We start from the raw sequence: 131,706 nt of genomic DNA, 5'->3' as shown, positions 1-131,706 counted from the left end.
AGACACCATTACCCAGATCCTGATTTTTTTTTTTTTACATTTTACTAAACATGGAGAGGCGGTATTAACATTCAATTGCATGGTATCTTACGCCCAGAAGCCTTGGCACATATGGACATCCGTATATCAACATATGTTGTGGCACTAACCTGGTGACACATGCCGATGTCTGCCGGAGCTTTATATGTTCCATTTGTTAAATGTGTGTCTTGTGGCCTGTTGTATATATTTAAATTTCTTATTACAAGTTAAAAAAAAATTTTTTTTTTATTACAATGTATTTAAATGCACATTGAAAATATACTGTTGTTTTGATAACTCAACACTTTTTCTTTTTTTTTTCTATTTGCATATGGATTGACAGTTGTGTCATTTGGAATTTTAAAATATATTTAGATTGATGACCACAACTAAAAAGTGAAACGCTCTAATTAAAGTGGTACCAACCAGCAGGGGTATGTGCCACCAAAATTGAACGGTGACCAATCCGGTAATTCATATAATTGTAAACTATAGCATGAGAGAAAATGCCACAAATCATTATTAAATTACACCTGCCATTCTGAAATGAATTATGAAAACTGGCACTAACTATTCAGAAGTGTGCTTGATCCGTGTTCAGTAGGGCTGGGACAACGCGTCGAGGTCATCGATGACGTCGACGCAAAAAATACGTCGACGCAAAATATGCGCATCGATTCGTCGACCTGTTTAAATTTCTCTAAAAAACGTTTGCAAAACGTTTACCTTATGTGCGCTGAATATACGCGATGGCCGGATCAACATTCTGTCCAACGTTATATAACCAATCCAGGGGTTTTTCTGCATTGATCTTTTTTTTGGCGGCTGTCAAAGCCTTATTTGATCGGTGAGAGATGTAGAATAGAATGACTGCTGGGGCGCGTACGAGAGAGAGCCCAGGCCGCGCGCGCGCACTCTTCAAACAACACGAGCGCTGCTTGCTCTCTCTCTCCCTCGTGCATATTAATCAAAATCATTAAACACGATAGAAAAAGGGCGAAACACCAAAGTTTCACGCGCGCTCGCGCACTCACAGTCTTCAAACTACACGAGCGCTGTCTTGCTCTCTCTCTCTCCCTCGTGCATATTAACCAAAATCATTAGACACGATAGAAAAAGGGCGGAACACCAAAGTTTCACGTGGAGCATTCGGAGATTTTTTTTTTCTCCATGACAGGCTGCTGGCTCCCACTGTTAATTTTTATTTATTTTTTTGTTGGAAAAGCACTCTCTGTATTAGCTTAAAGCCCTCAAGTTTACATTGGTTACTGTATTCTTTCAGTTGCTCTAAACAAGTATTTTGGGTGACCTTTTTTATTTTTTTATTGAATGCTAGTCATCAAGTTGTTGTTATTTTCATCTGAAAGAACTTTTTTTCAGTAAGCTAGGCCCTATGTGTTCAGTAAGCTTGTTTCAGTAAGCTATGTGTTTTCAAGGCTTCAAGGTTTTATTGAATGCTATCTCTGACTAAGAATGCATTACTTTGCACTTGTATAGTCTTTTATTTTGTAATTTTAAGAGCAATAAACATATATTGCAATGTTAAGGAATTCATGTTTTTTCATTCAGATATGTAAATCAACATGTATAAATTGTTAGTAGTCAATTAATGGGGAGATAATCGAATCGAATCGGTCCGAAAAATTAATCGTTAGATTAATCGATGCATCGAAAAAATAATCGCTAGATTAATCATTTAAAAAATAATCGTTTATCCCAGCCCTAGTGTTCAGTGGCACATGCCACTCAAATACGTGTCACAAAATGACTACATGTTTGAAAAATATTATGTGCCACTAAGCATAGCGGCATGTGCCAATGGCTTCTGTGAGAATTTGCCATGCCACTTAATGTTAATAACGCTACTGGAGACGTGCAACCATAATGATAGCCAAATAAGCCAACCATTGGGTCTTCTGGTCTGTATGACTGTGTGGGTCCTCCTTCAATTTAAGTCTAAGGGATTTTTTTACACATTTTATCATTCACCAGGCAACATTCTCCGATGGGTCTGATTGCTTAGAAAAGTAATAGCACACTTCTCCTTAACAAGCTGCAAGATTTGAAGTGACACAAACTATGCAGGATGAGTTAGACTACTCTCTTATAGAGATGCTCACCTCAGCAAACCTCACTAATAAAACAATAGAACGACCTGAAATGAGATTCTGATAAGTAGCCGGAGAGCATTTTAAAGGAATATAAACTTCTATAGTGCTCGGCTCTATATATATTCTTAGCTGTCTTTAAACCTCATAACCTCAGAAGACGTTTATAGGATAACAGCAGCGTGCAATCCTCATTGAAATATTATTGAGCATTATCTGCGCTGAAAGCTGTACTTTAAAGGAAAACATTTCACAGTCTGGATTTATTTCATGAGTATTATGCATGCCTGATCAGCTTCTTTCTTCGTTTGGCCTCCCTGAAAATAGAAGTGCAAGTTTCTCTTGAAAAATGGCGTTGTGTCGCGAGCGGTTCACCGTCTGAGGTGGTCAGTAGTGAGTAAAAATAAAGTTTCTTTGTTGTCATCTATATCCCATGAAGAACCTTTAACATCCATGGAACCAGAGCCGATCCTGACCACCCTGGGGCCCTAAGCAAAATTCTGTTGATGGGCCCTCCTACCTGACCCATGAGCCATGTAAACCATTTGCCATTGCCACACAGTCACACCTGATACCCCAGTGCTCCCACTACAATCCTCCCTCCTTTAAATAGTAGGCTACTAATGAAAATGTAATTCCTGATATCAGAAATAGACATTGTTACTAGAAAAAGTACATTCTTAATATCAAGAATTCACATTTTAAATAGTACAAATTCAATAATTGATATCAAAAATGCATCCTGTGAATGAAAAAGCTAAAATGGCATGCCATAGCATGTCACTGTGTTTTAAATGATAAAAGCAATACTTGATACTTGATTATTATTTACTAAGGTTATTATTTACAATAAATAAATACAATTATTTATTGACCAGTATGTCCAGTCAATCAATATTTTAAATGCAATAATAGCCTGCTATAAATCAATAGACAATGTCAATACATTGCTTTCCATCTTGCTTTATTGCTGAGTTACTAAACTGACTTGGAGACTAGATCATTGTCTTGTTTTAAATGTATGTGCGCCTATGAGGAGTGCCATCACGCCCATTTTGTTTGTACTGGTCCCCACAGATGTTTCTGCTGGAAAGTGAGCGTTTCATTTCGTGCACGCGCATGAACACATGTTAACGCTCGACGCGGTTATCCTTTCCGTATTTGTCAGGCACAAAGTCACAGAACACAGCCCTGGAAGTGGTCGGCATTAGCAAGCAAGACACAGAAAGACCAAACGATGCACTGCCCAGCTGGTTTAGACAGACAGACAGACTAGAGAGAGATGCAAATAAACGTAAAGGGTTAGTTCACCCAAAAATGAAAATTATGTCAGTAATTACTCACCCTCATGTTGTTCCAACCCCGCAAGACTTTTGTTCATCTTCGGAACACATATTAAGATATTTTCGATGAAATCTGAGAGCTGGCTCACTCCATGGTGATTGATATCTGACAGCCCAGAAAAGTTAGTGAAGACATTATTAAAATAGTCCAAGTGACTACAGTGCCTCAACTTTAAGTTTATCAAGCGACGAGAATACTTTTTGTGCGCAAAAAAACAAACAAAAATAACCACTTCATTCACCTATTCATTTTCTTCTGCGTGGGCCTCTGAGTGAGTTCACGGTTTTACGTCAGAACGTAGGCTCACTATTGGCCACCATCACACTGACACGAATCACACACATGACCAGCGTCGGCCAATAGTGAGCCTAGCCTAGTTAAGAACATTTCTGTATCAGTTCATGTAACCTGCTTATCATCATCCTCCTCAAAAGGCCATATTATATTTTGTAATCTTGATGCTGCTGAATGTAGGCCTATTATATGCACTACTGCATTATTGTTATTATTATTTGACTAAAATTAGTTATAATAATATATTTTCCCTTTAACATGTATTTTAAGGGCATCTCTAAATGATGCACCATTTATCACCTGCAATTCCATCAAGTAACCACTAGATGGCTGTATAGCCCTATATGTAAACATATCTATGCTGTGTATTCCCTGGTTGCTGGGGGTTTTTTTTCAGACATAATTAGTTACTTTGCATTTGGATATGTATATTTATTCAGACATTATTAAAGACTACTTTTTGTTAAAGATGAGTTTATGTTGATTTGAAGAATCAGTTTTGCATTAGCTACAGTAAAATCTGGACAAAGAGAAAGCATTTTGTTATTCCTACTAGCTACAAATAATAGCTTGATCAGTCACAGGAAAGTAATCAGATTATTGACAGTGCAACTAAGACAATATTTAAGAATTTATAATTGAGTGTTAAATACCATGAACAGAGACATGATGTGAAAAACACTGCACCAGAATGGTATTATTACATAGGTATTAAAGAATGGGTATACAGTAAATGTTTTGATTGTAAAGTTTAACATCAGCTCAGTGGTGTAACAGATATAATACATACAATTTCAAACGTTAACACCAGCTCAAAATTCTGTATTAACTCATATAGTTAGCCTAATGGTACACAGCTTATTAAGCAATCATGATTTATTTATTTGTTTATTTATTTATTTATTTAACATGTGTGCATTAAAAGTACAATTTCGGCAACAAGAACGATGCTGAGCCAAATTAAGAGATTTGTTCTGGCGACTGGCGTGTTAATTGAACCAATCAGATAAAAGTAAAACGAGAGTCAGCGGGAAGCATTTGATTGGCTACATGAAGAAGGTGGACCTGCTCCTTCTTCGCGCTTCCAAACTCAACGAGTGAGAGAATCATGCCAAACCTGTGAGCGCAGCTAAAAGAAAGACGCAAGTTGTCAGTGTCGTCACGCAACTGTACAAATCGGGTTATTTCGGGAACTTTTTTGCCTCATGCACACAAGTCATTTAGACATTTGCAACAGTTAATTTTTTTACACAAAGATTGATTTTACGCGATCAATCTGTTTTGCAGTTCCTGACTCTGTTGTTTTCGGTTGCAGATTGCTGTTCACAGGCTTGCAGTGCTTTTTGGCCGTATTTGTGCGACAAAAACGTGCCAAAAGTGTAAGCGCGGAAAAATGGAAGTCAGAAGAATTTTGCGTAAGCATGAAGCTGCAGTTTCACAATACTTGCATTAGGCTACACTTATGAATAACAGTAAAATCCTCCAAATATTTTTTTCTTACACTTGAAAGGCGATTTACAAATCTTCTCTTGCACATGCAAATTTTATTTAGGCTACGCTTGCAATCTTATGTTAACATTTACTGTAAGTAACACTTACACAAATCTTACCCTCCGCATAAGATTCTTTATGGCATCATATTACCTTCATAAGTTCAGCTTAATTGATTGACGTGCTTTGACACGAGGGGGAGGCGGGGCCTTGATTAATTTGCGGGGCCCTATACGCAACTTGCGTAGTGTGCGTTTAGGCTCTGCATGCACAACCTTTTCATTGCACAAAAAGTTAGTTATAGTTCAACGAGGTTATGGGGAGTAGGCTACATGACACCATTTTCATTTAAAAACAGAAAACTTTTTATGCGTTTTGGCGGTTCATTTGGGGGCCTGAAAAAAAACGCAAACTTTTGAAATGGGTTTCACTATAGCGGTTGCGGCTTTTAGCTTTTGGGCGCCCGCCTCTCACGCCAGAGACCTCAGTTCGAATCCCGCTAAGAGCGGGTCAAGTACGACTGGTTACACTTGCACATGTGTATTACGTGTTCAGTCTTTCTTTACAAAGTGACATCTCCAACTACTAGCCTAGCATGCATAATAGTAATTTTCCCTTATCCGTGTGAATGGGGATCGTTTTGACAATGTTGCCGTCTACACGAAACACACAAAGGTAGGCCTACAATGTTGTCATATAAACGTACCCTGGGTGGGAAATACAGCGGTAGGTTAAAGCAAAAATAACTATAGCCCTATTGTGTTATATAGCCTACTGTTATTGTGAAATAAAATTACTCTAGATTACTAAGATTTTGCTCATATCACCCACCCCTATCTTAGATTATTAAAAGTTATGTAGGCCTACATTAAGAAGAAAAAAAGGTATTTTAAGAATTTTTCACTGAAAGGTTTTAACCTTTATTTTTAAGAGTGTGGCTCTGACAGAGTCAAGCTCATTTTATTTTTCAAGCCGATAATTTGGCAGAGAGTGAAAAATCGCCAAGGCTTTTAGCGGTGGCGCTGAGCATGTTATTACTTGCTCATCCTGAGCAATGAAGAGGAATAATTGAGCATTGTGTCATTAGAAGCGTAGGCCTACTGTCGTGTTCATTCTTAAAGTCAAACTTTATCTCAAAAGGAAAGCACTGTGCTGTCACCTTTACCCAGATGTCCTTTGTGATCTGAAATAGGGCTGATATGATATTTCATTTACAGTTATTCATTCAGCAGACACTTTTATCCTTAAAAATGAGGAAAACATAAGTGATTCATCCTAAGGTAGCTGTATAGCTAGGCTATACGAGAAATGCTGCAATACAAAGTTACAAAACTGCGAGGAGTGAGAAACCGTGAAACAACATTAAAACGATCATGTTTATAGACTGATTATAATTTTCTCTCTTACTCTACCATCTTGAATAGTTGTTTACTGAGCATGTTACAATGCATTTTGGGATTATGCATTATAATTATGCATTATTCTTGGCAAAGAATACATAAGATGCTGCATTTGAATTTGGCCTGAGGTGTCATATACAAAAAAAGCTTTTTTTCCAGCGAATTTCTTATTATGTTTAAACATTTGTATTAAAAGACTGAGAAATAAACTGAACAAATTTCACAGACATTTGATGAACAGAAATGGAATAATGAGTGGGTCATTATCAAAAGTAGCAGTCAAAATTTGGTGTGTAGGCCTACTATACATACCCGTTTATACTATACAGAGCATTGCATCCTCATTGACTGCACCTGATTTACCAGTTCTTGCTGTGAGATTTTACTCCACTCTTCCACCAAGGCACTTGCAAGTTCTTAAACATGTCTGGGGGGACATGGTTACACATGGTTTGTCAATGCAAAGACGATTAGCTTTCCTTCCTGTTTTCCAACCGTCTTAAGCATCCTACAATACAGACATTGCAGTTAATTGCGCCGGCCACATCTGCAGTCCTCATTCCTCTCTGCAGCAGGACTATGGCATGTTCACACAGGTGATCAGGGACCATGATGGCCATCTTTCTTCTGGTGTTTTTCAGCAGTAGGAAGATCTCTTTAGTGTCTAAGATATTGTAGCGGTGACCTAATTGTCTACTGTCTGTAAACTGTTAGTGTCGTAAGGACTGTTCCACAGGTGTATGTGCAAATATTGTTCATGTTTCACAGGACAAACATGAACAAATATTGTTTAAACACTTCCGAATAAAGATCTGTAAAAAAATATCTTTAATATCCTGAAAAATAGATTTTTTGTTGTTGTTGCTGAGTTTATATGGCAGCATATTGTCTACCTTTTGGGAAAGCCTTTGCATCTGGATCAGATAGGGTACCTTAAAATGCTAATATGCTTACTAGGTTTTGAAACAGGGTTGAAACAAGTTAGAGGCATCTATTTATAAAATATTACCAATATGTCACCATATGTTATGTGGAAAGAGACAGCGATTTTGGGATTCTCCATTTTTCTGACTTTGTGCTTCTGATCCATATTGTATGGTGCAACTTAAATGCAAGCACATCTTAATCCTGTATCATTTCCAAATCGGTTTAAAATCCAAATGGGGTGGTTGCATAATGTTTTTTTGCTGCCCACAGAGCAGATTTTGGCAGGTAGAGTTGGCTTGTGCGTCGCTCTGGAGAGCTCGTCCAGCTGAATTTCTCATGATTCCTTCAGTGCTGGCAGGTATGTTAGTGTTAGAGGTTAACAGGTGGATATGTCAATCTGTCACTAACATGTTTATCATATTGCTCTTTGCACAGTTGGACATTTTTCTGCAAAAAGCTTCTTCTGTATGTGGCCATCACAGCTTTGCATGGCTACTTTTTATTTTGGCATTATAAGATTAAAAACTAGATCCAATTTAAGTAAGCTGGATTTCTCTGTGGTTTGACTACATAAAGACATCTGTTATGTCATATCTTACAGCATCTCACATCTGTTGAACATCTTGATGGAAAATAAGGCAGAAAATTTAGATGACTTGACACCAAAGTATACTTTCAGAAGGTAATTGAAAAGATCCACTCAGCTCACAATATAGTGATTCTCTTAGGTTAGTATATGTAAACAATGTTTGAAACTTATATTACTAACACTTGTTTATTGCCTCTTTAAGATTAATCGCTTGTTGTATTCCTAATTTGTAAGTCCTTTAAAGCATCTGCTAAATGAATACATGTAAATGGTGCTATTAAAAGAAAAATATGAATTCACTCTCAGGGGAGTGAAAGAAATATATCAAATTATTAAAACCTAAATAATGGAAAAACTGTAAACAGTATATAATATACTGTATATTATGTATCTAAAATATAATACATTAATATGTATATATCAATTAAGTCAAATTAGTTGATTTATTAATTGGTTTAATCATTGATGTATTGTGAAATGATTGGAATAAGACTGATTACACATTTGTCTTTTTATTCATTGCAATAAAAAAAATTCAGGAAATCAAATTGTGACTATGTGAGAATAATGCCACCTACTGTTTGAACTTCTTAATGAAAACCACTTTATATGATTAATATCATATACATTATTATGCTTCCAAAGCAGTGCGTATCATGTGTCTGTCACATACTTAATTATAATAGCATTTTTGGCAAATATCCCAATGACTCAATGTCATCATTTAAATTCAGTCATGCAATCTCACAGATCTCTGTTTAAATCCACAGATGTCCCATTAGACTTAGATAAGCATGATTACATTTTCCCTAATTATTAGTGGTATGTATACATTGCTCTTTCCCTGAATCTGAGACTTATTTTGTCTTGCTAAAAATCCACCCAGCTTTCTTTGATTGGAATCATTTGCAATGCACTGTAGAGCACTGCCATCAATTTTGTGAAATCCCAGCACAACCTTGAGCCTTTCTTGGCACAAACCTCCCATTTCATATAGATTGGTCCTAAATGAAGTTGCAGCGAGTTGACCATGCCGCCAGAGGGCTTTCCACAAGTTAATTAACTTCTGCAAACGAGGGGAAAATCCATAGGAAATGTCATGCAAGGTCAATCAGCGATTATAATGGACATGAGATTGGGAATAAAAGTCTCCAAATTTGTAAGATCCAAGTGCTTATGACAAGTGTTTGGTCCTCAGAGCAATCTAACGTGATGTGAAACAAGACCCCGCCGCAGCAGGAGATTTTTTTTTTTCCTGGAAGCCTTGGACCCTCTTTAAACTTATTTGTAGTTTGTCTGGGCAGCGGTACATACAAGTCTTCAGTAACAGAGAGTCTTTTGAGCAGTGCACGTAAGTGAAATCTGTTGGCCCTTGTGTTTGGGCCTGAGGCCAGAATAAATCAAGACACATACTAATGGGTTCAAGTGATCTATCTGATTCTTACCATCATGATTTGGGGTTCAAACCACTTATGTTTTCAACAGTTTCAACACGGCCAAACTGGCCAAAGAATCTGTCACAGTGTCTGGTTTGTGTATCCCGGGTGTCCACTAGAGGTCTCTTCCCCATACTGTCACCATTACTTCATGAACTGCATTTCCCACAATCCTTGTCTGGACTCATCACTGATCATTGCACTCAGCTGTTCTCTATCACATTGTTAGTGTCTGTGTATATATACCCTGTCTGTTTCAGTGTTTGTCACGGAGTCCTTGTTTTATGTCACCACACTTCCGATGGCTGTATCTTCTTGTTTCTTGTTTCTTGTTTCTTGTTTCTTGTTTCTTGTTTCTTGTTTCTTGTTTCTTGTTTCTTGTTTCTTGTTTCTTGTTTCTTGTGTTTTGCCTTGTTGGATTTTTTACCTTTGCCTGGACTGGTTGTGAGTACGGATTACCCAAATAAATAACTGCACTTGGATCTGTCTTTCCCCGTGTGTGTATCGTGACAGAATCAAACCCTTGATTTTTATTTTTATTTTATTTTTTTCACACCATTCCAGAGCTCTGAACAGATGTCCAGACCTTGCAAAATATTTCTGCATTTTCACATACCTATTATTGACTGGTGTGTTCATTTATAACTAAAGTTCATGAATATTTGTAGGTCACTGATCTGAAGACCTGATATCATTTTCATATTAAAATGTTTCAGGAAAATTTGGAGACGCTTTGAAGGGAAGGTGGGATCTTGCTTTCAAAGCTAGCTTGCTATTGCTAGCATGTCCGAAATTGCCTAACCTAGTAACCTTAGTAGCCTACCCTATAAGATCAGCCCCCCCCCTCCCCTCCCCCCCCTTTTTTTCCCCATTTACTTTTTATCATTTCCATTGTTTTGGGAAGCATGTAACAGGTACTTCTGTTGTAATATGGAAGTTACTCTTGTACATGCTATTTGTTGATAATAAAGCAATAAATAACTAAAAAACTTTAAGGTCAGCAAAAAATTGTCGGGGCCATACGCACGTATACGTCCTATAGAGTGATGCAATCATGCAGGTATGATGTCACTTTGTAGGCCAATCGGCAGTTAGCATCACACTAATTGGCCAGCAGCCATATCACCCTGTAGCCCAAGACTGGTTGCCCACTGAAGCTAAGCAGAGTTGAGCCTGGTTAGTACCTGGATGGGAGACCTCCTGAGAAAACCAGGTTGCTGCTGGAAGAGGTGTTAGTGAGGCCAGCAGGGGGCGCTCACCCTGTGGTCTGTGTGGGTCCTAATGCCCCAGTATAGTGACGGGGACACTATACTGCCAAAAAGAGCACCGTCCTTCGGATGAGACGTTAAACCGAGGTCCTGACTCTCTGTGGTCATTAAAAAAAAGAGTAGGGGTGTAACCCCCGGCATCCTGGCCAAATTTGCCCCTTGGCCTCTGTCCATCATGGCCTCCTAATCATCCCCATATACTGATTGGCTTCATCACTGTCTCCTCTCCACCAGTAAGCTGGTGTGTGGTGGGCGTTCTGGCGCAATATGGCTGCCGTCGCATCATCCAGGTGGATGCTGCACATTGGTGGTGGTTGAGGAGATTCCCCCATCTATGTAAAGCGCTTTGAGGTCTCAGAAAAAGCGCTATATAAATGTAACGAATTATTATTATTATTATTACTAATTCCCTCGCCAAAAACCTAATAGGATTTTTCCATAGGCTTTTGGATTATCAAAAACCGTCACTAGATACGTCACCGTCACTAAGCGTCTGACAACTCTTTAAAGTCGACATGAAATCAAAATTGACCCTATTTACTTTGTTAGCGCATATTAGTCTTGTGGTGAACAATTAATCCGTACAAGTTAATACACAGAAAAAAATTGTTTGCTGTGGTAATCTTTAATCAAAATCTGAAAAGTTACTTCCGGTCTGGAATGCCGTATTCCTTTTCTGATGACGTCAGTTTGACGGCTTGGGTTGAAAACGCTTAACCACTCCCCTCAAACCGTCAGTCTGCTATGAGCAGAGATGGAGAGGAGGAGCGCTAAAGTAAAACCCTGCCCTCTGTTCAATATTCCGTTTCGCTTGGAAATATGTCACAACACTGGAGAAAAGTCGTTTGCAACTTCCGGTTCACGGGGACTTTAAGATTTTACAAAAACAAAAAACATTTTCCCGGAAAGTTTGAGTTAGAATAGTTTATAAGAGCACAATTATAGCATAACAAGGTTGTAAAAGCGGACTGAGTTGTTCGGTGTGATGACGTTTAATGTCCCCGACAGCTTCTGTAGTCCCATTTAGCTACTTGTTAAAACAGTAGCTAACTTACTTGACAGCTTAAAAAAATCTGATGTATTTTATGTCGTAGAATAAAACGTGAAAGTGCCTTGAGAGTGTATTCACCACAGACCTTATTTTTAGCCTTTTAACCAAAATCCCATTCAAAAAACCCATTGACTTTGGGACGATGAAACCGGAAGTGCTAAAATGCTAAGTAACTCGTTTCCGCGTATTGGCCTAGAAAGTGGTGTCATACCTGCACCACTCTATAGCCTACTTACTTTTTGCCCAGGATTGTTTGTGTAAAACTTCTAAGGATCAATATTTGTGTTTACGCACTTGTTTTTTTCCCTCGAAAGTCCATAATCTATCCTCATAACTACACAAAAATACAGCAAGGTTTTTACTCTATACTTATAAAGAACAAAGAATGTGCATCAGTATGTTTTGCTTTTTTATGTTTTTAATTAATTTATGAAACCACTGTAAACTTTAACATTATTATTGTTATATTGCAATGCTATCATATTTTGTGCAGGCAATTAGCTTACTTCGTTGTAAAAGCCTGCACTACCTTTAATGCTGTCTTCACATGTTATCGGAATTATTGTTAATACAAGTTTCCTATAGGTAAAATTGCACATGAATGCCCTCTGATGTAGTATTTACCACTGGGAAGATCGGAGATAATTTTGATACCCGAATTCCCGAAATGGGCGGGCCGGAAACTTTAAACATGGTGGAGAGGAGAACGATTGTGAGGTAGGCCTATGCTTTGTTAGTTTTTTCCACAACAGATTGCCTTGTCTTGTCATTGCATATTTACATATATATGGAATCTCTGCAAGGACTCTACAATAGGAAGTGATCACTATGACATTTGTTGTAAAATAGGTATGGATGTTAGTGTAATTATGTAGATGGAAGTAGATGTCAGTGAAGTATAGGGTATGATCAGAAAAATGGGTGGTTTTAAAAGAAACTTTGGTCTGAGTAATGTGGAAAGATTGTAACAATAAAATATCAGAAGAAATGAAAATAATTGGAGAACAAAGTAGAAAGGTACGTCCAAATATTATGATGGAGAAAAGGCCTTGTGACAATCTTGATGTTGAATTTTCATTACATGAATTAAAGACAATTACTGGAGGAGTTAAGCAAACATCTCCAGGAAAGGATGAGATGATGATTCAAAATGTATTTTATGATATTATTGAAAAAGCATTTGACATGCTTTGGAAGGAGGGGCTGTTAATAAAGTTGGAACAATTAGGGATTGAAGGCAGAATATTGAACTGGATAAAAGATTTTTTGATTGATATAACTGTTCAGGTAAGGGTTGGATCATCATTTTCCAAGATATATAAAATAGATAATGGTACTAAGTGTGTGCAGTCCAATATTGTTTGCCAAAATGTCAAAATAGATATAGGAAGATCTCTCTGTGCTGACGATGGAGCGATATGGAGGAGGTGTCATAATGTATCGTATTTGACATGATTCATACAAACGGCGGTTAAAATATGGGCCAACAGATGTCCGACTATCAGTGATTAAAACTCAACTCTGTTTTGTGAAGAGAAATCATATCCCTGAAATAAAAGTGAAACTATACGGTCAGATTCCAGCGATGTAAAGTATTTAAGTAGCTAAATGTAATTAGTATGTAATCTGTAATCTTTTCGGATACTTTGTAGTTTTACTGAAGTATCAAAAATGTTACCAACTTTTACTTTCTTCTTGAATACATTTTTAAATAAGTATATGTTTACTCTTTACTCCAATACTATGAGAAATGCAATTACTTGTTACATTTTTGCATGGCACCTACCTTTTTCTGCAGCAGTTTATTGCTGCTACAAAAGAAGTGATATATCACCATCTACTATATATAGCATATATATATAGAAACAATATATATAGAAATATATATATATAGAAATTCTTTTCAAGGATTGAAAAGTAGAATTTTAAAATCACATATTGCATAAGTAATTTTATTTCATTATAAAGTTTTGTTTTCCTTCCCTTTGCTCCACACTACAGCCCATTTGGTGGCGTTAATACACTTTGATGATTCCTGTAGAGAAAGGTTGACATGGAACATGGAAATCAAGAAATCTCGAACCTTCGATGAATCACAGCATGGTCAAATGAGAACGCGATACTGTTCGTAATAAAACGAGAATCAACATTGGCTTGGCTTTTCGAAGATGGCGAGAACTGAGATTTGAATTTTAAATGCGACACGGAGATGGCGTTTTTTGTTAGGCTACTCAACAGGTGAGTCGGTATTTTATTAAACAGATAAAATGCCATTTAGCTCTCTAAAAGAGTAAATTATGAATTAACTAATTATGAATCATTATCTGTTGTGAATGGTCATTTTAGTGTCATTGTTGTGGCGCTGAGCTGGAATTTATTTCAAAGAAGTTACATCATCCTGTCTATTAATGGATATAGCCTACAGTAACTTCAGCTAGTCATCTTAAGATCGTTTCAATCTAAACCGGTTATATCTCTTGATTTAAGCCTAGTAGTGTTTTATGAGCTGTATGAATCCGAAATCGCCCCATATATCCGTAAATTGTGCACTATTTGAGGGGATAGCCATTTGTAGTGGTGTCCGAGTCGACAATAGTGGATGTTATTGAGTGCAGTGCACTCATTCAATCCCACATTGCACTGCTATAACAACCGATGCACGTTCAACGGCTGTCCGTATTAGTTTACTAATTTTCATTCACTCATTCAAGTGAACCGTATTAGTGGACAAACGTAGGGAATGGTGAATAAGGGGTTTAGGGGGCGATTTCGGATTTCAGCCACTCATTTTTTGTTGTTATGAGAGATAATCATATTCATCCACAGTCACGCGGAGCCGAAGCACAACCAAAACAATGTTCTTCCGCAAAATGTAGTTGTGTTTTTAATGGTTACATAGATATCATATTGTACCTTTTAATTTACAATAAGTATTTAATCTGCATATGAAAATGTTTCGCCCAACGTGGGGCTCGAACCCACGACCCTGAGATTAAGAGTCTCATGCTCTACCGACTGAGCTAGCCGGGCTGCTAAACATTGGGCGAACAGAGCTATTTTCAGTATTTGCTTCAGAAAAAATAGATCCAGTGCGTAGTCTCGTATGGCGTATGTGAGATATAGCATCGCTCTCTGCCCAGTCACTGAGAGAGACATTTACATTTGTAAATCACAAGACGTCTGCTTCTCGGCAAAGCATCATAATCTGGATTCGTCTAATTACTTGTCATCTTTGAATCACGAGTTGTTTGTTGCTGCAGTTCATGTAACGTTTAAGGCCATTTACGAGGCTGCCGAATTTCCACAGCTAACACAGGTAACTTTTATTAAAGTTGACAGCAAAGCATTTACGCATTTTCTTTGTAACTTAGTCATGTTAGATTACACTGTTCAGTATGTAAGAGTTTGCGTCTCGCAATTGTGACTTCTTTTGTCAGAATTGTGAGATATCAAGTCCAGTTCTTAGAAAAAAACGACTAACCTTTTCCTCTCAGAATTGCGAGTTTGTATCTCACAATTCTGAGGAAAAAAGGTCAGAATTGCGAGATAAAAAGTCGCAATTACCTTTTTTTAAAAAAAACAATTATTCAGTGTGTGAAGCAAGCTTCTAGTTCAGTACTACGGCTCTGAGTACTACTATATGGCTGAAGAAGTAGCCATGGATCAATGGAATGAAAAACTAACAGGTTAGTTTTTCATAGGGGTCCAGCTTGTAAGTTATATTGATGACTAGATTTTTTAAATGATCAAACCAGGACACATGGGAGTTGCTGGGTTAAATTATCCTTAGGGGTTTTGACCCACCCACACTTCTCTGAAATAATGAAATGAAATATGAGTTTCAATGGTTCTCAAGCAAGGGGCCTTAACAAACTTCCAAGGGATCATCAAGATGACTTAAATTATTTAAAATAAGACAAAACAAGCATTAAAATAAGCTAAAGCAACTAAAAATCAAGATATTTCTTAGTTTTTGATTATTTTTTATAACAAAATATTCAGATCCATCTAGTTATGGCAAGCTCTAAAATATTTTTTGGGGAGAAACTGTCCACAACAAATATTGCCTTGAAGTAAAAAAAATTGAGATCCAAAATTAGAAGAACATTTTTAATTAGAAGCAACAAATGTTTTGAAGTGTAGTGTGTTTTAATTGGATTTCTCATTTCGTTGGGTTTTGTACTAAATCAAATACACATAAATTACAACAAATGTCTTGTTGTGCATATACTAATAAAACAAACATACTAATTATAAGATAATTAAACACAGAATATAATAATAAAAACAGACGTTGCAGGTGTTGGATGCTGAAAGTAGAAGATACATTTTTTTTATTTGTGTTTGTTTTCAGAAAATGTCCCAATCAAAGTCACAAATGGCAATGAGTGTCCAAACTGCAATGGTTTGAATCCACAGAGAATTGACCTTCGGATGCTGGCAACACGCCTGTCAGAAGAAATGGTATGACCTCTTTCAGGAGGTATGTGTAGCAGCTGTCAGGTGTCCAATCCTGCTCCTGGAGGGCCACTGTCCTACAGATTTCAGCTCCAACCCCAATGAAACACACCTGAACCAGCTAATCAAGGTCTTACTAAGCATACTAAACTTCCAGGCAGGTGTGTTGAGGCAAGTTGGAGCTAAACTCTGCAGGACAGTATCCCTTCAGGACCGAGTTTGGACACTGCCGAAGTAAGCAGATCCAGTTGTGGACAACTTGCTAGCTTAATCCAAAATGTGTGTTACCCCAAACTAGGATCTTGCCTATTATTTGTTCCATTGTCTATGTATTAGTCTGCACTGCCATCTAGTGGTCATTATACAAAGTCATCATAAATGGTAGAACATGACAACATGCTACATAAATTTAAGACAAATTTAATGTAGCAGTTTCTTAATAAAAATGATAATAGTATAATAGGACTACGGTCACATCTGTTGTAATAACACTTTTTATTGTCGATTGTTTCGCATGCTTACATGCACATGAACTGCTTTGGTTTTGAAAGCTGTGACATCTTTGTCTCTGTGGCGCAATCGGTTAGCGCGTTCGGCTGTTAACCGAAAGGTTGGTGGTTCGAGCCCACCCAGGGACGAAAGTAACTTTTGAGTCAGAATGACTGCTGGAAATTTAATAGCATAACCTAACCAAGTATAATTGTTATTAAACATGCCACCTTTTCTTTCTTTAAGACACCAGTTTTGACCCTTAGCTCAGTCAGTTTATACTCCCGACATATATCTTTCTGTAAAGGGAAAGTTACCTTATCAAGCCTATCCAAATGTACGTAGTACGTTTCTGTGTTTTCTCATTAAAATGGACTTCCGTTAACTTGACAGATATGGATTAGAGCTTTAATAAACATGATATTTAATATTTTAGTATCTATGTAGCAAGCTTATGAGACTTCTCTTGTTTTTACAATTCTAGTCCTCACAATACATTTGTCAGAGTGGCCATGTTTCAATGAGGATTTCATGAATTAAATGGATGTGTTCTGAGTACAATAATGGCAGTAAATGCAATTTTATATGAAGTTCAATTAATTTGTAATCCTCTTTTGTAAGTTGCTTTGGATAAAAGCACCTTCTAAATGAATAAATGTAAATGAGCTCTTAGCGGAATGGGCTTATTAGGAACAAAAGGGTCAACGGAGCCGTGCCTAATAAGCCCATTTCACAAAATAGTAATATTTCTGGATAAGGATTACAGAGCATAAAATATATATTGGGTCAAGAAGATTCTTTAATATTTCCATTTAATGTGGTTATTTTTTGTTGTTATTCTGCTGCATCAGGCAGTGTTTGCTAGTTGCAGATACTCATCAAATCCAAATACAAACCACTGCTTCAAACAACAAATAAAATAAATCACGTTATGTTATTTATTAATCTTATAATTTCAAAATACTTAAAAATCCCAGTAAAATTTAAATTAGAAAGTTACTGATATGTAAATTCGCTGTAAAACAAATAATTTATTTAGTACTTTTTAATTTTTATATTTACCTTTTTATTTATTTTTTTATTTAAATAAAAATAAAGTAAGTGCGTTTGTGATATTTATGTTTAATAGGGTCAAAGCAAAATGGTATGGTCAAAGACGAAGCCAGAGAATGCCATTCGCTCAGCAAAGATTGAGTAGCTCATCCCAGAGCCTTGGGCTTTATGCACAGCTGCACTACTTCCTGAACTTCAGCCAGCTCTTTGTTTCCTGTCTGCCATTATTGGACAAACTGATTAATCCAGGTGTGTCTGATTATTGTTACTGAGGTCAGGCACACCTGGATTAATCAGTTTGTCCAATAATGGCAGACAGGAAACAAAGAGCTGGCTGAAGTTCAGGAAGTAGTGCAGCTGTGCATAAAGCCACGCGTATGATAGTTTTGTGCAACACCACCAGATGGCGCTGCTATAAAACTCCTGAATCAAAAGATGCTTTCGTCCCTGGGTGGGCTCGAACCACCAACCTTTCGGTTAACAGCCGAACGCGCTAACCGATTGCGCCACAGAGACAGATGCCCATGGTTTTTAAGAAGATTTTTACGAAAAAGTAGTTCCTATAATAAAATTGTAGTAGCCAAGTTTTTTTTTTTAACAGATTCATTTTATCCCCATAATTATACTACAAAGATCATAGTTAAGATATCGTTAGTGCAATAAAACAATGGTCAATTTGTAATTTTGTTACTGCAGTAAAACCATGGTAATGTTCTACATTGTAGGCGTAATTTAGACACCTTCGGGTATGGCACAAGGCCTTGGGACTGAGAAAACGTACTGGGGGTACAGAAAAGGAGGGACCATTTTTCAACACCACAAAGCAATAAACTACTAAAAACAGAACAGACAGAAGCAACGCGCACGGAGCAGAAAGGCCTTGCCTTGAATGCAGCACTTTTGGCTCTAAAAATATTATAGATAGCCACGAAAGATCATTACCATAAACAACCCTGAGTGCTTGTGGTGTGAACCGCTCCGCTAGACGTGGTTCGGATCAGGACCGTGGTCCGCCATTTGAATAACATTGAGATGTTGTTTTGACGCGCAGCTCATTTTAATATGTAGAAACTGTATACTGAGATTTAGGGTTAAAACCACTGATCTATATAATGACATTCATAATGTCTTTCAATATAGATGAGTGGCTAAAACCGTTTTTGTGATTAGACATAAAGTATGTTAGCATGTAGCCCGGCTAGCTCAGTCGGTAGAGCATGAGACTCTTAATCTCAGGGTCGTGGGTTCGAGCCCCACGTTGGGCGAAATATTTTCATATTCAGATTAAATACTTATTGTAAATTAAAAGGTACAATATCTATGCAACCTTTAAAAACAAAACTACATTTTTGCGGAAGAACATTGTTTTGGTTGTGCTTCGGCTCCGCGTGACTGTGGATGAATATGGTTATTATCTCTCATAACAACAAAAAAAGAGCGGCTGAAATCCGAAATCGCCCCCTAAACCCCTTATTCACCATTCCCTACGTTTGTCCACTAATACGGTTCACTTGAATGAGTGAATGAAAACTTGTAAGCAATATCTTTTGGATTACGATCCTTAAAGGGATAGTTCACCCAACAATGAATGTCATCATTTACTTACTTCTAATTTGTTCTAAACCTGTATGAATTTATTTCTTCTGATGAAAATCAAAATATGATATTTTGAAGAATATGGGTAACCAAATAGTTAATAGGCCCCATTGACTTCCATAGTCATATGGAAGTCAATGGGGCCTATTAACTATTTGGTCAACTGTTTGGTTACCGACATTCTCCAAAATACTTTTTTTTGTGTTCCACAAAAGATAGAAATTCATACAGGTTTGGAACTACTTAATTCAATTTTGGTCACTATCCCTTAACAGCCTCTGGCAGAACATTTTGTGTGAAACCAGGAACAAGTAGTGGTGTTAAACAAAAGCATGGTTTTTAGATTCATGTTTTTAATAGCCTTACAAAATCATGTATTTTAATTAAAATATTACAATTTACAGTATATGTTGCTTGTGGAATTTATTCAATTAATTCTTCATGTATCAAAGATGCCAATGATAGAATTTTAGCGTTGTAAAACAGCGTTGTACAAAAGCTAGTGCAGAAATGTAACTGTGGAAAAGTAGAGAAAAGAAAGTGGGAGAAAATGAAATGGGAAGAATAAGTTCTTTAAGCTATAGACCTTATTCACAGCAGTGCCATCTTTGATTTTTAACAGGAATAAAAGCGAAGCTGTGGGGGATAAACATACATTTCTTGAGTACAGGTTGTACTGTTATTTTGTGTTTTTGAATTGTTCTGCTGGAAAAAAAAACTGCAATAATGTCTTTACAAGAAATTTCAGTAGACCAAAAACTCCAGTCAATATGAGCTGTGGACAATTATAAGTGATCCAGGAACTTTATACAACTTTTTTGCAGTGGATGCCATTGAAAACACGGTAAGTCTGTCCCTCACAGCCTCACTTTCACACCTGTCATGGCGCTGCTCTGAATAAGGTCTATTTGTGTTTATAGATTTGTTATGTACTCGCTGCAGAGGGTGTGTCTAAATAGAATAAACATGATGATGAAGAAACAAATCAAAAAAGGAGAGCAATTTAGTATGCATACCCACAGTAATTGTGATCCTGATGTTATGCTAATGATATTGTAAAAATGTAGTTGAGGTAATGTTATGGTAATTTTGTAATCTCGTCAATGTCCAGTTTCCCTCCTTTCAGTCTTACGCATGCAAACTTGATCGTTTTCAGCTCGTAAGTCGTAACCATAAAGATGTGTCATTGTATCCTTGCTGACTGAGTGGAGGCTGCTGCCAACTCCTAACTGACAAACATTGTAAAGTAGTTTTTATTTGAAAAGAGGCTCTAGAAGGACTTTAGTGGAAATGGACATGAGCCTTGGACCTTGAGCAATACACATGACATTTAAAACTGCTGTTCGGTGTGTCTGATATCAAATGACAAGATAATATTCACAAGTCAGGCACTTGTTCATACATCTTTTGTTTTTCTTTGGTTTGGTATATTCTATTGGACTTTCATGCAATCAGCTTTATCTTTATTGCTTGATGTGATAGATAATACAAACTATGATAGTATCTCAATGACACTATAACCCTGGTTCAGTTGGCTTACTTTTGGTTCTTAAAATACAGTCAGTCATTGTAAGTTGTGAATATAAAAAGTGGTGAAACTTCACATTTGAAATAAGCGTTTTTTTGTATTTTCATAAAAGCAGGTCTAGAAACAGATCCCTGTTTTTTTTAATGTTCTGTAATGGTTAAAATGGCAAAATCGTTTTCTCAAGCTTTTGTTGCCTAAACTGATTTCACTTCTGACAGAACATTTTAACAATAGGTGTCCCTTATATAAAAAGGGAGTTCTTTGGTCTTTTATTCTTAAACTTTTCTCAAAGGTTTAAAACTGTAGATGTCTAATAAAGTCACCGTTTACTCATGACTTGGAATTATGTGTTCTTTCTCTCACTTCCTGTCATTTCCACATTTGTGCAATATGCTGGCCTAATTACACATTGCATCACATTTCCTGCCTTGCCATGTTTTTGTTCCTTGAAAGATTTAAAGCACAATGACACATGGTGACCTGTTGTACTGTTTGTGTGGTGGAAAAGATGCAAGAGACCTGGGGCCTCATGTATCAATCTTGCGTACGCACAAAAACTTTGCTTACGCCAGCTTTCACGCTCACGGTCGGATGTACTAACAGTGAAAATAACGCGAGAATGTGCGTTCATCCACGCCAATTTCATGTCTGGCGTACGTACATTTCTCATTGTTTTTGTCCGTTGGCGACTCTTACAGGCAATGAAGTGAAGTTGCAAACATTACACAACGAATTGTTCTACAAGTCTATCGCACCACCACCTGTGGGAAGCATTGCTATTAATTTGCAATTTATAAAATAATTGACATATATTGTCACACGATCAATTATGCAATTAAGTAAGAACATATAAAAGCATATGCAAATTGATACAATACAACCCTTAGTTTATGGCAATGACAGCTTTGGTTTAATGTCCACCTTTATATCAGACCATTTCTTTTTAAGGTCATTTAGGGTAGACTGTGTACAGTTGAGACATGTGTACAGTTGAGACACCTTAAATAACTTGCGTTCGCAGCAAGCACAAGTTGTGTTTTTTTTTTTTTTTTTGCTGTGCACGTGCGTATTAGAGTCCTCTTTGATCGTGGGAAATATGAACAACGGACGCATCTCCGATCCGAAGATATTGGGAAAAGTTTTTTTTTCTAAGATATGACGTTCACTTCACCATGCACTCTCCACAATGAATAGCTTATTGTCCTTATGTGACTGTTAAACGTAACTGGTATCACCACAAACGTTATTCTGTATTTCATGGTATTGTGTCATGCAAGGTAATTGCAAAATCTAGAGAAATGTGTAAGGTGGCCAGCGGGAGATATTGAGACACATATCTACTGTACCCCCGATAGAGCTCTATTAGGAAACACATAGTTTAGTTGTTCAGTGTTATGATAACAGTTTAAACGCCGTAATTAGCCAGAATGGGACGCAAATGAAAATAAAATTTTATATTTGTGATATTTAAACTGTGTATTATTAATAAATATTGTTACATATCTTGTTCCTGCTTTATACATTTTAACCAGTGCTAATTTAAATAAAATGAATGAATATAAATGGATGAATAAACAAAAATGTTGCCCAATTGTTATTTTCTTTATTTGTCTTTATTTTTTATATTTACAATGAATGGTTAGTTACCTTCACATCATTAAAAATGGGGTGATGATATGGGTACAGTTGAGACAAAGTTTAGACAAAAAGCACCTTATTTTTATGAGCTAATTGTGGAAAATATAAACTACTTGTGGGTATTATTGATTGATAATATCTTAGTCTACAAGCTAATGAAATGTCATGTGGCGTGTCATGTGGAAATTCACTTCTTTTCAGTGTCTATTTTTGTGTGAAAAATCTAAACGCAAAAAGTGTCTCAACTGTAGGCTACTCAGTCTACTCTACAGTGCGACTTTCAGATCCCACCGCATTGACGGCATCAGCCAAACTCTCCCACTCATATTTTTTCCTTTTGTTATTAATTCCGGAGGACAAAGTTCCAAATAAATTTTTTTTTTCGTTTCTACCTCCGATAGTAGCACCTCCAATTCACTTTCTGTAAAGTTTCGTTTCTTGCCGCCATTTTCTTACTGCTTTCTTTTGCCAAAGTGGACTCATTACCATATTTAAATTAATTTAATTAAGGGAGGAGACTGGGTGGGGCGTTGTGCTCGTGCATGTGCGCTCAATTTTACGTTAACTGGGATGTACAAAGAGAATATGCGTGGGATCCTTCGTACGCAGAGATTCATTCATCTGGGTTTTTTTGTGCGTACGCACATTTACAGCTTTGTCCGTACGCAATGTTTTAGTATGAATTCAACGCAAGTCTTTGTACATGAGGCCCCTGGGGCCTCGTTTATAACTGTTGCGTACGCACAAAACCGACGCATTCCGACGCATAAGTTGCGATTTATAAAAACAAACTTGACGGGAAAATTTGCGCACCTGCACGTAAACGCTGACCCATGCGCACAAACATTTTGGAGACGGAGCAGTTTGGCGACACCGATGGTGAGCTGAGGGACTGATGGCAGATGAAGGAAAACCACTTTCAGGGCCCTAGCATACACTCGGTGCAATGCAGCGCCAGGCGCGGCGCAAGTGTTTTTTGCTAGTTTCAGCCCGACGCAGTTATCATTTTCACGTCTTGTGCCACGTTGCGCCCATGGGCATGCTGTGGGGTGTGTTCGGGTGCATTGTTGGTGCGTTGCTATTTTGAGGCAACTGAGATAGACTGCGCCATTGACCAACTGAAACCTGGTCTAAAGTCAATGGCGCAATATTTTTTGTGTTATTTAAAGAGCCGTTAGTAATGTGCACCTATAGGCGTTTGCATAATACGCGTACACTCTGCTTATTACACACACAGAGTGTAATAATACAGCAGCAGTACACAAACTAGCTAAATATTAAAAATAAAAGTACAATGTAAAAGATTAATATTGTGTAGGCTACATAAAGATATGGTGGAATCTGGCTTGTCCCGTAGATGGTCTGCTTGTGCGCTTTAACCTCGCGCATGAGCAGATCCGTTTCCAATCTGGAGACACGTTCAGTTTTTCCGCTTGCCAATTCCGCCATGTAAATAGCGAATCCGCCATGGTGCGAGCGCAACTGGTTTTTAAAGGGAATGGGAAATTACACTCTGATTGGTATTTTGCACGTTACGTCCAAAACACACCCATTACTCATTAAGAAAATAGGGAAAACCCTTTTAGACCATGCCGACCATTTTTCCGTCATTAAACTAGCAAAAGTGGATTCGGAAGCATGTGCTTTAGCCCATGCGCTTAGATCGTTAAAATAGGCCCTATAATCTTCATTATGAGTCCTAATCATAAATACAGTACATGTTCAAAATAACAGTTTAAATAAATAAAAGAATGACTTAAACTATGTTTTACATCTGATATATACATTTAGATTAAATATGCCATTCTCATTAATGGCACCTAAATTACATGAATTAATTACCGATGAAATAAAAAAATTTATTCTAATAAATATAAATATTTGTAGTGGATGCGATGCTTTTGAACACTTCCTGTGGCATGCTGTGTTTTAATGTTTTAACTACAGCGAGGATTGCTTAGCGCGTGATAATAGCAAAACTCATGGTCTGAGAAAATATTTTCATAATTTTTGTTTCATTTTTGGCTTTCGGGCGCACGTACACTTTTAGTAAGGATCCTACGCACAGTTTTATTAGTGAGACCCCTGAACTCTCCACAAGTGCTCACCAAACCCCATCAACTGCACTGCAAGTCAGCAAATAACCGTACATGCAACTATCCAAGCATGCAGACCACCGTCTGCACACTGACCAAAGCTTAGAGACCCACATGATAACGGGAGTGTGATGATGCTGAGACATGTCAATCAATGCTGTTCTGAGAAATCAGTCAGTCTCAGTGTTTAGCTCAATATTGGATAGAACTAAGTGCTATATTTTAAACCTGAATTATAATTACATGTGTACAGTACAAATTCACATACTGAATGATGGTTACTTTGTAATAAGGTCATATACATGTGGGAGTGACTTTAACTTAACTAGCTTTGAAGTTAATATTAATAATATAGTAATTTTTACATGAAGATATATTGGCTCGGTTTTGCAGACAGGGCTTAGATTAAGCCAGGATTAGGCCTTAGTTTAAGTAGCTTTTATAAATTTGCCATAAAAAAACAAACATTAATGTTGTGCAGCTTGAGATAAAACATTGGCACTGACATTTTTTAAGAGATGTCATTGCAAGTTGCTTTCAGTTAAAACAGCTCAAACATGCATTTTAGTCTGGGACAGTTTAAGCCTTGTCTGTGAAACCGGGGATACTGCTTTTATATGTATATTTCACAAAGATCAGTTCCGCCACCAGACAGTTTCGATCTTGTCTGTTCACCACTGACATTGTTTACTGTAAATCATCTGTTATCTGCCATAGCTGATGTTTATCAGTGCCTTGGTACAAGGACTGGAGGTGTGTTTATAGTTTTAGTGCGACTTATGGAACAAGATGGTGATCTCAGGTGAGTTTCAGTTCCTGGATCACCTGAGATGAACCTTTCTAAGATCCATAACCCTTACCAAAGAAATAAAAATAAATCGATGGTTTTGACAGTCCTGCTTTGGATGTATAATTCTCTGCCAAATGAAACATGTACAACTGCTATCTGAGATCAGTAACTAACCATGTTTTCCAGCATAATCCAATGTTTGGAACAGGTGAAATTATGAAGGATTTTGCTTTTCAGACCTATATTGTGTTTTTTGAATGACACAAAAGGAATATAGAGTAATTATTGGCTTTAAATAGTTTTGTTTACAGTAAAAGCAACTCTGTTATTTCTCGAACGTAATAGGTTAAAAGAGAGATTTTCTGACTTTTGATGCCAAGAACCCTCAAGTTTGTAGCAGCTATATATTTTCATAAATAAAATCTCAATTTACCATGAGAGAAAAATATTAAGTGTGATATTATAAAGACGACGCATCCATCCAGCCAAATCCATCGTCTCAGAAGACAGACGGGGAAACACCCTGAACAGATGCCAGTCCATCACAAAAAGACAATGTCATGTTTCTTAAATTAATTAAGAATAGCTTATTATTATAAAATAAGCTTTTTTATAGTCATTATACTGAAGCAACTGATTAAAATATCTGGAAAATATTTACTTTGCATTGAGTTGACCTTGTATCTTGTTTTTTAGTATAATGCTAGATGTACAGTATGAACCTGAAAACAAACATTTTCAATGAAATAGCTATTTAAAAAAGCAATCTGAACAAAAGCAAAGAAGTTTATTCCTTTATATAATATATGTTGTAAGTAGTTATGAATAACTCTTCAATCATTGTAATTTCAAAAAAAAATTTAAGTTTGTGATTCATTTGATCAAGTAACAGTCAATACAATATAAAATAAATATTATGTAATATAAAAATGCTAGCTAAACACACTGATGCAATGAACACCACAATAATGGAGAGAAAACACAAAGTGCCTTATGAGCAAACATGTAAGTGACAAATATCCAAAACAATTCAGAAAAAAAATTCCAGAAGAAATCATAATAACAATGTTTGTAATACGTCACGTCGTAAGTCTACAGTTGCAGATCTGTCTGTAACATTTGAGATGCATTTTTATAACACAGTGTATCAATGATGATAAAAATTATAATATGCAGAGCAAGGTCTGGAAAATATCTATACTAAAATAACTGTCTCATCTGACTCCAGTGGCTCTTGACTTGCAGGTCCTCCATTCTCAAAGCTTCTCAATGGCAAACCAGTGTCCATAACAGGTTGGTTGCATGGCACATCTATGCCCAATTCCTGTGAAGGGGCTGTATTGCATGTTTCAAACAGGACTTCATATTTATGCTCTGAATCTCCTTGCTCTTGCCAAATCAGCAGTTCATATCTTCCGAAGCGGAGGAGAACCTTGTCATCAAGCTCAGCTCTTTCGAGGTATCTCAGTTCGGACCCACCAACCACGAGTTTGACCTTCTGGCTCATGTTCTGGATCATGAAGCTCAATAAATTGCTGCCGGGTTTCCTATACGCCTGTATGGAGAGCTGTTTTCTGGAGACAGAGGTGTCGTTTAGAACAAAGATGCAGGTTTGTCCATCACGGCCAAGCCGAAGTGGATCTTCAGCGTCCATATGGTATGGTTGATTTAGGGGCAGGTTTTGGAAGAGCGGGCGACTGGCTTGATTAGGGTGGTAGATATGTATATGAAGACAAGTGAGCAGTTCTTCAGTTTCGAGTTTGCTATTGACATTCATTGTGGGTGACAAATGGAGACAAAGGGGTTAAATTCCCCTGCTGATAGTTAGACCTAAGAAAAAACAACAACAACAACTCATGGGTTAGTTCACTGAACAGTTATATTTTGTAACACAGCGGAATATTCTCAACTGAAGTGAGAATAAAACTGATTCATAGCACAGATCTAGCGTAACACTTTACTCTAAAAGTATATTGTGAATTTGTGTTTTAAATAATTAAGTTTTAGAGCTCACCTTCAGAAGTTGATGCAACGATCATCAACTAACGGACTGTTGTGCTGTTCTGAAGCGGAGATCGCTAGACTGTGAGAGTGAGCTCAACAAACAAAGAGAGAATTGCATCAGAAGCACTGAAATCCAACACCCCTTCCAACTTGGCACACGTGACTCTCAAAAACCCCAGAGTTGCCCAACTGATTTATATGCTTTCGCTATCTATTTCTTGCTGTAGGCTATTTCAAAAAGAATATTTTCCCAATGATTTCCCCTGGCCAGACATGCTTTATTATCGTTTCGATGAAAACCACTTTTGTGCTTTTTTCAGCTTAAAGCACTCTCCAGTTTTTGTATTGTGAGTGTGACATGCTTTTAATAACCAGAAAATTCAGCCTAGGTGTTAAAACGTTACTAAGAACACGTACGTTTATGATGAAAACTTTCTGACAAATCTGTAAAATCACAGCGAAGGGTAAGCTGATCAGTTGACCGCGTTTCCAGGAAGAGTGTGTCGCATAGTTTCGTCATCACAACAAAATAAAAACCTTGTAAGTAGCCTAATATAACGTTTAGGGGAGCAGCACCAAAGACACACTTTGTGATAACTGCGCGACGTGAATGCTACATTTCACATAGCCTATACAATATATTTTACGATTCATGTCGTGTGGAACCGCTTGCTTTATCTCTAAGATATTGAAACTATTGTAATGATACATTCTTATAAGTCAAAGTTTAGGCAAACCGGATAGGTAAACGCCCTCTTTATTTTTGTTGCTTAGGGGCGGATATTCGCGATTTAAACAAGCGTTTTACCAAAGAGACACTATATTTTCTTCTTAAAATATAAAATGTATATTTATATATTATTCGGTCTTTTGATTTTCTCACATATTTATTTCTATTAAATTCAATTTCATTTAAAACTGTACGGTGATTTAAATAGGCTACTCTTTAACAGGGATGCAGACATTTTTGTGGTAAAGTGCTTAGTTGCGTTGTTTATCAATGTTTACACGTCGTTTCTGTTTTCCACTAATGTTACCAGTTTTGATTCCCCTCTAGTCCCTGTTTTGCTATGCGGTATTTTAATATTAACTTAATTCCGTGCAGTTTGCTTTATATGTAGGCCTATAACTCTTTATAAATTTAATCTGACCATAGACATAAAAACTGATAAATCTATCTTATATTCTTCACTGATGAGTTCAACAACCCCTCCTCAATTACGACGTCTGTAAATAAATATACACCAAAGCTGAGTAATTTCATCCATTCAGAACAGTTTTTCTTTTAATTTTCCACAGCTAGAAATTCTAGCTCGTTTCGTTCCGCGTGACCCACGTTCTCATATTTTATTGGTTTATTCCGCAATGTGGGCGGGACTAAGGAAGTATATTTGTGAATTGCCCACCCTTTTCCTCATTGTGGTGAGAAACAGGCGGTGAGTATTGTTGCTCGTTATATTTTGACCTTTAAAAGGTCGGTTTTAGATTTTAAGTACAGCACGCGGTATTAAAGCCCTTTAGATGTAAGCAGCGTTTTTATGGTGTGTAGAAACTCTTTTAATTGGTTACATGTAGAAGTCGCATACATCGTACTACTTAACTTATCTCGACGACGCGTAACGACTGCTCGGCTAACGTTACTGCTACTAAGCTAAGGTTGTTAGCTTATTCAAACGTAGCAACGGAAATAGGGTTTTCTCTCAGGTCGCCGAGCACTTGAGACGACGATTATTTGCTATATTCATATTCTCATGACGATAAGTGTTCTTACTAACATTATTACCGTTCCACAAAATATGCCGTGAACTAACTAAATGTTTATCGAGGCTCACTAGTCAGATAGCATTAAGTTAGCTACCACACGAGGCCGTGGCCTATATAATGTGAGGAGAATTATTGTCTTGTTACGATTTTTTTTCTAAAAAACATTTTACTTTATGTAACACTTTTTTTTAATCTATTTATCTATCGGTATTTGCATACATGCAGGGGGAAATGGATTTAAAATGTTTGCATAAACTGGTTTAACTGGTTGATTGGCTTCTCAGGAAGTCCAACTGTTTCGATTTCACTTCAGCTCAAGGCGTGGTTTCGTGTTATCATTCTTATGCGTAATTTTTGTCTTAACAAAACAAAGCCTATTACATGACTATAATTTGAAATTTAATTTGCGTTGTTGGTAAGTCATTGCAATGTATCTTGTCACAGTGCGTTTCAGGCTCTGCGTACCACATCAGCTAAGATGGTGAAGATCTTCATCGGAAACCTGCCTCAACAGGCAGAAGCAGAAGAAATTAAAGCTCTGTTTACTCAATATGGAACGGTCACTGAGTGTGCCATTATCAAAAACTTTGCTTTTGTCCATATGGACGATCGCAAAAGTGCAACAAAGGCCATCCGAAACCTTCATTTGTACAAGCTGCATGGAACACCCATCAACGTTGAAGCGAGTCGAGGCAAGAACCAGGGCCCGGTGAAGCTTCACGTTGCCAATGTGGAGAAAGGAACCGATGAAGAGCTCCGTGCGCTGTTCGAAGAGTACGGCTCGGTTACCGAATGCGCCATCATCAAGAACTTTGCCTTTGTGCACATGAGCAACTCTGATGAGGCCATGGATTCAATCAAGGGGTTGGACAACTCTGAATTCCAAGGTATAAAGCCATAGTTTTAGCACTTCCTCTTATATCTTTTTGCACATTTATGGCATTGTCTAATTCTAATACATCAAATGTTTTTGCGCTTGCAGGAAAACGAATTCATGTGCAGATTTCAAAGAGTCGACCAAGAGGCGAGGAGGAGGAAGGCTATGGCCCCCCAGATGGTGGATATTGGCCACCCCGTTTCCCTGAACGGCACGAGCCCCCTGGTTATCCTAGGGGACGCTTTGGGTACCCCCCTGGACCCCCTCCTCCACCACCCCCTCCCCCCAGACGCCCCCCATATGCAGAGCGTCCAGCACCAGCATACGAGCGCGAACGTGGTGTGGTCGACTATTACGAGAAGTACCGCGCTCGCCCTTACGGCGTCTCCTCGTACGAGGACCGTCGTGCGGGTGCCATCCCCCCTCCCCCTCCGCCTCCCTCATCTGCCATTATGAGAGAGCGACTGGCTGGCAACGGCCTCGACCCCTATGAGCGACGTCCCCTCCCACCCCCGCCATCCTCGTTCTATGCACGAGACCGCAGTCCCATCAGACGTGCTCCTCCTGCCCCACCGGCACCCGCCGGGAATGGTTACTCGTACGAGCGATCTCGTCTGTCCCCTCTCTCCATGTCTCGGACCCCGATGTACAGCATGCCTCGGCCCAGAGACCCCTATGCTGACAGGGCGGCGCCACCTCCACCTCCTGCGCGCTACTCGTATTAAAGTGCACCCCTGCGCTTTCGTAACCCAAGGTGAGAATAGGTCCCGCAACCCAAAAATGAGCTCTAAAATGCCCTCTTAATGTAGAACCCAGAATTGACGTACTTGGCCTGTTGTGCGTGTGGTGTAATTGATGCGCAAGTAGCAGTACCGTAAACTTTGTATCAAAGTGCCTGGATCGTAAGTTTTTAATGGCATTACTGTCTTTTTAAAGTACTGCTTGAGCAACACTGAACTTCGTATCGAAGTGTTTAGTTTGACCGTATGCTATATTAAGATCTCACTTCGCATAATTCAAATAAACTGCATAATAAATCTTTTTAGTTTAACTTGGCTTGTCGATTCAGTAATGCCAGATGGCACTACAGCCGTTTGACTCATGTGGTTTGCTTTCTTTCCAGGTGTAAATTATTCAACAAGATCGTCGTCGTCGTTGTCTCCAGGTGCACGTGCCGCGATACGTCTTTGTCTGCCAGAGCGCGTTTCGTTCGCCTGCGCACCATAGTGGAAGAGTTCTGTTGCGGACTGCACATTCTATAAAACAACCGCTTTTACACGCTTAAAATCGTCCTCATGCTAAATTGTCAACTCTGCTTTATTTTTTCCTTGTTTTTATTGTTTAGCATTTGATAGGTGAGTAAAGCACTGAGCCATATTACATAAATTAGGTTAACTTGGTGGTTTGGTTAAGACTTAAAGGAACGCATTTAAAAAATATTTTCAAAGAACTTCAATGTATCACTGTACTTTTTTTATCTTTAAAATTTGGAATGATCTTATCGTTTGTTATTAAACTACTGTAACAAGCGCTATGACAACTTTGATTTAGAACCAAAAATACATTTGTGTAAAGGTTTTTTTTATTTTTTTCCTCTCTTCTCTAAGCCTTTTGTTTAAAGTGCGGCATGCAAGTAAGAATACAATCTCCGCAGCAATAAAAACCTTTCCGTCTACTGCCTTTATTGAAATTGTTCTGTAGTGTGCATTTTAATTGCAGAGAGTCGCAGTTCAAGGACTTTGTATCATTTTTCTTTCATAGAAACATTTGAAAGTTTTAATAAAAATACTGGAACCTGGTTCGTCGTTTTGATTTTTCTTGCCAATCTTTTAAACTTAACTTGCCCAAAAGTAACCATGTAGCTTAGAGGTTGACAAGTTTCGTATTAATAGCCACATCATCTGGCTCCCTAGTTTAGTATTACGGAGAATGCAGCAGCTGCGGCGAAATGCAAGCGATTGCCATTCACTTCGTCTTCAAGGCTATTATTTTGCCTTAAACCATAGTTTGTCCAGATCCTATTTTGGTTCATTAAGTAGGTAGACTTCCCAATATTTTCCTTAAACAATAAATGATCCCTTTTTAAGTTTGAAAAAGTTTGAGTATACCAGGTAAGTCACTTGATGCATTTAGTTTCTTTACCATGCAGCATGCCTTTTATAACTACATGATTTTTAAGGTATACATTTACTACGTAGACTGCAGTGATGGTTCAGAGTGCGTTTGTATTACAATGACATGCATTTAAATCAATGTTTTGATTACTTATGCAAATATGACATGCTTAAGGATGACCTCATGATTAAGGGTAAGTTTTATATTGAAGGTTAACTCATGCAATTTTCCCTGTCTCGTATATTTGTCTTGTACAAATTTTACAATAAAATCTACTGTATGTGTAATTATGGCTGTCATTCATTTTCATGTGGGTTACAAAATGCATGCGCCTCTTCCAGTAATGTTCTCAGCACAAAGCATTTTTTTTTTTCACTTTGCAGACACCTAATGAACTTGCACTTTCAATAAAGCTGCCTTTTTCTGCTTAAACTATGTCCTGGTTTTTATTTCAAATTGAAGAATATGGCAGTCGTGTTAGGGTGTAATGTGTCTGTATACACATGCCTGCATATGATTTTATTTGTAGTTTGAGTATTAGAAATGGTGACTACGTTTCATTTAAAGCTACCAGGCTATTTTTCGTAAGTACACGACTGGATCAGTAATTGGTGACCATACATAAAATATCATAGTTATATCAAAAGTTTAGATTAGAAAATATAGATTTTATTTTTAAATAAAAAGCTGAAAAGCAAAAAGGTTACAGGAAACTCATATCGTTATAAGTAGTATAGGCCTAGGTTGTGTATATAATTCATTGCTGTATTACTTGGCTTTTATTTGATCATATTTGAAATATCTTGTCTTCACAATTGGTAAAATATATATTCAGACACGAACTGCTCTGAATACACGGTTGTTGTTTTTTTGAGCTCGTGGACCGGAAGTGCTGTCAGTGACGGCGGGCGACTCCATTTTAGGCTTCATTCATCTGCAGGCAGTGAGAGTACGTGCTCGCTACGGTAAGGCAATGATATTCCTACACAATCAACCATATATTAACTGAGTGCTAGTGTTTAGATTTTACATAAAGGTAATGCAGTGTGACGGAGTACTATCATTTCTTTTTATAGTACTATATTTCATAATACGGCGACGTCTTCTTGCGGGTAACTTTATGTAAGTTAGTCGTGCTAACTTAGCTTAGTTTTACACAATTGGCCTACAAAAAAAAAAAAAAAAAACGCTCGTCGGGCTTACGTAATCGTGTATCGGTCGTTAAACTTGCTTTAATGATGAGAACAAAACCTAAGGGGTTTAATTCGTTGGGTGTGATGGTCACGCGGATACGTGGCCTGGCAACGCGAGTTAACGTTAATTCAACTGCGCCATAAAGTCCATCAACTGAACCTGGTCTCCAACTTTATATACATTTATCAGGTCAGTGAGTATCACACATAGCATTTTAATGCTGAGTTGTACGTAAATAATTCTGGCATGCAGCCACACAATCGATCTTAAAACTCGGATGGGATTTGGCTGTCTATGGTTTTGTAGGCCAACGCAGCAGTAATGTAGGGAGACATCTGTTGATATAACGTGCATTTCGAAACTATGCTCCCTCTGTCCAGGAAAAAACGACAATAAAGATGGTTAAGATCTTTGTTGGCAACCTATCCTCAAGCACGACCGCGGAAGATCTGCGTTCTCTTTTTTCCGAGTATGGCAAAGTAAAAGAATGTGACGTCCTGAAAAATTATGGCTTTGTGCACATGGAAGGTAAACAGGAGGCTGAAGAGGCTATCCGCAAACTCCACCATCACGAGCTGAAAGGTCAAGCCATAAATGTGGAAATGAGCAAAGGGAAACCCAGGGGCTCCACCAAGCTGCATGTGAGCAACATCTGCAGTGGTTGCACCAATCAGGAGCTCCGGGCCAAGTTTGAAGAGTATGGCCCTGTGGTTGAGTGTGACATAGTGAAGGACTATGCCTTTGTTCACATGGAGCGAATGGAGGATGCCATGGAGGCCATCAGTGGGCTGGAAAACACAAGCTTCCAAGGTGAACATTAACCTTGAAACAACGAAATCCATGATTACCCAGGGTTGCATTTAACTTTTTTTTTTTTTAGCATGGAGGAATGTACTACTCCTTTTTAAGTTATTTGTAATTGCTAAACTGAAGCAATTTCTAGATAATTGGAAGTAGACATCATATTTACTAATATTAAAGGGATAATTCCCTCAAAAATGAAAATCACCCGCGTGTCGTTCCAAACCCATAATACTTTTGTTCACTTTTGAAACACAAATGAAAATATTATTAATAAAACCTGAGTGATTTCTATCTCCATTTAAAGTCCATGTAACCAAAACTGTCCTGAAGAATTATCCACCTTATTTTGCAACACTGAAGTCAACCATTTTCTGGGAATGTGTGAGACTTCAGATTCATTAGCTGCTATATATGAAGAGTTCAGATGCAAAAGCCTCTAAATGCCATCTGAAATTTTCTTATAGAATGATCATTTTTATCAAGCTCGTATATTTAAATTCAATAATTTCACTTAAATGGCAATGAAGATTACCTATTAATTGTCATTTAAGTGAAATTACTGAACTTAAATACACAAGCTTGATAAAAATGATCATTCTATAAGAAAATTTCAGAGTGCATTTAGAGGCTTTTGCATCTGAACTCTTCATATGTAAATAACTAGAATAACAAAGTGCAGTAAAAGGTGAAATTTGCACTACAAACCAGTGTGTTTATAAATACAAATAGTTTTAATTTAGCTTTTATTCACATAAACAACGATCAACACACATACATAGAGCACATAAAATATAGTAAACGGACTTTCAGTTAAAGAACAGAAATCTCTTAGGTTTTAAACATCTTCGAAAATAAAAGTCTTATGGGTTTTGAACTGACATGAAGGCGAGTAAACGATGACAATTTTCATTTTTGGGTGAACTAACCCTTTAAGTGATGTAAGTGCTCTGGCTGTCGTGATGCAATAATTCTCTTTTAAAATGACGGTTTACGTGAGCGGAAGAAAGTTTCACATTGTCTTGCGTGTGTTCTCTTCCTTCCACAAGGCAAGCTGATCAAAGTACAACTGTCCACGAGTCGTCTCCGTACAGCGCCCGGCATGGGAGACCAAACTGGCTGTTACGTCTGCGGAGAACAGGGCCACTGGTCCAAAGATTGCAGACGTGGCCAGAACGGTAGCTATGGCGGAAGCATGGGGGGATTCCCCGGCGGTAGAGGCCCCCCAAGGGGCGGCCCGAGTTATGGCATGGGTGGCCCTGGTGGTCTTCCTAGTAGAGGTTACCCGGCAGGGCCACTTCCCCCTCCCCCACCCATGAGCCGGCGTCCCAGCTACGGCGAGTACGGCGCGGATGCTCGAGAGCGGTACCCCAGCAGGCCACCGAGCGCCTATCCGGAGAGGTCGTCCACATATGAGCGAGAACGCTACGGAAGCATTGACTATTACGAGAAGTATCGGGCTCGTCCGGCTGGCTCTAGCTTCTTCGAGGATAGGCCTCTCTCTATTCCCCCTCCTCCTCCCCCTCCCTCTTCTTCCTCTCTCTCAAGGATGCGGTTGGCTCCTCCCAGCCTCGATCCCTATGAGAGGCGCCCTCTGGCGCCTCCGCCTCCCACAGCATCAGCGTACTTCTCGCGGGACCGGAGCCCAATCAGACGTGTGGGCGCCGGTTCGGAAGGCTACTCGTACGAGCGCTCGCGACTTTCCCCGGTCTCAAGGAGCTCATCGACTTACGCCGTGCCGCGGGCCAGGGAGAACTACACCGAGCGGGTTCGATACGCATACTAAGCCACACACATGCTAAGGTGAGCGAATGCGGTCGTTAACTTTGACTCAGATGAGATGTCAGCGTGATCTGTTCTAAGCGTAAGCCGTTTCGAGTACAGTAGTAAGCGAAGCCGCTTTACTCGGGTTAAAAAGTACAGTCAGAAAATAATGCCTGTCAAATGTTTCATCTCACAGAACATTTGTTCCTGTTTTTTAGGTTTTGTCAAGTGACGAGAGTTCCCCTCCACCATTACGACTTTGCCTCGATCAGACGCTCCGTCGGATTTCAAACATGCAGGATTGGATAGACACATTGATCACAATGCTAATTAGCTCTGCACAATGTTTTACCCATAATATGTAAACTGCTGTTTAATTTCCCCTTTCTAATGGAGACTTTGGCGTATGATTGCAAAAATTTGTAGTTGTGATTTTTGGGGTTTTTGCTTTGCTTTTCACTTGTATCCAGAGGTAAAGTGGGCGGTTTCATGTCAGTATATTTTTTTAAACTCCGATATTAATTGCAATTAAACATACTTCGTGAGATTTTGAAGAATTTAACTTTTTTTTTTTTTTTTTAGTCAAGTTGTGATCCACTATTATTTAACTTTTTTTTTTATGCTCCAAGACTTGTCTTCAGCTGTTGGGTTGGCTTGCCACTAAATTTCTTTGATTTAAGTTTTGTGAGGACAATCTGATTATGTTTCTTCTTGGCGATAATCCCATCATTGTGTTTTTTTGGGAGGGAGTGGCAATTTGTAATTAATCCTGCAGCTGCAAAAAGCTTTATGGGAAAATAAACTCTAAAATTCAACATTCCACTTTTCTTTTTATTCTTATTTGCTTCAGGTGATTGTTCAGAGTTGAGTTTTACATCTTGCTTGTTGAATTGTGTTGTATCAAATGGGTAGGCCTATGTTCAACAGGACAGACAACTTGTTACTCCTGCCAATGTCTGTTGAGTTTTTGTGATCTTGGAGAAATGATTTTACTGAACTTGTTTTGATTGTATACTCCCCTGTTTGATGTGTTAGTCTTTAAAAAAAAAAAAAAAAGAGATCTGATTTAATATACAACCCAAGTAGTTGGGCAGCTTGCATAGGGATGCAAACCGTGTTCTGTTCTGTACACACAAATGACTGTTTATGAGAGGAGATCTTTAGATTGTAAGAAGATGCACCTAGATGGAAAGGTGGACTCTACATGAGAGTGAATTGGAAATTTGCATTAGATGTGCTTACCAACTCTCACTCAGGGCTTTATTCACCTTTTGGGACTGCTGGCGTTTACTGGCGTTTCTTCTTTATGGGTGCCTTGGGAAGCTCTGTGAAGATGTTTATAAAATTTAATTTTCTGTAGTTTGTATATTTCCTACAGAAGTCAGGAGTGTGTTTTATGAATTATCTTTTGTAATAAACCAATATTTTGGTGACAAAATAACTGTCTGTCTTTCATACTAAAATATATTTAACATATGACTAAAATTGACGTGTCGTTATTGGTACTTGGGTGCTTTATTATGTAACACAAATTACCCTACCTATGTGGCCACATGCTGCTTTAAAATGATTGAAAGCTCTTTGCAAGCTATTACAGCAGGCTTTCACTAGTATGAAGGAATGAAAGGGGATGGGCAGCGTGTATACCACCATGCAATTCTATTCTCCAGCTAGCCTCGCTTTATGCGACGCAAGAGTGACGCCATTTCATCTCGCACCGGCTCCTGCAAGAATTGCGAAAAGGTATGAATAACATCCATTATGCTTAATCAAAAATCTCTTGTTCTCTTGACTGAACGGCTAATCTCCTATCTTGCATTTCGTATGTTTCGTGATGTTTCATTCTTTCATTACACTGTTTTTGCCTGTATTGCTGGTTAGCTAGTTGTTGCAGGGCTAGATCGACTGTGAACTTGATTAATATAATATATGCAGTATGAATGCTTTGGATTCTTTAGTTATTGAGACAAAGCTGGTCTCAATGCATTCACATTTTAGATGTAGAGGGTTTGTTGTCGCGCGACTCGTAAATCAGTGCACATCGTGTGTAGCTTTTTTCCCATTGTCCTCTGCTAGTGATGGGAAGCCCGCCTCGCTTCCTCGAGTCGATTCTTTCGAGCAGTTCGTCGCTGACATTTCGGTGGCATAATAAATTATCTAAAACGATCACATAAAGCAATTTGTAGTGGACATTTCTTTTTGTATTTATGTTTCATTCATTATTTTTGTAACTTAATGTGTTATTGCTATGATTCAGCTCATAAAGTTAAGAATCTATATAATGCACATTTACATGAAACACTATGAATTAATATAGCTTTTTAAAGTTTTTGCACGATTCCATAATAAAACGCTATTTATTAAAACAACTCTGTTTTGTATACGTCATACAATTAGACATCAAAACTGATTTTTTTTTTATAGAATATTGCATTATTTATTATAAATTATTTATTCATGCACAACTATTTTATTATTATTATTTTTGTCCCTCGTAATTTTTAATCAAAATAACTTACCCTGTGATAATGTGCTGGCACAAAGGTGGGACAACCTGTCACTCACATGAGATCATAGCAATATGAGATAGGCAGAGTCCGAAATCGCATTCGCTCTTGAGTAGGGAACTCATTTTGAATAAGTACTTACTTTGCGCCCACTAGTATGAATGTGATCCATACGCACTGCTATTCACCATGTTGTCATTATCGTGATATCGACCGACTTGTGACAGTTACTTTGCTTAACTGCCATTCACAAATCCTCTCCCGTGGTCGGAAGTAGTTCATCTATGTACTTTATCTCTTTTATGAGTAGGCCTATTGTGAATTAGGACATACTTTTTTTTTGCAACTTACTGTAGGCTACTTATTTTGAAAAAGTAGCCTACTTACTTTGTGAGTATGTTGTATCATTCACCATTAGCATGCGACTTACCATGGTAAGTTGCATTGCTTTCACTGCCATTCACAAATCCTTTGGAGGCCTCATGGGATAATAAAGTGTCCATTTGAGAATCTCGCCAGACATAGTGGTCATCCGGGTACTTTTTGCAGACTCTTTTATGAGTAGGCCTACTGTCAATTAAGAAGTAGCCTACTTATTTTGTCACATACTGATTTTTCCCTACTATATTGTTGGAAAGTACTCTTATTATTGGGAGATAGCAGGATCCACGGTTCTACCATTGGAAAAAGCGTGTGAAAATGTGGAAAATGTGTGGAAAATCACATGTGCCTTACTAACTAGCCTACTTACTTTACAGCCTTGACGTCTTTGAATTTCTTTTAGAGTTGTGCTACAGTTAATCACTGTGCGGATACCATAAAAATCAAGTGCCGTGAACTGAATCCTAGCATCTTGAGTAGGTTCATCTGTTTCATGCCGATTTCAACTAACTTCTTACTTTTTGTTCCATAATTCAAATTCTCTGAACACTTCAAATGATCACTCATCAGTTCTTTTGAATACAAATCGGACATGTACGAAAGAGACGGTCCTCGATTCAATTAAACTTTTAAATTGTTGACCCGAGAACTGTTGACTCAGACTGATTTAGTTATTCAGATTCAGAACCGATTCAGCCGTTTATTGAAAAGCTTCTAATCAAAAGAAGGATATGTTCAAGAATTGGACATTGATGTTATTTACACAATTGTAGAAATTTTCATCATATGCATTTATGAGATTTATAGGCTAGTTTAATATAAGCAGGGGGGAAATTGATATGTATATTTGATTATTTAAGTCTGCCTTTGGTCTGGTATCATAATTATATGTAGCTTACCTGCCTTGTTAGACATGCAGTACATGTACATGTACCTGAACTTTATATTTTCTGTTTCTCCCAACAGGGCCTGAAAGTTGGCATAACATTACTAAAATGGTCAAAATCTTCGTCGGGAACCTTTCGCCGAATACTACTGCTGAGGAGATCCGCTCCCTCTTCTCTCAGTATGGCAAGATCTCTGAGTGTGACATTGTCAAAAACTTCGGTTTTGTGCACATGGATGACAAAACAGAGGCCGATGAAGCCATTCGAAATCTTCACCATTACATGCTGAACGGTTTGGCAATGAACGTAGAGATGAGCAAAGGGAAGCCCAAGACCTCTACAAAACTTCATGTCGGCAACATTAGCAGTAGCTGCACCAACCAAGAACTCAGGGCCAAGTTTGAGGAATATGGACCTGTGGTTGAGTGTGATATAGTGAAGGACTATGCGTTTGTTCATATGGAGAGAGTGGAAGATGCAATGGAGGCCATCAGTGGCTTGGACAACACAGCCTTTCAAGGTGAACCAGTATGGTCTTTTGCCCAATTTAGCTAAAAAAAAAGTCTTTTTTTGTCACGTTTGTACCAAAAGTGAGCCTCATTACAGGTTGGTAAGTAGAAAAATTGGTAAGTGATGAGAGGAGAATTGTTTAGTTGAAGTTGACTATTTGGAGATCACTAGAGGATCGAAGTTTGGTCTCAACAGCCATATATTTCCACTGAATTGATCAATTCCTCATATAAATTATTTTAACCAAGGGAAATTGTGTTTCTTCAAAGTGAGCATTATTGAGACATTAATTTTCATGAGTAATCGGAAACCGAGCAGACACACTTAAAGTCAAAATGAAATGAAAGTTGACGCTATTTGTTTGTTTTTAATTAGGTATGCACAAAATATTAGCACCATATTAGTTATTGTTTTTTTTAGAGAGCACTTTCTCTTGAAAAGAGCTTTCCCTTTAAGAGTGAATATTGGCTGTGCACACGTAACGATAGCAGAGCTGTGTGTGTTTGTGCAAAGATTTTAAGTTAAATGCAGAAAATGCTAAGTTAAAAAATAATTTGGGGGGGAAAAGTACAACAACCTATATTTGAAACTTGGAAATATGCCGTAAACTCCTTTAAGACCACACACACAAACGCTATTTTATAATTCCAAATTAATAATTCAAGTCTATTGGTTTCTTCATTGATAACTCTTTGAACTCCATTATTATGAGGACTTAATTTTTCGAATTCAAACTGTTTATCCGTCTTTGCAACTTTACATTATAATGTTATGTTCTCTAAATGCACCCGTGCATTACAAAAATAACACAAAACAAAAATAATTTGTAGTGTTTTGATAGTGTTTTAGTCATTTAAGTAGTAGTAATTTATAATTAAATCTTCTTCCAGAGACCAGGACTCTCTGGAAGAAGAGATTTTATTATCTCAATGGGACTTTCCTGGCTATATAAAGAATAGATAAAAAAGAAAAGTGGCATTTGTTTATCGGCCATAAAACCTTTTTTTATCGCGTTTCGCTCTGAAATGCGGCAGATCACCGAAGCAGAATGGGTTTTGAACTGTGTTTCATGTTAAAATTACAATTGAATTCTAACGGTTGCGATTTTCAGTTGAAAATTCTGGCCGTGTTTTTGTCGATAGCAGTGTTGAAACAGCGTGAAATTTTAATTTATTGCTTCTTTGACCTTATGAACGTTTGCTCCGTGTGCATGCTAAAAAATAGAAATATCATGGCAAATTCTTTCTTTTCCTTAAGGCAAACTGATGAGCGTGAAGCTTTCGACTAGCCGTCTGCGTACCGCGCCGGGAATGGGAGAGAGAACGGGTTGTTATCGGTGCGGGCAGGAAGGCCACTGGTCCAAAGAATGCCCAATGGACCAGAACGGCTCCTACAGAGAGGGCCCGGGCTCGGAAGGATATGGGCCCCTCAGGTTCAGTGCGGGTGGCGATCGTGGTGGCCGGGGTTTTCATCGCGGCTTCAGTGGCGAGCCAGCCTACGGTGGCAGCTTTGCACCCTCACATGGCTTCACCAGGGGAGCAGGGTATGGCGTCCCTGGGTATGGAAGGGGTGCGGGTTTTGAGAGTGCAATGAGTTACGGTATGCCAGCGGGCTACGGCATTGGCGCGGATAATAGCATGGCCCCGGCGTACGGCAGTGAGGCTGCGTATGGGAGCAGTGGCGTGGCCTATGGCAGTGCGTTGCCTGCGTACCCGATACGCCGAGCACCCTATGAGGAAAGAGATCCGTACGGGGTGGTGGACTTCTACGAGAAGTATCGGGCACGTCCGTACGGAGCCAGTTATTTTGAAGATAGACGCGCGGTTCCACCTCCTGTCCCTCCTCCCCCGTCCTCCTCAGCGATCGTGAGAGAGCACCTGTCCTCCTCTAAACTTGACCCATATGAGCGCCATCCCCTTCCCCCTCCTCCGGTGCCCACCTCTTCATATTATGTCCGCGAACGGAGCCCAATCCGGCGAGCTCCCCTTGAGGCAGAGGGGTATGCGTATGAACGGTCGCGCCTCTCTCCTGTCTCTTCGATTCCCAGGAGTTCTGCGTACGACATACCGCGGGATCCATATGCCGAACGGGCGCGCTATGCTTACTAGCCTAATACCTGTGCGCACTCAGGTGAGACCTTTTTAGGATTACAAAAGGTTGGAGCAAAGTTTGGTCAAACTGAAACTTAGAGAATTACTGTTAAAGGGAATTACCTCCCCCTCCCCCTCCCCCCTCAGATTTTTTTTAATTCTGTCATCATTTACCTCAACTTCTTTTGTGATCCACGCAAAAAAGTGATTTGGAATAACATGGGGTTGACTAAATGATGACAGAATTTTCATTTTTGGGTGAACTAGCCCTTAAAATGTGACACTTCAGTGCCTTTCATGTGGCACTGAAGAGTTGTTATCAGTGTCATTTATCTTCAAATTTGGCAAGGTCCTGCTTAACATAGCCTCATTATGACCTCATGGATATTTAGGTTAAAGGGTCAATTATGTTTACAAACACCAAGAGGCAAAAGATTGGCATTGTTATTTTCAGCCAGATTTGTCAAATTAAAGCACTTAATTACTTTATGTTACCTATAAAGTGTCTTATAACAATTCAAGTTGGTGGTTTGGCAGTATGGGCACATGGAAGTCAGCAGAATTGATAACTGAATGATTGACAGTTTTATGATAATCTCTTATCTTTGCAGGTGTTTCTTGGTTGCTCATGGATCATTTTAGAAGTTGTGATGCTTCCAAGGACAGTACAGATGGCCCACTTCATGGCACTAAACTACTTTTGTTGTCTTAACAAACTTGATGTAGCCCTGTGTTTTTATTTGATTTGATTCTCAGTACAAATACCTGTAAATAATTTTTTCCTCGTTAATAAAAGTTCAAAAGAAATCTCATCTTTTTATCTTTTCTGTATAGATCATTGCAGTTGTCTTTGATTTACACATTTTCGGACACAATGTTGTCACTGACACAATGTTGGGGAAAGTTACTTTTAAATGTTACGCGTTACAATATTAAGTTACTCCTTAAAAAAGTAATCAGTTGTCTTAATGGTTACATTTTATGGAAAGTAATGTGTTACCTTACCTTTGTGTTACCTAAAAGTTTTTTCACTTAACACAAAAAAAAAAAAAAAAACACAAATTTGATGGTTATCTAAAGTCATTTTTGCTTGGTTGAATTGGATCAGAGAAGGTCAGCAGCAAATACATTGGTTAATAGTGAGTTTAAATAAAGTATATTTGTGTTAACATTTAATTATTGCAAGTTTGGGTAATAATCTGAATTTGCATTTCAATGTTTTTATTCATTTCAATGAATAAACAGTGCACACAACTCCTCTGCACCGTACTTATGATTTCTCTTAACATGGGGACAGGAGTGGTTGGAACTTGCATTCCTTATTTGAAAAAGTAACTCAGAAATTTTGTTGTAAATTTAAAAGTAATGTGTTACTTTACTAGTTGCTAAAAAAAAAAAGGTAATCTGATTAGTTAACTCGCGTTATGTGTAATACGTTACCCCCAACTCTGCTGACACATGTGGTGGAAAACGGAATATATATTTTTTTTTCCTCAATGAAGAGTCTTGCATAATTAAGTTTTCTTTCTCTTAGTTTATTCTCTACGGCCAGGAGAGCTCTTATCAGCTCATGCACAATATTTATATTCTTACTTGCATTTAAACAAGACACAAAGAGGTTATTTCTCATTGGTTCACTTGTTATTTTTCCTTTATTTCTTAACAGTTCTTGTTTTTAACTTTTCTGCTGACCCTTTTCTGTGATCCAACACTAATAGTACCCCTGAGCTCATGCTACATAAACATACCCTCATTTCTTCTTTTTAAAGATAACTTATTATAAAGTTAAATCTTTAAAAAATATAATTATGATAATGAAACATTTTCCACACACACTATTACAGATCATTTTTGACTTCCGAGGAGACAGGTACCAACTCAACTACTCTTAAATTTCTTCATTCATTGCTATTTTTTATTTAAAGAATCTGCTGCTACCACAAAGAGAAAGGTAAAATGCACCAAGAAAATCCAATTATGATGCACAGGCTACAAAGTAGGTGCTGATGTGTGCCATTCAAATAAAATCCCAGCTGTTGAATCCATTAAAATATGATTTCAGATCATGATACATTCAATATGGTTTTATTCAATTCAGCTTGGAAATTAAATTATGAAATGTTGTTCTATGAGTGCAAATGCATCAAAATTTCTAAAGATTTCTTATTCTTCTCCATATTGTAATATAAAGGCATAAATAGAAAGGGAGAGATAGAGGTAAAGATAGATAGAGATAGAGGCTCATTTACATACTGTTTATTTATTTTAATATCAAAAGTAATGGGAAATGATTACAATTTATTACATTTATTTAAACTGCTTATAGAAAGTATTTTAGGACTAGACCAAATGATGTGTCTTATGGACAACCAGCATAGACTGTAAAAATAAAAATATAACCAGTCCTGAAGCCAACCTACCTTGCTAGAGGTTTGGCCTGCTTGCGGAGTGAGCACCACATCGACCAATGAGAGGCCAATAAAATGTATCGTCGGAAATACGACAGACCCTGACTGAACCAATGACTGTAGTCAAAAAATAGATTGACATTATCATTGACCAATCGGATTGCTCTAAATTGACGTCAAATCTCCTTTGTCGTTCTCAGCAGACGCCATCTTAGCCAGCGGGTAACAGAAGGTGGTTGCAGGTTAGGGAGGCATACGCTCGTATTAAATACATTTTCCATAAAGGAAATAGATTTTTTTTTTGTGAGTGCAGATATTAAACAACTGAGAAGCCCCTGACGCCCAGAAATGGCAACGGGAGCCAACGCAACCCCGCTGGGGAAGCTGCACCCGAGTATCGGCGCTAAGCGAGGCTTTGAGTCCGGCCCCGGCGCGGGGTTAATGGCACCGCCTGTGCCTGCGGTTTCTTTCCCGCTGCAGAACTTCCAACAACCGCAATTAACAGCCCCAGGTTTTCCTCAGTTCCCCGGAGCTGTGAGTTCTGCGCTCTCAAACCCAGTCGGAGTAGTACTGCCAGCTCAGGCGGGGAGTGCAGCAGGTAAACAGCATGGACAGGCCTGAGACACTTTCAGGACCAAAGGCCTTTTCCATAGTTGTGGTTTTATTAATTGCGCTCTTTAGTCTTTTATTTCTCGTTTTGTCAATGGAATTGTCTAATAAAAAGCTTTAGACTGTGCAGTGCATGAACCTGTAGTGTAGTTCATATAATAGACTTTTTGTGAGTTCGCAAAATCAATTGTACATGTTCATCTTCATACTGTTGTTTAACTCCGTAAAGCCTAACATATGAATACGTTTATTAAACCTATATACAAAATAAAAAGAATAAGTTTGCATGCGTGTCTTGTTTTGTATTATATTTGATACACCAGACTTTTATTCAGAGGCCCAATCTGAGCAAAATATGCATTTTGGATCACTGATGAATTATTTATATGGCCAAAAATAATTCTAATTCTTTAATGTAAGTCAGTGAGATCTTTATAACAATATAGCAGACTGCATAAATACTTGTCACTATGTATCTCTTAAAAACATCTTAAGATAATATGTAAACCTGACAATTACATTTTGTACTTAACTTAACTTTCATGATTTCACAGCAAATAGACGCATGGTTGACATTTTAGAATTACTGAAGCCTTTTACTCGCTAAGTATGAATAATCAACCAAAGGGCAGAAGGCATACAATAGATTGTGTACAATAGTTTTTTTGCAGAAATGGTTTCATCTGATCATTTAGAGGCCTAAGAAATGTACAACTCAAATATGAATTGTACATATTGTAGGCTTTATATGGACTGCAATGACAGCATGTAACATTCTCTGTTAGATTTTTGCCAGAAGAAGCAGAGGAAAAGGAGTCGTTGGAGCAGCGAGACGCCGGATCAGAAGACCGTCATCCCGGGCATGCCCACCGTGATCCCTCCTGGGCTGACTCGGGACCAGGAACGAGCTTATATAGGTGAGCATCTAAATTTACTGTTATTATAATGTGTGTCTTGAGTCAAATAGTTTAAGTTGCAGAACATTGTGTTTGTGAATTGGGGTGGGAATTCTGTGTACACCTAGACAACTCACTTTTTTGTCCCAAAAATTGTTTTATTATTTCCTCACAATTTGCACATCACATGCAGGATGTAATTGCTGAATTTCATTAGTCTGACTTCTTTGTTGACATAATTGATGTCTATTAATGGGATAACCGTTTGGTTTTTTGCTAACCCTCGATCTGAAATCCGCAGTGCAAAATGGCCATCTCTGTATATCTCACATGTATTAGAGATGGTCTTCTCAAAGAAGTCGATCCATCGAAATTCAGCACTTTGCCCATGTTCACTAGAATGTACTAACTCCATCGATGTGCAATGTGAGGACGTTTTATTTGTCTAGGAAGCACTGAGGTATTTGTAGCACTGTCAATGTTTGCTTACCATCTGATGTCCATTAGCAAGAACCCACAGTGTTTTTCTGATGTGGCTGCTTGCTGTGAACTGTCTCCAGCTGCAGGACTCCATCACTGCTCATGTTTACTATGCAAAATGTCTTAAAGTCCAATTTGACTGCAAAGCAATGCAGGTCCAACACTGAATTGCGAAAGTCATCTCCATACCCTGTGTCTGAAAGCAGTGTGTAGTAAATTGCTTTCTCATTGCTGTCAGGCACTTGTTTTGCAATGGCATGTGATGTAGTGGTGGTTTCAATGATAATGTGACCTACATCTCCTTAACTAGTCCTCTATTGATAACTGACACCTCATGTCCTTTACCTACCATCAACCTGCACCATTCAACGTGTGACCTGTGGGGTCTGATTCTCTTTAGCATGTCATGGAGAAATGCATGTGAAAACCCATTAAATGCTTCCATGAGTGATACAGGTCAGTTTTTGGGTTTGTACAGGCTGATTTGGTTGCTGTGGCTTGAGGCCTAGTTAAATGTAGTCTTTTGCATGAAAAAAACCAACAAAAAATCAACTAAAGGCTGATCATTTCTAAATATTAAATCGCAGTTGTTCTAACTGATTAGTGTTGGAAACTGTTGGTAAGTGGTTGTCATGACCTCTCAAATGTTGAATGAGTTGAATGTTATTGAAGATGGTTAAGGGTCACTAACACCCAGTATGTTATTTTACTTTTATTCTTTATAGAGTAATGTTTATTTTAAGTTACCCTGGTGTTATTTTCTAAAATTCTTTTCAATCCTTTTGAGGATGCAGTTGCTCAAGCCACTTAGCCAATATGATTTTTGATTTCTTCAAACCCAACTCCCCCTCCCCCCTGACAGGCCTTCATGTTTTTGCCACCTTTTTAGCTCACTTGATATGAAAATAGAGTATGTGAAATAATATTTTAATGTATGGTTGAAATGTGAATTTTAGTAGTTTCACTTCTCAAAGTTGGTGGCATGAAATCGAAAGCCTGTTGCAATTAACCTTTTTCTGAAATGGTTATTTACTGAAACCCCCCCCCCCCAAGGTTTCTGAATCTTAATGAAGCTAAACCTTGATATTTGATTTTCTAAATGTTTGGGGAAATCTGTATGGGCTTATAAGAATACGTTCAAGCTTAAACAAGGTTGTTTTCTAAAATTCCTGTTGGGGTTGCAGTATTTCAGAAAATGTGTTGCGGAGAATCAAAAGTCTTCAGTTGACCTTGATTCTTAGTGAACTGACAATTACCATGGTAATTTATTTTATTTTTCTTGTTTAACCGTAGTCACATTGAGTTTTACAGTGTACTGTTTCTGCTTTTGTGGGTTTTTTTTGTTGTTAACCACATTTCTCTCCATCCTTGTTTTTTTCTTTCCTAACCTGATTTCTTCCAGTCCAACTGCAGATTGAAGACCTGACACGTAAACTGCGTACAGGAGACCTGGGAATCCCTGTTAACCCTGAGGACAGGTCGGAATAACGATTTAAACCCAACAACAGTAACATTTTCTTTACCTTTTTAATGCGCCATTTTATTGTGAGGCCAGATCGTAAGTGTACTAATGTGTATGTAAGGGTAAGAAATAATTCTAAATGCCTTTGTCTAAAATGACCTCACATCTTTGCCTTCTAGTTAAAGAGTTTAGAAAATGTTTTGATTGTAATGAAATTGGTTTTGTTACATGCCTAAACATTCTAGTGTTTGAATGTTAGTTGAATTTTAGAGAAATGTTTGGAGCTGTTCTGTACACAAAGGCAAAGAAATGACTGAAGGCTATCATGTTAGGATATTGTCATAAGAAAGATCAGACTTTTTCATTCAGTTAGTGTTCCCTGGTAACTAGCCAGTGTTATACTATGAAATTTGAAGTTACTTTGTATCTTATGACGTGAGGACTAACTGTTGATAATACATAGCACCCAACTTTACCAAAACATAATGTGCATTCATATAAACAATGCTAATCTTGATCGTTTTAAGTAAATCTTATTTTATTCTGAGCTGTTTTTTGTAAGTATTCGTTTTTATTGCATGCATGTTTATTTTCTGTGATGCGTATGTATTTTAAAGGCTTGTGTAGAATTTATTATCCCAGTGTAGCCCTAGTTCCTGTAGTCTAAGATAGTAGGTTTGTTTAATCCACTATTTAAGCCATTTAAAGGAATTTTGATTTTCATTCGATTATATTGCATTTTAAATGCCCCATCTTTCTCACCTCCGAAATGCAGTTAATGAACACAACCGTGTCCTTAAATCTAAAAATCTGAATGGTTGATTAATTGGATGATCAATAATGGTTTTCCATAATGGGGCTAGCACCATTTTGTCCAGGAACTTCCACAGTATTCCAGATTTCCGCACTGGAAGACCGCTCGGAGGAGACTCCTCTGACCTTTTCTTTCTGGAATAACCATAACCTTAACACTTTGATCACTTTGGCCACTCATAGAATTCATAAGCATCCAACATAGCAGGAAATGTCATGTTTCTGACGTGAGAGTGTCTTTTTAGTAGCCACACCCCTTGCTCTCTGAACAGCCTTAGGTTCTTCGGCAGAATCTTAATCCGACGTTTTTACACCGCCAACTCTAAAAAGGTTCTTCTTAAAGGTCTATCCACTCCAGGATTTAGGATCGATCGCTCATCAACTTCCAGCTCGCAAAACAAAGCTGGGTGGTGCTTCAGGTTGTCAGCGCTGGAGATATCATTCCCAAAGAAAACCAGCAGAAAATTCTTCCCTCTTTTTTCCCCCAACTTTTCTCCTCTTCGGGTTGCCTATCATGAACCTGTCACGTTTGTGTGGCTGATTTGTTTGAGGGCTGTTGAAGGTTAATATTTAATCCAAATTTATTTCTCTAACCCAAATTCCCCCTCTCGTAACTTTTTTCAAGCACAGAGCCTCATTGTGCAGGTTAACAGGTTTTCAGCACCGTCCAAGGGGAAGGTAACCGTTTGAATGCTCTCTGAGGGCGTGTGAAGGTTTAGATCAGCGTTCAAGAACAGAAGCTCTTCAAGTGTGTTGGTTGCCCCATTTGTCTCAGATATTTGTCCTATTTTTCATCCCCCAAATAATATTGAGACAGACACGTTTTATTAATGTTCAAAAATGTAGTGTGCTCCTTGATGCCAAGTTTTGTCACCCTTTAAAAAAAAAAGTTTTACTTCTGAGCTTCAAGCTCTTTAATCTGAAGTTTTTTCCCTTTTCTAAATGGTTCAATAAGTTTTCTACTGGCCATTTTTATTTTGCTCTCGTCTCATTAGAATGTGAGCACTCCGGGGCATCCCATGCACTTTTTTATTTTTATTTTTATGACCACAGAACAAGTCAAACCAATGTCAGTTAAGAGTAGGCAAGCCATTGAATGTTTAACTGTTGAGGGTGTAAGTACTGTGTTATGGTTTTGACTGTGCTGCATCTTTCTGTTGTTCTTTCCTTTTCACAGGTCTCCATCTCCTGAGCCCATCTACAACAGTGAGGGCAAGAGGCTTAACACGCGTGAATATCGTACACGCAAGAAACTGGAGGAAGAGAGACATTCTCTCATCACAGAGATGGTGGGGCTGAACCCTGAATTCAAACCCCCTGCTGACTACAAGTATGGCTTATACAAATTATTTTCTTTTCTCTCTGGTTCTACGGTGTCTGATATTTACTTGTTTTTATTCTTACTCAGACCACCAGCTACTCGGGTTAGTGATAAGGTTATGATTCCTCAGGATGAATATCCAGAGATCAACTTTGTTGGGCTTTTGATTGGGCCACGGTAAGTTGCATGATTTTAAACTCAATGTTTGCTGAATCCTTAGTCTCTACATAAACTAACTGGGTCTATTGCTTGTTTTTCCAGTGGAAACACTCTGAAGAACATTGAGAAGGAGTGCTGTGCTAAAATCATGATTCGTGGGAAAGGTTCAGTGAAGGAAGGGAAGGTGGGTCGTAAGGATGGACAGATGCTTCCAGGAGAAGATGAACCCCTTCATGCACTGGTCACTGCTAACACCATGGAGAATGTAAAGAAAGCTGTAGAGCAGGTGAGTCTTCTTTAGATGTTCTTGCACCTTGAATTCTAAAACGCAATAGAAATCAGTTTAATGAAAATGCATAGCTATCAGCTTCAACAATCATTCTATTGCATGTTTCTAAGTGATTTATTTTTGTCTACAGATCCGTAATATCCTCAAGCAGGGCATTGAGACCCCTGAGGACCAGAATGATCTAAGAAAGATGCAACTGAGGGAGCTGGCACGACTCAATGGCACTCTGAGAGAGGATGATAACAGGTGGGAGACTACACAGATTTATTGACCCTTTTCTCAATGTTGTAGATGCATTTGATACTCATCAGTGTACTTTTTTCCTTTCAGGATCTTGCGCCCATGGCAGAGCACAGAGCCTCGCAGCATCACAAACACAACTGTCTGTACAAAGTGTGGAGGAGCAGGTCACATCTCATCAGACTGCAAGTTTACCAGGTAAGCCCATCCACCAGTGATCAGCAATTATTTATTATATTTAAAAAAAATTCCCCTCTAAGAAGTTTAGCTCCTTCTGGTTATGTCAAGTAAAGTTCCGACTTTAGGGTTACCTTTATTTCTCTTCCCCGCAGTTCCTTTGCTCCCCGGCCAGGCGAACCACCCCAGTCTGCTCAGGATAAGGCCCGTATGGATAAAGAGTACTTGTCTCTCATGGCAGAATTAGGAGAGGCTCCAGTCCCGTCCTCCGGTGGGGGCCACAATCCTCCCACTAGTGGACCTCGTTCATCAGGACCCAACAACAACCAACAACCACCAGTAAGACCAAAGACATCCACAATTCTTCATGATATGCATTACATATACATTACTCTGTTCTAATGTTTTTTTTGTATTGTCACCAAGGCTGCATTGATTTGATCAAAAATACAGTAAAAAAAATCCAATATTACTCGATATATTTTAAAAGGTAATTAATTCCTGTGATGGCAAAGCTGAATTTTCAGCAACATTACTCCAGTATTCATTGTCGCATGATCCTTCAGAAGTCATTTTAATATGCTTGATTTGATGCTCAAGAAACATTTCATATCAATGCTCAACAATCAGTTGTTGAAAACAGTGATTTTTTTTTTTTCAGGGTTCTTTGAATTTAAATTCAAGAGAACAGCATTTGTTTGAAATAGTTTTTTGTCTCTTCTGTTTCTTTTGATCAATTCAATGCATCCTTGCTGAATACAACTATTACTTTGTACAAAAAGTACTTTGTTTCATAATATCTCTCTCTCTCTCTCTCAGAATCGTCCTCCTTGGATGAATTCAGGCCCTGCTGATAACAGGAATTTCCACAGCATGCACCAGGGTCCTGGTGGCCCTCATAACTTCCCTCCACCAATGCCAAACATGGGCGTTCCTCCTATGCCACCAAACCCCAATGGAATGCCACCACCCTGGATGCAGCCGCCCCCTCCCCCAATGGGCCAAGGCCCAGCACCACCCGGACACCACATGAGTGAGTATAGCCCGTGATGTTTAGACTTTTAGTCATGCAATTCCTGCTTAATGAAGTGTATTAAAACATTTCCCTGGAAAGATGGAAGTATATAACTATCTTTATCAGAGGACAAATGCTTCTGCTTATGTCTAAGCTTATTTTACCGCAAAACTCCCAACTGACATCTGTGTTTGGTGATATTGAAGTATGCTTGCTTTCATACTTGGATACTTAGTGTTTCAGAATGCTCATTGATTCCCTCCCTTGCCTGATGATCAGGTTTATTGCCGCCACCCATGGGTATGATGCCCCCACCTCCACCTCCCCCTAACAACCAACCACCACCTCCACCCTCAGGACCTCTGCCACCATGGCAACAGCAGGCCCCTCCCCCACCACCCACCAGCAGCATGGCAACCAGTGCTCCACTGCCATGGCAACAGAGTAAGTGTATTACAGTAGTACAAATTCGATATCATTAAAGGTTTTCCTTTAGTCACTGATTGACTTTTTTTTGCTTTCCCAGATACAACCACCACATCCACTCCTGCCACTGGAAACCTGCCACCCTGGCAACAGCCTCAGCAGACTGCCACCTCAGCCGCTCAGCCCCCTCCACCCATGGGCACCCCTTCTATGGTGCCGCCTCCACCTGGGGTCCAACCCCCACTTCCTCCTGGTGCCCCCCCGCCGCCTCCACCCCCTCCACCTGGCTCAGCAGGCATGATGTATGCACCCCCTCCCCCACCCCCACCCATGGACCCTAACTTTGTGACCATGATGGGGATTCCCGGTATGCCACCGTACGGGATGCCTCCTGCACCTCCACCCCCTCCGCCCCAGAGTTAAAGGCTCAATTTAGTCTCTGTGGCCCTGTGACCATGCAGTGATGCCTAAAATATATACAAAGATACATCACAGGACTATACCTTGTTCTGTTCATTTAACAGCTTGATGTGATTAGTTGCTAAAGGTTTATTTTTTTTCTATTGATTGGTCTCGGTTCAAACTTCAAAATCGAGCTAGAGAGAGTGTGAGAGAGACGGTGTGATTTATTTGTAAATTTGCTTCAATTGTTAATGATTTTTAACTATAGTATTTGAACTGTTAGGATAATATTTGTTCAAAATGATGTTGTGCAGGGAATGTGTGTTTTTGTTTTTGTTTCTGCCAGCCTGCTATTTCATGTTTCATTTCAAACCGTCTCCAAGTAAAAATGACATCTGCTTGCGATTCAGTTAGCAACATTCCAACAGGTGTATAAACAACCATTTACACTCTTAACCAACTGTGCATTTGTTGCTGCATAGTATAAAAAGACATTTGTCTTCAAGATGTTGTAGATGATTGGCTTTACTCTATTAGGTGGTCAGTATAGCCTCATTTTTGTGCTCACCTTGTACCCCACCCCTCCCCAAAATTTTATTTAAAAAATCTTTTCATTAATGCCTTCCACCAAATGTATTTCAATATTTTTGTAATGAAGCATTCAACTAAATAAAAGTTGGCATGGTGTCGAATTGTTGGTGTCAATCTTTCACATCATCATTACCCTTCTCCCAAAAGATACTCTTAAACATTTGAAATATAAAGTTGTGGGTTTAAGGTCTATTTCTGTTTCATTAGTTCTATTGTTAGTGTGTAATCTCACTGCAAAACAAAAAAAGTAATTTGTCTTCAACTTTTAAATAGTTTTGGCTTAAATTTACTTTTAAATTGGTATGCTTGCTGTGCACAGGGTATAAAGAGATTAAAGTGCAGTCAGAAAATGTGGATTATTGCTGAAACAGCAAATATGAGGCCACAGTAACAAGATCCATACAGTGGCTCATAGAAGGTTTTCCTGGGGACATTATTGGCTAATAATCTGGTTTCTGATGGACACTGATGTCAATTTTGTTAAGGTTTTTAGCACTTTGAGTGATGTGAAACTGATGCAGTCTCAAACTTCTCTCTTTTTTCTCATGTCCTGTCACCTTGGTTAGCTGTGTGCCAATTATTCAGTGACTTTCAGGGTGGTCAACTAAGTTTTTACCAGTATTTTGTAATTAGTATTTCACAATTGTCTTCTGGGAACCAATATTTTTTTTTTCTTTTTTTTTTTAAGTACTTTAAATGACCATTGTGCATGTGCTAAATAAATAAACGTGCCTTGCCTAAATGTATTATGGCCCGCCCAGCCTGTAAATATATATAGTAGTCATGTATATTGCCTATAGAGAGAGAGAGGGTGCGCGCCGCCAATGAGCGCGCTTGACCCTGAAGCATCAGCTTGGAGATCACGGTGACGCGCGTCGCAACCATAGACTGTAGAGAAAAAAAACAAAAAACAGTCGCAACTCGCAACACACGCAGCAGGCATCACGTAGTCTCGTAGACTAATATTCCTGGTGCACGAAACCCACAATTATATAACAGTCTACAAGATGTCCAAGCCACTGACGGACCAAGAGAAGAGGAAGCAAATTTCCGTGCGAGGTCTCGCCGGGGTTGAAAACGTCTCAGACCTCAAGACCAATTTTAATCGCCATCTGCACTTTACTTTGGTTAAGGACCGTAATGTTGCAACGAAGCGCGACTACTACTTCGCCCTGGCGCACACCGTGCGCGACCATTTGGTGGGAAGATGGATCCGGACTCAGCAGCATTACTACGAGAAAGACCCGAAAGTAAGAGACTCGAATGCCGCAGTTTCATCCTACAGATCGGGGCCGCACGTACACCACTGACAGGAGGGAGGAGGGGTCGGATCACGCATTAGGGGACATTATGTTGCGCAGTAGAGTAGCAACATTGCAAAATGTAAAAAGAAACATAGATATCCTTGTTGAAGGTTTAATATTGAGGTATTTGTATTGCACCAGGAAATGACGCTTAATGCTAATGTTTCAGCAGATGGTAGGGCTTTTTTTCAATAATTACATAATCTCTACATGACTGATGTCAGGAGCGCCTTCATTCAATGTCCCGCAGAATGTATGAAGAGCTTTTCTATGTGCACTTGACAAGTATCAACAGGTCTAATTATTTTTGAATCGTTGAGTGCGAGTTATTTCAATATGTGCACATTCTTGTATTTAAACACGTAGCAACAATCTAAAAACCCAATTTCTGAATTCTTTCAGATTACAACGCATTCCATACGAAAACCTTATTTATTGAACTTTATTTTACATAATTTTAGACGTTACTCGTTTAAATTACCATTTTAAAATCTCCCATCGTTATACGATGCTGTTGTCATCATAATGTCATCACAATGTCATTATAATTGATGCGTACCTCATTGTGTTTTTTTCTTTCTTGTGCTCATTTGCATACATAATTGTGATTGGTCCTTTCCATCTTACAACGTTCAGTACGTCGTCCAGTCCTAAAACCTGAAATAGGAAGGCTGGTTGTCACAAGGAGGCTAGTCAATCATTTTAGCCCTCATTAGCAACTTAGTAATGTCTACCACAGACATTATTTTACTCATAAGTCCAAAACTGTAATTTTGCTTTGGGAAAGGAATGCATAAGTAATCACAAAACCGGAGCTTACCTAATTTCTACTGGAAATTTAAAATGATATTTTCTCATTTTTTTTATTCTAAAATAATAATAAAAATACTTCAAGTAAAAAAATTATAATATTAAAGGGTAGGATACTGTTGTATTTGGAATTTGTGTCATCTTTATCTGGGTGACTGGCATCCTGACAGAGTATTTAACCTTAAACGCTGACAGCTAATGCTGCTATTTTTACATGTGCCAGAGACACAGCACACAAACATCATTCTTTCCTAACCTTTGTTATCAACATTTATAGACAAGAGACTAAAATATTACAAGCTAGCTTTTGTTTACTAGCAAATCCTCCTTGCTAGTTGTGTCATTGGGCAACCTTCAACGATTGAATGTTTTGCGCTGGCGGTCAGTGAGATCTCAAGACATGGAATACAGATTAGGCTTGTGTTGCGCACCTGTCACAATATTATTTGTGACTATTATTTGTCTGCTCAGCAGGGGCTTTTATGGCTCCTACTTCACTGTTGCTCTAAATGGCTCTCAGCTGTTGGTGTTAAGTATTAAAAAAACACTTTTATTTAAAAAATGCTCTTCTTTTTCACTTTTTATTATCTTGTCTTTACCTTTTTTTCCCCTTTCTTCTTCTTTGTCTCCACTTGTAGCGTGTGTACTATCTTTCTCTGGAATTCTACATGGGTCGGACCCTTCAAAACACCATGGTAAACTTAGCTTTGGAGAATGCTTGTGACGAAGCCATCTATCAGGTGAGAGGAGATATGTACAACTGAACACTGCAAAAAGCAAATAGTTCTGCTGGGATGACATATTTTTGTAGGCCAACCCTGAAGTTAGCATCACCCTAACCCTAACAAGTTCCCTTGTCAAAAACCACAGTCTATGTCAAAAACATTCTGAACTTTTATGAATTCTGAAGCCTAAATACAAGTAAAAATCTAAACGTTGGCTATAAACGAATTACATGCATGACTTCAACGTCACCATCTCTAAGCTAAACATTTTCACTGATAGATTGAGTTAGAAAGAGCACAATTTTAAACACAACGAGGCTGTGCAACAGACTAGTGTGTAGATGAGTTTACCTGTTCGACATGATGACATTTAACCTTTGTAATTCCATTTAGCCACTTATTAGCAACTGTTTTTTTAAAGGGGACATATCATGAAAATCTGACAGTATCTTTGTTTTGGTAAGCCTTTCTCTGCAAGCATTACAAAAAATAAGCAGATTTTCACAGGAAGATTTCGCTCCCTTTCTGACATAGGAAGGGGATCTTATTATAAAATGTCCACCCCTTAATCTGCACGTTTCCACCCACGGCGCCACCATTTGGTTTTCACAAGCGACAACAGTGTAACTGTTTTTTTTTTTTGCAGTTCTAACACAATGGCAAAAGTTCCAGCAGAGCGTGCAAACTGTTCTGTCGTTGGCTGTACAGACGAGCACTGAAGACTATTTGACCAAAAAATGTCACAGCTGTCTTATAAAGAGCTCCGGGAACTGTGTCAACTTGTGTAAAAGTTAAACATGACATCACATAAAAGGCGATGAATTAATGTAACTCCACAACAACTACATAAATGTATCCACTAACCATTCAGAAATGTCCAGGTGCGTCTAAAAGTTGCAACCTCTTCCTGAGTCTCTCTGTAAGGCTGCACTCCGCTACTGGTTATTTCTGAGATTTTGGATGAGTGAGATTCGCGTGTTTTGTTATTGTATCTGAAGCTCGTGTAAAGGATCGCTCTCTTCTGAACGGGAGCGGGGAGCAGCAGCTCATTTGCATTTAAAGGGACACACAAAAACGGCAATAGGGAAAACGTGGAGATGTTTGGTCGCTTCTAACTTCATCTCTGTTTGGTCCCTAATGAATGAACTGGGCTAAGCTAAGTGCTATCAAAGTGTCGCCGCGCGCCAGAGCGATTGAGTGCACGCACTGAGACGAGAGAGGTATGTATCAACTCGTCTTAGTTAAGGGAATAACATAGTTTAATATGAAAAAACGGTGGAGTGTTCCTTTAAAGACAAGTGAAAGCTTTAAAAAATCACAATGGGCTATTAATATATATTTTATGTTATAGAATTTTTTTTTTTTTTTTCTTGTGGTTATGCTAACCACAGTCCTTATTTCAGGCATTTAACCAAAAAACAACAATAAAAAAAAAACAGAAATGGTAAAATGCTAACTTGTTTTAGGGTTTTGGCCTACAAAAATATGCCATCCCTGCAGCACTCTATGGAAGTAAATAATTGTGTCATTTATGCGCCCCTAGTGGGAACTGCAATCTGTGTGAGTGGCCACTCTACATAACAACATTGGCTCAACCAGTGGTGTGTATGGGGTGGGACTATATTCATATTTTGTCCAAATAGAGGAGATCTATAATACCTAGGGAACATTATCTGTTATTGTTCCACTAACCTCAATACTTAAACTTTAAAAAATAATTTTGTATAAAGTGATTATCATCATCAGTGACAGCATAATCATAAATAGAGAAAGAGCATATGGAGGAGATCTGGTGCTATATGTGCTGTAATACTGATCATCTTGGATTAGCTGCCCCTGGTCCTTTAATCCTATTCATTAGAATATGAAATGCAAATCATTCTAGATCAGCACTGCTATGCTGAGAATGTCTATAAAGATATGTTGATGAAAGATGAAACCATGCAACAGGGCATGTTTTGTACTCTGAGAAGTTATTCACCGGATTTGGTCCTGCCTGGCTCTCATATTCTGGTTCTTCTCAGCTGGGTCTGGATATGGAGGAGCTGCAGGACATGGAGGAGGATGCTGGCCTGGGCAACGGAGGCCTTGGTCGACTGGCAGGTGAACTCAGTCTCTTTAAACGTGCTGATCACAAGATTCATGGAGGCTTGCACTGTCGAGTTGGTGCTTTGATTCACTTTAATTTCTCTTCCTCTTCAGCTTGCTTCCTGGACTCCATGGCAACCTTGGGCCTGGCAGCGTATGGATATGGAATCCGTTATGAGTTTGGAATCTTTAATCAGAAAATAGTGAAGGGCTGGCAGGTAAAACAAACTTGCAACAATATCTCAGTGAAATGTATTTCTCTTCCTTTGATGCATTTGGATCTAGTAAACAACTGACATCATCTGACAGGTGGAGGAGGCGGATGATTGGCTGCGCTATGGAAACCCTTGGGAAAAAGCCCGGCCTGAGTACATGCGTCCTGTGCATTTCTATGGTCGGGTGGAGCACCACCCTGATGGAGTGAAATGGGTGGACACACAGGTGAGAGCACAGAAACCATGTATCTACATTTAATTGGTATGGAAATGCCATTTTTCATATTGTAAAATAATTGTTTTCTTGTACATTACTATTCAAAAGTTTGGAGTCAGTAAGATTTTTGCTTTTAAAGGAAATTAATGCTTTCATTCAGCAAGGAAAGATGGTTTAAAAGTGACAGTATGGACATAATGTTACAAAATATAAAGCATAATGTTAAATGCTGTTGTTTGGACTTTCTATTTGTCCAAGAATCCGGAAAATATGTATCATGCTTTCCACAAAACTATTAAGCTGCACAACTGTTTTCAACACTGATAATTATAAGAAATGTTTCTTGAGCAGCAAATCAGCATATTAGAATGATTTCTGAAGGATCATGTGACACTGAAGACTGGAGTAATGATGCTGAAAATTCAGCTTTGCATCAGGAATAAATTATATATATATAAAATAATAATGTTATTTTAAATTGTAATAATATTAATGTATTTTTAATCAAATAAATGCAGCCTTGGTGAGCATAAAATCTTACAGACCCCAAACGTTTGAACTGAGTGTACATCAGGAAGTTCAGTAGAGCTAAAGCAGAACGGCCAATATGCAAAGCAAGACTCAGATGCTACATGCTGTAGAATTGTGTCATTTTTTTTACAGATGTATGTCTATGTTTTCCTATTAAATCTGTTCCTGTTTGGCTCACCAGGTGATCCTTGCTCTCCCTTATGACACACCTGTCCCAGGATACAGAAACAACATTGTTAACACAATGAGGCTCTGGTCTGCCAAAGCTCCATGTGAATTCCATCTCAAAGACTGTGAGTTCTCTTCAATCAATCAGTCAATGATCATCAGACATTTTAACAAACCATAAGCTTTATCATTCATTTATTTTTATGAAAATAACTTGTAATATTATTTATAAAATCAACTCTGATCTATTCCATTTGTGTCCATATACACAACTGTTCAAAGGTTTGTGGTCAGTAAGATTTTTTCATGTTTTTGAAAAAAAAGGTCTCATGCTCACCAAGGCTGCATTTAAAAAAAGAATCACTTTATTTTAATATACAGACAGTTGTGTTGCTTAATATTTTTATGGAAACTGTGATGCATTTTTTTCCAGGAATCTTTGATGTAGTAAGTCTAAAAGCACAGCATTTATTTGAAAATAATTTTTGTCTGATTATAAATGTCTTTACTTTCACTTCTGATCAATTTAATGCATCCCTGCTGAATAAAAGTATGAATTTAAACAAACTTTTACTGACCCCAAACTGTTGAATGGGTATACTGTATATTTGAGCCTTATATCTTATGACTGACTTTCTGTATTCCTGAACAGTTAATGTTGGTGGTTACATCCAGGCCGTTCTGGATAAGAATCTTGCTGAGAACATCTCTCGTGTGCTTTACCCTAACGACAACGTGAGTGCAACTCAAGCGGTTCATATTAAGAAACAAATCGCATGACTCTTGGAGCCTGAATGTAAACGAATCCTCCTGTTTGTGTATGTCAGTTCTTTGAGGGGAAAGAGTTGCGTCTGAAGCAGGAGTATTTTGTGGTGGCTGCAACTCTCCAAGACATCATCCGCAGGTTCAAAGCTTCCAAGTTCGGCTCAATTGAGGAAGTGCGCATGGATCTGACCACACTGCCAGATAAGGTAGGACATCCCTGGAGCACTGATGCTGGGTTGTAGAGAACATTCAACACAATTCACATTGTATCTGGTGTCGTTTATTCATATTAATAAGACTGAGCAATAAAACTTAATGCATTGGGATGAACAAAATTGAATTCACATTTAAAAACTACTACAGAGATTCTTTGCTTTTTCTGTGTCGTTCAGGTTGCTATACAGCTGAATGACACTCATCCTGCAATGGCCATCCCTGAACTGATGAGAATACTGATGGATGACGAGAAACTGAACTGGGAAACGGTGAGTGGGAAATTCACGTCTTCTCCTTTCACATGCTTAAAAAAGGATTTGCAGTCAAACTGTTGGACTATTCAGTTGATTGATAAAAGGGTAATAAAGGGACATAAAGCAACACTTTGCAATAAGTTTTTTTTTGTTAACATTAGTAAATGCATTAGCTATCATGAATGAACGTTGAGCAATATATATATTTTAAAGCATTTATTAATCTTACTTAATGGTGGATAGTAAAAATAGTTCACAGTGCATTAATGTTAACAAATACAACTTTTGATAAAAAATGTATTAGCAGATGTTGAAATTACATGGACTAACATTAATAAATGTTGTACACTCTTAGATATGGTTCATTTATGGTTCCATGAAGAACCTCTAACATGTTTTCATTGATTTTTCATCAACCTTCATGAACCTTCATTTTTCATTAACCATTTCATTGTTTGCACAAAAGTTTTTTCATCATTGAAAAAGGTTCTTTAGAAGAAAAAATGGTTTTCTCTGCTCACTGAACGTTTTTTTGAGGAAACAAAAATTGTTCTTCTATGGTATGGCTGCAAAAACCCTCTTTTCGAACCTTGATTTTAAAAAGTGTAGAAGTATTTCATTATTAGTTCATGTTAACCAATGTAGTTAACTAATGTTAATAAATGAACCCTTATTGTAAAGTGTTACCATACATAAAGTTTAAATTTGCTGATTTCTATACTGAAAATATGCCCATGTAGACCAACACCATAATGTTGTACTCCTCTACCTCTTCTAATTTTTCTTCCTCTCTCACTCTCCTGTGACTTTCTGTCATTCTCTTTTTCTTTTCAGGCGTGGGACATCACTGTGCGTACTTGTGCATATACTAACCACACTGTTTTACCAGAAGCCCTGGAACGCTGGCCCGTTGACCTGTTCCAAAACCTTCTCCCCCGTCACCTAGAGATCATCTACGAGATTAACCGACGTCACCTGGAGGTCTGGGAACAGACATTATCTTCATGGAACATTGCATTTGAAATTTATTGTAGATAAAAAATGTTTTTTGAAGGGGTTGGGAGATCTGTTACTCACTGCATTGGGAATGTAGGACTGTGTTGACTCCAAATAAGGAGTAAATTGTGCTGTGTGAGGTTATTTAAACAACCTCCTCTGCTCTGCATGACTCAGCATCCAGTAAATCTCAGATAAAGAAAAGTAACTTCCCATGTACATTTCAGTCTGTTTTGACCTTACATTTTCTTTCCTGTTTCTTAGCGGATCTCTGCGCTCTACCCTGGTGATTTTGACCGTATGAGACGCATGTCTCTCATTGAGGAGGGAGGTCAGAAGAAGATCAACATGGCTCATCTCTGCATCGTTGGCTCTCATGCAGTCAATGGCGTGGCACAAATCCACTCCGACATTATTAAAGACACTGTGTATGTCTCCTAACTTTAAAAAAAATATTAGAATACACAGTAGCCTCAAAAAGTATCTGGACACTTAAGCCACATTTAAAAATATATAATACTGTTCAAAATGTGGGTTTAACAATGAGATTTTTTATGTTTTAATATAAAAAATACAGTAGAAACAGTAATATTATTGGGAAATATTATTACAATACAAATCAACTGTTTTCTATTTAATATATTTTATTGTAATGTATTATTGTGATGGCAAAATTTGCCATCATTAAATAGTAAATAGTAATTTAAAGTTTAAAATGCCTTTACTGTCACTTCAACTCATCAATTTAATGCATCCATGCTGAAAAATTGCATTAATTTCTTTCAAGTAAAGCCTAAACTTTGAACAGTAGTGTATAAACCAAGTAGCATTTATTTTAAAGAAACAAAGCACAAGCATTGTTGTCCAGTGCAATGACATTCATTGCAAATTAAATGTCCAAATTGATATCAACAATATGTAATTCCAAATTGTTTATTTCACAATTTTTTGTCCCTCTTTATGACTTAATCACATTGCCTCAGAATTAGCCCTGGTGAATAACTCACAGATGTTTACGGCTAAAAAAAAGTTGAATCTAATTTGGTGGGGTTGATTCTGTGTACAGTTTTAAGGACTTCTATGAAGTGGACCCAGAGAAGTTTCAGAACAAGACCAATGGTATCACACCTCGTCGCTGGCTTGTCATGTGTAACCCTGGACTGGCAGAGGTTATCGCTGAGGTGAGGAACATTGCTGATAAGAAAAAAAAAGTTATCATTACATGTGTAAACACTACTGAGGAACATACAAAAAGTACCATAACCTTCGGAAATACATTTTGGAAGCTTTAGGAAAACCATTCAAGAGTCATTATTGACCGAAAATCCCTGTCTTATGTTAATCGCTAGAGAATTGGAGAGGACTACATTCGCGACCTATGCCAGCTGAAGAAACTCTTGAAGTTTGTGGATGATGATGCTTTAATTCGAGACATTGCTAAAGTCAAACAGGTGAGACAGAATCCACTTTCAAAGTGAACTTTAGTGCAATAATCATAATTTATATGAGAATGATGAACATTACATGGCATATCTGTTGCTTTGCTGTTTTCAGGAGAATAAAATGAAATTTGCAGCGCTCCTAGAGGAACAATATAAGGTGAAGATTAACCCAGACTCCATGTTTGATGTCCACGTGAAGAGGATCCATGAATACAAAAGGCAGCTGTTGAACTGTCTGCACATTATCACCCTCTACAACCGTAAGTTTCTCTTGAAACAGCTCATTATTTCTCTTTTTACAAGTTTCGAAACAAACTAATGCATATCTCTAGCATGTAACTGGAACGTTTGGAACATTAATTGCATAACTTTTTACATATTTTTATTTATTTAGTAGGCAGTATGCAGTGAGTACTGTGCCGTATACACTAAGCGGAAAGCTAGTATTCTTTTCCCAAGATAGCCTACACTGAAAAACACTAGGCTGAAGCCTAGTCCTAGATTAAAATGCATGTTTGAGCTGTTTAACTGAAAGCAACTTACACTGACATCTCTCAAAATATGTCAGTGCCATCGTTTTGTCTCAAGATGCACACCAGTAATGTTTTTTTCTAAGACATGTTTATTAAAGCTACTTAAATGTCCTAATTGAACTAAAGCCTAATCTTGCCTTAATCTATCCCGGCCTGTGAAACCGGGCCCTGGTGTAGGATTTTTTAAAAACAATTTTCACTCAGAAATTGCTTATAAATTTCACAAATAATTACTAAGAAACGGCAAGTAACATTATATTAAACATGATATTTTGAAGTGGAAAGACTGAAAGAGTATTTTCCTTTAAAAGGTACTCCAATAATCTTTACTTTTTTTACAGTGTACTTAACTTGACTATTTTGTCTGATCAGGCATCAAGAAGGAGCCTAACAAGGCCTGGACTCCAAGGACAATTATGATTGGAGGAAAGGTGAGAATGATCACTTCACTGACCAGTCCGATCTGTTCTACTGAAATCTGAATGCTAATTGGTTAAATCATGTATCTTCAAGGCCGCCCCCGGGTATCACACAGCTAAGATGATCATCAAACTGATCACGGCAATTGGAGAAGTGGTAAATAATGATAGTGTGGTGGGAGATCGTCTGAAAGTCATCTTCCTTGAGAACTACAAGGTTACCCTGGCTGAGAAAGGTAGCATGCAAACTTACTAACAGATTTTAATATTGGATCAGCTTCTTGTCTTATTTACTCACACTTCTCGCCTTGCTTACTTCTTTCTGTCATTTTACAGTCATCCCTGCGGCTGACCTGTCTGAGCAGATCTCCACAGCAGGAACAGAAGCTTCTGGAACAGGCAACATGAAGTTCATGCTGAATGGAGCACTGACCATCGGCACCATGGATGGGGCTAACGTGGAGATGGCTGAAGAGGCGGGAGAGGAGAACCTCTTCATCTTCGGCATGAGAGTGAAGGATGTGGAAGCTTTGGATAAGAAAGGGTGACGACATAAGCTTCAATGAACAATTTTTCTGAATAGCATTAGTCTATTTTTTTTAGTGCATTCATTTATTAATGTTTACAAAAAGTTTATCCATTGAAATGTATTTTATTAAAACGTCATCCACTTAAATAGATGTAGTCATTAGCAAGATAAGGAAGAAATTAAAATGATAAAGTGTTGGTCATTTTTTTAACTAAAGGAAAGGTTACAAATGAGGGTATTAGATACAGTCTTGTTTAACTTAACTGAAGTTTGTTTATTTCCAGATACGATGCCATGGAGTATTATAACCGCATTCCAGAACTGAAACAAGCTATGGATCAGATTTCTAAAGGATTATTCAGCCCTGCAGAGCCTGACCAGTTTCAAGACATTGTCAAGATGCTGATGCACCATGACAGGTAAGAAAAACCGAAACTCATAGTTGTGATTTAATAATAATCATAATAATTTTACACTCTCTTTCGCACACAGTCACTGTTTAATACTGATCATATAAATTACATTTTGGTTGTGATTGCAGGTTCAAGGTGTTTGCTGACTATGAAGACTACATTAAAAGTCAGGAGAAAGTCAGCGCCTTGTATAAGGTTTGTATTAAAACAATATGATATTGTATGACGCCAGTAATCTTTCAGTGTTTTTCAGGTAGTAGAGTCAGTAATATTTTACTTTTATTCAGTAATAATGCATTAAATTGATTAAGAGTGAAAGTAAACATATATAATGTTAAAAAAGTTATATTTCAAATAAATGCTGTTCTTTTAAACTTTCTATTCATCAGAAAATCCTGAAAAACATGTATCATGCTTGTATCAACTGGAGTAATGATGCTGAATGCTCACAGGAATCTTTGATCACAGGAATAAATTACACTTCACTATATAATCACATAGAAACAGCTATTCTAAATTGTAATAATATTTCACAATATTAGTGTTTTCAGTGTATTATATATATATATATATATATATATATATATATATATATATATATATATTTTTTATTTTTTTTATTTTTTTTTAAACAGCCCCCAAACATTTGAACGGTAGTGTATGTGAACAAGATGAGCGATTAATACTTTTGGTCGATTTTACCTACATTTTAAATGTGTATATTTGCTACCATTTTTGTTTTGTTTTATTAGGAGTACACTAACATGCAATTTTACATTCATGATAGCTGTTCCATCAGTTTATTTGGAAATATGTGATACGATTCACTCGAAATGTATAGATGGAAATAGTACTTAACGTTCATTGTTCTGAAAGGGCTTTACACAACAGAAACACAACAATGCTGGAACTGACTCGAAGCTTGTCTCTCTTCCTGATTCTCAAACAGAATACTAAGGAATGGACCAAGATGGTCATCCACAACATTGCTGGTTGTGGCAAGTTTTCCAGTGACCGCACCATCGGCCAGTACGCCCGTGAGATCTGGGGCATGGAGCCTAGTCTGGAGAAGATTGCAGCCCCAGACGACCCCCGCTAAGTCCTTCCACAATATCAAAATCTTCCAATGTTGTAGCTGTTCTCACAGTGAATTTATTTAACATTGTGAAGATGTATAAAGGTGATTTTACCGTTGACATGTCATAGGAGATGTTAATCCATCTTCTCGTCAGACAGCCTCACACAATTTCTCTGCATCCCTGCTCCCGCAACAAGCTGTCAGCGCATCTAGTTTTGTGGCATGTTTAAATACAGCATATGTTGGTGTAAGAATGTTGGTTTTCCTGTGAAGTATTATGAAAAGGTGTGATGTATTTGTCTATCCACATCAGCAGAATAGCACAGCCTCATCCCGAAGAACCAAACATACACTGTGAGGTCAAAGCATAGCAAAAACCTTTCTGTATTTTGCCACATTTCACAGCATGATGATGACTATTATGGAAACAATTTGAGAAACCACCTTAATGTGGTCTTTTTTGTGTTTTGTGGCAAAATGTTTGAATTGAGAATTTTAGACTGAATATTTAAAACACTTTTTGGCTGTTTTAGTTTCCGACAGGCAGTTATTACATGAGCACTTTGGGCTTTGGTTGACTTAGGTTATGACTGTAATTGTACCATATTCAATGTAAAATTCCTGCTGGACATGTCCGTCACGCACTCTGACTGCTTGAAACTACCTGCCTTAACCATAATATGAGTGTTGTTTGTGTATGTTTAGGTGTAAATCTCTGCCTGTCTCTCATTGGCCTGTTGGTGCTCATGTGTTCTTCCACCCGCAGAGCTCCTCACTTTAGCACTTTAGTCATGATCTGTCAATTTTGTCCTCGAGAAGCATTGTACTGTAGCTCTTTCCACATATACTGCTGTAACTCTGGTTTTCACACCACACAAAATAAGACCTGCAGGAATGATGGGGCCCTGTATGAAACTTTGCTTTGAGTCCAGTGAAACTAATATAGCACTAAAGTGTGATTCTCCATACTTGCCAGGCTGTGTTCAAGAGCCTGAAATGTATTTACTCAGATATATTATTATAGACTTGTATTCTTAGAATAGGAAACAAAGATGTAACAAGGATGTACTGAGCATTGCTTTTGGATTTGCTGGAAGTGAGCAGACAATACTTCATATCGATAATTAAACTAGACATGAATTGCTGGTTTAGTGATAAAGGAGTAAGATTTTATCTCTAGTTCCTGGTCACCCCTTAATAGACTTGACAACCTAACCTGCAACTTTTGTTAACAGCTTTACAAATCTGATAATGTTCTCTCTGAATGTTTGCCCCTATTGTGGGTGACAACGCACACCAAACAGTCCTAGCTGATAACCTTGAAGAGAGACAAAATGAGAAATAAAAGATGAAGAAATGATTTGCTGTTTCTGCTTTTTGCAAGTATTCTTATGTTGGTCTTACATGTGACAATACAGAATGTTTAAAGGGATAGTTCACCCAAAAATGAAAATGTTGTCATAATTTACTCACCCTCATGTTGTTCCAAACCTGTATGAGATTCTTTCTTCTGTTGATTCAACTGTTAAACTGTTTGATTACCAACATTCTTCAAAATATCTTCTTTTGTGTTCAACAGAAGAAACAAACACATACAGGTTTGGAAATGTATTACTGATTTCTACTTTAATATATCTTAACATTTAAATTAATATCTTAAATTATTCCTGTGATATCAAAGCTGAATGTTCAGCATCATTACGCCAGTCATCAGTCACATGATCCTTCAGAAATCATTCTAATATGCTGATTCGCTGCTCAAGAAATATTTCCTATTATTTTCAAAGAATACAGAATTAATAGATGGATAGAGTTCAAAAGAACAGCATTTATTTGAAATTTTTTTTTTTTTTGTCAGAATGTAAAAGTCTCAACTGTCACTTTTGATCAATTGAATGCATCCTTGCTGAATAAAATAATTTGTTTCTAAAATAAATCTAAAATGTGTGAAATGGAATGGGTAGCCTACATTATATGCATTTCAACCAGACATTTTTAAACACAGTTGCAGTTCTTTCAAATAGTTTTGAAATTATTTAAAAAAAATACAAATTTATTATTAATTATACAATACAATGATACAATAATAAAAAAATAAAATAAATGAACCAAGACGTTGGGTGGCGCTATTGACCCCTAAACAGTTCACTTTTTTTGAGGAAGGAGACAGTTCTTGAACTAAAACCCCTCAGCGATGTATCCGTACAACGACAGACCCCCTTCCCCTTCAAACTTTATCCCATGCGAAAGGTCTGTGTGACTGGACTGAAGAAGAGTGAGGAAGCTGTGAGATGCTTTTGCCGGGCAAAGTGTGACGCACCAGTTGACGGTACTGGCAGACAGCTGGGAAAGATTACGTCGGCATTGCTTAACCGAGGCACTTTAAAATCCAGATCACAAGACTTGGCGCCTTAAAGTACAACGCTACGAATTCAAGAGGTATGTATCAGAAATGTTTTTGTTCGGATCTAGCCAACTGAATCATTTAGACTGATTGAATCATTCAAAAGAACAAATTAGCGTCGATTTAAAAGTAAAGTGACAGATAACGAAGACAATTGACAGCTGTGTTTAGATGAGGCACAACTTCGGAGGCAAAACTCTTATCAGATAACATTAACTTACTTGAACTGAGGACTTCACTAACTGGGTCACTTTATTGCTCTAGCTCTACAATAATTGACAAATTATCTGATGACTTTACAACACGCAATAAATCAGCATTGTTTTGCTTAGAGTTTAAAAGGAACTGACAACTCAAAAGCCCTCAGACGGTCGGTGTGATGCTGTATTTGGGGGAATTGTGTAACGTTACGTTTGTATCAGTTGGTTTTTAAAGCGTTTGCTGGGAAAGAGAAAGGAAGTGGTAGAGAACTTTGAACCCTGACTGAGTTTCACTATCATCATATTTCAGAGGAGTCCCGTCAGTGAAAGGTGGAAGACCGATGCATCACATTGCGGTAGGATTGGAAATGGAGAACCGGTTCTTATTCCGAACCGATTCCTTTAAAAAATACCAGAGCCGCATGTTTTTCTTTTCTGTTCCTTGAACAGTTAACTTATTTAATCAGTTCTCTAATTTAAAAAATTGCCTGACAGTGTTTTCTGCACTACTTATTTTATACTAACGCCGCTATTGGCTCTACTACAGTACAAAGCGATTCACTAATGAATGACTGTTATCAGCCGGTTCTTTTTAAAGTTTTAGTTCACTCAAAAATGAAAATTCTGTTATCATTGAACTTACACACCCTCAAGTTGTTCTAAACCTGTATGGATTTCTTTCTTCTGTTGAACACAAAAGAAGATATTTTGAACAAAATGGTAATCAAACAGTTGATGTGAAGTCAATGAGGCCCACCATATAGTTCCCAACATTCTTCAAAATATCTTCTTTTGTGTTCAGCACACTTGGAACAACTTGAGGGCGAGTAAATCATGACACAATTTTCATTTTTGGGTGAACTATCCCTTTAAGAGAATCAGAAACGTGCAACCTTGGCCAAAAGTTTCGGCAGCGACATACATTTGTTGCATACAAAGTTTGCTGCTTCAGTTGTGGTGTTGATTCACATTGTTTCTAGTTTATTGTGCAGAGTGATCAGGTGCATTTTAAATAATTGCAAAAAAAAAAGTACTAGTCAGGTAAAATCACACTATCATTCTGAATTGAATTATAAGAGCAGACAGATTGTTATAAAAGGAGGGAAGAAGTGCTTCCAATCCTTGTGTTCTAGTGTTAGCAGTGATTACCTCCAAAGATGTGCAGCCATCATCGAGTTGCATCAAAATAGCCTCACATGCATCTCAAAGTACAATTTACCGGATCATCAAATCTTCTAGGAGAGAGGTTCAACTGCACTGAAGAATGCTTCAGGATGTTTTAGAGTGTCCAGCATGCGCCAGGACCATCTCCTCTTGAGGAGTTGGTGATTGAATCGTGTCACCACCATTGCAGAGCTCACTCAATATTGGCAGATGGCGGGTGTGAGTGAATCTGCATGCACAGCGAAGCCAAGACTTTTGGACAATGGCCTGGTGTGTCAAGAAGGGCAACAAAGAAGCAAATAACAAATAAACATAAATGAAATTCTACAGCAAGTACAAGGATTGGGTAGCAGAAGACTGGTGCAAAGTTATTTTCCTTGATGAAGCCCTCTTCAGATTGTTTAGAACATCTGGAAATTCGATTGCCTGGAGAAGAAAAGGTCCCGAGACCGATGTTCCGTGTGTGTGTGTGTGTGTATATATATAACTCATATAATCCGGTTCTTTTTAGTGCAGTGCGACCAGCTGAACAATTTCTGAACACCTTGTATTAGTCAATACCTTTTAGTATATCAACGTTAAGCATTCATTAACAACATTATCAATGACATTCAGCGGTTGAACTGTTTCTGGTTTATTCCTGATTTGTCATATCTGCTCTGCAGACAGTGTCATAATTTCGCAACAGGCTTCTGAGGATGATCAATTCAGTAAGAATGACTTTTTTTGTGCCCTCACTCTTCTATGACCTTATGTTCTCTCTGCTCTGACAGGGGGAGGATGGACAACGAAGGGTTTTGCAATGATGATTATCACAATTTAAGCAGTGATGATGAGCTGGTGGACATTTCAGATGTTACAATGGACTTCAACGAGGATGTCCCGCCTCTGGACCGAGATTACAGCACAGGTAGGGTCGCGTACTCAGGCACGACATACGTTGTGGGCATATGCATAGGGATTGGGGTTGGGGATTGATTCCCTTGGTCTACATACAGTATGTGCATTTTAAGCAATCTTGAGGGCAAAGATTGGATAACATTAGCTTAAAAACCACGTCCGCCTTTTTCATTTTCGTTTGTGTCAGTGAAAAGAAAAAAAAAGTAAACAAATCGTCATGAATATTTTAATGAATATATTTTTTCTGTTCTAATAAAAAATTTCATTGGTAAATAATAACAGGATGATAATAGAATTTTAATTATTAGCTGAAGTATTCTTTTAAAGTTTGAGGACAGACCAGCAGTGGACATATCAGTATACTGAAGGAAACAGACATTTAAGGGGGTCTTGTGAAAAATGAAAGGAATAAAGAAGGAGACATATAAAGATTTTTTTTTTAAAGGTGCTCTAAACGATGTCACGTGTTTTTTAGGCTGAAACATTTTGTGTCACATACAGCAAACATCTCCTCACTATCCGCTAGCTGCCTGTCCCCTGATCACACTGTAAAAAAACGCGGTCTCTGTAGACAGCCCAGAAAACGGCAAGAAAAACAAACAGGCCCAACCTGCACCACGAAACATAACAAACAGTGTTCCAGCCAATAACCGACAAGAATGATTTTGGGCTGGCGGTTGGGGGGTTAGTGCGCGTGCACATGAAGGGCGGTGCGGGGAGTGGAGGAGAGAGAAGCATGAAGAGGGAAGTTAGCTAGAGGAGAGATGTCCTAGACAACGACAACGACTAACGTTAGAATAGCGTACCGCACGATATACGTCACCTTTTCTCATTAATATTCATTAAGCTAGCGACGGTTGCTAGGGGGGTCAAACTCGCGCGTGTCACTCATGCTAGACGCATGTAAACAGTTTACGGACGAGATGTCTACTGAGCTAAACTTGCTAACTCTGTCCGAGAAGGATGTCCCCGGTGCCAAATTCACTGGTATAGAAGTAGAAGAACATACAAATATTCAATTGAAGAGATGGCTTGAGTGTAGATGGCTGAAAAAGTTGGGAAAAAGAGCCGACCTGATCCAGAGGTAGATTGTTATCGACAGAATTTCTCCCCCAAAAAACATCGCCTTACGCCACTGACAGTGACATTTTGCAGTTTCAACAAGCTATCTTTTACCACCCTATGTCCTGTCTGTCTGTCCGCACAAGTTGACCCATCGTTCACATTTATCCCTCTGGGTTTTTGGCTTCGGGAAACGAATAAAGAATACATCCTTCATATGTGGACGGTCATAGTTTCTGCAAGTTCCATAGCAGCAGTGTTTACTCGGCATGTTCTTATTTGAGGGATAACCGGCAGAAAACAAGCAGTACTAGCATGAATCATAAGCGAGCGCGCTTCTATGTTGACCCCCTTCCGGTTTACGTTGCTGACGTCACGCGGCCTTGCGGTCTAAAAATAGCACTCGTGCGGCACGCTATTACAGTATATTCTCTTGAATTTTTATATGGCCGACACACGACCAAAGAGATGACGTTCCGATGAACAAATAACAAAGAACAGGGGAAAAAGGAGAAGGACTGCGCGAAGTCCCGAATTTACATCGGAAAAGTTTCCGTTTTTGTTTCAGGAAGCACGGAAGGGAGGGGACGGGATGAGGAAGAAGTGACCCAACAAGAAGTCACCCAACATCGCTTAGAGCACCTTTAAAGAACTAGAATTTATTGTGAAGTGGTCACTGTCCTGACCACATCTTGTAAATACATTTGTCAAAGCCACACGTTTGACCATATTCTAGTTTAGGTCTGAGGTTGAAAAGTGAATGTACCGAAAGGCTATCAGTAAAGTGTAACCAAGTTGATTAAATTCATTCACAATTTGTACATATTCATTGTTAATCTTGTTTATAATCTACTGAAAATGCACCATTGGATATTAACATTTCTATCATAACATAGTTATATTACATTTGCTACTTGAATCCTACTTCTCACTTTTTGACTGTTAAAAACTGAAGTGTTGTGCTAGAATTGAGACTCGGCCTCAGTAAAACGTAACGGTAGGCTAATATAAATACCTCAATGGTCAGTTTGGCCATGATCATGTACTTGTTTTGTAAAACATGTAGGTTTAATCTTTTAGTCACGTCATTGTGGTGGGACCAGATCACTCTGTTCTCTGTCTGCACAGATACAGATGATGCTGTGCGTGATGTCACAAACAGACTCTTTTTCAGACCAGGAACTTCCTCTTTTAATGTGTGTGCATTTCACAATCTATTCTCTCTTCCCCATTTCACTGTACCTTCCTGTCTTATACTATTATTTTGTTTTTGATGCAAAGACTAAACTTCAGGGTAGGGTTGCACCAGCTGTTCGTAAGTTCTTTCTTAAATTGGAACGTAAAGTCCACAAGTAACTACTAGCTAGTTTTGTAACTAACTCTGCACTTTATTCCATTGCACCATTTGCTCATAAGGCAGAACGTAGCTAGTAGGTCGTAAACTCTACGTAAAGTAACACGTAGTCGTGTAATATGACGTTTACCCTTGATGATCCAATAGCAGCCTTCAAATACGTGAGCAGAAGTTGTTTAAATGTTGCGAATTTCAGTTTATCCGTCATTCTAACTTCTTTTGCCTCACTTAAATAACAGTAAAAATACGTTTCCATTAAATAAGACACTTAATCATGAATAACTTAAGTGTTTTGATATGTAAATAACATTCAGAAACTGTATTTGAAACAAAATGAATAAGGATAAACAAGTGATGATACAAACAAACATAAGAAATAACATGTATTGATTATGACATTTTATTTGACATGCACAACACAGAGCGATGGGACAGATGGGTTCGTGTTGATGAGCCGCTAACAAAGTAATCTACTCGCATAATATTCTCTTTTAAAATGTAAGCAAGTCTAAATGTCAGCATTATCATATATGTCTAAAGAATTGAAGTCTGTCAGGTAAAAGAAGAGCTTATTGATGCAGTGCAGTTATTTTAGTAACCGTTACTCCTGATCGGAGGCTTCCGTAAATATTTAGTTAATACGTAGAGTTACGCTTCAACTAATTTTAATGGTGCAACGCAAAAATATTTAGTAGTGCGCAAGTTGTATCTTGGTGCCCATTTACGTCAAAACTAGGCTAAGTTGCAACTTAAGCACAGCTGGTGCAAACGGCTCCTGGGTCGAAAGCAGGGGTTTTCGATCTTATAGATGTCACTGACCCCAAATATGATCATCCTTTTGTGTGTGACCCCCATCCTAAAATTTAAAAGGGATATACCTTTTAAAAACACCCAATTGAAACACTGAAAAATGTATATTGTAAATTAGTTTCTATTTAGTCACATTATTGTATTTTTCTACTCTATAGTTATGAACTGTTAAATGTATTATTTAATTTTAATCTATTTTTTAAATGTATTTATATTATTAAATTGAATTATTTTGTTTAAAGTTTAAAATTTGAAAATGAAGAAATTTAAATATATTAAAATAAATAAATATTATTAGTATTCTAATCTTACAGCTGTAATGTAAAATAAAATTATTGTTTTTTAATAAAAAAAATTAAAAATGTGAAAATGAAGAAATTAAAACAGCCATTAATATTAGGATTCTCATTTTACAGCTGTAATGATACTGTATATTTATACTGTATTATACTGTAATCAATACGTGTTTGTGGTACGTAAAGTAATGCGTATGTAATGTAATGTACGTTTGTTAGTGTAAATATTAGTGTAATTTTCTTTGATATGAATGTTTTGTGTGGTTGTTCAGACTAATTTAAGTTTAGTGTGAAGGCTTCAATGATTTTTTTTAATCATTAAGACAACAAGGCAAAACACTAATGAAGGAGACTTGTGTGAGTCTAAGCCAACATTATGCACTGTGTGTGTTTCAGCTTAGTTTTCAGTGGTGCACTGGGAGATAAAGAGAAGATCAAATGAAGGAGAATTGCAGAGATCAATGATATTGAAGATAAAAGTATTTTAGAGAGTTTCGCTCATGGACACAGAATCAAACCAGGTCAGCTCAATTCTGTCTGAGGTTTACTGCTACTACTGACTCACTGTGACAGGAAGGAAATGTAGTTACTGCCATCGTATGCATTTTACCACTCGTTGAAGACTGATGCTGTCATATTCATATTCAGTGGGATTGTTAAAGACATCAGCACCATTCGCATAATTTCATTGCTTGAACGATTTGGATCGAGGGTGTCAACAGAGAATTAAGCGAAAGAGGAAACCAAAAGGAAGTAGATTGAGAGTTTATTTTAGTTTGAGCTGCTGTTGTTCATGGTAAAGGGTTCATGGTATTCTCTTTATTTTTGTTCTTTCAGTCTTTACTCTTTCTATACATTTGTTTTGTTCTTTTGGATCATCAGTAAATGACAGCATGTGAGATCACAGTTACACACACCGATTCATTTTACAGAGCTGCTGGTTCCTCTTAAACCCCCACCTCTTTTCCACCAAGACTCAAATTACAGAGTCAACACTTCTCCTTTAACTTTATTTTTTGCTGTAGTGCTTTGGTTAGATTAGATATTAAAAAAAACGTATTTTGAGTGCTAAAACTTCCTGTTTAGAAAAATCGCATTCAAACTTTTGTTCACACCGAGTTCCACTGTTGATCTTTTTCTTTTTTCTTCTTTTTGAGGAGAAACAAAAACATCTGTAGTCAGTAGTCATTTAATAAGAGCTTAGTCTGCACTGTCATTATTTGTGCTGATGTTTACAATCGTTCAAAAGTTTGGGGTTGCTAAGATTGAAAAAAAAAACCCCGTCTATTTCAATATAATTTAAAATGTAATTTATTATTTTAAAGGCAAAGCTGAATTTTCAGCATCATTACTCTTCAGTGCCACATGATCCTTTAGAAATCATTATAATATGCTGATTTGATGCTCAAGAAACATTTCTTATTATTATTATCAATTTTAAAAACTATTTTTGTGTAAACAGATAGGCTATATTTCAGTATTCTTTGATTGAAAAGAAAGGTTTAAAAAAAAAAAAAAAAAAATGTAACAATATAAAAATCATCAAAGTAATGACTTAATTTTTTGGTTTGTTCCTCTTGCAAAACAACACTATGACAAATTATAACTTTGTATTTTTTTTGGAGCCAAAGTCTCCATTCCCTTGCATTGTATGGAAAAGAGCAGCTTAGACATTCTTTGAAATATTTTCTCTGGTGTTTCTCTGGAGCAACACATCATACAGGTTTGCAATGAGCTATTCCTTTTATTTATTTTTTATTTTGCTCAGATAAAGATTCTGACTGCACAAACCGGTCCTATTATTAAGCATGAAATGCAGCCTTATAGCCAGCAGCATTACTGTCCTATGTGTCAGATGTCGAAAATATGAAAAATGCTCTTGTGCTGTCAGAGGCCTTGTTTCAAGTTGAACCTGAATCTTTAAATTTGTAGCACACATTGGTTTAAAACCAGTCTGAAGGCCTGGTGTCTCTCACTATACATCTGTTAAACCAGCTTAACTAGTTTGATCTGAAACATTTGTTTAGTTCATTGTCATTTGACTTATTTGCATACTGACGTTAGTTAGGTGGTAGCCAAAATGACCTGGGCTCTGTTTCTCAAAAGCATAGTGAGCTAAGTTGATCATAGAGACCATTGGTGCTAATGATTCTACAATCTGGTTTTAAGAAACGCAGCCTTGTCCAGTTATCTGCTGTATATCTCCTGTCTAATCTGTACAAAAGTGATTTCACAATATTGACTCTAAATGTAGCGTTCCATAACATGTCTCCTAGTTCTTGGAATAAGATAATTTACTAAAGAAGCATTAAAAGAATTTTGTGCTCTGGAGGTTAGTCATTGTTTCTAAGTAAACACGCTAAAAGTAAAATAAAAGTGCTTTATGTACTGTGTAAACATATGTAACAGTGACTTGTATCCTGTCCTAACTGGCTTGTATTTTGACTTGACTTCATCCACTGTTATTTTGTGGTCAGCATTTGAGGTCAACATCAGCCCTTTTCTTTTTGTTTAGTCTGTCTGGGTCATTCAAAGTGTGTTAGGCTTTGCCCTGCCAGCGATATCACACACGCTAACAGCGCTGATTGACAATGTAATGGTGAACTGGTTATCTGTAATTCCTCTCAGGCCACAATGGGAATTGTCCATCATTAATTGGCATTTTATTTGCATTCTGCTTTCACAATAGAAAAACAGCATATGCGTGCAATCCTGCATGCAAAATACAGAGTGCCTGCTGGTTTCCCATGAGTATTTTTGTTGTGTTTTGTTCCCGTAGGCCACTGTAAAGCAGATTGGAGACTAAACAACAGTCCTAAGCTGTTAGATATACTGGATGACACCATTCCTGGCATTGGCACCTATGAGGACTTCAACACCATCGACTGGGTTAGGGAGAAGTCTAAAGACCGAGATCGGCATAGAGAGGTGAGCGGGGTTTCCACCTGCTTTTGAAACTCCACCCACAGTTCCTGCTCTAACACCTTGTGTTTCTTTCAGATCACCAATAAGAGTAAGCAGTCTACACTAGCCTTGCTCGTCAGCATCAGTGATGCCTTTTCTGGCTGGCTTCTAATGCTCCTCATTGGACTCATGTCAGGTCAGCCCACGTCTTGCCCACTTCCTGTTTATTTCCACGTTCTAATTCAGGGGTTTTCAAACTGTGGGTCGCGACCCATTTGTGGGTCACAGATTGGGAAGAGGAGTGTCGCGCAGTCACTATTGGCTGCAGCAAAATTTACGTTTCATGATTGACACACACATACAAACAGTTTGCACGATGTACCAACGTTAAATAGAAATCGCTATATTGCTTAGTGCGATTTTAATTAGATAAATATGTCAGCATTGTGTTTCATGAAGCACACGCGTGTTTATCTGCGCATTATTAAGAAGAAGAAACTCGTATACTCCAATCACTGGTCTGCATTCTGCATGAGATCGCCTTACACCGGAGAATTCAAATGTCACAAAAGGCTGATTTAGGTCTGGGTTGCGTTTCCCAAAAGCATCGTGAGCTAAGTTGATTGCAGAGACTATTGGTGGCAATGGTTCTACGATCTACTTAGGCATACGATGCTTTTGGGAAACGCATTAACCTCTGTTGTTTGTTCAACACAGCGCTGTTGTCTTTCAGAGATATGGTCGTCGTAAGAGTGCGTTGTTTGCGTTCCCTCGTATGCATTTTGCTACCTACCATGCATAAGGAAAATATATATGTAAAAAGTATTTCACATGTACACATGAGCACGAAAGCGTTTTCTGCGCTGAACAACATGATGAGTTTAACAAAACTTGCAGCATAAATATTAGTATTGAAATTCTAGGTCCTGGGCTTACAGTCAAATACAATTATTAGTCTATTATTATTTTTTATATTCTGATTTTTTTTGCGTGTGTCATTTCAAACCTTTGGTTAAGATTAAGCTTACTTAATCTTTTTCATTTCTTTAAATTTGTTCTGCCATGTCTGGGTAAATCAGTTGAGACAGCAGACAAAAACTACTCTGTATTCTTCAGATTATTTCAACAGCCATTAGGCTGCTATTTTAATTCTCAAAAATGTTGATAATGTACCATAAGTTTGTATTGCAATTAAACTTATATGTCATTCATACTATGACAAGGAAAAAAGAGAACTAACGCCTCCCACCCCGCCCCACATTCATGCTTTAAAATTATTTGAGATAGATTATTCTTGTCTAGGTGGGTCCTGGAATGGAAAAGTTTGGGAACCCTTGCTCTAATTGATCACTCCAGATCAAGACAATATCAATCCGCTTCAGCTATGTGTATATTAGTCTGCATCAGGTCAGTAACTATTTGGCATGTCTGTCTTTATGTAGGGTGACCAGACCCGTTTTTCAGCTCTATTTTTAGTGTCCCGACTTATGAAAAAATCATGGTTGCCCCGCATTCCTTCTTTCCTAAATTTTTTTTGCTAGGTGATCATAAAAGGGAGTATAGCAGTCTTATGTCACTCGAAAATAGCCTACACAAAGGTAGCCAATCTCATCATAGTATATTTTGGAGAACAAAATTACCATCCAATCACAATTAGTTATCGATTAACTTGCAGTTAGTTAAGGCGGGATATTAGAGAGCACCGGAGAGAATGTCAAACGTGAAGACATCAATGAATGTGTACATTTAACTGGGATCTTCAAAAAGAGTTTATCAAGTTATTATGTGCAGTAAGTTGTGAAAAAAAGGACTCAATGTGGTGTCGTGCTGAATGACACACACCAGAAGCGCTCTCTCAGACAGCGTGCGATCCCGGATTCAGTTCTCTTTGCGCCTGTATGGTCAAATGCAGACACAGTTGTCAAAATGCCCATCACGTGGAGTACGTCACGTAAATACAGCTCTGTGAAAACCGGATAAGTGTCAGTATATTAGATCCAAGCATTCAGTCTTAAAGTGACAGCAGCCTAAAATACCTGTCTGTGTAATTTTAATTTTAATCAAACAACAAAACATGTTAAATAAATGTATACATAAATAAATTTGTAACTATCGTATTTGTCCTATTGTTTGTAATTTGCTGCTTTGTGCTTTTTTTATGTAACAAAAATAAACTAGGCCTAACTATATTTTATATACTGTCTCATATATACTGTCTTATATAGTCTCATGAAATAAAATTTCTAATATCATGAAATATCTGGTCACCCTATATTTAAATGGAGTAGTGTATCAAATTGATAAAAGAATAAAACATGTTCACGTGAATAGCCTTTTTTTAGTTCTGTTGCTTGTTTCATGTTTGAGAATAGACATGACTTTCTTTTCTTCACTGGGATTTATCCACAACTTGTAATATTTGAAAACAATATTAATAAATACAATAAATGCTACATTAAAGGGATAGTTCACAAATGAAAATTAGCCCATGATTTAAAGCTTGGAAGAGCCAGGACATTTTTTACTAAAACTCCGATTGTATTTGTCTGTAAGAAGACTCAGATACACCTAGGATGACTTGAGGGTGATTAAATCATGGACTGATTTTCATTTTTGGGTGAACTATTCCTTCTTAGATGCAATTCTTAGATAGCATTCTATGTGTCTGTACTTAAAGTCTGTCAATCAACATTAGAGCGCCACCCTCAGGCTGAATAAAGCAACCACTGCCAAAAGTGTTCGACCTGTGTTCAGCAATTACAATATAAAGCTTACAAATTGTTTATCATAAACTAGCACTAAGATCCAGAATCGGTCCTACCTAAATTTACGGTCAGGAGCCGCTACAGATAATGTTTTTTTTTGTTTGTTTTTTTGGCCTTTGTTGCTGTCTTGATTGTTTAATATCTTTCTATTTGTTTCCTGAGCTTGAATGCACAAAGTACAATGAAGATTTTTACCTGCATACTTTCAAAGTAGACCTGCATACTTTCAGTACTGTACTGTGTTGAATTATAAAGGTATAGAAGCCCATTTCTGGCATATTAGAAAATATACATAATAAAAATGTGTCATTATGAGATAAGTCAAAATAATAAGATAAAGTCATCATTATGACACAATTTTGTTGACTTGGTATCTAATAATTTTGACCTTTTATGACTTGCATAATTATAATTTTTTTCTCTTATGGGTCGGAAGTGGGCTTTTATAGTATAGAAACCCATTTCACCATCATAAGAAAACTATCTTTTGTCGAAAATCATAACTATAACAAAAAAGTAAAATTATGAGATAAAATAAACATTATGACACATTTCTAGTTTATGACTTGGTATGTCACAATTATGACTTCAGTAATTATTGTTTACCAAAGCTTGATTTTAAAATTCCATAGCCCTAAGGATTATACTTATCAAAAGTTGATAAGAGGTGTGCTATTACCTTTTGTTTCGCTTTCATACCTATGATTTTATTAACAAAAAGGCAACAAAACAAATTGACATATCCCATAAAACTGCATTGAAGAAAGTACCAGAGTCCTATCTAAGGACCAGAATGTCATAGGGACTTGGGGATGGGGTTGTTTGCCTTGGGCCTGTAAGCAAACACCTAGCTAAAAATGCTTAAAACACCCTTTGCAACCCTAAAGCAATACTGTGGCAACCTCCCACAATACCCTAGCTTCATGATAGCTAGTTTTCATGGGCAAAAACCACTTGTATTCTCTTTAGAAAATGTAAATAGTAGCGATAATTCTTTATTGTGTGAAAATGCATTCGCATGATGTGTGACTTGAATGTCTTTTGTGTCCCATCTCTTCCCTCACCAGGGGCCTTGGCTGGAGGTATAGACATTGCCGCCCATTGGATGACAGACCTTAAAGAGGGTGTGTGCCTAAACGGGTTCTGGTTTAATCATGAGGACTGTTGCTGGACATCCAATGAAACCACTTTCAAGGAAAGAGACAGGTGTCCTCAGTGGAAAAGCTGGGCAGAGCTCATGGTTGGAGTCAATGAGGTGGGTTCCATATTCAACCCGCACGGAAGTGTTGCGTGACAGAGATCCATGTTATCAGTGCACCATATTACATATGTAATCCAATGCTCGAAATTGCAACCATTTTGGTTGCATATGCTCCCGAAATTTAACCTCAAAATATATTTAGAGCATTTGTGCGAGTGCAAATAATTGTTGTGGTGCGACCTGTTTTCATTTCTCTACAAAACGTTCACTAATTACTGCACAGAGTATGTGCCAGCTGATAGAGTGACCGGTCCACCGTTCTATCCAACGTTACACAACCAATTCTTAACTTAAATGCAGATTTTAGATTGGTTAATATTAGCCATCAATCACCCCTTTCACTGCGCTCTGTTGTCACGTGACAGGTAGCTAACTAGTGCACAAAATGAGGTGAAGAGATAAGATGAAAAGAACACAGAGCTTTCTTTTGTAAGCCACATAAAGTTAAAGATAAGCGTGAGAGCTTGATTAAACACCAGGAGAGTGCCAAGCACAAGAAATGCCGGGACAAGTGTGTGGCTAAGAATTCCGGATCGGGTTCAATTGTTGAAGCTTTTAATCGCCAGGATACTGCCGGCCGTTCCACTCAGTTGGCAGAGCTGAACAGGAAATTTAACACCGTCTACACCATCTCTAAAGAAGAGCTCACCTTCACTAAATTTACACCCATGTTGCAGCTCATGGTGCTGCTTTTAAATAAAAGAAATCTGTTAATAATATCAGGGTTTCTGCAGGTCTTAAAAAGTCTAAATTCGCCCTTACACAAAATGAGGCCTTACAAGGTCTTAAATCAGAGCAGAAAGTTTTAAATTCATTGGCACTGTATTAAATGTTGCATGCCTTGTGAAAAATTAATATCTTCCTCAGTATTTTTGACCTGTTTTTCAAATACAAATATCTATTTTTGCTGGTCCTCCTAACTTTTTGAATTTGGGAGAACCCGTGCTGACAAGTAAAAAAAAGTTAATTTCAAGCCCTTGTAATCATTTCATCATCATTTTGTGGTTTACTGCTTTAAATCAAATGTATCATTCGGGTTTTCACTGACACGAAAAATCACAAATGTTATTGTTTTAGTAGAATATCACATTTTTATTTACATCTAGTTGACAGAAGAAAAACAGATGTGTACTTTTTTTTTGTCTGATTATAATAAGTCTTCTCAGTTTAGCAGAATCCAAGCTTCACAGGCCTGTTTAGCTCAAAGATTTCCAAATGTATGACAGTGTTCTGCAAAGCCTAAATGAAATGAGTTCCTGGTGCCGCACTTCTGTGGATTAGAGGTCTTCTCTTGCTTAACTAGTCGTCTATGGGGCTGGGGTTGGTGAGAGTTTGAATACTTTTAGTGTTTTTGTAAAGTCTCTTGTTCTGACCAAGGCTAAATGTATTAATATTGTGAAATGTTCTATTTAATATATTTTAAAATGTATTTTTTCCTGTGATGGCAAAGTTGAATTTTCAGCATCATTAGTCCAGTCTTCAGTGTCACATGATCCTTCAGAAATCATTCCAATATGCTGATTTGCTGCTCAAGTTAATTTTTTTTTTCTTATCAATGATGTTGAAAACAGTTGTGCGGCTTAATATTTTTTAAGGATTTGTTTTTGCAGCATTTATTTTAAATAGATTTTTATTTTTATTTTATAAATATCTTTACTGTCACTTTAATACATCCTTGCTGAATAAAAGTATTAGTATCTTTAAAAAATAAAATTCTTATTGACCCCAGATTTCTGAACGGTAATGTATATCACCCCCTTGTGGTATGAAGACAAAGCTACAATGTAGAAATTTGAATAAATTACAGTAAAATATTTTCATCTCAGATGCATTTGTTAAATTTTTAATAAATTTTTTAATTTATTTATTCACAAATACTGAATTGCAGTAGGTTTTTTTTTTTTTTTAAGGAATTTCCAATTTTTCAGTATACAGTCTATTTAACCTTTAAACCAACATTTTATGTAAATCTAGAATAAAGATATACATATTATTAGGGAGGGAGTTTCAAGCCTCAATTAGGAGGTCATATTCTCCTAAATCCCTCATTATTCATTTGATGATTATCAACTTCAGGATGTGAGTAAATAGCATGTAAGAACAAGTGTGACCTCTAACTGTCCTGTAGGGGGTGACAGTGTATAAGCCCCCTTTATAACAGCTGTGTCCTGTGTGTGTCCTGCAGGGTGCCAGTGCGTATGTGGTGAGTTATTTCATGTATGTGTGCTGGGCTCTTCTCTTCGCCTTCCTGGCAGTGACTCTGGTGAGAGCCTTCGCCCCTTACGCTTGCGGTTCAGGAATACCAGAGGTGAGAAGCTCCTCAGATGCTCACATATGATGAGCCATGTATCTTTTGACAAATTCAAGCTCTTTCCACCTATTATACAATTTTCCTTCAGCCGTACAATCACAATTTCGTAAAGATTTTGTTACTTTTGTAATTCTAGTGGTGCAGCAATGTACACACTTCAGCTTTACTTTAAATTAGACAAAAAAAAACACAGAGCGTGAACAGAGACAAACAATTTTTCTACAGTTTTCTGCACTATTTTCAGATGTTCAGAATGTTTTCAGATGTTCAACCACAATTGCTTCTGCACTCTAACCTTGGCAGAGAGAACAATGCAGGGCTTTCTGACATAAGTCACACTGTCTGTCTGACAAAACCCCATGTTAGATGATTGCAGTTGTAACACTGATTTAAATTCATGTGGAGGAGTTGTCAGAGGAGATTTAAGGACCGTTTTATTGGCTGTTTTTAAAACGACCCATTAAGACATGTTCATATGCCAAGAAAAACTGCTTAAGTGAATTATACTTGCTCCTCAACTCTTGGTCTGGAAAATGGCCAGTTTTGGGGAATAATTTTGAATCCTTTATAACCTATCCCTAATTCTTGCAGATTAAAACCATCCTGAGTGGCTTCATAATCCGTGGGTACCTGGGAAAGTGGACTTTGATCATAAAGACCATCACGCTGGTGCTGGCCGTCTCTTCCGGCCTCAGTCTGGGGAAGGAGGGTCCGCTGGTTCACGTAGCCTGCTGCTGCGCAAACATCCTATGCCATTTCTTCACCAAATACCGTCGAAATGAGGCCAAGAGACGAGAGGTGAGAGGAACTGGGGAGGGAGATGAGGAGAGGAGGAATGGAGTGATGAAGTGATAAGGGAGAGGGGAGTGTGGGATAGACTGACAGAAAAGTATTTTGTGTCTTGGACCAAAACTTGTAATGTAATACATTGATATAAACCTCTTGGCTTGGTTTCTTTTAACTGATGTGCTGGAAGTTGCCAGTGCCAAATAGGTAATAGAAATCGTGAACAGACGAGGCTTTTTCTAGGCTGTCCTCCTGAATCACGTGATCAGGATTATATAATTGAATTGTATAATTCATTGTTCATATATTTAGGAGGTTGAATATGCTCTTTATTGTGCATTTTAGTTAGGGAATAGAAATGAAATGGATTGTAAATGAAGTAAATATTCATTGTGTGTGTGTGTGTGTGTGTGTGTATCAGGTGTTGTCTGCAGCATCTGCAGTGGGAGTGTCCGTAGCGTTCGGTGCTCCTATTGGAGGGGTGCTTTTCAGTCTTGAGGAGGTGAGCGCTTTATATTTCTGCAGTCCTGCTATAAACAAAGAGATTCATTTATTTTTATAGTACTGTTTCTGATGCGTTTTTTCCCTTTTGGAAGGGTTATTATATAGTCAGCCAAATAAACTCAAAATAAACCCCAGACAGGCTGATCAGTGATTATTTTGAGGGGGTCATTTTATGATAATGATAATGAGTGTTTAAAGGGGATTTCTCTGTGATTTAGTTTCCGTATATATATCATTGCGGTATCATTTTATTTGCCAACATTTTTTTTCAGAAATTAATAAAACTATAAAATAAAACCGTTTCACTGTTATTTATGTGGTTAAAATCCATTTTTGTGAGAAGAAAACGTTTAAATTTCAGGTAATTTAAAACATAGACATATCTTAAATGTAGTGATGCTCCGATCAGCATTTTTGGGGCCGATCACCGATTACCGATCACCAAAATCATGATCTGCCGATTGCCGATCACTGCCGATCACAGAATGGAAATATGCTAGAGTCAAGAAAATCTTGAAGAACCACCAATATTTATTTAATTGTAGAAAACAAGATAACATAAGGCTACTGTAGGCCACCTTTTCCAAGTAAGGCACAGTATAATTTTTCAAAACAAAGAGGGGTCAGGCAGACTACAATGGATGTAGTTGAGGAACTAACTACATCAGATCCAAAAAAGAAAATAATGACAATGACATTTGAGGTTATTAAAACAGTAAGTCCCGCCCCTCGACTGCCAAAAATAAAAGTGTTCGAGCGAGCAAAATCAGCAGGCGAGAGGAGATCAAGCGCGAGAGTGTGGGGAATGATCATGCGCGCGCGCGAGGGCAGAGATGTCATGCGCCCGCGCAGGGTTTGAATGAGCTCGCGAGTTCCCGTTTCCCTCGCGCGTAGATCTGTTATCCTCTCGCGAATGTCATTTACCGCGCGCGCCAGCATCAGTTGTGCGCTCGTTTATAATTGCCATTGAATTGCCGTCATAGGAGAACTCATTTTGCCACTGTTAAGCAAGCTCTGCTCTGCTGTTGTGTTGCCGCGCATGCGGAAAAGTTGCGCGAGTTATTTACGTCACGTGATCGTCTTTTTTGATCGGCGCTTTTGGGGGTTGCCGATCAAGCAATTTTTTGCCAATATCGGCCGATCATGATCGGCGGCCGATCAATCGGAGCATCACTACTTAAATGTATTCTTGTCATTTGACTCTCCGGATGTATTACATTTTTAATGCATTCTTGAAAGAAAGAGAAAAAAACAAAGTCACGCTATTGACACAAATATCTGATAAACATCCTAAAAAGAGCAGATTCACATGTACACAAGATTTTTAAATGTTTTTGAAAGAAGTCTCTTATGTTCACTTAGGCTGCATTTATTTGTTCAAAATGCAGCAAAAACAGCAATGTTGTGAAATATTATTACAATTTAAAATAAATGTTTTCTGTCAATACATTTTGAAATATAATTCCTCAAATGGCAGAGCTGAATTTTTAGCAGCCATTGTTCCAGTCTTCAGCATCACATGATCTTTCAGAAATTATTCTAATATGATGATTTGACGCTCAAGAAACATTTTTATAGACCATTTGGGTGTTTAAAAACAGCGATGATGTTGATGATGATGTTGTTTTTTGTCACAAATCTGTGTTTATTTCTCAGTTCTGAGAATAAAAATACTTTTTCCCCCTCCGAATTGGGATTTAAACTTGCAAGAAAAAAGTCAGAATTGTGAGATAAAAATGTTATAGGTTTAAATGTTATTGGTTTGAAAATAATTTTATGCTGTAACTGGCTAATGTCCCCAATCAACTACATATGTGAATATTATGTAGACCTATTATTTACATCAAATTAATGCTTTAATAGTAGTTTCATCAGTCGAGTCTGTCCGTTTAAAGGTGAACTAAGTAACTTTTTTACCTTAACTGAACAGCTTCGGAGTCATTGGAATGGTTATATTACTTATTTCGGGTTGAATGGTGGTCGTTTCGCACCCCCCTGGTGCCCGTGAGCGGAAAATCCGCACTTGCAACTTTGAGCCGGCGAGCCGCCGGCCGCCGCGTCAGGAAGTATCGCGTGATATCAGGTCTCGGGATGTAAACAATTGCTTTACGGCCAAAAGAAATCTGCTAAAATGCTGTCATTATTGCGCTCCCTCACGCTGTTCGAACCCGAATGAAGAAGACGTTTTAAAGGATGTCCCATCTGTTTTGATGTCGTTGATCTATAGCCTCTGGTGTCTGAGAATCGCCAACGAGTTTTTACAACAGTGTTGTCAAATATCTATTCCGAAGCTGTGGGGGAGCTCTAGAGAGAAACCTGCGAGCAAAAAGCGAGAATACAGCAAAGAAATCCCGAAACTACTGAGCCCTGCTTTAATGGCTTGCAACCATAAATGTCTGCGTCCGGCTTCAAAGGGCGTCTTCGACGACAGTATAAAAAAAGAAAGTAAAGAAAGCCATCTTTAATTGCATTCCGATTCTGACATCCAGAGGCACAAGACAAAGTTTTTCTCTTATTCCTTGGATTTTGTACGTTTTCCTCCACTTGTTACCACTGTTTTCTGCCACCACAATGTGCGCTCAGCTACAAATGACATAACTGTGGTGTCTGCTCCCAACTGGTCTATTATTATCTCTGTTTTTTTGGTTAACAACTGTTTATTGAGTTTTCTTTTTTAAAGTCAAGAAACACAAAAATACAAATCAAAAAGCAACTATCCAAATCAAGAACCCATCCCTGGTAGACTTCAAGAAAATAAAATACAAACATAGAATGTATTATTATCTATGTTGAAAACATCTGCTGAATGTTGTTATAACACCTGACAGTGACAAATGTCTCTCACATTGTCTTTTTCAGGTCAGCTATTACTTCCCTCTGAAGACTCTGTGGCGTTCGTTCTTCGCTGCTCTGGTTGCTGCGTTCACCCTTCGCTCCATTAACCCCTTCGGCAACAGCCGTCTGGTCCTTTTCTATGTGGAGTTCCACACTCCCTGGCATTTTCTAGAACTCATACCTTTCATATTTCTGGGCATCTTTGGTGGCCTTTGGGGGGCTTTCTTCATTCGTGCTAACATCGCCTGGTGCCGTCTCCGAAAGAACACCTGCCTTGGGCACTACCCTGTCCTTGAGGTTCTGTTGGTCACCCTGATCACAGCTTTGCTAGCGTTCCCGAATGAGTACAGTCGGATGAGTGGCAGCCAACTGATCTCCGAGCTGTTCAATGACTGTAGTCTGCTGGACTCGTCGAGAATCTGCGACTACAGTGGAAGCAGAACAGGAAGTGCTAATGTTACTGTCACTAACGGTCTGGCGAATCGCCCGGCGGGGCCAAAGCTCTATACGGCTATGTTGCTGCTTGCTCTTGCACTGGTCTTTAAGATGTTCATCACTGTGGCTACATTTGGCATGAAGGTAACAGACCTAGATGTGTTTTGACTGCTAAACAAACTCTTAGTCTCAGTTCAGTTCTGAGAGTAAACTAAGACGGGGTTTTTTGGTTAACCCTCGTGCCTCAGTTTAAAAAGTTACTCTGAGGTCCTTAGAGGAAGAAAATCTTAGTGTCCAAAAACTTGAAGCTTTGGATCAAAGACTTGTGTATATGTGTGTGTGTGTATATATATATATATATATATATATATATATATATATATATATATATATATATATATAAAATATACACACACGTACACACACACACACACACATATATATATATATATATATATATATATATATATATAATATACACACACGTACACACACATATATATATATATATATATATATATATATATATATATATATATATAGGTGTATATATATGTGTGTGTGTGTGTATATATGTTTTTTACAGTGCTATGCATAAGTTTAGACACCCATGCTAAAGTTGACTAAAAAGAGGAATAAAAAATCATCTTCCCTTGGCCTTTGGAATTAAAATAGCCCCACATCATCACATAGCCTTCACCATACCTAGAGATTGGCATGGTTTTATTTCAGTTAGCCTAATAGCTGGTTTGATTTGCATTGAGAGATGATCTTATGGAAAGTACTCCATGCCAATCTCTAGGTATGGTGACGGCTATGTGATGATGTGGGGCTATTTTAATTCCAAAGGCCAAGGGAACTTTATCAGGATGCATAGTATCCTGGATCCATGAAGTAACTGGCCTTTAAAAATTTAAATCTGCCTGCCTCTATGGGAATTTAACATAGGGGTGTCCAGACTTATGCACCCTGTATTTTAAGGAAGAACATTTATTTATTTACGATACATTATTCATTCACAAAGAAAATTGGTGTCCTTAAAGGTTGGATTTTGTCCACATTTTTTTAATTAAGGCATTAAGTTCAATTTCCAAAAGATGATTTTTTTATTCCTCTTTTTAGTCAACTTTAGCATGGGTGTCTAAACTTATGCATAGCACTGTATTTAATAAACATGTTGAATTCAAAAACTGCTAGAATATCAAAGTTGTAAAAGAAGAAAAAAAGAGCTTTCATTAAGATGATGTTGTTTGGGTGCAGTACCAAACTTTTTCCATTAGATCCCAAATACACACACACAATTTTTTAGTACATCCATCGCACACTCTGACAATCATACCATCACACCCACACAATTATAGCTGCATAATTTATCCAATTGGCTCTAAAATACGCTGAACCAGATAACAGGAATACAGACAAAGACTGTATAATTTTTGTTAAATGTTCCTGGGATTAAAAATTGCAGTTTCAAACAGGACATTTTTGTCCTTAAGGTCCTAAGTCTAACTATTTTGTGTACCTACCTAGTGTAAAATAGATTTATTAAAGTAAATGAGAAATAGTAAAATTCCAATATGAATGCACACTTGTGCCAAAATGTATGCAGTTGGCATTAACACGGGCAAAATTTATATATATATATAAAGGCTATAATAAATAAAATGTCCTCCATGAGTTAATTGCAGTTTTATTCCTCAAAATAAAAATCGGGCCAAAAAGGGCCAAATTGTCTATACAATATAATAATAGCCAAACATTTCAGAATCACACTTCAAATCAGAAATGTACATACAATTTTAGTTTTTCTTGTCACATGACTACAAGTTAGTTTGGCAGGCATTTTTTTTCACAGAATAATAGTTATTATTATGTCAGAAATGTCAGCATTTTAATGAGAATTTTTTAAATATTTTTTCATTTCAAATGTCATCCAAATAAATTTTGACTCAACAATTTCACATTATTTAGTTTTCCTTGGTTACATTGCCTATATAAATTAATCACCTGAGGCGATTTGTTACCTAGGGTATCGATTCTGAAGTACTGGTGTCATAACAAAGCCAAAACTTTGGTATCGATTCAACCCTAGTCACAATAAAACCTTCAAACCTTCTTAAGAAGTTGTCAAATCACTGCTTGCCTAACATGTACGTTCTGCCATCTTTATCTATTTCTTTTGTCTTGCTCTTTGTTCCTCTCTAGGTGCCATCCGGTCTGTTCATCCCCAGTATGGCGGTGGGGGCTATAGCAGGCAGGCTTCTTGGTGTGGGCATGGAGCAGCTGGCCGTCTACCACCATGACTGGAATGTTTTCAGAGCCTGGTGCTCTCCTGGGGCGGACTGCATCACGCCGGGCCTGTACGCCATGGTGGGCGCAGCAGCCTGTCTGGGTGAGGGGTGATTTAGCTCCATCTCTGTGAAAAATGTACTGAAGATTCATTTTCCAGATGATTTATTTTTCACTTTGCAGTAACAACCTAATTGCCTTGTGCAGTCTTCCATGCAGAAGCATTTCATGTTGGCTTTCAGGAGCATGGCTTGACCTTGCTTAGTCATTGACTTTTAATGAACTATTTCCTTTATACACCCTAATTATTGGTGCTTGCCAAGGCAATCTTCAATATTACTGTTGTTCATATTTGTGGTTAGTGGTTTATATCTGTATTAAAAAGGATTTTTTTTCCCCTTCTCATTTCCCACTCTAGGTGGTGTGACCCGTATGACAGTCTCTCTGGTGGTCATTATGTTTGAGCTGACTGGAGGTTTAGAGTACATTGTGCCTCTCATGGCTGCTGCCATGACCAGCAAATGGGTTGCAGACGCTCTGGGTCGTGAGGGCATCTACGAGGCCCACATCCGTCTCAACGGTTACCCCTTCCTGGAAGCCAAAGAGGAATTCCGCCACAAGACTCTTGCCACGGATGTGATGCGACCACGGCGGAGCGGCCCACCGCTGTCTGTGCTGACGCAGAGCGGAATGACTGTAGAGGAGGTGGAGAGACTCATCATAGACACCACCTACAGTGGCTTTCCTGTGGTGATCTCACATCAGTCTCAGAGATTGGTGGGCTTTGTGTTGAGGAGGGATCTGGTCATATCTTTAGGTGAGTATTTGTTTTTATCGGTGCTCCACATATTTACGCTATTTATTTATATAGACATGTATATACTGTACATAGTCCCGTTCAAAAGTTTGCGATCAGTAATATTTTTATTCAACAAGGATGCATGAAATTGGTCAAAAGTGACAGTAAAGATTTTTTACATTGTTACAAAAACTGTTTTCAACATTGATCATTATAAGAAATGTTTCTTGAGCACCAAATCAGCATATTAGAATGATTTCTGAAGGATCATGTGACACTGAAGACTGGACTAATGATGCTGAAAATGCAGCTTTGACATCACAGGAACATTGTTTTAAAGGGATAGTTCACCCAAAAATGAAAATTCTGACATTAATTACTCACCCTCATGTCGTTCCAAATCCGTAAGACTTTCGCTCATCTTCGTAACACAAATGAAGATCTTTTTTGATGAAATGTGAGATCTTTCTGTCCCTCCATTGACTGCTACACAACTACCACGCTTCAAACAGTTCATTAAGAGATTGTAAAACTAATCCATGTGAATTGAGTGGTTTAGTCCACATTTTCTGAATAGACACGATCGCTTTATATGATGAACAGATTGAATTGAGGCTTTTATTCATATATAAAAATTCATCAACTCTCATATCAGTTGTGGTAAACGGAAGCTCAAACATGTTCGCTTGACGTTCGAGAACCAATGAGGTTCATTCTCGTGTTACGCAGCACGTTTGAGCTTCTGAAAGAACCAATGAGGTTCATTCTCGTGTTACCCAGCATGTTTGAGCTTCTGAAAGAACCAATGAGGTTCATTCTCGTGTTACCCAGCATGTTTGAGCTTCTGAAAGAACCAATGAGGTTCATTCTCGTGTTACCCAGCACGTTTGAGCTTCTGAAAGAACCAATGAGGTTCATTCTCGTGTTACGCAGCACGTTTGAGCTTCTGAAAGAACCAATGAGGTTCATTCTCGTGTTACCCAGCACGTTTGAGCTTCTGAAAGAACCAATGAGGTTCATTCTCGTGTCACGCTGCATGTTTGAGCTTCTGCAAGAACCAATGAGGTTCATCTCTTTTTGAAGCGTCAAAGTGGTAGTTGCGTAACTGTCAATGGAGGGACAGAAAGCTCTCAGATTTCATCAAAAAGATCTTCATTTATTTTCTGAAGATGAACAATAGACTTACGGGTTTGGAACGACATGAGGGTGAGTAATTAATTACAGAATTTAGATTTTTGGGTGAACTATTCCTTTTAAATAAATTTAAATTGAAAACAGTAATTTTAAATTGTAAAGATATTTAACAGTATTGCTGTTTTTACTGTACCTTTTAATCAAATAAATGCAGCCTTGCTGAGCATAAAGAGAAACTTCTTTTCAAAAATATAACAAAATTGACCCCAAACATTTGAACGGTAGATTAAACAAATATATGACATCAGTTTGACTGTAGGAGTCTTGCAAACCAGCCGACTGACGCAACCAACCACAGTCTGAAAGCAGTTTTTGTATTTTTTTCAGAAATTTTGGGAGATCAAGTTGTGCCTGAGGATTTCTAATTTTCTTGCTACTAAGTGTCCCAAACCAAACTCTTGAATCTCTGTCAAAGAGTTGATAGCACAAAGATATTGTCAGCCTGGCGCCTTGTAAGCGCAACTTTGTTTCTTGTCTGACTGATTAAAAACCTTTGTACCCTTATTCCAAGACATTTTAGAGCAGCAAGCCAATTAGATTGGAAGCAGTGATTTCAGCCAGTTCTTGTGTGCAGTATGATGGTCCGTGGGCTCCAACAGACATTTTGCTATTGTGCAGTTGTTGTAACTGATAGATTAGTGTTGCGTTTATAGCTAATTTTCTTGTTTATTGTCTTTTTCCTGCATAACTTTCACTCAATCATCTCAGAAAATGCACGTCGGCATCAGGAAGGTGTGGTCAGCGTGTCTGCCGTCCTGTTCGGTGAATGTGATCTGCCCGTGTCACCCAACACTCCTCCTGCTGTCAAGCTGCACAGCATCTTGGATCTTAGCCCCTTCACGGTCACTGTGCACACACCCATGGAAATCGTGGTGGACATCTTCCGCAAACTCGGCCTGCGGCAGTGCCTCGTCACTCAGAACGGGTGAGTCTGTGGGAATGGGTGACATGTACAGCTGTGTGATCCGTTAAAAGAAGTTGATGAGATATGCGTGTAGTAGATATTTGTTTTCTCCCATGAGAAGGAGAAAGAATTTAATTTCAATTTCAATTTCCAAATTGAAATAAACAGCATTTTAGTGTTGATTTCTCATTTACAGCTATATAAATGCAAGTCACATTGAAATATGTTAATCTCACCCTTAAAGTCGCACATTAGCTCTGTTCCAAAATCTAGTGAGCTTGAGCTACCTAACATTTATAGGCAACATCTCTGGGAGCAACTCTATGCAACATTCTAAGATACATTTAACATTTGGCCAAACGCTGAGCATCACAGTCAGATAAGGCAACCCTAGAATGCCTTAAGAAGAGGTAAGCTGTAAAATCCTTTCAAAATGCTGGACAAGAGTTGAGAGAAATGTTGATAATGTTAACACTTAAATTGTATTACATACTGAAAAGTATATAGGTCAGTGGTTCTCAACCAGGGGGCCGTGTCCCACTAGAGGGCCTCAGCACATTTCCAGGGTGCCTCAAGATTAGTTCAAATTATTTGAAATAAGACAAAGCAAGCTTTAATAAGCTTTTTTATTTTTTTCCTCTCAACAACTCATTTTTATTTAAGAGGGCCCCCATGGTTTTGGAAAACCTGGATATATGAAAGAATTGTGATTTATAGACCTGGAAAAGTCATGTACATTTTTTAAAATCTTATAATCATGGAAATTTGTATAATGAATGAATGTACATTTTCATAGTTATATCAAGCGTTGGGGTCGAAATTTCCGAGAAATTGCTGCGAGTAAAAAACTATCACAAATGACTAGAAAAGTCATTTGAATTAAGTGGTAATAAAAAATGGAAACTCTGAAAACATTGTTATTGAAACATCTGATATTATGGAATTATCAGCCTATTATTTTTATTATTACTTCTATTGTTATTATTTTAATATACTACCACTCCTGGTTTCTGTAAAAACATTTTTGAGCAGCTTTGTCATAATAGGAAATTGATTAGATTAGCTTAAATAGGTAATCTTGGCAACATGCTAATATCATACAAATATGGGAGAGTTGACTCACTATTGATTCCAATAGAGTGAGGTGTTGAGCATTTCACATCAGTCATTTATTAGGTTCTGCCTCAGTTTGAATGCTGCCTTGCTGTGTTTTGCAGTGTCAAAAGTTAGCTCACTAGGTTTGGGAACAGATCTGTTGTCTCCACGTTGCAGTTTAGACTGTTTATTAAAATATACTTTGTTTAAATATACGCCAACCCAAGCAAGAGGGCTTCCCCTGCTGAGACTTTGTTCCTCCCAAGATTTCTTTTGCATTCACTACTACATAAACATCTTGGGGAGTTTTTCCTCACCACTTTCGCTCACTAACTGCTTTGAAACAATATGCATTGTGAATAGCGCTATACAATTAAATTGAACCAAGAAATACACTGTAAATATCCAGTTTAGCACTGATTGAATAAAATGATCTCAGCACTTCTGAGATGGGACATTTTCATCCAGATGTTTTTGTCTTATAAAAGGCCATATTGAGTGTCTGTTCTTTTGTTTCCACAAAGGTCCTTTCTTATAAGAGCCATGTTTGTTCAAAACAGCTGAAGCTGATTCTAGTTGCAGTTGTTTTGCCTTTTAAAGTGTGTGTGTGTGTGCGGATGTTAATCAGCTCCCGATGTTGAGTAGATCAACGTGGCTGTTGGTCTTTCTCAGTCGCTATGATCCACCCTTCAAGTCTATCTAGAACAATAAAAGGAAATTACATCATATAAAAAGAGTGTGTGCATGTGTTTCAAGTCTACTCTTAGTACACATGGCCTTGAAATTTTATGCAAACAGTCTCTCTCATGCATATGCTAACTAGGACCATCTGTTCAATAATTTTCTGACTTGACAGATCAGTGATTTGTATTAATTAAAAACAAGAATCCTTTTTTCTGACTCTCTTTTCTGTCGCCCCTTTTAGGCGTATGCTGGGAATCATCACTAAAAAAGATGTTCTTAAACACATGGCGCAGATGGCCAACAGAGACCCGGATTCTATCCTCTTCAACTGAAGACTCTCAGGACACACTCCTCCACACTCCCACATGCACACTGAATCATCCTGTGAGGATGGTGATGATGTTGATGAGAATGGTGGTGGCTGGACTGTGTGTGTCACTGAGGTACTGCTATTATAGAGTGGTGTGAGATTGGCTTAAGGCAGCTTTTTGCTGCTCCAGAACTGGACCTGTTCAGACAGGAGCTGTCCTTTTAGCCTGTCCGGAGGCTACAGAGACATTAATTTGACAAATGCTGTTCTCACACCTGTGAACCTCATTTCAGTCCTGATCTGAATGGTTGCCATTAGGACTTTCTGTATGTGGACCAAATGCTTTTCCTGCCAACACGTCTTTTCAAATTTAGGGCGACTTCTTTTCGAGCTTTTAATTAATTTATGGTGCTTTACTCTACTAAAAAAGCAGCTTAAACTAGCTTAAGATGGTTGTTAGTTTTAGGCTGGTCTGAGTTGCTGGTTTTGAGGGGTTTTTACATTTACCGGACCAATAGTTGAGACCTTAACCAGCCAAGACCAGTAGTTTAAGCTATTTTTTAGCAGGGTTTTCATTCCCTGGAGTGACGTCTGACCTCGAAAGGAACTTCAGAAGGGTGAGAACATTCCTGAAATGATCTGGGAAACGTGCGTTGAGGTTGTCTTGTCTGAACCTGCGTGCGTCGAATGATCCCTGTGGGAAGATGTGCTGTCTTTTGTAGAAATTCAGTGAGATTTGGTGTATCATGTTGAAAAGGCACCCTTATTCTCTCTCACTTATACATACTAACAAAATGCCCACAGTAGTGCCGTTCCTCCATTAGTTACTCTGAAGACTTTGCGAAAGGTTTTGAAGATCATGTGCCATTCTTTTAAAGTTTAAATGTACGTTCGACTTCAACTAGAGAAAAGCAAATGTTTTTTTTATGACAGAACCGTGTCTAAAGGGATGGTTCACCCCAAAAAAAAAAATTCTGTCATAATTTACTCAACCTTGACATTCTATACCTGTATGACTCTCTTCTGGAACATATGACATTTTGAGAATTTTTTGTCCATACAATGAGACAATGGCAATAAAAACTCAAATTATCATCTTTTGTGACCCACAGAAGAGAGTAAGTGGTACAAATTTGGAACAACACAAGGGTGAGTAAATGATGAGAATTCAACTATGCTTTCAATACTTCAAATTGGGTTGAAGTGCCCTGATTCTTCCTCCGTCTTTCTGTTTCAGTCTCTCTTGCCCTCTTTCTTACTCCCAACAAGCTATTCAGCCTTACCATTGGCTTAAGTTTTCCACAATGTTTGTAGTGGCTGCCAAACAACCAATTTCCACTCAGCCTTCCAAATGAACCAAGCTGCAATTCCCACTCTGCACCACCAGGAGGCACTCACAATCTCATAGATTGTTCCTTCTGGATATTGTGCACCATCTGATTGACCGTTGGCCCGGTTTGCTCACTGGGTGTGTTGCGGCATTCTCTCATGTCATTACCTTCGGGACTCTACATTCCCCCAACATCTTTATGCTCATATTGAGCACCTGGACCCTTACATACAGTCTTTGGAGATGTGAATCCACTCCTCCGTCCGTCATCCTCACTTTCTTTCCCATGTAACCACGCTGTCGTCCTCAGACAACCTCAGCAAAGCATCTCTCGGCACCTCCCTTGTTTGGCTGTGAGGATCTGATCATGACATAACGAGATCCTCCCTGTCACGAAAGGGCTAAACTCATACTATAGTCCTCTTCCTTGGCAAACTCGCTAGACTTTCGTCTCGGTGCATTTGAAAAACTCCACCCTCCAGTTCAATACATGTTTTCTTTTCCCCCCTGCATTGGCATTTTGGATTTTTATGGCCTATTAAAGGTATTCAACTCTTTTCATGCCTGTTCTAAACGCTCTCTTTCCCTGCAAGCCGTAATTCCCGGGAGTTTGATTCGGGGTGTGGAGGTCGTGGAGGGCTATTGTTCCCATTCGCTCCTGCTCGTCTGGGCTCCCGGTCGCCAGGATGTCCCCCGACCGCTTCCCTCAAGCACCGTCACGCAGCCCCGACCGCCTTCCACTCTTAGAAAGACAATTTCCGGTCCAGTCTTTAAACAACGGGCGATTCTGCAATGTTATAATAGAGCGGGAGGGAAAAAGAAATTATTGTGCTCTGCTTACTGAAAGAAAAGGTGTGTGTGTGTTTGTGTGGGGGACCGTAGGGGTGTTGGAAGGAGAGATTATGCCTTTCTTTTTTGCCTCCCTTGGAAAACATGGGAATATGGGAGGAGGGAGAGGAGAAAAGGTTAATTAAACAGTGTTCACTGGTCAATGCAAGGATCGTTTCACAAAGGTCCCCTCTGTGTCACACGAGGGGTTATTGGAGAGACTTGGCACGAAGGACTTCCACTCATTCCTGCAATCCGGGTGGGTGCTTAGCCTCTTTGCGCTGTAACCCAACACTCAATTGGTGCAAATGGAGCCGGGCCAAAACCGGGACCAAATGAAATGTTCTAATGTAAAACAGAACCTCCTATGTTCTTATCTACAGAACGTGGGCTTTAACTAAGTCAGGAAGGCAAACAAGCAGCAAGTAAACAGCTGTTTAGCTTGCGTCTACTTGAGAATGTGTCCGCCTTTTTCTACGCAAATAGCCAGTTTAGGGCCGAGGACAAATGCTAAACCTGAGTAAACTGCTTTTACAGGCGTCAGTGAGCATGTTTACATTGTAGATCCGAAGAAACCTGTGATTTTTCTCGCCAAAAAGGCAATACGGTTATTACCAAATTGTTTGGAAAGAAAATAATAATGCATGATTTATTCCAAAGCACTCCTCCGAGATGATGTATTTGTCTTTTTATTGATGATATGTTAATATGTATTTATTTTCCACAACAAAAATTATATTGCAGTATTTGTATGTGACTGTGATTATATCATATTGTTAAATGAACTTTTGTCCAGTTGAATAAATCTGAATGATGCATTCCATGCAGACTGCATTCATTCTGGAGGTCAAAGAGCATGTGTTTATACTTCAGCTATGTAAAGAATCGCTTGTGGCCTCAATTATTATTATTATTTATTTATTTTTGGTTTATCTTACATAAAGACTTCTGGAATTAAAATTCCAGAAATATGAGCATTTTTATTACCTAAAATCCCAAATTGCTCTGGTGGCTGTAGAAACAGACCCACACTGGTTCATGTGGTATTTCAAGGAAATTGCTGAGGGTCTCTTAAAACACCACAGGATTTTGGGGCGAGTCTTATTTGATTCCACTTCTGAATTTTGACTTTCTCACATCTTTTGAAGGCCAACATTTTAATAACTATTATTTTGTAGCTTTATTACAAGGAGTCTTTTCGTTTGAAAAAGCACACACGCTTCTTGAAGTAGCAACAATGTGAAATGATCCGTCTAGGGCAACTTTTTGTGTTCAGATGATTTAGAGGATAATTTTACATGGATCTTTGAATGAAACACACCCTTATAAATCTTCATTTTAGGTTCATTTTCCTTTATTGATAGTGTTTGCTGAGACGAATATCACTTATGGACTTGACGTTAGAAGAACATTACTTATGCCATGCTTTGAGACGAGTAATGTATGGAAGCATGTTTCCACATCTGAATAAAATAAATAAAAAGGTAACTGTGACTTTATATCGCACAATTACAGCTTTATATCTCATATAATGTTAGACCAAAAGTCTATGCTAATACACTGATTACACTCCAGGGCAAAAAAAAAAAGAAAGAAAGAAAAAGGGCAGAGTCCAAAATGGCACAGACATTAAGCTTTTAATTGTCTTAACCACAAATTATTGGTCAGGAAATTTAAGGAAATGCCCTATTTAAAAAGCCATTGCTGTCTCAGAAAAACCTCAAAGACAGAATGAAGTTTTTGGCAGAAAATGGGAAGCTGTGTGTGGAGTGATGAATCACAATGAAACACTAATTGCTTGGTGATGCTCCAGAGCGGTGTCTTCGAAAATCTGCTGAGAAATATAACAATAAATGCATCTCTACTACAGTGAAGCATGGAGGAAGAGCTGTCATGTGTGGGGAGTCTTTTTGCTGCTGGTATTGGTGAGCTACTTCACTGTGAAAAGTCCTTTAATGCTTTGGAGTACAGAAGAATATTGCAGAATGGCTTTCTTCCTATAAAGAGGAATGATCAAATGTTATTTTCCTGCCCAAATTGCAAAGACAACAAATAAGTGCCTTGAGAACAAGTCCATCAGGCTCATGTTTTGGCTTGGTCAGAGTCCAGATTTGAACCCTATTGTGAATATTGGGTCTCACTTTAAACTTAAACTAACTGGGAGACATTTTTCAACTACTCATGAACTGTTTGAAGCCATCAACATTGTGAGGACCGAGGAACAACATTGACTCTTCCTCCTGTAAAAAGCGGTCTGCAAGTTGGGAAAAGTATGTTACTTTATCTACAGTATTTGTGCAATTTTTGCTTATTTCCTGACCAGTGATTTGAATGAATGAATGAATGAGGCATTTATACAGCGCTTTCATATGTACTACTGTACACCCAAAGCGCTTTACAATCATTTCAGGGGATCTCTCCTCAACCACTACCAGTGTGCAGCAGCTTGATGATGCGACGGCAGCCACAGAACAACGGCGCCGGTGCGCTCACCACACACCAGCTATAGGTGGAGAGGAGAGAGAGGGATGGAGCCAATTCAGTGGATGGGGATTATTAGGAGGCCATGATTGGCAAGGGCAAATAGGTGGAATTTGTGATTTAAATTGTTAAAGGGATAGTTCACCCAAAAATTCTGTCATTAATTACTCACCCTCATGTCGTTCCAAACCCGTAAGACCTCCGTTCATCTTTGAACACAAATGAAGATCTTTTTGATGAAATCTGAGAGCTTTCTGTCCCTCCATTGACAGTTACGCAACTGACACTTTGACACTAAAACTAATCCAATATGAATTGAACAGTTTAGTCCAAAATTTTCTGAAGAGACTTTATATGCTTTATGTGCCCCAAACACTTTAAATGATTTAAAGTGTTTAAAAAATTTAGGCATTTTATTCACATATAAAAATTAATCAACTCAAACATCAGTTGTGGTAAACGGAAGCTCAAGCATGTTCACTTGATGTGCGAGAACCAATGAGGTTCATTCTCGTGTTACGCAGCACGTTTGAGCTTCAGCAAGAACCAATGACGTTCATTCTTGTGTTACGCAGCACGTTTGAGCTTCAGCAAACCAATGAGGTTCATTCTCATGTCTACAGATCTAGCTTGTTAATGTCTGAGTGATCACAAACTGGCCTACTTTCTCTGCCTCAGACAGGAGAGGAGACTAATATCGACCTGAGGGATGATTGCGGAGCTTCTTGGTCTCACAGGAGAGAGATGATCCAGCTGATCTCCAGCCCCGCCGCTGCTCCCTTCGTGCCAACTGTCCCATTTGTTTATTTGTGTTTACTCTTCCAGGCCCTGCACACATGAATGAGACAATTGAGGCCTGTGTGTGTGTGCTGAGATGTTGAATGATTCGGACAGTGCCTGGATGCGATTCCTGTGACATTCCAGAGTGTTCTGGTGGATTCTAGGAATTGGGGAGGACAAACTTAGGTTTGTGAATAGGAATGCCTGGTGGTCTTAATGAATGTCAGAAAAGCTTTAACGATGACACATATGAGTGACGGATTGCTAGGGAGCGCTGGCAAGGGGAATGTGTGATGAAGTGAGGGTATATTTGTGCAGGCAGAAACAAGGGCAGTCTGGGTGCTCAGGGCGGGTTGTCTTAAGTGTGTGTGTTTCTGACAGTGTGTGTGTGTGTGTGGCCACATCTAAAACTGAATAGACTGGTGTGTGGTCAACACTGCGTTAGTCAAATGGTGTGTAAGTGTGTGTGGCCTCTGAGTGTGTTTTATTTGTGAGATTGTGTGACATTGGGATCCCAAGCAGAAGTGAGAATGACGGTGACTCATTGCTGGTTGTCTTGAAGACTTACGAGAACAGAGACCTGGGGAGTGATCTTAAACTTGGCTTTAAGTGTAGACTATACTTTAAGACTTTAGACTGTAGACTTAAGTGTAGGTTTTTTGTCTAACAAAACATTCCTTTAGGAATGTCATCAAAGGTAAAAATGCTTCATAAGCAGAGGACCAGCAGTCATTATATATATCTGGCATTATATTTTAAGAGCTTCCAAAAAAAAAAAAAAAAAGAGGGGGAGAAAAAAAAGTCAGAATGAGAAAAACTGGTCATGTAAAATGACAGAAACCTCTGCCAATTGCAACGGTCAATCAAACTAATGTATAATTAATTAGTGGAGATCCTAATATAGTTAGCACCCACTTATTCTTGAGATATTCTTGTTCTGGTAAGGTTTGTAATGTACCCAACAACTTTTCAGATCTTTCCTATGCCCTGTTCTTAAAGGTATAGCGGAGGATCTTTCCAAATTTTAGATAAGACCCGCCCTCTCCACTTTTTGAAAAGTTTGATTGATTCACCAGAATGATCGACAATTAGGAGGACCAATAGTTTAGACTACCCACCAGGAAGTAAAACATCCTCCGCTATACCTATAAGTAAAATAAATAAATATATTTTTATAATTTTTTTTTATGAGGCATTAAAATGTAAAGCATATTAAAGCAAATGTTTCTCAAGAAACATTTCTTATTATCATCGATGTTGAAAACAGTGCTGCTTGAATAAATAGAATAGTATTAATTTCTTAAAATCTAAATCTGATTAAAATCTTCCCAGATTTTAATTTTTTTTTAAAAAGAGTATAAAGAAATAAAAAAAGATTTGAAGAGTATAAAACAATAGGAATCAATGGGAAGTCCCCAGCATGATAGAAAAACAAACATTTGTGTGTGTGTGAAATCATCTTTTGTGTAAGAGAACCATGTGTGTCCTGGGTGTGTGGGTGGGTAGGTTGTGGTATTGTATGCAAGTTTGGCAAAAGAAAAAGAAAACAAATGGTGTAGAATTCCTGCTGGAAGTCATCAGCATGGGCAAAAATGCACAAACTAAAGAGATTATCAAACTGTGACTCATGATTCAAAAAGGCACTTTAATTGTTGAAAATGACACCTTGAACTTCTGTTTTACGACACAGATCAGACATTGTAAAATTATACAATAAAGATGGAGAGCGTGAGAGATATCAGTACATTCTTACCAAGATGGAGACGCAACATTGGTAAACAGTGCATAACGTCTTTCTTTAAATGGAAAACAGTCCCACAGATCGGTGATCAGAGAATTTAACAATCCCAAGAAAAAAAAAGAAAAGAAAAAAAAAAAATCTCGCTGGAAAAGGAAACACAATAGTCTTTTTGTTTTTAATTGACAGTTCATGTTGCTCACTGGATTTCACGGTGTTCTGCCCCGCTTAAGTTTTTCACAGCAGTCCCATAAAGTCTCCGCAGAACTCTGTGAGATTTATAGTATGCAAACCATCATATCCACTGTTTTAGAGACCAGTCAAGCAATTCATTAAAAAACACACTCACGTATATACGCACCTAACATATATTTGTCTTCCGTGTTCACATTGTGGTTCTTCGTGGTTCAGAGGGCAAGTCCTGCAGTAATCCGTCTAGATCCGATGGAATTCAGCCATATTTCTTTTTCCTGGCCGCCCCTCACCCCACTACGACCTCCATGTTGTACAGATAGGTACATATTTCAACTTGTTTACACATGTGCACACTCACACAAGACCCTGGACGGGCCGGAGCAGATTGACTGGGATAATAAGCTCAGTTAGTGCGAATTAGTGGGATTATCCAGACTCCACTGGGGAAAGTTCACCCAAAAATGAAAATTCTTTAATTTACTCTCCCTTCAATTTGTTCCAAACCTGTATGACTTTCTTTTTCTGCAGAACACAAAAGACATTTTAAAGAATGCCTTTTTCTAAACAATGAAAGTCAAGGCAGTCGGATGTTGTTCGTTATCCTACGAACTTCCATTGTACGTACAAAAAACAAACAAACATACAATAAAAAAAGATCATCTTCGTCATACTGGTTTGGAAGGACATGAGAGTAAATGATGACAGTTTTTCATTAGGTCTCACTGTGCTGCGAAATGATGTGGTTAATGATGGGTTCTAAGCATTGATGAGGTCATATATGACTTCAACACTGATCTAAAACGCTTTGAACCTCCCTTCACATGATAGAAGTTAGTGTTTAAATTGAAAGTGTTCTCAGATCAGTGCATAACGACAACCTAAAGGCACTTTTACACATACAAAACCTAGTGGTATCTGACGTCACATTCTCTAGACCTAAAAAGGCACCCTGTATGGGGACATATTGGTATTGCGGCACATTATACCAGTCAATAGAAATGCACTTGCGCCAAAAGCATTAACCTGCCAAAAAATAACTTGTTCTCCACCTCTGGATTAAATCAACGTCCAAGTTTCTTAATCCAGACAAATTTCTGATAAGAGTCAGTAAAGTTTTGTAATGTGTACTATAACTAGTATTATGTCCGTAGCTAAATGCCACAAAGAGTCTTGCCTCGATCGCTCTCGCTGTATAATGTGATTTAAGGCACTGTCTTGGCAGGGGCCCTTTTCCTCACTCACTTTATCAGTAAAAACTGGGGCAGAGTCCAGAGAGAAGAAAACACATTTGTGGTTTACAATGAAACCCAAGCGAGTGTTTTTGCTTGCTCTCAGAAACACCATTGTGACAGCACTTGATCATTTACAGTGGAAAGTAATCACCCCCACCCACTCCTCCTTCGAAAAAACAGGCTCGTATCAAGATTCACAGCGCCGTTTCATTTTGAGAGCGCCACGGCTTTTACGTTTTCCGCGGGAGGCTCATTGTGTGGGATTTTCATGCGACATCACAGCCCTCATACATTCAATTCCAAACCTCATGATTCTGAATTAAATACAATATATACACAGGTTGAACCAACCAACCACATAAAGAAAGAGATGGATGTACAAGTATGAAGCACCACTTATCAGAAAAGTGTTTTTCAGGGCACTTAGGGTGTGTTTTTTTTTATGTGTGTGCAGCACTAGAAAAAAAAAAAAACATTACATGGGAGCGACATTTCAACAAACCGTGTATCGTAGAGTTTATTTAACCTTTCGTGTGGCCGGGACCACGTGAGCTGGGGAGCACGTGTCTCTCCCTGACAGTACTTCCTCCTGCACCCCGGACCAGACAGCAGAGGGAGACCTGTAAAAGTGATTTGTGTCTGAGACTGAACGAATGTGTTTTCGTCTTATCGCTGTGTTTTGCATGTTTGGAAGCCATAAATACTCAGAGGAGTATGAGTGTTTTCAAATGCAGTCTTTACAACAAGCTGAATTCCTCTGTGTTTATGTGTGCGTGTGAACTTTTTTAGGTCCTTTTCTTGTCCGGGCATGCTGCTCCGCTGGTCCGACAGGACGGGGAGAATTCCGCACTACTGCAACCTGCCAGGATGCTCCTTTGAGGCTGGTAGAGCTACATACTTCCCCTTCTCATCTTTCTTTCCTCCACATTCCCGCTGTCATCACTCTCTTCTCATATCTCTGTTTTTAAAAATGTTTTAGATCCGCTGTACACAAAAATATTCCCCTCCAGCGGAAGAGAGCGAGTGGAGTTCACACGTCAAACCCTATACACACCATTGGCACAGATTCACTTTGTGTGAGCTTTTGTCTCTCCTGTTCATTGTTTTGCTACCGTTTCAAAGACTCACATCTTTGATGTGATTTGTAGAAATATACATACATTCCTCTGTCTATAAAAGAAATAACCTTGTCCGAAATGTCTCTCATTCATGCATCCTTCACATATTCAAAGTCTTAAAGAAAGGAAATTTGAACGATTAAAATGAGTCTTTTCTCTTTGGGTCGCAGCTCCAAAACGCTCCACCCAGTGGGTAATGTAGTCCCGATCCAGTTCCTCTGAAGTGCTCTTACAGATCCAGACGGAAAGCTCCGAAATAGCTAGAAGAGTCCTCGCCGTACACCATTGTAGGAGACGAGACGGACACGAAGACCTCGTCGCCCGCTCGCAGCTCAAACAGGCCGCCCTGGTACACTGAGTGAAGGGCGTATTCGGCGTCTGGAGCCCAACATTTGGTCCCCACTCCCTTCAGAAGCTGAATCGGCCTCAGGTAGGAGGTTTTCTTATAGATGCACTGGACCAGCTGGTGGCTCACGCTGTTTTGATCCCCCTCGCTGGGAGAGGGGTAGCGGAAGTACACCTGGGAGTACAGGTAGTAGCGGCCGTCCTGGGGTACGCGAAGGCGCCCGTTGGCCAGTGACATGTTGTGTAGATGAGCGCCGAAGCTCTGGTTGGCCCAGGAACGTACAGGATGGCGGCAGGACTGGTGCAGGTCTGCTTGAGGGGTGGAGTACTGAGCGCCACCTGAAGGAAAAGGCAGGAGACGGACTTTCGGTTAGCACAAGGGGGTCAAACTGTCAAACTTTAGCTCCAGCCATAATTAAACATGCATGAACCAGCTAATCAAGGTCTTCAGGATCACTAGAAACCAACTTTTGGAGCTGGTTGGAGCTACACTCTGCAGGAGTTTGACTCATGTTGGTTAGCATGAAACGGCATTCGCAAACTGTTTTATCACTTTATAAGTGATGTATTTTTGTGTGAAACTTTTTGATGTTCAGTACATAACAAGCACATACAGGGCACATAACACAATTACTAAAACTTGAACTAAAATTTAAATGTTTTTTTTTTTTAAGTTTTAAATACTATAATAGTATATATATAATATTAAAATAACACTGAACGAAACAAAAATGCTTGGCAGATCTTTCATCTGTCGGGAAGTGACTGGATTGTGAAAAGTGAGCATTACAAACTAAAATGACATTACTTGCTACTATTGACATAACCTTTATTAATAGTTAGCCAACATTAAAGGCCAACCTTTTCATTTTGGAATAACAAGTACTGATGAATCATGCAAAATGAAATGTATTGAAATGAAAATGTATTCATTACTTCACTGAGCTCATTGCTTCTGCTCCTTAAATTAATACATTGTTTTAATTAATACATTGTTAGTGAACTGTGTGATTTGTATATGTGCATTTCTGAAATCCATAACTTGGACACAGTCTCCTCTGATAGCAATCACTCTACATTGTAATGTAGACACATGCATTTTCTGAAAAGCTGCTTTCAAATTATATGTATTGTGAATAGAGCTATACAATGAAATGAGATAAAAAACCATGAATGTGTGTTATGTGGGGAAGCACGGATATTAAATAAAGATGCTAATTATTTTCTTGTTATGGCTGATAACTGATAAATTCTTGATATTAAAATTTAGTTTAGTTGATTTAATTAATTTAGTTTTGGTTAAATAAATTAAAAATAAATCACCAAAAAAACTAAAATCAATTGTTTCCGGCATTACATTATAATTGTACAGTATGAAAAATGAATATTCGTTATGAGATTCACTAAAGATTACATTTAACTTTCTTTGCAACTTTTGGGATTTTTTAAAATCATTTTCATAACAATTTTTCTAATATTTTGTTGCATGAATATCTGAACATGCAATACATATATATATATATATATATATACACATATATACACAGTATATATATAAAGAACGAAGCCTCTGCTTTAAAAAAGCAAAACAAAAACATTTTATTCTAGCTTTATGCTTTCTTTTTTTATTAACACTTGAATGTGGGTAAGTTTCATAAAAAAAGCAACATTTTGAACAAAAAGCTGAGAAAATCATGTTTTTGACAAAGACTACAATGTGCAAAAGCAATGCTTTTATCGCTTTTCTTACCAACTACAGCAAATTCTGTCAATGGCGAGGAAATATTATTTTTTATAAAGATTACGTTTGGCGTCACTTAAAACTCACATAAAGTTAATCTCAATGTTAAAATAGGGGAAATAAGCATGCACAATTAAATATACTATAAATCATGTGGAAAAGCAAATAATAATAAACCAGTAGTAGTAATTCAGTAGTAAAAATAAGAATAAATGTTCCAAAACAATGAGCAGGAGCTGATTAAGGCAAGGCACATAATTCAGAAGGTAAAAGGGAGGAATGAAAGATTGGTGGATTGTCTTAAGAGTACAGGAGAGATCAGAACAGGAAGGTATGGCTGCACAGGAGAGGAAGTCACGGACAGAGTGAAAAATCGAAGAACGGAGAGAAAGAGGCTGGGGAGGAAGGGAGGTGTAGAGGACATGGAGAAGCAGGCGGCGTGTTCCTCAAACACAATGAGACACATTCCTCAAAGAAGATCAATAACGCGCTAGACCTGCTCTTTGATTTACTGTTTCGAAAAGTTTTTAAAGGGCCGTTCTTCTGACAAAAGTGATAAAGAAAAACACATAGGAAGTACAGATGTGTAGGAAAGCCCACAACGGCGGTTAATACAGATGTTCTCAAGGATTTAACAATTTCAGCTTTTTGAAGATAACAGCATGTGCAATATTCGTAGTGCGTGTACGTGATCCATCATCAACCACTTTGCAGACAGGTTTTTGAATAATGCATGCACGTGTAAAAAATAATGATCCGACTCATGACTCGTGCTCCAAAAACAAAGCTGGTTTGACTCGGTTTCATTTCCTTCTGAGATGCGTGACTGAATAAATCTCTTTTTTTTTTTCTGGCATGCATTAAATAGGACTTTGATCCGAGTAGCAGAACTGCAAACTCATGGACATGATTTTGGGATATTTAGTGATATTATAAATAACTAAACAATTTCAGGCTGTTTTGTAATCAATTTTTTCTTTGCAGCTGTTTGCCAGGCTTTTATATGACATATGGACGCTCTGCCACTGCCTAGCAGGACGGATAGATGGGTCATGTACATGAAGGGCACATTTAAAGCATGTATAGAACTGACTGGAATATACTACATGACTTTTAACATCTGAACAGATCTTTTTTTAAATACATTTTTCAACTTTGCAAATCATGCACTAAACGACTGAGGATCTCACACACACACACACACACACACACACACACACACACACACACACACACACACACACACACACACACACACACACACACACACACACACACACACACACACACTAACAGACTTTCAAGCTGTTCTGAACACAACAAACATAAAATGTGATACCATGAGCTTATAGACCTTTTGACCTAAAGCATTATGGTTAAATGCTTAAGTTAAATTAAATTAGTTTTATAGATTAAATGTAATATTTAAATGTAGTATTTAGTTTATATATAAACTCACCTGGTAGGCTGCTAAGGGTCAGGTGGGCTGATGGTCTCTGTGTCACTGTGGTCATGAACTTTGACCCTGATGTATTATATGAATGGGGCATGGCTCTTGCTTCTGAGAAAGAGACAGACAGTAGACAGTCAGCACATTGAAATACATCATAAAATCTGAATTGGTGTTGTGCAAGAAACTTTAACCTGTTCTTTGAACTGCATTGCGTTTTGTTATTGTCTATGTCTATTTTTGTGTCATTATTCCTGGTGCCTTTAGCGCTGTGCATTGCGCTGTCATTGTGATCAATTTTTAAGAAATGATGACTGATCATATACTCACCATGTAAAGCCTGTTTGGAGATTATACTGTCTGTAACCTGTGACAGAAACAAACAAAAAATTCCATTAGTACAGGCGACATATGATGACTTCTCAAATTCTAGATAGCCAACAGGAATGTGAAACTGGATGATTCAGTTTTATAATCGTGTCTTTCCTCCTTTTTGTTTTTTTGTCTCACAGGCGGATAAAGTTTACCTCAAGTTACAAAACAGAAACATTTCTGCTGTAAGATTTCCTATTTATCTTTCAGCCTTTGAAGACGGCAGTTTCTAAGGACAGAAATGTTCACTTTGTGTTGAGCTGGAGAGTCAGCCGGTGTATGAGACGACTAAGAATAGTTTTTAAGGTCACCGTTTTAAAGGGCAGTTTTTCAGTAGTCTGTGACGGCCATATTTCAACCAGTCAAACCCCAGTATCCAGATCATTAGTTCCACCGACTAGGTCTTGAACTGAAAACACTCTGATTACTGGCTCATTTCCACTGCCTCGGGCCAGCCTCAGCTCAGGGGTAACATGTTCCAAACATCATCTAACTGAACTAAATTAAACAAATTGAAAACTCTTGATGATTTGTTAAAAATGTAGTCAGTGTTTGAATCACTGTATTAATACCATTCAGCAAAAAAATTAAAAAATGTCATCAAGGAAGTAGTGAATATTATCCATAAAGATTATCCCTCAGATTTTTTAAAAGTTACTAAGTAACAAGCAAAACTTTAACCCAACTCAACATTTTCTTTCCACTTTCTTGAATCCTTCTTGGAAGGTCAAATGCCAGAGTTAAGATAAATATAAAGTTTGGCATGTAAGTTTTACAATCTATTTTAGTCTATAAAATTTATAGTGTTTTGCCTTTCCATGTTTCGCAGTACGTTGTGTTGTGTTCGGTTGTTGTGTATTACTGTCTATGCTAAAATATGAATGGCTCCTTAAACAAACACTTTAATTTAAGCTTTTTGACATGACTGTGTTTGATAAAACAAGATGTTTTTTTTTTCTTAAGGAATAATAATTTATTCCCTCTCCTCCCTTCTCTTTCTGTCTCTCCTCCCCAGTCCCTCTCTGTCTGGCATCATCAACTCAAGCGTGAGTGTGTGATGGAGTCTCTGTTGTTCTTGGCGCACTCTCTCTCTCTCTCTTTCTCTCTTTTCTCCTCTCCATTCATCAGACAGCCGAGCGCCTGCAGGCTTTATAACGTGACATAATCTCACCCAGACCACAGCAGAGATGGATTTCTGACCAAAGTTTTCCCTTTTCACTTTAATTTCTGGTGCAGTAAATGGTCCTGAAATCAATTCCACATCTCACAGCAGATAAAGGCTGTTTTAGCATGTTTGTGAACATGCTGCACATCAGAGAAAGAGAGAAGGAAAAAGAGAACAAGATGGATTCATAGAAATCATTCCAATTGTCTTCATAATTATTATTCTCTTTCCTGCTTTTATTTACATTTATTTTTAGATAGATACTGTAGATGGATAGATAAATGGATAGGCTATGCAATTGGTAAGGTGTTCTGGGTGGTTGCTAGAGGGTTGCTATGATGTTGTTCTGGACTGTTGCTAGGATACTGTAAGATAGTTACTATGGTGTTTGGGGTGGATGCTGGGATATTGAAGAAGGATGGATGGATGGTAGAAATTTCTGGGTGGTTACTAGGTGTTGCTATGCAGTTGCTAGGGTGATCTGGGTGGTTGCTATGCATTTGCTAGGGTGTTCTGGGTGGTTGCTAGGACATGATAGATGGATGGATGGATGGATGGATAGATGGATGGATAGATGGATATAGATGGATGGAAGGATATATAGATGGAAGGATATATAGATGGATAGATAATAAATATTAGATAGAAAGATAGATAGATATGATGCTGCAAGATGGTTACTAGGGTATTCTGGGTGGTTGCTAAGGTGTTGCGATGCAGTTGCTAGGTTGTTATTGTTTGTTTCTGTTGCTAGGACAATGCAAAAAGATCCTACAGAGAATATAGGAAACACAAAGAAAACATGTGACACCAAAAATATATATATATTTAAAAATCTTTCAGGATTTTAAAACTCCTTTTCCTCCAAGCGCAATTTCCTTTAGCTGTCAAGTCAGGTTCTACACAATATAATATAAGACTGTAAGAATCAATTAAGAATTGAAAACTACTGGTTTATCCAGGAAGATCTTATGGAATTGTTAGGAATTTTGTTCCTTTTGGAATGGTTCTCATTTATGACAGATATTCCAGTAAGAATCCTTCACACAAGCATTTATCAGTGAGGCCTAGTTAAAGTGTGCGCGGAATCTGTTTTCTGGAAAACACAACAGAGTTCAGAAGGTGGAGACCCATACAAAGCCCTCAACAATAACAATAAACACACCCAGCATTAGACCTTTGGCCCCTAAACCCGTGTGCCAGAAAAGGCGTGCAGCCGAGCCGAGGAAGATTTTTCCTCCATTCATAGAGCAGGAAGCGAGTGCATGCACACAGCATGCGAAGAAAGCCATTAGCGTTCTCTCCAGCTGAGTTTAGTGGAGACGGCAATCCAATACTTTTATGTGGCCGCCAGTGCCAGAGATTGCTCTGCCGTTGAGATACTGAAGCACAGCGCATTCCCTTCCTCCAGGAGGATTATTAATAAATAACTGTTGCTTTCCTTGAGGCGTAGAGCATGGCAAACAATAAATCCCTGAGCATGACTCAGGTAAAAGGCTAATAACCGACAGTACTGAGACACAAACACATACTGTACACACACTCTGCTGGATAAAATCAGTGCACGCCTGTTATGGGCCTTTGAATGAATGGGGTGTGTGTATATGCTTACAAGTTGTTTCCTGCCATTCTTGGCTGCCGTCTGAGGTCGGCCCCATTCCTCTGTCTCCCGGCCCCCTTCACCAGAGACCTACCGTTCCACTAGAGCACAACAGTCTCCTGGATCTGACCTTAAGCCCTGTGAGAATTAATCTCTCTCTTTTTCTTTTTCCCTCCCCCTCTGTAGAAGTCTGTATCTATTCACCTGGGGCCGGTTTGCTCCAGCTGTGCGTAAGGTACAGCTTAGCATAAATGAGAGCTATGTTACAACCACTCAAAATGTGATCATTGGACTATTGCACTTAAATCAAATGCAACCCTTTGTTTAAACTAAATATTTATGAAATCCTCTGACCGGGAGTATGTAATGCGATTGGTCTGCCAGCAATATGACAGACTGGATTACATCAGTGAGAGCTTGATTTGTGTGAACTTTGTCTGCATTTAGGTCTTAAGTCTTACAAATAGCTGGCGCAACCCTACCCTGCGCTTTAAAAACTTTAAAAGTCGGGGTTAGTCTTGTTTGTGCCTGTGTCTTCCTGGCTCTCTAGAGAGATACTCTCTCTCTCTATCTCTCTCTCTCTCTCGTCAGGGATCTCTGCCACAGTGACACTTAATGAGGTGTTAAAGATGTGACAGGCTGTCTTCAGTCTCTCTTTTGGTGTGGAGAATGGGCTTGAAGACTTCCGAGGCTTTAAACCCGACTTAATCTCGCTTTCTTTTTCTCTCTCTCTCTTTTAGATGGAAGGTCGCTGTGCAGCACTCGTTGAAATTCGACTCTAAGTAATACCAGCTTTGAGAGCTCAGCACATATTTGGCAGGAGGCGAGCCATCGTGTACTCCATGCAGAGCAATATGAGAACACCAACTGGACCGGCCTTTATTACTTGATTAACTTCTTTCTCTTTTCCTTTCTTTCCACCCTAGCAAATCTCGTTTTCACTTGTTACCAAACCCACTCCGTGTCCACAAGCTAGTAGTTTCCCCTAGTTTTACGAAACAAACAATACATTCTTCCAGAAAAAACGCATGTAGTAAAATCGACCACATCATCGAAAACAGTCCTTGAGCTATGATCATGCAGAAGATAAAAGTTAGAGGGCAGACAGAGATGGCCTTTGTGTTTGTTCTGAGGCTGGCGGAAAACTTTGCGGCTGGCGGAATGCCCCGAGTATGATCACTGCTTTCATCGTAAATCTGTTTGAGACGCCGGTGGTGATGCAGCGCTGCCTCAGCCCTGAAGACGAGATGCTTCCTCATCTAATGAGTCATTAGGAGAATCTGAGACAAGCGGGGAACGGGGACAAAACGTCCCATTTAGCTTTGCGGGAAACTGAGGAGGGATTTAGGGATATTGAGAGGACTCAAGTGGCTGCTGTGGGGTTCCTGTTCAGGTGTAGTTTGAGGATATAATATTCCTTGGAATGCTGATATCATTTCTGGGCTGGATCGTATCCATTCTGGCCGAGATGTTGTAGTGTCTTTTGATTTGTTGACTCACATTAGGCTTTCTGCATGTCAGCCTGCGCGATTCTCTGCGGACTCAGCCATCTGTTTAGTGAATGAACCGAACTCTTGCAGGGTTCCACTCTTGTTAAGTTGTTAGCTGTGCAGTTTTTCTGTATTATTGGTACCATCAAAGCCCAACAAAGGCCATAGAAAGTCAAGGAGCAACAATAGTCAGTGGTTTGCATATCCTTCACGTCTGTACGCCGCTTGTGTGCTGAGCCCGGCTAAAGTCGAGAATCTGGAGGATGTACGACTTTTCTATTTGCTTTTTTTTGAGTCCTCCATAATAACTACCAGGTGTTCTGGAATTCTCTGGATTCTGAAGGTCTTCGCTTCAGAAACATGCATTTCCTTCATCTCTCCTCGCTCACTCATTCCCTGCCTTCGCTGCGAACACTCTCTCGATCCTCCTTATCCTCTCATTCTTTTTCTGTGTGCTTTACCTCTGTGCTGACATGAAGCTGGAAAAGAGCCCGAAGCCTCAGAGTGTGCTTGTTCTGCCTGTTTCTTTGTCTTTGTGTAAATTTCTTCTTTCTTCATCTAAATCTGAATCTCACTCTCTTATTCATATTGACGCGTGAACACGCATGCAGACACATGCACATAGACTTTATTTTTTCTCTCTTTATGTATTGTGGGACTCACATACTATCTACCCCCATATGCTCTGGCAAAACTCTACATTATTTGTTTACTTTTTCCACTGACCGATCCCTTAGCATGATCAGGGAATTCTTTAGCGCACCATAATTGCATCTCTCAGAAGTGGCGCATGTGTTTTTAATTAAGAAGCAAATGCCTCTGTCTCTGAGTGCCAATAAATTGTTTGCAGCCTCACTCAATTAGTAGTGAAAGATTTGACGGTACACACGGGCTGTTGCGCATAACGGCAGGGGTAGGACAGGGTAGACATGCACCATAAAATCTGATAACATATTCCCGGAGCTGAGAGACTTGGGTAAACAAATGGGTGGCACGGAAAATTAACATATAAAAAAACATGGTATTTAGAAGTTCCGACACCATAATGCAAATGCCTAAAGTGAAGTGAAAATTAACCCTATTTTCTTTCTAAACAAACGTTTCCTGGTTTAATTGTTAATGACTCATTGGTGTGGGTTGTTCCAAAGAAAGAATTTCTTTCTCTTCTGCAACAACTTTTACTTTTCTGCTGATCTCACTTATTCTATGTGGGCTATTGAATAATGTTCACCAATAGCCAAATAACCAAATAGTCTCTGATGGATAAAATCAAGTAGGGATGCACAATTTATTTAAAATAAAAGTTTTAAATTATTACATTGTATTGGTGGATAATGAATATATAATTGTGCATGTTTAAATTTTAATTTATTTAGAAAAATAGTATGACATTTTAATATTGTCCATTTATTGGTTATCTACCTTAACATATAATACTTGCGTTTTAGGTCAGTAAGATTTTTTTTATTAAAGAAATTAATATTTGATCATTTAAAATAAATTGCAAATAAATGCAGCCTTGGTGAGCATAAATACTTTTTTCAAAAACATTAAAAAAATCTTACAGACCTCAAACTTTTGAATGTGTGTTTAATGTAAATAAGTGTTTTACTTTACTTGATGCTTTGCAATTTCATTCACACCTTTAGAGCGAGACTTTTTCTAAAACCAAGCCCAAGGCTATCAAACATGTCAGTTTTATTAATGTAAAAACCACTGGAAGGCTGTGAGGGGAAAAAGCTGGACGCTAAAGGGATAACCAGCCACGCCAGGGGAAAACCAAGACATTTCCTACAAATCTGAGCTCTGACTGCTAGACTGGTTCATGATCAGGACAAGGGGGTGAGTCACCCTCTACAATGCTGCATATACAAGCATAAATGCCTGAAAAAACTCTCCCATGACTCAACCATCCACTTTTCTTCCCTTAGGAGATTGTAATCACTTGCCAGGACACATTTATGGTAATGGCAAGTTGCTTCACGCTGTGAGGAACAGTTGTCTACAATTGTGCCCAAGCATTGAAAAGGCAGATGATGTTTTTAATAGCTGTTATTAAGACATGGCTTGCCTTGACAGATATCCTGACAAATGAATGCAGAATGTTGTGCAACAAGTACAATCAAACAGAGACTTGAACTCACCTTGGAAATATAGGCCTTGATACCCTCAGCTAATTTGATGCAAGGCTCTCCAAACAGTTGGGCCAGGTCTTCGGGAATGTCCCGGTCTTTATCCAGGGCGTTAAGCAAGCCAAGGCACCGCAGCTCTTCTGTAACCCCCTGACTCTTAACCTGCCAAAAAGATGAAAATTAGAACACAAGTCCAAATCACAACCCCTTAATCTGTAAAATAAATTGTGGTTTGAATGCCACGTCATCCCAAGAAATGATGAGAACAGCACTTTGGTTTAGGAAGCAAATTGGGAAACAGGGGGGCTGAAAGCATGCTCAATGAGGAAACAATCTGCTCAAGGCCGAAGCGTAGGCTGAAGATCAAAACAAGGGCAAGTATCCCTCTTGACCCTTTCCTGGAAAGTAGATGAGGACATCTGCAACGGGGCTTGCTATGGAAAGCCAATGAGCAACAAGTTCAGCTCAAAGACCTTGAGCCAGCTGGAGAGGTATGTCCTACATAATGAGGTACTTCAAATGACCTTGCACTGAAACCCTTGCTCTTATTTTCAGTCTCTTTCTCTCTCTTTCTGTCCCTGTTCAGAAACTCGGAGCCGCTCCAAGAAATATATGATGCCAGTTAAGGATCTCTGTGCGCAATTTCGAAGCCTTGAGTCACGGTCCGCCAAAGCTCCTAATGACTCTCCAGTCGCCGGCGGAGCGTGGCAGCAGAAGGTGTGTTTCGTTAACTCTCGCCGCTTTACGGTTTTCAAAGGGAGTCAGGCAGGTAATGATGGTCCCCCATGTTGAGCAGGGCTGCGCTCACAGGAAGAGCTCAAGACTGATCTGAGATCAGTTTTGCTATTTCTTGTGTAACTGTACAAATGAGGCTAGTCCTGGAAGCACTTACAGGACTGAGGCCAGACTTGTACATATGTGTTGATCGACAACCCGTTTGCGGTTTTGTCTCATGGGTACGCTTGGGCTGGTCCTGGATCAGCACATTAAAATGACTTCAGCGTAAGCAGAAAAGTACATTAAGAAAAAGGTCTAGTTTGGTTCCACTTGCACTTTACTATACGGTTCAATTTGTTAACATTACTGACTATATATCAGGGGTCAACAATAAAGATGCAAGGGAAAAAGATTTGGGTTTTACTTGTGCATCTGTTTTTGCGAACTTAAACATTTGGTTTTCTGTTATGTATTCAACATGGCTTTCGATAATTCTATTGATTTGTGACCAAGATAATTTTATCTGGCTAACGTACATTAGATGAGGTTTTGTCGAGTAGTTTTGAAAGAATCAGAATGAGTTAAAAACTACAAAATAATCAGTAATGTTTTGCACTGTGTTGGATTCATGTTGCATATTTGCATTTTTGTACAAAAAAAAAATGTTTAGTGAGCCAAATGTTACTAAACCACTTAACTCAAAATTTTTTGGTCGGTAAGATCTTTCAATATTTTTGAAAGAAGTCTTATCAAGACAGCATTTATTCAATCAAAAATGTATCAATATTTTAATACTTTAAAATGTTATTTACGCCTTTTCAGCAGCCTTTACTCCAGTCTTCATAATCCTTCAGAAATCATTTGCTGATTTGATGCTCAGGCTTTGATGCGTAAGCCCAAAATATACTTCTGTGTCGAACTCACGCGTCTAGGGCTAGGCGTACCCTGACGTGCACGTCTCCAAAAATGTAACAACGCGTCAATTCTACACGGACCGCAAGCGCTGTGTTTGTTCTACAAGAACCCATCCCCCTAATTTTTTTCAGAATCCTTTCATGAATAGAAAGTCCAAAAGAACAGCATTTATTTGAAATAGATTTTTTTTTTACATTCTAAAAAGCCTTTACTGTTATTTAAAAAAAAAATTCTATTTAATACTTCAGTCTTGCTAAATAAAATCATTCCTTTATATTCTTTCTTTCTTTTTTAAACATCTCTCTAAACTCAAACTTTTGAATGGTAGTTCAAACAAGTATTACAAAAAAATTAAAGTGGATCATTCGTTTGTGGTAAGACCAGCAGAAAAAAATCTAATTAGTGAGCCCTGAATATATGTTAAAATTAATAAATACTGTAAATGTACTGTTCAACTGTACTTCATGATATTCAGTACATTAACAAATATTGAGCCTTACTGTAAAAGTGTTCTAATTAGGGGTTGCTTTGTACTCCAATAAGCTATATTATTTACCACTTGAGCTGTTGCCATCTGATACCTGGAAAACAGAAACACCCTCTAACAGGTCACAGTTTTATCACGAAACCCAGTTTATCTGATGTGTCATAACATGTGCTTGCGTGTACATGTTCAAAACCTTCATAACTGTAAACAACTTCTTGTCTTGTAAGTGCATTCTTCCTGCTAGTTCTCTCATAGAAATGGGTCAGTCACACATGACCTGGAATCTGAAGTACTGTCCAGGGTGTGGATAAGTGTGAGCCAGCAATTGATCATTTGTCATCGTGAGTTACACCAAATAGATTAAACAACTCTGGGTCAATGCTGCTACACCCTGATACGTATGTAAACTCCAACAGTATTGCTATACGTAATCGTTCACATATGGGCCGACTCACAAAAACCATGTAGCTCAATACGCGGTAAAATCAACAGAAGTTGGTATTGAGTCATTGGTAGTGAGACTAGTGGCGCTCAGGAGGGTTTCTGATCCCAGTGAGGGCAGCAGGAAGTGGGGAACAATGCTTCAGTGTTAGCCCTGGTTTCTGTAGCTGGGGAAAAGAAGCCACCACTGAACTTTCTGCTTCACTCCACATCCATTGCTTTTTTGGGAAAGGATTAAATAAAGAAACCAGGCGTGTAACTTAAATCCATGCCAGGGGCTCTCTGTCTCTGCATCTCACTATAACGTCTAACCCTTCCTCTCGCTTCTCTCTTTTTCGTCTATCCCTGATCCATGTGTATGTTTTTCCTAGTTACCCCCTGCGGTCCCAAAGAAAGGAAAGCAGCCAGAAAGTTGGTAGTGATCTAAATGATCTGCGAGGGCTGAAGCTCTGCAACTTTGGATGAATTCCCAGAGGACAACAGGTTTGTCTAAGCAGGTCTTCAAAGGAAACTTCAGCCAAATATTCAATTTGTGCATTTGGCAAAAACGAACTCAGAGGAGATTGTTCTCTTTCTCTAGAAGACCACACAGAAGTCACAACCTGTCTAGGCAATAGAAAGCAATACTGTGGCCTTGGGTCGACTAGTCTCTAAAAGCAACAATCATGTCACGGTAAGAAGGGATCCCCCATTTTGAGCAAAGTTTGAGTTTTATTTAGACTTACACAATGAAAAGTATGCAAACAAGTTCAGTAGGTGCTTTCCTTTCAATGACGAGTTTCTCTAAAATTAGCGCATGTGACACAAACAACGAGTTAAAGTTAGTGATAGAGGGCATTCTCAGCATGCCATTGGCCCTTTAGTACACACCTGTACATACAAACATTCGACTTTACAATGACCCGTGCCATTGTGTGTGGCAAAAGCCCCAGTTGCCAAGGGCAACTATCCTTTTTTCTCATAATCACCTTTGTCTTGGCTCCTCTCATTGGCTCATAAATCTTTGGCAAATGGCCAATGAAGACAGGCCTTATTAAGAGTCCATTGTGATGCGTTTTTAAAGCCCTCTGGGTGTTCTATGAAATCTCGGGCCATCGCCGTCTCGTTCTGCTGTCTGACTGAATGTTACACTTCTAGAATACTAACTATGTGCCTGTCAGTGGACCCCGGTTTCTTTTCCCGAACCAAATGGGGCCCTAGCAGTCGTTTAGTCCTGCTAGAATATCTAAGCACTTCTGGGAAGCAGGATTTGTTTTTTTTTCTCTGCATATAATTAATACAGAAATTAAACATGACAGGAACAGGTTGGAGTAATTATGAACTTAGTTTAACTCAAGTTACTTGACTGAATACGTTTTAGCTTCCTTTTGGGGCTAATCACACCAGAAAAGACTGTTAAATTTGATTATTGTCAAATAAAGACATAAAATGCCTCTAAATGTCTTTGGAACATTCAGTCCGCAAAGTTTTCATTACTGTGCTAATGGCGCTAAATGAGGGAGTAGCATTGTTTATTAGCCGTCCTGTTGGTGTAAACTGGGGCTTTGTTTGTCCTTGCAGGATCTGATAATGGGGTAAAATGGGGGTGTTTACTCGTCTTTTAGGACAACACTGTGAGCATCCCATCTGGCCAGTGCACCAAGATGAGCACAGGATATTTATGTTAGTGCTAAAGAATGTTCATTTTGAGCAACAGCTGTGTGTGTGTGACAGAGAGAGAGAAATTTGTGTCTTTATTTTCAGCACATTCTCACTCAATAGTTCAATTCTTTTTTCTTTCCTTTTCAGCTTGTCATTGTGTTGAATTGATGACGGTCAATCGGGGGGGGGGGAAATATTTAATCCTTCACTAACACCACGTTGATGTTTAATCCTTGAAAATATTTTCCTAAGGCTTTTTGTTCATGTACGACTGAAACTTCATCATAACTCGGGGCCCTTGAAATAGACCGGGAGATATTTCAAACCCTTCTCAGATTTATTAGAAAAGCCCGCGACTTGTGCGTTACACAAGATTTATACCGAGAAGTTAATCATTGCTTGGCCTAGTTTAATTTACTTAGCAACGATGAAAAATAAAAAGCTATTCTGTGCTACCTAATGGATTTAGATGCAGGACGAAATTTATACATTTATCAAATTTATAGCTCAAAGTTTCTTTATATCGGTAAAATTTATAAAGAGCTTTGTCCTTGTGTCAGTTTTGTATTTAAGGCTGAACTAGAGTGTGTAACGCTGGAAACTATCCATGCCTTCTTTGGGCCTGGCAAACATAACGTAACTTGAATCCACAAAGAATTATCAGAGAAAAGCAGCCACAATAAGATGTAATTATATGTTCTACATAAAAAGCATGATATTACAGTGAGAATGAGAGGGAAAGACAGAGGAAAATTGAATCAGAATAAAGACTAAATGTGAAGGAGAGGGGAAAACAAGAGGGTGAGAGAGTGAAACGTTGTGGATCTTGGCAATGGAAAATGTCACAGGAGATTTACCATGGGGAGCCTGAGAGGAGACAAACATTTGCTTGCAGGGTATTGCTTTACAATGAATTTCTGTTAATGTTGCTGAGGGGCCAGTCTAGAACTACATGTATCGTGTCGGTTGAGGGAGAAGGAGATTGAGGCTGGTATGAACTGCAGGCACCAGACAGTACCATGCCACGGCATTACCTTCCGGCTCAGTCCCACACCTAATCTAAGCTGATTTTGTCAATCGTGGTTACTTATAAATAGGTCACCCGGAACTCTGTGTAATTTCAACGGTGATGACTTGCGTGGGAGCTTCTGCCTCTATCCTCTCTGTTGTGTTTACCGTCTCGCAGTGTGACCGTGAATTAACCTCACTTTCTTTTTCCCCGCAGAGGTAGAGCGTTTATTTGAAACAATCAGTCTTATCTCACCGAGCGCTATCGTTTTACCGGTTTTGCTGATCAAAGTGCAGTTTTATATTGAAAGTATTACAGCCTAGGTAACTTCATACATTTTTTGTCATATTTGACTTTGAAATAACCCTATTATGGGTTCAGAGTTTATTAATATTCTACAGGGCTTACAGAATTCTACCTCAACCTGGGTTTTGGGTCAGAGTATGACTAAACGCATCACAAAAAGGCAGAGCATGAGAGATATGCACTACATATTGTTGAGTATACTTTTCAAAATGACACTTATCCAATAATCTCAACAATGTGATTCTGATTCATGAAATGGTTGGACTTTATTTTACAGTACGTGCACTTTCAGTGTATTTACAGTGTACTTACCCACGAAAATACTGGGTAATGTAAGGTAACAACATGGGTTAAAGTTAAGGTTCAGGGTTAGTACCTAGTTATTACCCAGTTAGTGTCAGTTCAATAAGTACACAGTACATAAGAAACATGATGGTAAAATAAAGTGCAACCTATAGAATGCTGAAGTTGTATTCTATGCTGTTGTGTGTATTTTATTAACACTATGTCTATTTATTATGCTGACATCTAGGCAGTAAAGCATGCAACTTTTGAAGTGTTTCCAACATAATACAATGTTGCAAAACAAGTAGGCTACACAACTTCCTTGTCTCAGTATTTTGATTGGGTAATCATGTTTTTGTTGTTCATGTGCAGTTTTGCATTTATAACACTGTTAATGTCATACTATTCATGTCATTTTTATTTTACTTTTTTTTTTAAGATATTTGTATTTTTTATGATGACAAAGCTTAATAATAATTGTTTTTATTTGTATGTTTTTTTCGATTACCCAAGAGCACACATTAAACGTGATTTGATTCGTCTGAAATCAGTTTGATCTGAATCATTGTGTTGATTAGTTGTGAATTCAAAGCCTTTAACGTCCTCACAAAACCGCAAATGATTAAATTAAATTACAAGAAATTAACCATTTTCCCATCACAATTCAGTGCTTTGCTTCTTTGACTATGTTAATGCCTTTAATAGTAGCATTCTTTGTATCTTGAAATACAAACTGATACAGCACCGATCTGTAACTTAGTAAAAGTTCTCCTCTGTTGCAGATTTGGTCTGACCGGGTCTCAAAACTTAGTGAGCTGCCTACCTTGACAGCATTTTGGAGAGGCATGGGCACAGTAACACGAGTAAACATGCTGTCTAGTCAGTGCACTATGTTTCGCCCCTAACGCGCCTGTGATGCCCAACAAAAACCTAACAAAGTTTTAAGACACGGCCTGTTCGTCTGATATCGACAAGAAAATAATCAGTGCCACTTAAAAAAAATGCTTACCTGCGATAAAGACATGTTTAAGTAGACAAAGAGTCCGGTGGTCGAGGCTATTTGCAGCACGACCACCACGATCACGACCATTGCGATCCATAACTTTGACGGCGACTCTCGACCACGGCTGTTCGCCGGAACCATCATGTATGTAGTGGACTCGCTGCTGACCGACCTGAAGTAATCCTGGTTATTCTGAGTAGCCATGGCATTCCTAAGACGTGAGTAGAAACGAAGTTAGTGACAAACAAATTGAAATCAGCAGCGGGACGTTGAATAAACTCCTTCTTGTTGGCGCAGAGTGGCCGTGGGAGGGTATAGAGTCTGTCCCACACACTCGCATGAAGTCAGTCACTCACTAATGTTGCAGGACTAGTGTTTGTGTGTGTGTATGAGACGCTGAGGGGTTGAGCCTCGAGTTTCTCGAGGTAGGCTACATTACCGCAACTCCTCATGATTTCCTTAACCCCTTTCCTCATACAAGATATCCTAGGCCTACTATATGAATAAATACATATTCGGAAAATATCGTTAATAAATAAATATTTTATTTTGTATATTAGGCTACTTCAAATTGTTATTGTGACATCATAAATTACATTGGTCTCACTCTCCCAACTTTTGATATTACAGAAAAGCCCAGGATGGTCCCTTTCTTGCTGGGGAACCAGCAAGGGTTAAATCCCATTTTAACCGGTGGTTGGAGTCTTTTTGACTCCAATAAGGCTCCATAATAATCCACTAGGCCTACAATATTTGAAGCCTCCGTGACTTTTCCATTTTTTTAAGGATTAAAAAATAGACTTTTTTAAAACCAATAAAATAAATAAATAAATGTTTTTATCCCGATAAAATATTTAAGAGTGTTGCATAATGAAATGCATATTCGTTATAAAAATGCCCATGGAGTTATAAGAGTGTATTTACATGCCATTTCCTGGACTATAAATCACACAAAATGTGGCCAAGTTCAAGACCATGGGAATCCAGGTCCTTCAAAGAAAAAAGAAAACAGTTGCTGAGGGAGTGAATAATAGAAATATATTGTTGTATAGTTGTTTTAGGATATTTTTTCCTTGTTTTGTCTTTAAATCATTGTAAATAATCTTTGGCCCCTTTGGAAGTTTGCTGGGGCCCCCTAGTGGACCCCGGGCCCCTGGTTAAGAACCACAGGTTTAATCCAGCTGGTTTAATGTTACGAATTTTTTTAATGAATTTGTAAGAATGCTACTTACTTAAGTCTTAGACTTGACTAAGTGCAATTCTTTGAAAATTCTAAATAAGTTTTTAGATATTTTCTTAAAAACATATTTATTTTCTTAAGATCTTTGGTGTTGTATGATGGTTCTTGCAAAGACGCGCTTAAAACATACAGCCATGTAGGTTATTGGATAATATATAACGAAAACACTACAAATTGAATTGCTGGAGGGTTTTTGGGCAGCTATTTGTGTGACTGAGAAGGACAAGATACCAAATGCAGAGGATCTGGTTTTATGGCCCTTACTTACTTCACAGAGCCTTATTTGTCTAAAGGTAAAATATATATTAAGGCAGAAAGATTACCTAAAATTATCTGTGTAGGCTACATCTGACTAAAACAACTGAAGATGAAAGACTTTGAGTGTGTCTAATAAATTACGTTTATCACTTGTACTCTTCAGCTGTCTTGAAAAGTCCAGTCGTCTTGAGATAAATGGTCCACAGTAAAACTGAAGGGACACGTTCCTCTCCACACACTGTAAATATATCTGCAGTCTTTCTGTCTGTTTCAGCCATAAACAGCAGGAGACGAGCATCGTGTGTGAGCTGTTGCATATGTTTGTCTATACTAGGGTTCTTGTGGAGACGGAAGACAGATGTCTCGGCCAACCGGTTTCTCAAGTCGGCTGGAGAAACCGACCAGACCAATGCTCGCACCTCACCACGGATCCTCGCTGGTCTCTACGATGGAAGTGCACTAAAACGGGTGAACATATGAGACACCAACTCATGGTCTCTGATTGTCTATCAAATCATTTCTAGAATTGGTAATTAGTGCTGTCAACAGGGAGACAAGATATATGAAATCACACTACAGTAAGACAATGTTTTGTATTTCTGAAATGTTATAAGTATGCAAATGTGGATGTATCTAATTAATTATGTACTAATTTGCATACCTTCCCAGAACAGAAATCTCAACATTGGATAAGACAGTTTAAAAATTTGTGTTTAATTTTGTTGAAATATTAAAGTCAGATTTTTTTTTTTACATTTAGAAAATAAATTCAGAAAAATACATGTTTGCCATATTTTTAAGAATAAAATGTTACATAAATTAGGGAAAGGATATATGAACATGTCTCCCAAGTTTAAAATCTTCAGAATATAGATAGGAATAAAACTGTAAAGTTTGGTGTATAAGTGCTACTGAACTGGAGATTTTCTGGCTCTGTATGAGAATAAAATACTAATTTTAAGAAAACAGCCTTTAAAGATAGGCTATATATTGTAATTGAAATCTACATTGGCAAATAGATTAAGCGTAATAAAATAAAACACTTAAATGTGTGTTTTGGATGTTTTCTTTCCACTAGTGAGAAAGAAGACATGTTATGGAAGCAAAATACCCCAACATTTCAAAATTGACCATAAAATGAAAAAAACATAGGTTTTGCCTGTATTCTTTTGCCTTTAAAGGGACAGTACACACACACACACACACACACACACACACACACACACACACACACACACACACACACACACACACACACACACACACACACACACACACACACACACACACACACACACACACACACACACACACACACACACACACACACAGTCTGGTTCACTATCTTTGTGGGGACTCTCCTTAGACTTAATGGTTTTTATACTGTACAAACTGTATATTCTATCTCCTTACACTAACCCAACCCCTAAAGCTACCCATCACAGAACATTTTCTGCATTTTTACATTTCCAAAAAAACTCATTTTGTATGATTTATAAGCTTGTGTACCCATGGGGACCTCAATGTAGGTCCCCGCTGTGACACGAGTCCCCATGAGTCTGTGTGCATTCAGGCATGTACATGTACACACACACACACACACACACACACACACACACACACACACACACACACACACACACACACACACACACACACACAATTATTTACTTGCCCTCATGTTTATTCAAGCCTGTACTTTATTTCTTCAGTGGAACACAAAAGATGAAATTATATTTTGAAAACTGTCGCAAAAATGTTTTTTTGCCCATGTCTAGTGTTGTTTTCAACCCCCTTAACTTTCAATTTTCAAAAGATCCTTGTGCATGTGTGTGTGTTTTGCAGAAAGAAAGGTTTGAAACGACATGAGGGGTGAGTAAATGATGTTTTTGAGTGAACTTTCCCTTTAATATAGTGTGACACACATTGGATCACATTACAGACCTCAGATCACAGAGAAAATGTCGTGTTTTACACACATTGACCTTATCTTCAAGATAGATAGGGGCTACAAAGAGCCGAACCTGAAAACTCCATAACCTTAAACACACATCCCAATTCTCCAGAGCAAACATGTTGAACGTATTGTGCTCATTTTAATTTAATTTATTTCATCTTTTATACAGTTTCCTTTCTCCGCTGGCTACTTTATGGCTCGTTTGATCACATGAATACAAAGGATTGCTGGCCATCCCTGTTCAAGTCGCGGCGCTTCAGTGCTTTGCTAAGCTTGAGTGATACGAATAGAAAATATATGAGTACATTAAGTCTATGAGGCCTGTTTAATGTAAGGAATTCCTTCACATGCGTCTGGCTCTTATTGTAGAGAATAAATCGATGCGTCATAGCTTGGGGAGAAGGGTGGGTGGGGGATGTTGGGAGATTTTCCAGAGCCCCCATGATCCATTTGACTCTATATGTGTCAACTCTGTTGCAATCACTTCTTCCCTTCTCTCTCTTCCCCACTCCACTCCCCTTTCCTGCTATCTTTTTTCCTCATGCACGTTTTTTTGCCGTCTCTCATTTTTGGCAGCGATGGTTCAGACATTGGAACAAACGCTTCTCCAGATGCGTCTAACGGGGCTGGACTGGAAGCCATTGTGTCTTCACTGACACTGCAGCTGTGAAGTCAGCCCCCCTTGTGTATGAGAATATGTATGTGTGTGTGTGTGTGTGTGTGTGTGTGTGTGCGGGAGAGAGAAAGTGAAAGAAAGAGTGTGTCTGGGAGGGGAGACTGATTGAGCGAGACATAGGGTCAAAGAATGAGTGTGTGTGAGTTTGCGTGTGTCCCTGATTTTTCAAGCTGTGGTCGCCAAGAGTGGGAGTGAGTGGGATGCAGGTTTGTTCGCTAAAGCACATTCCTGCCATGTTAGGTATCACTGCTTTGGGAGTATTAATGGGATGCAGTAAAATAGTCCTGCTTTTTACACACCCCGCAAAGCCCAGCGCACCCCTTTACAGCAATCGGCTCCATCATAAAACAGCTCCAACACTACAGCATTCACTGTTTATCATTATTCAGACACGCTTTATTATTGGTACTGACATATTGTTGAAAAATAATATACAGAATCTTTTGTCAAGAATGTGTCAGTGTGTTTTGGATAGTGGTAACTTCTAAAACTGATTTGCAGTCAGACTTCCGCTTACCTAATAATGGCTTGGATTGGGAGAGCAGATCTCATATCGGTTTAAACAGACAGCGTGCATACAGCTGTTTTGTCTTTAAGGGCTCATTTTCAATGGGTGAGAATGAAATTGATTATAACTGCATATACTTTATGGCTCTGTCTTCTTGTATTCATGTTTGGGATGTGAAAGATTGTGTGGAGGAAGATTAATGTCTGCTGTTTTCGGTCTTCATTTCAGGGGGTGTTGGACGGATCAATGACCTGTTCTGCAAGGGCGAAGCTGGTCCAAGATCAGTTTAAATGTGAATTGTCGATCAGGAGCTGCAGATGCTCCAGGAGAGAATCGGAGCTCTTATAGCGTCCTCTGCTGGTCGCTCGCTGCATGTCACAAAACTCTTCGAGAGAAGCCATTAAAGCGCCCACTGTCCAGCCATTCAGACGGGCGCTCTGAGAGAGTCTGCAAAGCTAAGGGAACATGAGAGTCAAATAAAAAGCAATACAATTATTTTATAATGAAAATGATAGACTTTAGTGTGAGCATTTGTAATTAAACTGATTGGCTCTTTCAAAGCAAGTATGATAGTTCAATGATACCATCAAATAATTATAGTGCTTCCTTATACTTTTGTTAAGATTAAATTCATATCTCTATAAACTCAAAGCTATTGTATTAGACGGCGACTATAGGATTGTTGTAAAATGCAGTGAGTTGTAAATAAAGAAAAAGAAAATGTCAGAAAGAAAAATCTATTAAATTGAGGTTGAATTGTGATAACATTCCCCATTTACTTCTGGAACCACAACGCAATGCTTTATTAAATTTATTCAATCATTTTGTTATAGGTTAAAATGTCTCTTTTTTATTAACTTTTTGAATAAAAATGATTGATTAGGGGTTGGTATTAAATAATATTTCCAGACTAAGTATAAATGCATGTGCAAAACTAAAATTGATGTCCATAAACTCAAAGTCACTAGACTGGGATTGTTGTAAAATGGTATGAGTAGTAAAACTGTCAGTTTAACCACATATAAATAATAACAATAAAAAAAATGATTTATAAGACAAAACTTTTTCAGGAAGAAAAATAAATTTTGGGTTTAAATTCAATTTGTGGTTAGGGTATCCCCATTTACTTCGACTGAAACGACAATCCAAAAAATGTTTAATTGCTAACCCATGTTTCATGTATTTATTCAAAAATGTAAGGATAAAATATTACCTTCTTAACTTTTTTAATTAAAATTAAAATTGATTGGAAGTTGCAAGTAGCCTAAAAGTTTAATTCCAGTATAAATGCATGTGCAAAATTGAAACTGATGTCCATGTCTTAGGCAACCTTCCCCACCTTACATCGAAATAGCTGAGTTAAAGCCTGCTAACATCAAATATGATAACAATAATGATTTCTTTAAAGTTTTAATAATGGTTCTAATTGCATGAGAATGGGGACGTCTGTTATAGCTGTGGTGTGGACTTCCCTATTCTCATGGAATTGTAACAGAACTTTATAGTTATTTTCCTTGGTGTGAACGGGGCCTTTAGACATTAAAGCAAAAAGTATTACAACCATCCAATAGGCAAATTCAGCCTGTGAAAACTGTAATATTCTGTACCTGTTGCTGAAGGCTTATGTCTGGTAAATCAAACTGAAGTGCTGAAGTCCCGTTCTGAGAGGCCGCAGCCCAGAGTAGAGCACATTGAAGTTCTTGGACATGACGACTTTCTTCAGCATGTATCTTAATCACCCATGGTTTATTGTCTTTCTGTGAGCCAAATTCTGCTCCCTCAGATTGCTTACAGTTAAACAGGAATCTGGAAGCATCACATACAGAATGTTGAAGCACGTCTTCTGCAAAGTCGTTGGAAAATGTGTGTACCGATGATGTCACATTGGCGTCAACTGTAATGGGGTTCAGTTCTGATTTATCGTTACAGCATATTTTGGTTTTGAGGGAGTTGAATGAGTCTTTACACAGTGTGTTTGAATATCTTTCTTCTTCCCATGGCTGTGGTTCTGCTGCTTGGCCCGAAAGATGTGGCTGGGTTCCATGTTCAAACACGCCCTGTCTTAGGTTAGCAAAAGCATGAACCAAAGCGTCAATGATTAGCTCATTAGCTAAAATTTTCACCTCGTCAGTTGCAGAGAACGCCATGCTAGATCTTTTGTCTGGAGCCATTGAGTATGATGTTGTTTCTTCATTGAAAACCTTCTTTTCCCCTCTTGCCATCACCTCTGCTAGAGACGTTGTGACAATTTCACTCGCTAGTCGATCAGAAATAGCCAACATGCGCTTCACCTCATCCTTTACTTTTATCTCGTTTGTGGTGAGAGAATGAAGGATATCTGCAGATATTTGAGCTGCATAGTCAGCCAGCCTGGGAATGTCATTTTGGAGTCCGCCATCATCAGCTTCTCTGTCTTTGACTTCTTCTAGACCTCCGTTTCGACAACACTCCAGGGAAAGTGAGCGTATTAGCCTCACCATGAAGTCAGCGGACGTGTCAGTCATTTGGTTCTCTAATAAGGGTTGCATGTGGTCTTTGGGGGTCGGAGGAGGGGGTGAAGGAAGAAACTCTTTAGCAAGTCCTCCCTTTAGCTTCCTTGTGAAACTGGCCCGACTCCTCATCATCTCTGGAAGTAAAGGGGTGCTTGGTGGAGCATCAGGGTAGTCGAGAGACCCCAGACTGCCCATGCTCTTCAAGGAATTGGCATATACTGTGGTCAGTGTGTCATATTCCTCCATCTTGTCTGTTTCTATTTCAAATGCGTTTTTATCACAGTTGTAGTCTGAGGAGCACAGGACCGATGCATTTTCATTAGTACCCTCCATAACCCCTTTATCATTAAATTTTTTGGATGAAGGATCATCAGAGTGATGTTGCCTCTCCATCTCTTCTAGTGCTTTGCAACAGACTTTTAAAGTTAACTCTTCAGCTAGCATCTCAACTTCATCCTGTCTCACCTTGACAGATTCACTTGGGCCTCTGATCCTCACAGATGAATCTATAATAGCTTTGGCTGTCATATGCGCAAAGATTTGAATGGGCTCTATGTTCTGTTCTAATGTTCCATCCAGTAAACGGCTGTATGTTTCCATCGTGTGTTGGATTGATGACAGGTTGTATGCAGGTTGTGGGTATGAATCACCATTGATTACTATCTGCGTGGAGTCCTGAAAAAGGTCATAACAGAAAAATGAAGACTTGACTTTCATTGGATAATTTTGCACTTTATACAGTGAACATACTTTTTAACAGCTACTTTTTCTGTATGATGATTTTTTAAAATTTGCAAACCAAATTTATAAGAGAATGAAAAGACTTATTTATTTACAGACTTTTAATATACTTATATTATACTGAATAGGATACTTAAATTTCAGTACTTACATCAGATTCTGAGGCGGTGACTAGATCACACAGTTTAAATGAGCTGCAAAGCCACTCTTCATTAATCATCTGAAAAAGAGATGGAACAAGATACAATGTTACCATATTGGTTATCAGATTTTTTTAATTGATCTGTATGGTTGATATCAATCACGTTTGCTTATAATTACAATACATACCTATTTTAGCATTTAAATGACCTTTGTTGTCATCTAATGCTCACTTAAAGTTAATTTAATAACACTGTTAAATGTAATCTTTAGAAAATTCTCTCATCATAATGAATATCAAATTTTCATACTGTACATTAGTTAGAATTTTGTGATGCCTACTTTTAGATGTAAAATATTTTAATCACTAAATGATTTATTTTTAATGTATCTAGACAAAATATAATATAATTTTATTGATCTCTTATCAGCCATAACAATTATTGCCTTATCACTATTAGCCAGAATTTTTATATAATTGCATCCTTAAAATATCATTTCTGAGCCATGATAAAGTTTACTTTGTACCTCAGCACAACAGGCTGATAGAAGTACATTGATATTCTAGTGCAGGGTTGCCTAATAATGCATATAACAAACTGCATCATTTTGTTCCAACTCTTTTCTATCACACCTGCAAATGATTTTCAAGTAAACTTGAAGGCCGTGATTCTTTGGAGGTAGATCTCCGAGAGCATAATTAAGCAATCATCTTGGGGTACATAATATTCTTCAGTTACTGCTGAGGACAAAAGAAGCCATGAAATGCAATGTGTGGTGGTTTGATTGGCATCCGCCTCACCCCATAAACACCTTATTTTATCCACTGATTCTGGCAATCAGTTAATGTTTTAGCTTGTAAAATGTTTGCCTAGTACATCCCGAGTGCTGAAAATTTGATAATGGTGAAGTCAGGAATGAACAAGCAAAAAAAAATCTAAACAAAGAGACATGACCAACTAAATTTATCCAAGAACAAATAAAGAAAAACAGGTCTCAAATGAGCAGAAAAAGGAAACCACAAGTGATCACCAGATGAGTTGCTGTTACAGGAACTAAGTCACGTGGCTGACAGGAAAAGATGATGCGTGTTGATAGCTGCTGAAAAAAAACTTGTCCTATTTACATTTTCCTGCAGACTTTGATGTAATAATTTAGGCAGTG

The 131,706-nt window shown here is 38.3% G+C and overlaps 7 protein-coding genes and 3 long non-coding RNA genes across 17 annotated transcripts; 7 read left to right on the top strand and 3 right to left on the bottom strand.

Moving 5' to 3' along the window:
- Positions 1-15,004: 15,004 nt before the first annotated feature.
- Positions 15,005-21,389, top strand: LOC309487530. The gene is made up of 2 exons (XR_014201871.1): positions 15,005-15,245; positions 16,284-21,389. It is a non-coding gene; the product is annotated as an uncharacterized lncRNA (long non-coding RNA).
- Positions 21,390-26,345: 4,956 nt separating this feature from the next.
- Positions 26,346-28,081, bottom strand: tifa (TRAF interacting protein with forkhead associated domain). The gene is made up of 2 exons (XM_082155145.1): positions 27,592-28,081; positions 26,346-27,407 (listed from the first exon to the last, which is right to left on the bottom strand). Exon 2 carries the CDS (start codon positions 27,352-27,354, stop codon positions 26,773-26,775), a length of 582 nt encoding a protein of 193 aa, XP_082011271.1. The 5' UTR covers positions 27,355-27,407; positions 27,592-28,081; the 3' UTR covers positions 26,346-26,772.
- A 944-nt stretch (positions 28,082-29,025) lies between these two features.
- Positions 29,026-32,020, top strand: rbm4.3 (RNA binding motif protein 4.3). Its single transcript, XM_082154893.1, has 3 exons — positions 29,026-30,232; positions 30,328-30,976; positions 31,346-32,020. Exons 1-2 carry the CDS (start codon positions 29,824-29,826, stop codon positions 30,945-30,947), a joined length of 1,029 nt encoding a protein of 342 aa, XP_082011019.1. The 5' UTR covers positions 29,026-29,823; the 3' UTR covers positions 30,948-30,976; positions 31,346-32,020.
- Positions 32,021-32,174: 154 nt separating this feature from the next.
- sf1 (splicing factor 1) lies at positions 32,175-53,855 on the top strand. 6 transcript variants are annotated; one of them, XM_082154455.1, is made up of 14 exons: positions 33,204-33,302; positions 36,315-37,839; positions 39,951-40,399; positions 46,285-46,405; positions 48,267-48,342; positions 50,317-50,469; positions 50,548-50,637; positions 50,722-50,905; positions 51,039-51,154; positions 51,239-51,346; positions 51,481-51,664; positions 52,145-52,358; positions 52,620-52,784; positions 52,867-53,855. In XM_082154455.1, exons 3-14 carry the CDS (start codon positions 39,980-39,982, stop codon positions 53,187-53,189), a joined length of 2,154 nt encoding a protein of 717 aa, XP_082010581.1. In that variant the 5' UTR covers positions 33,204-33,302; positions 36,315-37,839; positions 39,951-39,979; the 3' UTR covers positions 53,190-53,855. The 6 variants fall into 6 exon arrangements, with proteins under 6 accessions (XP_082010579.1, XP_082010580.1, XP_082010578.1 ...); XM_082154450.1 differs by lacking the exons at positions 33,204-33,302; positions 36,315-37,839; positions 39,951-40,399 and adding an exon at positions 45,075-45,477 and having other exon boundaries at positions 46,274-46,405; XM_082154451.1 differs by lacking the exons at positions 33,204-33,302; positions 36,315-37,839; positions 39,951-40,399; positions 48,267-48,342 and having other exon boundaries at positions 46,280-46,405.
- Positions 53,856-54,596: 741 nt separating this feature from the next.
- pygmb (phosphorylase, glycogen, muscle b) lies at positions 54,597-67,822 on the top strand. Its single transcript, XM_082154325.1, has 20 exons — positions 54,597-55,009; positions 56,512-56,613; positions 58,623-58,701; positions 58,801-58,904; positions 58,996-59,127; positions 59,831-59,942; positions 60,470-60,552; positions 60,645-60,788; positions 60,975-61,067; positions 61,887-62,033; positions 62,313-62,476; positions 63,115-63,229; positions 63,398-63,499; positions 63,603-63,750; positions 64,396-64,454; positions 64,537-64,678; positions 64,779-64,986; positions 65,256-65,390; positions 65,513-65,579; positions 66,334-67,822. The coding sequence occupies exons 1-20, from the start codon at positions 54,767-54,769 to the stop codon at positions 66,481-66,483; spliced, it is 2,529 nt and encodes an 842-aa protein (XP_082010451.1). The 5' UTR covers positions 54,597-54,766; the 3' UTR covers positions 66,484-67,822.
- A 784-nt stretch (positions 67,823-68,606) lies between these two features.
- Positions 68,607-98,740, top strand: clcn5b (chloride channel, voltage-sensitive 5b). 2 transcript variants are annotated; one of them, XM_082154335.1, is made up of 14 exons: positions 68,607-68,901; positions 69,377-69,422; positions 71,004-71,140; positions 77,432-77,580; positions 77,653-77,752; positions 81,389-81,576; positions 83,768-83,890; positions 84,485-84,691; positions 85,101-85,181; positions 88,043-88,597; positions 90,659-90,845; positions 91,161-91,559; positions 93,444-93,660; positions 95,660-98,740. In XM_082154335.1, exons 3-14 carry the CDS (start codon positions 71,011-71,013, stop codon positions 95,748-95,750), a joined length of 2,427 nt encoding a protein of 808 aa, XP_082010461.1. In that variant the 5' UTR covers positions 68,607-68,901; positions 69,377-69,422; positions 71,004-71,010; the 3' UTR covers positions 95,751-98,740. The 2 variants fall into 2 exon arrangements, with proteins under 2 accessions (XP_082010461.1, XP_082010460.1); XM_082154334.1 differs by lacking the exon at positions 69,377-69,422.
- On the top strand, positions 81,583-83,394 carry LOC309487533. Its single transcript, XR_014201872.1, has 2 exons — positions 81,583-82,326; positions 82,365-83,394. It is a non-coding gene; the product is annotated as an uncharacterized lncRNA (long non-coding RNA).
- A 4,032-nt stretch (positions 98,741-102,772) lies between the features above and the next one.
- On the bottom strand, positions 102,773-122,882 carry tnfsf10l (TNF superfamily member 10, like). The gene is made up of 5 exons (XM_082154967.1): positions 122,536-122,882; positions 115,738-115,887; positions 109,297-109,333; positions 108,976-109,077; positions 102,773-106,114 (listed from the first exon to the last, which is right to left on the bottom strand). The coding sequence occupies exons 1-5, from the start codon at positions 122,731-122,733 to the stop codon at positions 105,660-105,662; spliced, it is 942 nt and encodes a 313-aa protein (XP_082011093.1). The 5' UTR covers positions 122,734-122,882; the 3' UTR covers positions 102,773-105,659.
- A 193-nt stretch (positions 122,883-123,075) lies between these two features.
- Positions 123,076-124,954, top strand: LOC309487595. Its single transcript, XR_014201892.1, has 2 exons — positions 123,076-124,267; positions 124,362-124,954. It is a non-coding gene; the product is annotated as an uncharacterized lncRNA (long non-coding RNA).
- A 946-nt stretch (positions 124,955-125,900) lies between these two features.
- On the bottom strand, positions 125,901-130,503 carry LOC309487048 (uncharacterized protein). 2 transcript variants are annotated; one of them, XM_082154583.1, is made up of 3 exons: positions 130,126-130,500; positions 128,776-129,950; positions 127,028-127,623 (listed from the first exon to the last, which is right to left on the bottom strand). In XM_082154583.1, the coding sequence occupies exons 2-3, from the start codon at positions 129,904-129,906 to the stop codon at positions 127,450-127,452; spliced, it is 1,305 nt and encodes a 434-aa protein (XP_082010709.1). In that variant the 5' UTR covers positions 129,907-129,950; positions 130,126-130,500; the 3' UTR covers positions 127,028-127,449. The 2 variants fall into 2 exon arrangements, with proteins under 2 accessions (XP_082010708.1, XP_082010709.1); XM_082154582.1 differs by having other exon boundaries at positions 125,901-127,623; positions 128,776-130,503.
- Positions 130,504-131,706: the final 1,203 nt, after the last annotated feature.

This window comes from Leuciscus leuciscus (genome assembly GCF_965113295.1).
Source record: "Leuciscus leuciscus genome assembly, chromosome: 2".
Taxonomy (NCBI): domain Eukaryota; kingdom Metazoa; phylum Chordata; class Actinopteri; order Cypriniformes; family Leuciscidae; genus Leuciscus; species Leuciscus leuciscus.
Note: the sequence above shows the minus strand (reverse complement) of the source record. Positions and strands in the feature narration are given on the sequence as shown.

Bases quoted from the DNA above. Each gene is read 5' to 3' on its own strand.
- tifa (XM_082155145.1), bottom strand. From the start codon at position 27,354: ATGAATGTCAATAGCAAACTCGAAACTGAAGAACTGCTCACTTGTCTT.
- pygmb (XM_082154325.1), top strand. From the start codon at position 54,767: ATGTCCAAGCCACTGACGGACCAAGAGAAGAGGAAGCAAATTTCCGTG. The intron at 59,128-59,830 runs GTGAGAGCACAG...TTGGCTCACCAG, and splicing joins TGAAATGGGTGGACACACAG to GTGATCCTTGCTCTCCCTTA. The intron at 63,500-63,602 runs GTGAGACAGAAT...TGCTGTTTTCAG, and splicing joins ACATTGCTAAAGTCAAACAG to GAGAATAAAATGAAATTTGC.
- rbm4.3 (XM_082154893.1), top strand. From the start codon at position 29,824: ATGGTGAAGATCTTCATCGGAAACCTGCCTCAACAGGCAGAAGCAGAA. The intron at 30,233-30,327 runs GTATAAAGCCAT...TTGCGCTTGCAG, and splicing joins GGACAACTCTGAATTCCAAG to GAAAACGAATTCATGTGCAG.
- tnfsf10l (XM_082154967.1), bottom strand. From the start codon at position 122,733: ATGGCTACTCAGAATAACCAGGATTACTTCAGGTCGGTCAGCAGCGAG. The intron at 109,334-115,737 runs GTGAGTTCAAGT...TTTCTGTCACAG, and splicing joins TCAAGGCCTATATTTCCAAG to GTTACAGACAGTATAATCTC. The intron at 106,115-108,975 runs GTGAGTTTATAT...CTTTTCCTTCAG, and splicing joins GACCCTTAGCAGCCTACCAG to GTGGCGCTCAGTACTCCACC.
- LOC309487048 (XM_082154582.1), bottom strand. From the start codon at position 130,377: ATGAAAGTCAAGTCTTCATTTTTCTGTTATGACCTTTTTCAGGACTCC. The intron at 127,624-128,775 runs GTACAGAATATT...ATGTTCCCTTAG, and splicing joins ACATAAGCCTTCAGCAACAG to CTTTGCAGACTCTCTCAGAG.
- clcn5b (XM_082154334.1), top strand. From the start codon at position 71,011: ATGGACAACGAAGGGTTTTGCAATGATGATTATCACAATTTAAGCAGT. The intron at 71,141-77,431 runs GTAGGGTCGCGT...TTGTTCCCGTAG, and splicing joins GGACCGAGATTACAGCACAG to GCCACTGTAAAGCAGATTGG. The intron at 83,891-84,484 runs GTGAGAAGCTCC...TAATTCTTGCAG, and splicing joins GCGGTTCAGGAATACCAGAG to ATTAAAACCATCCTGAGTGG.
- sf1 (XM_082154455.1), top strand. From the start codon at position 39,980: ATGGTCAAAATCTTCGTCGGGAACCTTTCGCCGAATACTACTGCTGAG. The intron at 46,406-48,266 runs GTGAGCATCTAA...GATTTCTTCCAG, and splicing joins CCAGGAACGAGCTTATATAG to TCCAACTGCAGATTGAAGAC. The intron at 48,343-50,316 runs GTCGGAATAACG...TCCTTTTCACAG, and splicing joins CCTGTTAACCCTGAGGACAG to GTCTCCATCTCCTGAGCCCA.